This window comes from Sorex fumeus, unplaced genomic scaffold, assembly GCF_029834395.1.
Source record: "Sorex fumeus unplaced genomic scaffold, SorFum_2.1 ptg000015l, whole genome shotgun sequence".
Taxonomy (NCBI): Eukaryota; Metazoa; Chordata; class Mammalia; order Eulipotyphla; family Soricidae; genus Sorex; species Sorex fumeus.
This window is the reverse complement of record NW_026606072.1, coordinates 4,735,811-4,857,065: the sequence shown is the minus strand read 5'-3', so window position 1 is coordinate 4,857,065 and position 121,255 is coordinate 4,735,811. Positions and strand designations below refer to the sequence as shown.

Genomic DNA, 121,255 nt, shown 5'->3' with positions numbered 1-121,255 from the left:
CTTTTTTTTTTTGCTTTTTTGGGTTACACCCAGCGATGCACAGGGGTTACTCCTGGCTTTGCACTCAGGAGTTACTCCTGGCGGTGCTCAGGGGACCATGTGGGATGCTGGGAATCGAACCTGGGTCAGCCGCGTGCAAGGCAAACGCCCTACCCGCCATGCTATCTCTCCAGCCCCAAGAGCTTTTTAAAAATGTCAGAATTAGCACACATCGTTCAAAACAAAATCATTGATATAATAGTCATGTTCTATTTCCCTGATGACCATCTTTTAAATTTTGAGTTTGCTTGGGTTTTGAGGTCACTCCCCGTCATGCTCAGGGCTTATGGCTCTACACTCAGGAATTATTCCTGGTGATAAACAGGAGACCATACAGGGTGCTGGGGATTATACTATTTCTCGGTTTCCTGCTGTACTATTTCTCCAGCTCCTTTTTATAAATTTTGAAATAAGTTTTGGGGGGACCATTGCTGGTGCTGCTTTAGAGCATGTGGTTCCAATCCACTGAGCCATCCCCTCACCCTTCAAATTTGAAATAATTTAAACTACAAAAAGTAATGCAAACTCCTAAAATTTTGGTCACATTGACCACTTTATAGTTTGTTCTCCCTTTATCCTATACTGTGCACAAAAACATAATTAGACTGAGCTGGTTGTTACATGTGATGCTTTTTTCCTTGTTAAAGTCAGTACAAAATGCATTTTCTTTATTTTTTTGTTTTGGAGCTACCTACAAAATGCATTTTCTAAAAGCACTGATAGTTTTCTTGGTGCCAGGGATTGAGACCAGGGTCTCACGCATGTAGACTTATATTTATTTTTTTTTGAACCATACCCAACTGTGTTCAGGACTTGCTCCTGCCTCTGTATTCAGAAAATACGCTTGCTTTGAGGATCATATGTTGTGCCAGAGATTGAATCTGGGTTGGCCACGTGCAAGGCAAGTCCCACTATACTATATCTTTGTATACACTGTACTATATCTCTAGCCCCTGTACTTCATTGTGTGTTTTTTGTTTTTAGGCCACTCACCCAGTGATGCTTAGGGGTTACTCCTGGCTCTGCACTCAGGAATTACTCAGGGGACCAATGGGATGCAGGGAATTGAACCAAGTCAGCTGTGTGCAAGGCAAGTGCCCTACCTGCTATACTATTTCTTCAACCCCATGTTCTTCATTCTTTTATGTCATTTTCGTTAATTTGGAAAACTTAGGTTTGCTCCTTTTTTTTCTTTTTGGGGTATACCTGGCAGTGCTCAGGACTGATTCCAGGCTCTGCACTGAGATATCAGTCCAGGTAGTGCTCCTGGGACTATATGGGGTACCAGTGCATGCAAGGCAATCACTCTATCCACTGTCCTGTTGCTCTTGCTTCAGGTTTACTCCTTTTTGGTTTGTTTTAGGACCACACCTGATATTACTCCTGATTCTGTGCTAAGACTCACTCCTGACAGTGCTTGGGGCCATTGAAGTGAGTGTGCAAAGCAAGCACTTTGCCATCATACTATCTCTCCAACCTCGTTTTTTTTTTTTTTTTCCCAGTATCAGGGATGGAACCCAGGTCTCACTGTTGAGCCAACTCCCTGATTTGCATTTTTTGGTTGGGTAATATTTATGTAATTTTATGCATTTTGTTTCTGTTGTATTTTGGGCCATACACGGTAGTATTCAGGGCTTACACTTGGCTCTGCACTCAGAGATAACTTCTGGGAATGCTCAAGCGACTATATGGGATGCTGGGGATTGAACCTTAGCCATGTTCAAGGCAAGCGCCCTACCTACTGTATTATCACTCCAGCCACATGATATGTTTTTAAGTTACCACAAACAGGAGCATAATGTGTGCATCTAATAGGCTAAAACATCTCTTTATTATTAGTGTTTTTTTTCAAACTGTGGAGATTGCGTAAATACTCTTTTATTTTGGGCCACACCTAGTGGTGCTCAGGGCTTACTCCTGGCTCTGCACTTAGGGATCATTCCTGGTGGGCTTGGACCATATGGGGCGCTGGGGCTAGAACACAGGACGGCCATGTGCAAGTCAAGCACCCTACTTGCTCTGTTATAGTTATTCCTACCTATGTAAATATTTCATTCCTCATCAGAATTTTACACTGTTTACCTGGTTTTAACATTCATTGACTAATACTGCTTTCTTTTACTCTGATGGCTGCAAAATGGAGATTCTCAACATTTACCACTTGTAAGTGTGGTTTCATTGATGGTCCTATTTTTTTTTCAAACATAGGAGTACTGCTATTTATTCAGCCATTGATTAAGCTGGTTGAATTGGGAATGAACTCCACATTACTTTTTTTTTTTTTTTTTTTTTTTTTTTTTGCTTTTTGGGTCACACCTGGCGATACAAAGGGGTTATTCCTGGCTCTGAACTCTGGAGTTACTCCTGGCGGTGCTCAGGGAACCATATGGGATGCTGGGAATCGAACCCGGGTCAGCCGCATGCAAGGCAAACGCCCTACCCGCTGGGCTATCTCTCCAGCCCCGCCACATTACTTTTTAAAATATTTTTTTAATTGGATATCCATGAGATTGACCATTACAAAGCTGTTCATAATTGGGTTTCAGTCATACAATGATCCAGCACACCCATCTCTCCACCAGTGTACACCTTCCACCACCAGTGTCCCCTGTCAGCACCATCTCCCAAACCCTCACCCTCTACCCTCTACTCCCAGCCTCCTTTTGTAGGAGGTACTTTCCTTCTTGCTCTTTCTTTCCTTTTCCTTTTATGCATTATGGTTTGCAATACAGGTACTAAGAGGTCATGGTGTTTGTTCAGGACATTCTATGTTTTTATTGGGATGGTAAGGCTGGAGTAGCTTTTCAGTTGGGTGGAAGCTATGGGGTGTGTGACTGCCAAGGCTTCTGGAAGTACAAGGAGGTGGTGGAAGGTGGCCCATCCCGACTCCAAGAAAGCCTGGAGATTTCAGTCACAAAACCCGCATACCATAATTTTTAGTAGATTATATCTTGAGACGGTGGAGTGAGACTAGGGGTATGATGGTTATTTTGGATTGTGGAAGCAAGTGGCTCCTAGGGGCTCCGCTTGGACAGGTCACCAGGTCAACCTGTCCCCCCTCTGATTTGCCCCAGTCTGTTCAGCTATGCATGGGTCTGAGATTAACTGTGGCTTTTGATCTCTTTCAAGATTTATCTATGGGTCTCTGAAATAAGGCCAATAAGTGACAGTGTATAGCTGAGCTGGAGGTGGTTTGTGAGCGTGACTTTCACATACCTAACTTTTGGGTGTTTAATTTCTTGGTTAACTTGGTCCCAAGTTGTTGGGGTTCAGCCAAAGGCACAGCGGCAATTTTGGGGTATCAGGAAGTCTGAAGGCACCATCAGGTTGCTGATGCACTCACCCCACAGGTACAGGTTGACGTATTGGTGGCACCATACCCCCCATTGATAGTCCTTTGAACTATTCCCTGGCCTAAAGCTCTTTCTTACAGCTAATGAATATCTTTTTTCCAAGTGTTTTATTGGAATTTGGCTCCAAAAAAAGATCTTCATATATTGCATTTATGTGTTACTTTTTAAATTTTGGGGGAGGCAGTTGTGCCACATATGATGGTGCTCAGGTTCTATTCCTGACTCTATGCTTACTCCTTGACAACGCTCAGACACCATATATGGTACTTGTGTTGAGCCAGGTTGAGTCAGACTCTTGCAGGAGAAGTATCTTATTTCCTGTACTAGCTCTCCACCCCCAAAGGGACTCTTTGGATTTCGGGTATGGCCCCAAAACAAAACAAACCAAAGAACATCTTCTGATGTACTACAAATCAACAATATTAGAAAACTAGCATTATGGGCTGGAGCGATAGCACAGCGGGTAGGGCATTTGCCTTGCACGCAGCCAACATGACTGACCCAAGTTCGGATTCCTCAGCCCCTTTCAGAGAGCAGGCAAGCTTCCGAGAGTATCTCACCCGCACGGCAAAGCCTGGCAAGCTACCCGTGACATATTCGATATGCCAAACACGATAACAAGTCTCACAATGTTACTGGGCCTGCTCGAGGAAATCGATGAACAATGGGAGGACAGTGACAGTGACAGATAGCAATTATAATTGCATTTATAACAGTCTAGCCCGGCAAGCTACTGAGAGTATCCTGCCCACACGGACAGAGCCTGGCAAGTTCCCCATGGCATTTTCCATATGCCAAAATCGGTAATGATAACAGGTCTCATTCCCCTGACCCTGAAAGAGCCTCCAATTGTTGGGAAAGATGAGTAAGGAGAGGCTGCTAAAATCTCAGGGCTGAGAGGAATAGAGATGTTACTGGTGCCCACTCAATTAAATCCGGAACAATGGGATGACATTGACAGTGATACAGTGTTAACAATCTAGCCTCTTTTCTTTTCCTGGTCTAATTTTTCTACTTGTTCTTTTTTTTTTTTCCCCCCCTGGGGGACGTGGAGGGCAGTCGGGGCTACACTTGGCAGTGCTCAGGCCTTGTTCCTGGTTCTGTGCTTAGGGATCACTTCTGGTGCTACTCAGGGTATTCTGTGGGGTGTCAGGAATCAAACTCAGTTGACTGCTTGCAAGGCAAGCACCTTACCCACTGTACTATGTCTCCAGCCCACAGTTGCCAATTAATTGTGCTCTGTAATGAAAGAATAAAGTTTATAATTACTCATTGTGTTTTTTGTACTTTTCCTTTTTCAGTTTTTTATGATTTTCATAATCTTGAAACTCTTGAAAATTACAGGTAAATGATTTTCTACAATACCCTCATTAAAGGTTTCTTAACCTGGTTCGTGGCATTCCCCATCATTTTCTACAGACTGAACTTGGGAACTTGTTGGGGCATCTACACACCATATTACTTCATACTTTCAATTGTTTTTTTTTTTGTTTGTATATTTTGTTGTAAAGGGGATTGCAGAGCTTCATTTTTATGTCAGTCCCTTTGAATTTTCTCTTGGCTTAAAGGCCAGGGAATTTTCACTACTTATGTGATGATTAAAGGCTTCCTGTCTGATTCTTCCAGGGTGTGAGATAGAAACTGTATTGCCTTTATGATCTTGATTTAAGAAATGTGTAGCCTTACTTCCATTTTACTCTTATTTGCAATAAGTATAGCACACCCCCACCCCCACCCCCGCAGGGGCACAGATTCAAATTATCAGTGAGAGATAGGCCAATAGAAACAATGTGTGGGATGTGAGATATTGTGGTTACTTTTGCATAATACCACTTTGAGAACAGATCACATAGAAAATTGGTTTCTGGGACTGTTGCTCAGTGGTCAAGCACATGCTTAATTTGTGTAAGGCCCTGGGTTTGATTCCTGGCTTCAAAAAAACAACAAAACAGTAAAGTTTGTTGTCACATTTCTTTTTATTTGATTTCTTTTTTATTTTTATAATCTGAGAAGTAACTTGTCATGAATGTTGATGTATTTTGCTTGATAATTAAAGGTATGAAATGAGATTACTGAGTGCCTCATCAATATCTTTCCTCCAAAAAGAGTTTAATTGAACTGATAATTTATAAAACTTCATAATCTTCTTACTATTATTGTTTTTACAGCATGTGAATTGTTAGTTAATTGGTCAGTGATATTTTAGAAACATGGAGATAAGATTAGAAGTTTTATCATCAACAAGTATCAAGCAGAAAAAACCTTGGCCACGAATCTCCTGGTTGGGACAAGTATGTTTTCCTTTTTTTCTACTAATTTTAATATGTGTTATTTGTATTCAGTTTTAATACTTGTTACTTGTGTTACTTGATTTACCTTTAAGACTTAAGAATGTTGTATGGTCTTAAATAAAACAGCATCTCCAGAAAGAGCACCTGATCACTAAATAGAATCTTATATTTGGTTTGTTTTTATTTTGTGAGCAGGTTAGCTTTTACAGAAGTTAAATGATCTGTTTACTAAAATGAATATTATAAACTTTTTTGCGGGGTGGCGGACCGACCATATTTGGTGTGCTCAGGGATCACTTCTGAATGGCTGGGGATTGAACTCGGGTTCGCCGCATGCAAGGCAAGATCCCTTAAGTATTTTAAACCTTTAGAATATATTTAAGAAGATTGATAATGTCACATATAAAAATGGAATACTTAAACCCCTGGCAGTGCTCAGGGAACCATATGGGATGCTGGGAATCGAACCCGGGTTGACCGCGTGCAAGGCAAATGCACTACCCGCTGTGCTATTGCTCCAGCCCCAAGAAACAATTTTTAAAATAGAATGAAAAAAATGTTTAAGTTGCTAAATCAATTTTGTTGTTCCTTTTATATTTTGTGGTACAAGTGAATGTATTAAACTTTGTTTTTCTTTTTGGGAAAATTCACTTTGAAAAGCAATTTAATCAGATTCTGGCATCACAGTCTCTTACATGTTTATTTCCTTAGGAACATGAAGCAGTTTTTCTTTTGGATGATAAATTCATAAATGAAATTAATTTGCTGTCAGGAAGGACAAAGAAGAAAATACCAAGTTTACAGCCATTGATAAAGGATGCTATTCTACTGACAACATCCAGTAATGGTTAAGTATTAACAGTATTTTCAGAAGTCTAGATTAATTGTCTTTTCAAATAACTTTGAGTAATTAAAGGAGATATTAGATAATAAGTATTATATTTTCTCTCTTTTTTTTTATATTTTCTCTTTTGGAAACAGATGCATGGTTAGCTGGTCTTCTTGCTACAGGGGAAATTTTCCTTTGGAACAAAGATCAAGATTGCTTAAAAACTGTACAACCCAATGATAAACCTAAGGAAATGATTAAAACTGTAGTAGGTGGGAATTAATTTTACTTATTAAAATTGGTTGAGTGGGACTGGGGAGATAACTACAGCAGGTAAGGTGCTTGCCTTGCACACAGACAACCCGTGTTTGATCCCGAGCTCTCCACATGGTTCCCTGAGCACCACTAGGTATGGCAACAAAACAAAACAAAAACATTTAACTTGATAAATGAGAGGTAATATTATTGGAGGTAGGGCATTTGCCTTGCACGCAGCCGACTCGGATTTGATCCCTGGCATCCCATATGGTCCCCCCCCACACCGCCAGGAGTAAAAGTCCTGAATGCAGAGCCAGAAGTAACTCCTGAGTATTGCTGGTTGTGATCAAGAAAGCAAAAAAAAAAAAAATCTTTGATAAATGAAGATAAATATATCATCTCCTTTTTTTACATTAAAAAAACGAGATCTCTGTATGTGTGAATTTCTTTATTTAAACATTTTTTTTTCCCCTTTTTTGTGTCACACCTAGAGATACACAGGGGTTACTCTTGGCTTTGCACTCAGGAATTACTCCTGGTGGTGCTCGGGAATACTGGGAATTGAACCCGGGTCAGCTGTGTGCAAGGCAGACACTCTTCCCGCTGTATTATTGCTCCAGCTCCAAACATATAAATTCTTTATATATTTCTGTGTATTTGCGGGAGGTGATGTTTAATTGTGATAGCATTTTCTTTTTCTTTTTGGGTCACACCCAGCAATACTCAGGGGTTACTCCTGGTTCTGCACTCAGGAATTTCTCCTGGTGGTGTGCGGGGGACCATATGGGATGCTGGGAATCGAACCCGGATTGACCGCGTGTAAAGCAAACGCCCTACCCGCTGTGCTATCATTTCAGCCCCAAATTGTGATAGCATTTTACAATATCACGCCACACCACTTGTGATACTAAGATAGATTCATCTTGAAGAAATAAATCTGGCATGCCTGACTTATCTGTGATAACGGTAGGTTTCGAATAGCACATAATACATACACTATCAGTGTTTCTCTCGGGACTTGGAAGTTATTGCTAGTGCCTTAGTTTTACATCCTTTTTTGTTTGTTTTCTTTTGTGTTTAGGCTACACCTGGAGATGTTTAAGGGTTACTCTTGGCTCTACTGCACTCAGGGATCATACCTGTAAATGCTTGGGGACCGTATGGCATGACAGGGATTGAACCTGGGTCAGCTGCAAGCAAGGCAAATGCTTTACCTACTGTAATATTGCTTTGGCCCAGTTTCATATCCTAATGAAACTCATTTAGCTTTCTTGTGGTCAGAATGAAAAAATTGCTCACTTTCTTGTGGATGGGAGAACTCAGAATTGAGGTTGATTACGTTTTTTTTTTTTCTCCCTAGGAAGCTCTTTGAAATTGTACCTGTATGTATCTGGAAATGGAGAAAGAGTTCTGCTTTTGACTCCTTCTGGATGCATATTTCTTTGGGAATATCTTGGATTTAGTAATATTTTATCTTCAAAAAGCTCTTCACTGATAGGTCATTGGTCCCAGATCCTACCTGAAGAAGGAGTTTGTTTGCCTTCCATTGAAGATAAAGAAGCTGTAGTGCATGCTGCTTTTATAAAGAATGAGGTAAATATTGAAATCAAGCAGGGTGTTACTGAGTTGATCTGATTTTAAGAACAGATACTATTTACGATGCTAGTTAGCAGAGTGCATAGTGGCATAGCTATATTTCTCTAGCCGTCATTAATTTCAAAATGTTTTGAAATTAAAGGTAAAAGGTAAAGGCCCTCCCGTTGATCGTCGATTTGCTCGAGCGGGCCCAGTAACGTCTCCATTGGAGACTTTGTTGTTACTGTGTCTGGCTTATCGAACACTCTCGGTAGCTTGCCGGGCTCTCCGAGAGGGGCGGAGGAATCGAACTCGGGTCGGCCATGTTGGCCCCTTGTAAGGCGAACGCCCTACCCGCTGTGCTATCGCTCCAGTTTTGAAATTACTGTGGAAAATGTATTTTTGTACTGGGAGTCGACAGAGCACAGTGAGTAGGGCACTGGCCTTGCACACAGCCAACCCAGGTTTTATCCCCAGCATCCCATATAGTACCAACCACTGCCAAGAGTGATTACTGAGTACTGAGCCAGAAGTAACCTTTCAGCATAACTAGGTGTGGCTTAAATAACAAACAGACAAAAAAGGTATTTTCGTATTGGTTACATTTGCTATTTCTTACCCGATTTGACGCAAGTTTAGTTACTTTGTAATTTTTGAGTTATTGGGCCACATCTTGCTGTGCTCAGAGATTGCTCCTGATTTTATGATCAGGGATCATTCCTGGCAAACATGGGGGCCATAGGGAGTGCCAGGGGATTAAACCCAGGTCCACAGCAAGCAAGATAAACTATCTGCTATAACTTGGGGGATTCTTAGTTAAATTTTTATAAACTTCTTGAGATGTGTTGGAATTTAACCAAAAAAAAAAAGTGGAGACTGTAACTTGCTTTCTTGTTTGAAACATGCCACTTGGCTTAGAAATAAACTACTTATCTGGTTTAATTTTAATAAAATTATAGCATCATCCTGGTGCCTTGTATTTGTTTTATTTATTATGAAAAATGTTTCATATATCTTGCTTTATTTTTATACTACACCCTAAAATATATGAAATTTGTCTACAGTTACTTGGAGACTGCTGCTTGTGTTCATTTGCTTTTTATTCTGGAGAATGTCTGAAGTTGTCATTTCTGGCAATTCGATGGCATGAGAATAGTTTTACATCTGTAAGGTGAGGTCAATGTTGCTCTTTGCCCCTTTTATTTTTACTTATTATTTTGGTCCTCCCAGACAGTATTTAGGGTGCCTGGGGTCCACCCCCCAGTCATCTTTTGGGCACTGCCAGCGGGTCAGCGCTCTGGCCAGCCAGGCTCCCGAGACATGATGCTTGGGAATAATCGTTTGAAAAGTGTTCATTTCCCAATATTTTATAAGTATCTTAATAAAGTAAGATTTATAACTGTCAGTTTCACTTTTGGAGATTTTACAAATAGGAGCTTTTACATAAATACTGCACTGTTTTATTTCATTTCTAAATGTTTAGTTAAGGAAGTTCTTTTCATTTTTTTTGTTGTTGTTGCTTTTTGTTTGTTTGTTTTTGGGCCACACTTGCTCTGCTCAGAGCTTACTTCTGTCTCTGTGCTCAGGACTCTCTCTTGGTGGGGCTTGAGGGACCATATCGGATGCTGGGGATCGAATTCAGATTGGCTTATGCAAGGCAAACACCTTAATTGCTGTACTATCGCTCCAGTCCTGTAGAAAGTTACTCCTATTTTATTTCTTGGACCTGAGGAAAATAAGATGAGTTAGGCTATGTTCTTGTCTTAAAGCTATGCAAAAAGATAGTTCTTGTCTGTAGATAACCCTAGTGTGATCCCCAGTACAGCACAGCAGGTCGTGCTCAGAGCTTACTCTTGGTTCTGACTCAGGGATTACTCCTGGTAGACTCAGGGAACCATGTTGGGTGCCAGAAACCCAATCTAGGTCAGCTGTGTGTACGGCAGATGCCTTACCCTCTGTACTGTTTGGCCTCTACTACTGTATCTAATGCTTAAGTGTTTGTCTTTTGTTTGTTTTTGATGCGACGGATTGAACACATGACCTCACACATGCAAGCCAAGTGGTCTACTACTGAGCTGTGTCTCCATCCTTGAGTGTTTTTCTATTCAGTATAGCTTTATTGGTGGAGGAAAGACTTTAGTGGGCTGGAGCTCATGTTTTACAGGTAGAAGTTACACACAGGTTCGATCACTGGAAACACATAGTCCCTGGAGCAGGACTGGGAGTGAGCCCTGAGTACTGAGCTGTGAGTCGAACCCATCCCTGCTGATTGTGATCCAAAAATGAAAAGGAAAAAAAATAATTTTATTGGGATGAGGATGTAGTTCAGTGGTAGAGCATTTGCCTTGCATGTGTGATGCCCCGGGTTTCATCCCTGACTCTGAAGAAAAAAAAAGTTACAAAACCATTTTATTTAGGGGAGGGAATGTAACTCAGTAATAGAGTCCATGCTTGCATTATAACTTCCTTATTTTGATCCTCAGCATTCAAGAAAGTAAATCTGCTGGCTAGGGAGAAAATACAGGAGTTAGGGACACATGATTTGCTTTGCATTCTTGGGATCCCAGTTTGCTCCCCCCCCCCCTTTTTTTTGTTTTTGTTTTGGTGCCACACTCAGTTAGGCTCAGGACTACTCCTCACTACACTCAGGGATTGTACTCAGAATTACAAGGGAAATGCCTTACTCACTATACTATCTCTTAACCCCCTTGTGACTCAGTTCGATCCTTTCCATCACACGCCTCCCACACAGAAATGCCAGGTCTGGCCCTGGTGGCCCCTGAGCACCACTGGTGTGGCTGTCTGTTCTCTGCCATTGAGGACTCTAACAATGAATTGTGTCCGGCCCGAATGACCAAGTGTTGATCCTGGGTCCCTTTTGATTGGGAGACCCAGAACAAAACAAAGCTTTGTTTGAGGGTTGGGACTAAAACTCAAGGACTGGAGCATATACTTCATATACAGGAAATTGGTTCCACACGATCCCCTGAGTAAGGTCTAAGTAACCCCTAAGCACTAGCACTGACCTGTTAGTATTCCCTGCATACCATAACGTGTAGCCTCTCTCTCACCATTAAAGACCTTTTTTTTTTCTTTTTGGGTCACACCTGGTGATACACAGGGGTTACTCCTGGCTTTGCACTCAGGAATTCCTCCTAGTGGTGCTTGGGGGACCATATGGGATGCTGGGAATCGAACCCAGGTCAACTGCATGCAAGGCAAATGCCCTACCTGCTGTACTATTGCCCCAGTCCCCTTATTTATTGTTAAAAGCTGAGCATCGAGACTCCAATAAGAGTCCAAAACTTGCTGAGCATGTGACTCAGTGGTAGAACACAGGCTTTGTGGAGAACCTATGTTTAGTCTGGATGCCACACAGCAGGAGAGTGCTTGCCATGCATGTGTGGGACCCTGGGTTTGATCTTCAGCACCATAATCATAAAATAAAATAAAGTAGATTTTTGTTTGTTTGTTTGTTTTTTGGTCACACCTTGCAGTGCTCGGAGCTTACTCCTGTTGCTACACAGTGGGACTTGGGAAATCATATGTGGTGCCAAGTTAGCCACCTACCTGCTGTACTGTTATTCTGGCCCCCCAAGAAATAGATCTTAAAGAAATTAGAACATGTAACATACTAATCAAATGCTTTATATGCGAGAGGACCAGATTTGATCCTGGGCACTCCATGGTCCCCTGAGTGATCCCTGGGTGGGACCATTGGATGAGATCAATAAAAAACAAAATACCAAAAAAAAAAAAAAACCTTTGAAAAGTTTACAGTAGGTGCCAGAGAGATAGTACAGTGGGTAGGGCATTTGCCTTGTACGCAGTTGACCCGGAATCAATCCCTGGCATGCTGTATGGTCCCCAGAGCAATGCTAATAATAATTCCTGATTGAGTGCAGAGCGAGGAGTAACCCCTGAGCATCGCCAGGTATGACACAGGCAAAGAAAAAAAAAAGTTTGCAGTAATTGGAGCAGTCGTACAGCATATAGGGCACTTACCTTGCACATGGCTGACACGGGTTTGATCCCTGGAACTCCATATGGTTCCCTGAGCCTGCCAGGAGTGATCCCTTAGCGCAGAGCCAGGAGTAAGCTCTTAGTTCTGCTAGGTATGGCCCCCAAACAAAGGAAAATTGTAGGATAACATTGGTTTGCCCTTCCTCCCTGGCTGCAGGGAGCTTGGGTTTGTTGATTGCTCTCCCAACCTGTCAATTACCTTTGCCTCCTGATCAGACTCTGCTGACTTATAAATACTGTTTTTCTCTTCTCCTTAATGTCTTTTGCATAGTTAGTTACTTCAGAGCAATTATCTTTTGTATGGAAAAAGGGAGACAATTAAAAAGACATGCTTTTGTAACTTGGGAGTTAATTGACTCTATGTAATATTACCTCCTGGACATCAGCTCTCTCAACTTAAGCCTCAGTTGTTCTTACTTCCTAGATCCCCAAAAGTAGGGTCCCAACTAGGGACTGGATGGACCCAGGGCAAGCTGTGATCTACCCTGGATTCGAAATGGGCCCTGCCAAAGTTCCATAATGCTTAACTATAAGTTAAGAGCATCATCCTGGACGAATTCTGTGATGATCCAAAAAGTAGTAACTACATTTGGACCCTGCTAGGGTTAGGAAAGATTAATCTGTCTTGAGCACTGTAGTCTGAGATCTATAGCGAGATGCCCCCAGGAGAGCTGCTCTACAAGCTGAATGTACCTCTTACTGTGTCCATACAAAATAACTAATATGAAGAAGTAGAATTAAGATGTTAAGATGTCAATTAAGTTATTGGACTAAGGAGAGGAGAAACACCCCTAGGTGTTACTTCCCTCCCTTGTGCAGGATCTGCAATCCGAAGGGCTTTTGATATGTTGATTGTGCTACTGGGTGGAGTGTGGTGGCTACCCCCAATGCTGGGGAGTTGGAGAGAGACTAGAGAGAGACCAGGGCAGCAAGATGGAGCACAGAGAGAGACTAGCAAGGGGGACAGAGAGAGAAGAATGTAGAGGAAGAATGCAGGAGCAGGAGTGTGGAGAGAAGAGAGAGACCAGGGCAGCAAGATGGAGTGTGGAGAGATGAACGGGAGAGACAGAAGGAGACGGGAAGGAGGGGCAGTGTGAGAATAGAATGAGGGGCTTAGAGAGATTGGAACAGGAGCGTGGGGAGTATGGAATAACACACCTGATCACCAACCAGTCTGGTACTCGTTTTCTCCTTAATCCGCCCATGGCATCAATTGTCCCAGTTGGAGTGTGGCGTGAGTCCACCAAACGCAGGTGGTCAGAGACAGAGATAGAGACAGACACAGACAGACACAGACAGAGACAGAGAACCACGGGGCTTTTCCTAGCCACCTGGAGTTTATACAGCAAATAAAAATTGATAATACCTATGTGAGACAATAAAATAGGAACATAGTATTATTTTAAAAAATCTTATTTTTTTTTATATGGGCCACACCTGGCATGGGAGCCATCTGGTGCTGGCAAATGAACTCAGTCTTTCATATGCTAGGCATGTGCTGTTATACTTAAACCATATTCTTAGCTCAAAAATATGATTGTTATGCTTTTATTTTTTTCTCTTTTAATTTTCATGCTGTAGTAGTTTATTAAGATATTTGTTTAAAGTGAAATGAGCAAATCTATAGTGTGTACCTGATAGTCTTAGTAACTGTCTGTGTGATAATTACATACAGAGGGATTGAAGAGATAGTACAGGGGATAAGGCAATTGCCTTGCAGGTGGATAACCCTGGTTCAGTCCCGAGGACACATGGTATCCCCCAAGCACCTTCTGAGTATAGAGACAGGAATAGTCCCTTGAATACTTATAATTGTGGTCCAATAACCAAGATCCCCCCCCCCCAGATATTCATAATATTGCCACTATCCTAAAATTCTCCTCATTTCTCCTGTTTAATTCCTTAAAAATATTTGCTATCATGTAGAGATATGTATATGCAAACATTTAGTGGAAGCAGATGTTTTTTGGAAATGGCTAAAGAATATAACTCCAATTTCAAAAACTTAGATATTGACCCTATTTAATTGGTGAGTACTGTGCATGAATGTTCTGAGTGATCATTATAAGATCTATTATTAGGAATTTAGTTGGATCCTTAAATTTTTTTGTAATGGATTATTTATTCAGTTTAAAGTCACTGTACTACCTGTTTTTTTTTTTAATTATTTCATTAATTTCGTAGATCATTGCCATTCCATGTTCATTGGGCACAGCAAGAGTGTATTCTGTGCAGGTTAACTCCTAAATGTGAATCAGTGAAGTCAAGAGGAGGTCTGATTTCTGCCTTTTCAAGAGATGGCCTGACCCTTGCAGTAGCTCTTAATCAGAAAGATCCAAAGGTCAGTAAATGTAATGTCTTGGAAAGTAACTTATAAGAATGAGGGTCTTTTTTCCTTTTTGGGCCACATCCAGCTATGCTTAGGGGTTACTCCTGGCTCTGCACTCAGGAATTATTCCTGGCGGTGTTTGGGGGACCATATGGAATGCCAGGGATTGAACCCGGGTTGGCCGTGTGCAAGGCAAATGCCCTACCCTCTGTTCTATTGCTCCGGCCCATATGAATGAGTCTTGTCTAGTTTTGAGCCCCACATCCTTAGGAATACAGTGCTTTTTTCCCCCTCTAAACATTACTTTCGGGGTGGAGCAGTAGTACGTCAGGTAGAACTCTTGCCTTGCACACAGCTGACTTGGGTTCTTTCCTCAGCATTCCACATGTTCCCCCAAGACGACAGATTTATTCTTGAGTACTGAGCCAGGAGTAAGCCCTGAATACTGCTGGGTGTGTTCCACAGAGCAAACAAAACAAAAACCCCAATACGTTATAGACACTTTTTCCCATTTTTGATTTATTATAATTTAGATCACATGTTTACAATAGTGTTAATGGTTTTATGGTTTTTATGTATACAGTTACTGCACCTCATCACCACCATGACCGAGACCCTCCTCCAGTGTCCTAACAATATCCTGGTGTCACTTTAGTCAGCCTTTTCCTTGCTTCAGCCCTGTTTGGGAATCTGGGGTTTTTAATCCAGGCCAAGGGGTGGTTGTCATTCAGTTCTGTCACTTCTTTTGTTTTGTCTGTCTACCATCTGGTTTTGTCCTCCTTCTGACATTTTTTTTTTTCAGTTTTAGTTTTGGGGTCATTCCTGGCAATACTCAGGGGTCATTCCTGCTTTGCACTCAGGAATTACTCCTGACAGTGCCTGTGGAACCATATGGGATGCCAGGTATCGAACTCAGGTTGGATGTGTGTATGACAAGCACCTTACCTGCTGTACTATCTTTCTAGTCCCATTATTTCACTTAACATTATTCCCTCCAGTTTCATCTAAGTTGCAATAAGTCTCTAAATCTCATATCTGTTCTTTAAGTTGTTTTCTGATCTAACTTTATATTATAGCACTGTAGCACTGTTGTCCCATTGTTCATTGATTTGCTCGAGTGGGCACCAGTAATTCTCCATTGTGAGACTTGTTGTTACTGGTTTTGACATATAGAATATGCCACGGGAGCTTGCCAGGCTCTGCCATGCAGGCGGGCTCGGTAGCTTGTCGGGCTCTCCAAGAGGGACGGAGAAATAGAACCTAGGTCAGCCACATTTAAGGCAAATGCCCTACCCACTGTGCTATTGCTTCAGCCCAATTTTATATTATGAATTGGTAAAATTATTTACATCAGCTGCTATAAGTTTCAAAAGTTGGCCTTCAGAAGATAAAAAAGAAAAACGGGAAAAGGAGGAAATAAGGGAAAAGTGTCAGCTGAAGTTTTAAAAATGGTTTGTAAAATACAGAAAGATTACAGATGGTCAAGATTGCCTTGCCAGTTGGTAAGACTAACTAGTTATTTTTTTTTTGCATTATAATAGGTGTCCTGGTTCTCCAGAATTATGAGTAATGACTAAAGTAAAATAACTTTGATATTCCTTCTTGTCTTCTTTCTTTATAGGCAACTCAGGTATTATTTATAAACACACTCAAGCTTGTTACTCTCTCTGGTAGCCTTAAGGGCTGTAGTAATAAAAATCCTCTGCTTCCAGCTACACTCGTCAGGTGAGACCTTATTCATGTTTGCAAGTAGTATTTTTTAATTTTTTCCTAACAGTTTACTATGTGTAAAGCTGACAGTTTACTTAAACATGTATTTAAACATGTACTTAAACATGTATTTTTTTAGACAGATAAAATAAATTTCAGTAGTTAATAGATAGCATTATATCAGGAAAGACAAATATTCTAATGAAAGGATGGAAGATTTCTTTTTATTTCTTTAGATTTTTCTTTTCTTTCTATGCTATCTCAGGAGGAGTGGTATCATAAATGGGTAGATAAAATTTTGGTTTAGTTAGAGAGCCTGAAATAATTGGGGGTCATCATATGCTTAGGGAGGTTAAGGTATTTTGCAGTCTTTTAAGCAAAACCTACATTTTCTGCATTGGAGTCAGTGGCAAAAAAATTAGTGATTTGGATGGCACAGTTCAGGAGCCACACACCAGAAATTACTACTAGAATCTATATAGGATTATAGAATAGGAAGTTTCCCCTAATTATTTTAATATTTTTTGTGTGTATGTGTCTGTTCCCTGAATTTACAAAATTTAGGTTCATCTAGCTCTGCCTCTTCATTTTTTTTTTTCCTTTCGCATGAGTTCCCTTCCAGAGTACTACTGGACTCAGTTCAATGGACTGTTTGGCCCAGGTGTCCTTAATTCACATGAAGATCTACTTTCTGCTCCCATAAAACAATAAGATGACCTGAGAGTTAAGTGGTAGAGAAGGAATCTGCTCCTGAATGAAAGTCTAGCAGGCTTTGTATAGAAAGACTTTTTTTTAATTTCAATTAATTGTTTCTAATTAATTTTTTTGTGTTTTGAGCCACACCTTGTGCTGAGGGGCTCCTCCTGGCTGAATACTCAGGGATGAGGTAGTGTTAGGGATCAAAGCTAACTCTTCCACCTCTCTCTCCCTGACCCTGGAATCAACCTTTGAATATATCAGTAGCTCTTGGTGGTGGACTCCAATTGGATTAAAATTTGTTCGAATTAAAATGTAATTGATGGGCTAGAGAGCATTTTTCATGTAGGAGGTCCAGGATCCCTAGGAGCACATGGTACCCTGAGTATCACTGGAACATTTTCTGAATACAGAGCTGGAACTAGCCACTGAGCACCATCAGTGTGGCCCCCAAACCTCTAAAATAAAAAATAAAATAAAATGTGAGTTACTAAACAGCTTAACTCTTGTTTTTGTTTTTGAACCACGAAAGCGGTGCTGAGGTCTTACTCCTGGCTCTGCACTCAGGATAATTCCTCTGGATGCTTGGGGGACCGTGTGGGGTGCTGGGGAATCATACCTGGTTGCATGACTGTAAAGCTGAACCCTTTTAGGGAAAAATTTCATGTTATATATGTTGTTTATAAGTCTAAGTAAATGAATGGTTTTTCTCTTCTCTCTTCTCTTCTCTTCTCTTCTCTTCTCTTCTCTTCTCTTCTCTTCTCTTCTCTTCTCTTCTCTCTCTCTGAAGTACATTTATTAACAAATTTCCTTTTCATACCTTTTTTCCTGGGAGGGAAATACTTTAAGTACACTTTGTAAATAAATGCTAACTATTGTTTGTCTCCAGTTTTTGAAGTGTATCACCTTGCCAGGTATAGCTCATTGTAAGTTATCAAAGAAACTGTTTAGAGAGTGTTTTCTAAATATGTTCTCTTGCTTTTCCTAGATCCTACTGGGTGGGTGATATCAGCTGGACTCATGATAGTCTTTTTCTGGCTTGTATGTTAAGACGTGGCTCCCTGGTTTTATTGACCTGCCAAGGTGAATTGCTAACATTAGTAACATTTGGTTGCTCTATAGAATTTGGACCGGCAGAATTTATACCTCTTCACCCACTAATAACATATAGGTGAGATATTTGAATCATTTCAGCTGGAAATTTTTCTCCTTTAGTATTATTTTTATGATTTAGTTTGTTTAAAAATTTTAATTTTTTAATTGTCTTATTCTTCCTTTGGAGTCTGTTATCTCAATATCTGTTTCTGATTTATAGTTTTCTTCTATTTTCTTTTTTTGTGGCTTAATCCTGGTGAAAGTTTGACATTGTGATTATGTAAGTATAACTTAAGTATTTAATTGTGCTTAAGGTTATCTTCTTTGATATAAAATTTAATAAAGGTTCAGGGATGTATTTTCATGGTGGAGAGCATGCCTTGATATATATGGTCCTGGGTTCAATCCCTAGCATCAAAAATGTTAAACCATTTTCATTTATTGTTTTAGAAGAACTCTTTAATGCCTTAAAAACTCATACTCGGATCATGGATTTTTCTACTTCCAAAAGAAAAGTTATTAGACATAAATATAATATTTTACAATCTGTGTTTTAAATTTACCTTTTTCAGTGCTGGGTGTTGAACACAGGGCCTCACACATGCTGTGAAGTTGCTCTCCTCGGTTTTTCCTCAGCATTGAGTCATGTCACTGGCCTGTTTTCATTTTTAATTGAGAGATGGGGTAGTACTTTGACTTAGGAGTCAGAAAGATACAAATATTAGTCCTTCTGTTTAATAGTTGTGGAACTATCAGAGTTAGAGAGAGAATACAGTAAGCAGCATGCTTCACCTTACATATGGCCCACCTGTGTTCAACCTCTGGCACCACACATGGTCCCCTTGGCACTTCCAGGAGTAGATCCCTGAGTGTAGAACCAGAACTTAAGTTCTGAGCACCCATCAGTTGTTCCATAAAAACAGAACAGAACAAAACAAATTTGTTCGACCTTCAGAAAGTTATTCTTTAAGCCTCTTTCTGTTTCTTTCTGAAGCAAAGAGGACAGTAAGAATCTCAGATTGGAGGGAGTAAAATAAGAGAATACATGATTATAAATGTATTTAGCACTGTCTGACATGAAGTAAGTGCTCCATAAACATTTTTGTTATTGATGTTGGTATTTTTGGATGTGTGCATATACACATATATAAGTTATAATATAAAAATTTAAAAGATATCTGAAATTATCCATTTATTTACCTTTGCAAAAGGAAACTGAGAGTATGTTCTTGATTATAGATAGTTGAAAGTGATATTTGGACTGGAGGAACATGTCACGGTGTTCAGTGCAGGCTTTACAGGTGTGATCCTCAGCACTATATGTTCCACCTGCAGTAGATGGGAGTTTTTCCCCAAGCTCTGTCTATTTGATCCAAAACAAATAAAACAAATGTAAACAAGAACAAAAACCATTGGGGGGGGGGTTGTTTTTTGTCTTTGTCTTTGTGCCACACCTGGCAGTACTCAGGGCTTGCTCCTAGCTCTTGGCTCAGGATCACTTCTGGTGGACTCATGGGACCATATCAAGTGTCAGCGATCAAGTCCAGGCCTGCTGTAAGCAAGGCAAGTTCCCTACTCAATGTACTGTCTCTCTGGCTCCAGCAATAAAAGCAATCTTATTTTTCACAATCAAAAATGCTGAAGGAAAAATTTGTCCTTCAATGAATGGATTTTTTACCTTTATTTTTTATAGTCTAATTCAGTGGCTTTTGATATTTTTTACATCTGAAATCTGGCAACCAGTATTTTCAACTTTTTTCTAAATGTGATCTCTTTCCAGCCTTATTTCCTTCCTGTCATTCCCAATTCCCATCCTACTAGTTGGTCTTCTAGTCTTGTGCTTTGACGCCCCATTTATGCAGTATTTACTGGTGAACCCACTAGCCCTTTGAAATATCTCCCTGACTCCTCAGTTTTAGTTCTATGATTAAAAAAATTAATTCAGTGCCATACCAGTGGTGTGCAGGCTTTATTCCTGGCTCTGTGCTTAGGAATCATTCCTATTGGGACTTGGGGAACTTGATGGGATGCCTGGGATACAACCTGGGTGGCCACATACAAGGCAAGCCCCCTACCCATTGTACTATCTCTCCAGCATCTGGTCCCTCAGTTATAATATGGAGGTAATAAAATTACATGACTATCCTTTCACATGTCTTTCTCGGTTTTCCTTTTCTTCTCTTTGTTGATTGCTATGGTGGTGGATGGGGGTTCGGCACTTGATTGCAACTTCTGGGATGGTCTCAGGATGGAACTCTTACCTCATGCAGGCAGCTGTGGTGCTCTAATTGAGTTACATTCTAAGGGCCTCTCAGTTTCTTGTTTCTCACCCAAATAGCTAGTATATTGCTCATTATAATAGTCTTGTATTTTTTTTTCTTTTTTGGTTTCGTGAAGCAAGATGGTTATTATTGAAACTTACCTAGAAAGATGTGAGGGAGGGGGAGAAAGATGGTGTGAGGGAGGGAGGAGAAAGATGTGAGGAAGAGGGGAAAGAGAGAGAGTGAGAGAGAGAGAAAGAGAGAGAGAGATACACATTCAAAAGAGAATACAGGCTTCTCCAGAGTGGAAGTAAACAAGCAAAGAAATATAGAAACAAGCAAGCAAGCAAGATATGTGTTCAAGGGAGAACATGGACTTGAAGAGCTGTTGTCCTGTATTTTTAGTTCTGTTGTAAGAAGGAGCATTAACTAAGAATAAAACCGTACTGTCTTAATTTTTTTCTGAAATAGTTTGTACGTAGATTCAACACAAAACAGTACGTGCTACATTCAAGGAAAAAACCTTATGTTACTCACTAATGTTTTTCATATATATGTATATGTGTATGTGTATATATATATGTATATAATGTATGTTTAATTAGCTTGCCTTTCTATAATTTTGTAATTTTACTAGTTTCTTTTCCTTTGGAATAAAATTATTGTTTCCTTCAAGATTTTTTAAAACTAATTTTTCCACTTTGACATTTGTTTGTTAGACCACAGCAAGTTACCTTTCAAGATTCAAATAATCCTGTAGAGTCATCAGCTTCTGATAATGATCCTATGAGACAGAGGTTTTCTGTGAAAGCGCATTCACGGTCACCCTTCCTTATTGTTTCCGATGGATACATGGTCACAACTCTCCGATTTCGTGATAACTTGTCTCCATCAGTGCTCATGAGATCCCTTTTGCTTGCTGCAACCCAGCAGCTTGAGAAGGCATACCAAAGTGTGGTAGTGTCTAAGGTATGGTGCTTTTGGGGATCACTTGTTAAAGTTGTCCTTTTAGTCTTTTCCAGTTTAAACTTGACTGCTTAAATTATGCTATTTCTTACCATAGATGTTTATTATCCAGTAAGTCCTTGGAATGTAAAATTGTGCATAGAGTTTTGCATTGCTAACGAGTTATAAGTAAGATTTTACTCATGAAAATCTTTTTTTCTTCTGTAGCCAAAAGGCAAAGGGCTGAACTTGCGGTCACTAGATTCTCTAAGGTCTAGTCTATTAAAACATGAAGGAAATGAAAGTTCAGCTGACTCTCCTGTTCCCAGATTCTTGCAGGCAGAGGAAACAATGAAGTTAAATGAAAAACTGGATTTGCAGGTACTTGGTAGCAGTACCTTATTTGCTTTCAACAATTACATATTGCCTTTATTCTAGGAAGCTCTCCTTTTCTTATTAAAAGGAAGAGAAATTTGAGAACAAAGTGATTTTTTTTTTTGTGGGGTGGAGTTAAAGGTACTAAATGGTATTGTATGTAATTTTTTTCTTTTTGCTCGTTTTAGGATTTTGAAGCAGAAGAAGCTAATGAGAGCAAAAGCTTTCCAAACAACTTATTCTCTTCCTGGAACCAGAAAGATGATTCATTGTTCAGTAGTGCCATGGAGGGAAGATTGGAATTTGCCTCTATGTTTGATACAGTACATGCAAAGGATAATACTGAGGAGACAGATAGAACCATTACCAAATTGCATTCTATCCAGAAAAATCTCCTTGCAGCATGGACCGTAGGAATTTCAAAGAATGTGGCTGAAAAAGATTTGTTGTTAAATTATACAGTAGTTTGCATCACTCATTTTTTCTACATTCTTCAATTTATAAAATGTCCGTCTTCCAAACTTGATATATTTTTAAGCACAAGCCCAAAACATAATGAGTGGGTGCTTTGTATCTTTCAGTTTTTTCATCAGTGTTTGTCAATCCAGTATTGGGATTTGAGATACAAACAAGATTTGGGACATTTGGTAAAGCTGACCTCAAATACCATCAAACTTTTGTTAACTCAGCAGCACCAGGCTCAGTTATTCTCTGAGACACTTCTGGCTTGTTTTCATTTACTCAGGATGGTAGCTGATAATTTAAATGGAATATATTGTCTCCAGCCTGAAGTTATTTTAGCATCGATTGATGGAAGTACAACAGCAAATCAAGACTCATTGGTGGTACCCATCTTTCAAACATTTCAAGATTTTGGTTCTCTGGAAAGTGGGTCTTGGAACTCATCTTTAAAAATTTGTCCTCAAGCAGTAAATTTGGTTCGAAGGCCTGGACACAGGTAGAATTAATTTTATAAAAGAATCCTGTTAACCTAATTGATTATTTCCAATCCAAACAATTGAAATGTATGAAATGTAATTTCTATATTATACAATTCACCTCTTTAAAAGTGTAAAATTTTGTGGATGGAGTGATAGTATTCCAGTAGGGATCGCATATGGAGCTCCGAGTACTGCCAGGAGTAATTCCTGAGTGCAGAGCCAAAAGTAACCTCTAAGCATTGCCTTGTGTTGCCCAAAATCAAAAACACAAGTCAAAAAAAAGTATAATTCTGGATTGGAGCCATAGTATAGCAAGTATGGTGCTTTCCATTCATGTGGCCAACCTGGGTTCAACCCTTGTCACCCCATGGGGTCCTGAGCCTCAGTAGACATGATCTCTCAGTGCAGAGCAAGGAGTAAACCCCGAGCACTGCCAAGTGTGAATCCCAAACAAGCATTTTAAAAAAGTGTATAATTCTGTGACTTTTTTAGAATAGTCACAAGAAAATAGGAAAACACCAGTTTTACAATATTTGCATCACCCACAGAAGAAGCTCGATAATAAATCATACTCAGTATAATAGACTTTATGTTACTTTAAAATATTTTTTGTTTAGGTAAGCACTATAAAAATGAAAATAGTGGCAAATGCATTTATGATTATGAAACTATGCAATTTTGGGATCTCCCAAGTGGTAGTTGGATGCCAATCTCAACAAGTCTTGGCTATGTGTGTTGCTGGTGCCAGGTATGTGCTCCTGCCTTCTGCACCATCTCCCCAGCCCTGGTTTTTAGTTTTTGTTTTCAGGCCACACACAGTGGAGCTTGAGGCTTTCTCCTGGCTCTGCACTCCAGGATCACTCCTGAGTGGTGCTTGGGTACGATATATGGTGCCAGACATTGAACCCCTGTCAGCTGTGTGCAAGGAAAGAGCCTTATCCACTGTTGCCCCTACTCCTTTCTGCTCCCAGTATACATAGGTTTTTTTTTTAATTTTTATTAGTGAGACATCATGAGGTACAGTTGTAGACTTACAAATTTTGTGCTTGAGTTTCAATTATACAATGATGAAACACCCATCCCTCCACCAGTGCCCATTTCCCACCACCACGGATCCCAGTATCCCTCCCACCCCCCATCCCCTCATCCCACCCTGCCTCTGTGGCAGGGTATTCCTTTTTGTTCTCTCTCCTTTTGGGTGCTGTGGTTTGCAAAAGAGGCATTGAGTGGCAATCAATACATAGGTTTTTGTTAGTCGGACTTTATACTTTATTTAAATCTAATAATTTTGTAAGTCTGATCAGTTGGTACATCTGTGAAGAATTTAGGAAGCAAAAAGAGAACAAGAAGGAGACTCCATTTATTCATATCCACTCTGCAATTGACTTTAATCATTTCCTGATTTCATGTACAGATTGAATGTCCTCTGGAAAATATTGTATGAAAAAACTCTGTGGTATCAACTACAATTAAGCAAAACAGTTGAGGAAGGTGACAGAGTGTTGGTTGAAAGGATGACCCATGAAGCATCTACTGTTAAGTCACTGATTTATCATATACAGGCTAACTTACAGTCTGCTGGAGTACGTTTGAACCAAACTTTAGAACTGAAATCTATTCATGGTCAGTATCTTAGATATAATATATAACTTCATGAATGAGCAATAGAGTTAAATGGACTTTGATTTTATTAACTGTTGCTATTGTAAATAATTTCTGAAATCTTTTCTTTTTTTAGTAGGAGAACTGCTATTTATTCAGCCATTGATTAGGCTGATTGAATTGGGCATGAACTCCACCTTACTTTTTTTTAAATTTTTTATAATTTTATTTATTGAATCACCGTGAGAGCAGTTGCAAAGCTTTCGGGTTGAAGGCTCGGTCATACAATGAAACACCCATACCTTCACCAGTGCCCATTCTCCATTACCAAAAACTCCAGTATATCCCCATTTCAACCCTTCCCCTACCTGTGGGACAGATGATTTCCACATTACTCTCTCTCTACTTTGATTACATTCAGTATTTTGACACCAGACCCACCATTATTATTTGAGATTTTACCCCAACACTCAGATTTGCCGAAAAGGCAACAGCAGACAATTTGTTTTCTATCGCTGGTTATGAATAACATATGATGTTGCATGGCTGCAGTAGTGCCATGGAATGTTGAAATTCTGAAATTTTAACAATTAAACTGGAGGGATTTCTACCAAAACCTGCTGGGTTCCAAGATTTGTTCCTGAGTCTCTTGGATCGTGGCCTTTAAGCAGCTTGATCAGGAGCCAGAGAGGCCATTTGTGGGCGGCGAATCGGGGTCTCATTGAGATGGGGAGGAAAGGGTCAGCTTCACCCCCATCCCATGAGGCCCCACGTGTCTTGTCACTGCGGGTTCAAACCTGACTGTCCCGTCGCCTCTGGAGGATGGCGGCCATCAAGCCGCCAAGGGGAAGCAGGCAGAGGGACAGCACCCTTTCCCCGCTGGGGTGGCTAGGCAACAGTAACCTACTGCGGGGTCTGGACGCATTTTTGCCAAAAGCCTCTGGGTTTCAAGATTTGTTTCTGAGTCTCTGGGATCATGGCCCTTAAGCAGTTCAATCAGGAACCAGAGAGGCCATGCCTCCAGTTATATAGCTGAGCCGGAAGTGGTTTGTGGGTGTGTCTCCCACATGCCTAACTTTTGGCTGTTTACTTTCTTGGTAAACTTTGCCCCAAGTTTTTGGGATCTGGCCAAAGGTACAGCAGCAATTTTGGGGTATCTGGAAGTCTGAAGGTGCGTGCCATGAGGCTGCTGATGCACTCGCCTCACAGGTACAGATTGACCTGTAGGCGGCACCATACCCCCTGAAATTTTTTTTTTCTAATTTTTTAAAAAAAATTACTGCTTTTTGAAATAATTTCTGGTTGAGATGCATCCACTGAATCTTAGAGTAAATTTTTATAGAGTAATGTAATTTGCCATGACTAATTATTGGTTAACAATTTCTGTAGGTGAAGAGTGCTTCCTGTTGGGATCATATGAAAAGTCTATTCAGTTGTGGAAGGAAGCTCTACAAGAGGCCCAACTGAAAGGTAGAAGGGATATCATATAGGATGATATTTGACATATTGTTGGTAGGAATATTTCTAAGCATGGTGTAGAGCTTAAAAATAATTCTCAGGGTTGGAGTGAGAATATAGGGGTTAAAGCAGTTGCCTTGCATGCGGCTGATCCGTGACCCCCCATGGTCTCACAGAGCACTACTGGAAGCTACCTCTGAGCACTAATACAGGATCACTGTCGAATGTGGCTCAACCACACACACCCTCTCCAAAAAAAATATTTGTAGATTTCTGGAGGGTATTGTGCTAATAAAATAAGCCAGAGGGAGAAGGACAAATACTGGAGAGCTCACTCATCTGTGGTATATAGGGAAATAAGAAAAGGAATGGACGATATTAAATGGTTGCCAACCCCCGGCCTTGGATTACAAAACTAAGATAAACATGCAGTGAAGGGAGAAGGAAAAGTGAAGAGGTGAACTAGAGGTGACATGGGGTCAGTAATGGAGGGTCTTAGGCACTTTGGTGGGTGGTGAGGTGCAGTAACTGTACATACCACAAATGTCAAAATCATAAATTAAATACTATTATAACCCTGTTACCTAAACTGCAAATAATAATTTAAAAAATCCCAAATTTCTGAGTACTCACACTTTATTATTTATTTATTTATTTATTTTTGCTTTTTGGGTCACACCCGTCGATGCTCAGGGGTTACTCCTGGCTCTCACTCAGGAATTACTCCTGGCATTGCTCAGGGACCATATGGGATGCTGGGAATCGAACCCGGTTGGCCGCATGCAGGGCAAATGCCCTACCCGCTGTGCTATTGCTCCAGCCCTAGTACTCTTACTTTCAGAATGCTCAAATAGTATAAGTTTTTTCCACTGTCAGAAACCCTTATTTAAAATTATTTTTAAAATAACTGGGAATGTGGTGCAGGTGATAGAGCACATACCTCCAGATGCAAGGCCCTGGGATCTGTACCTGATACCACATGATACCCATGTGATACCTGACACCCCACCCCAGCACTCCCAGGTGGGACCCCCACAACTCGTAACAATAAAAATAAAGTAGCTCAGTAATTGGCATTTATAGTACCCTCTTTTTGTCTTTAGCGGACCTTCACTCTGAGAGGATGAAAATTTGCAGCATTTTGGATACAGCGTTAGATGTTGTAGTCTGTGACATCATGGTCATGGTCCTTCCATTGTTCATCGATTTGCTTGAGCAGGCCCAGTAACATCTCCATCGTGAAACTTGTTGTTACTGTGTTTGGCATATTGAATATGTCACGGGTAGCTTGCCAGGCTTTGCCGTGCGGGCCAGATACTCTCGGTAGCTTGCTGGGCAGAAAGTAAAATAGTTCAGAACTTAAAATGAAAAAAGACCAAAGTATTGCTGTCCTAGTAAACATTTTTAAATGTACTTAAAAATAAAATGGATACAGAAAAGTTCATGAATGTGAATCTTAAGGAATTTGCAAATTGTGACAGCTTCCATCTACCTAGCATCCAGATGCAGAACATTGCCTCAATAGTATGTTTTTAATGTAAACCAATTTGTTTTCCCGCTTAAGGAGGAAGAAGGACATGTTATCTTCAGATACGTTATTATCTTTCTCTCCTATATTGCCACCTCTACAACTATAATTTAAATGATGCTCAAGGGTTGTGTGACCAGCTAGTAAGAGAAATACTGAGATGGTCCCATCTGCCTGTAAGAGAAAATGAAGATTGCTCAGGTAATGCCTTTCAAAAAATCAGTATGCCTGCTTCCTTAAATTGTATTTAGGTGTAAAATTGATTACACATAAACTTTACTGCTTTTTCTTTGTGATGTGATGTGTTTTATATTATCATGGCTTTGGAGTATTAGCTTCTCAATAGTCACGGTCCTCCCGTTGTTCATCGATTTGCTCGAGCGAGCCCAGTAACGTCTCCATCGTGAGACTTGTTACTGTGTTTGGCATATCGAATACATCACAGGTAGCTTGCCAGGCTCTGCCATGCGGGCGAGATACTCTCAGTAGCTTGTCGGGCTCTCTGAGAGGGGCAGAGGAATCGAACTTGGGTCGGCCATATTGGCTGCGTGCAAGGCAAATGGCCCTACCGCTGTGCTATCGCTCCAGCCCGGTTATATTTGTCTTTTTTTTTTTTTTTGTCTTTGAGCCACACTTGGGTGCTCAGGGCTTGCTTCTGGTTCTATGCTCAGGCATTACTCCTGGTTGTTGTGGTTGAGGGACCATATGGGGTGCCAATGATAGAGATTACTTTACCTGCTATACTCTCTCTTTGATCCTTAATTTTTAATTTTTATCTTTGGAGCCTCAGGGCTTAGTGACCTGAGGTGAACTGATATAATAGTTTTCTCGTAACCCTTTAGATATAAGATTAGATTCTCAGATATTCCAGTATACCTTTAACATATTTATATTTTCTTTAACCATTGGCTGGAGCGATAGCACAGCGGGTAGGGCGTTTGCCTTACAAGCGGCCAACATGGCCGACCCGAGTTCGATTCCTCCGCCCCTCTCGGAGAGCCCGGCAAGCTACCGAGAGTATTGGATATGCCAGACACAGTAACAACAAAGTCTCCAATGGAGACGTTACTGGGCCCGCTCGAGCAAATCGACGATCAACGGGAGGGCCTTTACCTTTACCTTTTTAACCATTGCTTATGCTTATCTAGTGAAGTGAAAAAAATTACAAGATCATTTAGTTAAAAAAAGAAACAACAGTTTCTGAATAGTCTCAGTTGTTTGGTGTGCCTGAGATTGAACCCAACGCCTTACACATGCAAGACATGTATTCTACTGCTGAGCCACATCCCTGCTTAAGCTCTGAGTCTTTTGTATGGGTCAGGACCACTCTTGATGAGTGCCCTGTGGTTTGAAGGACCGTGCAGTCTGGGGATCAAACCTTGCACCTTCCAATGAGAGGCGTATACTGTGGTCTTTATTTTTTTGCGGGTGGTGGGAGAGTCATACCCAGTGCTGCTCATAATTGACTGTGTGTAAATCCCTGTATTCAGGGATCACTTCTAAGGGACTCCAGAGACCATATAGGATGCTAGGGATGGAACTGGGTCAGCTCTGTGCAAGGCAAGTGCCCTTCCTGCTGTCCCAGAGTTCTATAGCTCTGGTCATGGTATTTTTATTTGCAACAGTCTTTTTGTTTTAAAGAACTGCTGAAGAGATTGCAGTCTCTGGATTGCCTTTTGAATAAGAAGCTTATTTAAATTAAGCAGTAAACAGTGAAAGATAAATTTGAACAAATAATATAGTGATAATAGTTATTAGATGTATATATTGTACATATGAATGTGTCTGGAAGGCCCAGTATATCAATACTTTATAAATGGAGTCATGCTAACTTAGTTCTTCTTTTTTGGTGATGGAGGTGGGCACTCCCATTGGTGTTCATAGCTTATTCCCAGCTCTAAGGATTGGTCCTGGTGTGCTTGTGGTACCATATGGAGTGCAGGAGATTGAACCCCGGTTGGCCCCATGCAGGGCTGGCACCTAAATCCTTGTACTATTTCTCGATTTTCCCATACTAGTTTAATTCTTTATGATTCTTTGTCATTTACCCTCCCCCAATTTTGTATTCATAATGAAAGCAGCAGTACATGCTCATTTTAGACCATTATGAAAATTCTAATCTAATTCCCTTCCTCTCCTTTACCTCCTCCCTCCACCTCACACTATTTTGTGTGTGTGTGTGTGTGTGTGTGTGTGTGTGTGAGAGAGAGAGAGAGAGAGAGAGAGAGAGAGAGAGAGAGAGAGAGAGAGAGAGAGAGAGGAGGGGCTTGAGCCATACCAGATGGTGTTCAGGGGACTGTAAGCAGTGCCAGGGATCAAACCAGGGTCAGTTGCATGACGAGCCAGTGCCTTAATGTCTATTTCTCTGGCTCCAATTCTTTTGCTTCGCAGAGAATCTCTGGTAGTGAGTCAGTGTTGTGAATGAGAGTATATTGTAGCTCCCAAATCAAACACTACAGAAAAAAAACATTAGTCATTGTTCTGGGATGCGGAATATTCTGGGAATGTGACTTATTTGAGTCCTGAGCTCAATTCTTGTGCCAAGTATGGTCCTACTGTGCTCTGAACATCCCCTTCCAGTACCTTTTTTTGTGGCCTCTGTGAAAACAGAATCGCTCTTGTTTGTTTTGGGCCACACCTCAGAGGTTTCTCCTGGCTTAGGGATTACTTCTGGCTCTGCACTCAGGAATTACTCCTAGAGGCGCTTGGGGGACCATATGGGATGCAGGGGATCAAATTCAGGTCAGAGGTATGCAAGGCAAGTGCCCTACATGCTGTACTATCTCTGGGGCCCAAAAGAATCATTTCTTTGGTGCTTATCAGAGTACCTCTGTAGTAAGCCATATCTGCTTTCATCAAGGGGGGAAAAGTGATGGGACAATGGCAAATAGACAATGAAATGCTAGGCTCTCAAATCCACTGTGTTCGGATTGTTTTGTTTCAATCCCACTGTGAGTTTGGGTAAAACTGTTCACTCAGTCATTGTTTCTAAGTGTACATACTCAGAATATAAACTGAATGTTTTGTTCTGTTGTCTTCAGCAAGTATAGTTAACTTTCCTAAATTAGTTTGTAAAGATCATGGGTGCTCGTGGTAGTTCTTTTGCCTGTAATATTTTTAGTATATTTTTGGGAACTTACTACCGCTTGATGGCTCAATCAGAATGTTCTTTGGTCATTTACTGTGTCCTTTAGCTCCTGAGCAGACTCAAGGCAAGTTCGGGGTGAGTGGCAGTGTCCATCCTGAGGCGGCCGTAAGGGTGGTCCAGTCCATGGCTCGTTTCATGGCCGCATACTTCACCAACCAGCTGCTTTTCATCTTGCCACCTCACAATGTGAATGTTCTTCCTCCACTTCACATTAAGACAGGTAATAGACTAAGCAATATTTCCACCTTTTTTGTGGGGGCAGGGCAGGTGGTTTGGGCCATACCTGGTGGTGCTCAGGACTTACTTCTGTGCTCAGGGATCATTTCTGGTGGTACTCAGAGGATCATATGAAGTGCCAGGGATCAAACTGGGGTTGGCTGCATGCAAAACAATTGTCTTAACCTCTGTTCCATCTCTATGGCCTCCTGTTAATTTTGTTCTGTTTTGAATATTTGTGGTTTTTATTATTATTTTTTTGAGCCACCCCGGTGATGCTTGGGTAGTCATAATATGGTACTGAGGTTAGAACCGGGTTGGTCACATGCAGGACAAATGCCTTGTTCAGTGTACTATCTCTCCAGCTCCTTTATTAATTTTTATTAACCCTACTTTTTGCCAAATGTTATTCTGTGTGTTGGAAGACTATTCAGTGGCACCTTATGAAACTAATAAGAAAAAACATTTGCAATTTTTTGTGATTTTTTTTGATGTCAGAGACAGATTTATCCTGCCTGTCATGAATAAAATTAATGAAGTACTTGTATTTTTTTGTTTATTTTGACTTTGTGGCCATGCCTTGTGCTGCTCGGCTCTACTTCCAGCTCAGTGCTAGCTCATGGCATGACACTTGGGGAATCATATGGTGCCAGGGTTCGATTCTGACCTTCTGCAAGCAAAGCTTGAACTTCAGCCTGTTCCATTTGGTTTTACTCACAGAGCAATCTCTTCGACTAATTTCTCTGCAACACTCTAAAGTGGCAAGTGTTATTAGAGACCAAAATCTATCTAATGTGTGGACAATCGAATATGCCCTCGAGTTATTATTTATTGGTGGCCTGGTTCCAGAGGCTGTGTGGTTGGCACATAAACTTGGAGACTGGAAGACATCTGTTTCAATTGGTGTGGCCCTCCAACTGTTTTGTAAACATGATAGCAATTTGAGTAGGTATGTATTTTCAGACAAACTGAAGAAATAGTATAATATTATCACCTAAAAGAGCTTATATTTCTCTTACTGCTGGTATTTACACAGTTTGTAGAGTGAGTTCAGCATTGTCCTAACTTCTTAAATGATGAAAGTTTCTTAAATGATGAACATGGTCTGTATGTACGAATATGATAGCTCCATATAACTACTACACTTTTAAAACATGACTAATAAGACCAAGACCAAGACCAAGAAACTGAATTTTCCATTTAAATACAAGTTTTAGAATATAGATACTATATTCAGCTAGCCTTTACTATGTTGACCAATTTAGTGACCGATTTGTGTTAAAATGGCTTTTTTTCTTACATTTGTTAGTACCGTCTTCAAAGAGCTTATAGTTATTGGGAAAATTTTTCTGTCTTAAATAGGATGTGAATTTTAAGCTAAGCAGACCAATCATTGAATTTTAATTTTTCTGAATGCTATAGTCTTGCTTTCATATTTCTTAATTCAGTAACTCAGCACATATTAAGTGACTTCTGTACCAGGCTCTACATAAGATATTAAGTGGATATAAACTTAAAGGCACATGTCATTTCTATGCTTAAGGTATATATGAATATCAGCAAGATATTATTAAAACTGCATAGGATGGCAAGTGAAGGACTCAGTGGTAGAATAGGAAATCTGTAACATCAAGTGAGAAAGTAAAGGATAGGAAATGCTTTATGTAGGTGATGTCATTTGAAATGATGGACGTTGAAAGGAAGATAGTAGGATTTTTTTTTAATTTTTGCATCACACCTGGTGATGCACGGGGGTTATTCCTGGCTCATGCACTCAGGAATTACTCCTGACGGTGCTCGGGGGACCATATGGGTTACTGGGAATTGAGCCTGGGTTGAGGCGTGCAAGGCAAACGCCTTACCTGCTGTACTATTGCTCCAGCCCCGAAAGATAGTATCTTGACAAATTGAGTAATTTTATCTAGAGAGAATGTTCCAAACATGAGCAAAGACATATGGCAAAATAACAAGGTGTACTTTGGGTACAGAATGCATGTAGGGCAGCAGTTGAGAAAAACAACAAAAGAATTGGAAGTTACAGTAATACCATAATTGGGAAGAACCTTATTACCCTCCCTCCCTTCCTTCCTTCCTTCCTTCCTTCCTTCCTTCCTTCCTTCCTTCCTTCCTTCCTTCCTTCCTTCCTCTGGCCTCCTCTCTTCTTCCCTTCTTCCCTGCCTCCCTCTCCCTTTCTTTCTTCCTTGCTTTCTTGCTTTCTCTCCTTCCCTCTCTACCTCTTTCCCTTCCTTCCTCTGCCTCCCTCCCCTACTACGTTGTTCCCTCCCTCTCTCCTCCACTTCCCTTTCTCTCTCCTTTCCCTTTCTCTCTTTATCTGGACTCAGGGACCCCTCCTAGTAGAGCTCCATGGACCATATGGAGTGCCAGGGATCTAACCCAGGTGAACCACATGCAAGGAAAATGCCCTACCTGCTGTACTATCTATCCAACTCCAGAATTATTTTTTCTAAATGTAGGATAAGGTGAGTTTAATTGTTTTTGAAATTTTCATGTTTAATTCTTCATGTATAAATATTTCTGTTTTACAAAACTTGAATTTATTTCCCTTAATTTTATATGATTTCAGGTTCCAGAAAAAAAGTCTGAATCTGCCATTAAATATCACTCCAGTCCAGATTTTCCAGGAAAAGCTGCAGTGCTTCTTAGGGCAGCCAGTCTCTTTGGAAGCAAAAAATGAAGTGGGCTCAAGATACAAGCAATTTACAGGTGTGTGTTTTTTTAAAGGTTCAAAGCTGTATGAAAAATAACAGTATTACATGTATTACACAGACTTATCCAGAGCCCTGTAAAATTTCCTTCCCATTCATTGTTGTTGCAATGAATAAGGGACGCATGGTGCTCAGTTGTTAGTGTTGGCACACCTGGCCTTGTGCTCTCTGGCCATCACATTCAATAGGTGTCTTGCTCACTCACGAAGTCAGTCAGACATTGCACTTAGTTGCTGGGCTTATGTACATTTTGATACTGGCCACCAGGGGTCGCTTTGGTGTTCACCTTGCTGGGACTTGGACCCAGCTGGTGCTTGCACAGCTTTTCGGTTGTAGTGCCAAGTTATCTGTACTCTCGTGGAGGGATTTAGGAAAAAACAATATAATTCATGATAAAGCCAGGACTGTTATGGGACCTGGGTCATTTTCTAGCACCTGTCTTCATTAAGGCCTGAGTCTTCCAACTCTAGGCTTCTATAACTTATTAAGTGTAGCTTCTCTTTTTAGAATGAACTCACGATGCTTGGAAATCTGACTTTATGCTTTTCTTTGGTAATTTTCTGTCCGTTTCATTTTGGGGGTTTTGGGCCAGATTTACTCCTGATGCAGCATTCACGGATCACTCATGTCAGGGTTAGTGGACCATGTTTCGTGCTGGGGATTGAACCCTGGTCAGCCACATGCAAGGCAGGCACCTCACCCACTGTGCTATCTTCCTTTGGCCCCTTTTCAATTTATTTTTAATTTATTTAAAAATTTATTTTGGTTTTGGGGCCACACTCAGCAATTCTTGGGGCTTAGTCTACACTCAGGAATTCTACACTCAGGAATTACTCCTTGTAGTGCTTGAAGGACCACCGGGATGCTGGGGATTGAACCCAGTTTGACTGTGTTCAAGGTAAGTGTCCTACCCACTGTATTATCACTCTGACCCCTCTCTGGTCCTTTAAAATTTAAAATTTAATTTTTTTTAATGGCTGAAAAGGTAATAAAATTATGTGGGGTTCCATCCCTGGCACTACATATGGTACACTGAGCACAGCTGAGTTTTGTCCCAAAACCAAAAAATAAAATAAAATAAAAACAAAATAAAAACCAAAATGAAGTAGAAATTGGTGATTTTTTGGTTACTAAAGATAAGCCGTAGAAGCTATTGAGGGGACAGTGATCAAACCTAGGTCCCTGTAGTTGAGAAAAATTTATCTACTCCTGAGCTCAAAGTCTCACACTTGTTTATATCAGTTAGTCTGTGTTTCATTATTAGTTGTTTCATTTAAAATTGGAGCTTCCAAGGACCTTTCAATGATGTTAAATGAGAATTTATTGTAGTTATTACAATATAGGTAAAGGTAAAGGCCCTCCCATTGATTGTCGATTTGCTCGAGTGGGCCCAGTAACGTCTCCATTGGAGACTTTGTTGTTACTGTGTTTGGCATATCGAATACTCTCGGTAGCTTGCCAGGCTCTCCGAGAGGGGCGGAGGAATCGAACTCGGGTCGGCCATGTTGGCCGCTTGTAAGGCGAACGCCCTACCTGCTGTGCCATTGCTCCAGCCCAGCTTTAGCTCAGCGGTTACTTCGTGATAGCTTTCGCTATAATCATCTTTGATGGTTCGAGACCCGCGGGCGCTCTCCAGCCCTTTTGCAAACTTCCTATTACAATATATTTGTGTAATTCTGGAAAAAGTTTCATGTTGATTGCCTTTGCTATTTTGTTTTTATTTCTTGTCCTTACTTGGTGGTGTTCAGGATCATGGGATGCTGGGATAGAACCTGGGTCTCCCATATGCATTGCATGTGTTTCAATCTTTTGAGCCTTCTCTGGGACCATTGATTTCCTTCCTTTATTGTTAAAATAATGGAATATCATGCTGACTCAGCTTTAAAAAATTTAAAGAAAAAGAATGACCAATGTAGAATTGTGGCCAAACCAATAATTAAGGATAACTTTGAAAGTAAGAATTAAATAAGGGTTGGAGAGATGGTAAGAGTTAAGGCCCTTTCCTTGTACCAACCCTAGTCTGATCCCCAGCACAGCATAAGGTCTCCAGAGCACTACCAGGGCCACTCCTGAGCCCAAGTGAGCCCAAGTGAGGACTAGTCCCTAGGACTGCCTAGTGTAGACCCTTCCTCTCAGCATAAATGCTCAAAGAAGAGGATGCAAGTAGATTCTTATTTCAGGACACTAATATAAAAATAGGAAATAATAACTTTAAAGGGTGGTAACCTAGAATTAAATGCAATAGTTTTTTAAAAAGAAGAAAAAAAATAAAGTAAAGGAACTGTTAATTTCTTCATTGGTGTGGGTGGTGCATGGGCATACCCAGAGTTGCTCAAGTTTAATTCCTGGTGTGACTTAGGGGGCTGTATGTAGGCTGGGAGTCAAACTTGCAAGGCAAACACATGTCCTGTACTGTCACTGTAGCCCCAGAATTCTTAATTTCTATCTAGAAACTTGGATGCTTTGTATAAGTGTGTCATTTCTGATGATCAGTTTTATTCCAGAGATTTTATCCTACAAAATAGATATGTTTAATAAACTTTCATCCTATACTCTGAATTTGTGCTTGATAGATCCCATTGAAGAGGAAGGTGCAAATCTTCTCTTTGGTTCAGTGCAAGAAGTACTGAAAGCAGCAGTTATGGCTGATGCGGATATTGTTTCAGAGACTTTTCAGCTTCTGATCAGTTCTGCCAAGGACTTCAGTAAGAGGCTGTGGGGCTTGGTGCCGGTTGGCTTATATCTTCCAGCTCCTCCATTATATTGTCCTCAGCCAGCTATTCTTAGTGAGGTAAGCTTAGTGCTTAGTATTTTAACTAATCTAAGGTTGATTTTTTTTTTTTGTCCAGCAATTTTTTTTTTAATTTAAAATTTTGGGCCACACCTGATGGAGCTCAGAGCTTAATTCTGGCTTTGCATTCACTCCTGGTGGGACTTGGGTGACCGTGTGGATGCTGGGGATTGAACCCAGGTTGGCTATGTGTAAGGCAAGCACCTTACCCAGCCCCAGATTTTGTCCAGTTTAAAAATAATCAACTTGATTATAGTCATCAATTTAAAAATGCAAGATCTGAAGACAAACTTTTGTATTCTAGCTTAGCTATTTACTAACTGTATAGTATTGGGTGGTGTACTAACTGCTCTTTAAGTTTCCTTGTCTGTAAAATGCAGATGCAGTGTTGATAGAATCTCTCATAGTATTATTGTGAGGATTAAATGAGATCCTGTAAAATCATTTCCCTTAAGGTTAGATCATCTGGTGAACATTTAGTCAATATTAGGATTATTGTGGTAAAAAAATTACTCTCTATATAGATTTTTGGTTTTGTTTTGTGGCCACGCCTAGCAGTGCTAGGGAACTACTCCCAGCTGGGTGCTTGGGGGAGGGTGGTCACTCCCAGCAGTCCCCAGCGGATCATGTGATATTGTCGGAGATTGAACTTGGGGCTCCAGCTACTTGAACAATTATATCCCTGACTCCTTTATATATAAATTTGTTTAAAGTAGATTTTTTTTCTTTTTCTTTTCTTTCTTTTTTTTCTTTTCTTTTCTTTTTTGGCTAGGGAGCACTCCCACAGTGCTTCTGGGAGCAAGTGGTGTTAGGGATTGAACCTAGGATTCCTAGTCACAATGCAAGTGCTCCAACCCATTGAGCCTTCTCCTGGGCTATAAGTAGAAGTAGGTGTGTATTTAGGCCAGCATAGTAAAGTGTGTCAGAATGAAAGCCTTATATTATTTTGGTCTATTATTGACTTCAGTTGGGCTGGAGTGATAGCGCAGTGGTAGGGCGTTTGCCTTGTGCGAAGCCAGCCCGGCCGAGCCGGGTTCGATTCCTCTGCCCCTCTCGGAGAGCCCGGCAAGCTACTGAGAGTATCTCGCCCACACGGCAAAGCCTGGCAAGCTACCCGTGACATATTCGATATGCCAAACACAGTAACAACAAGTCTCATGATGGAGATGTTACTGGGCCCGCTCGAGCAAATCGATGAATAGCGGGAGGACCATGACCGTGAATTGACTTCATTACTTTTGCCTCTTTTGAAAGACTGTTCTTAGTGGATTGAACCTAGGTCTCCTGCTTGCAAAGTATGAGTACCAGTCCTTTGAAGGATTTAGGGTCATCTTCTAGCCCCAAAACACATTCTTTTTGAAAGAAACTTTGTAACATTTCACAAAAGGATTTAGAAGCAGCAGGTTCTGACTGATGTGGGGGGGGAAACTTTGGATCATAGTCTTTTTAAGTGTTTACATTATAGGAATGGAAAGAAATGATTTTGTTTCTTTTGTTTCGGGGTCACACCTGGTGTGGTACAGGGTAGTTACTCCTGGCTCTGTAGTCAGGAATTACTCCTGGTGGTGCTGGAAATGGATTCCAAAGATTGAATCCAGGTTTGCTGTATGCAAAGCAAATGCCTTATCCGTGTAATAACACTCCAGCCAGAGAAACAGTTTCTTGACATTATGATTTAATGCTCCGAGTCTGTGCCTCAAAAATAGCTTTATAAATTTCTAAGAACACTATAGTTTGAGAAGCGCTGAAATGACTCTATCTTTGTTTTCATTTTAACTTGTTTTATTGGGGCATCACTTCTGGCAGTGCACAGGGATCGCATGCAGTGCTGAGGACTGAATCAGGGTCCGCAGCATGCCAAACAAGCCCCCTAACTACTCTACTATATCTCTGGCCCACTGGTAATAACTTTTAAATTTCTTGTATTGCTCCCACTAAAGGTGCTTTCTTTTTTTCAGGAAGATGGTGATGATCATCTCCTAAAATCTGAGAAAGATAATCGTCAAAAGGTGTCTGGGATCCTTCAGCGTGTTCTTCTGCTTTTCCGCGCTGCGCGCTGTTCCTTTCCTGTAGCGCAGTGGTATATTTTGCAGTTGAGGTGGGCAAGAAAAGTCATGCAGAAGGTATGGAAGTATTCTAGCCGTCTTTGTGCTGTCCTAAAAAATAGGATATACTAGTCTTTGTGAACATTTATAATTGAGACATTTTCAGAAGGAGTTTCTGCCCCATGAATGCATAAATTGCAATTTATTTACAGTAGGCAACCTTGAGACATCATTCTTCCTGCTGAGTCTAAATTGGGTCTCTGTGTAGACTCATTCGATCTGGCAAGGGATAGTGTAATCTAGTCAGTTATTTCCAGGTCTTTTCAGTTGTTCATTTACTTTTCTTTGGGCTCCACACCCACAAATCCTCAGGATTTACTCAGAACCATGTTGGGAATTCAACCTGGGTCCACCAAGTGCAAGGCCAGTACTTTAACTTCTGTACTATGTCTCTGGCACCCAGTTACATTTTTACTCCCCCACAACCTTGGAAGGTTTATTATTTTGATTTTGTTTTACGATACCTGGAAGGTTTTGTTTGGTTTTTCTTTTCACCACACCTGGCAGAGTTGCCTTTTTTCCCCCCTGCCATACCCAGCATTGCTCAGGGTTTATTCCTGGCTCTACAGTGAGGGATCACTCCTGGTGAACATAGGGGACCATATGTGTTGCCAGGGATCGAACGTGGGTCGATGTGTGCAAAGCAAACACCCTACCTGCTGTACTTTTTTTTTTCAGGTCACACCTGGTGATGCACAGGGGTTACTTCTGGCTCTGCACTCAGGAATTACCCCTGGTGGTGCTCAGGGGACCATATGGGATGCTGAGAATCGAGCCGGGAATGAAAAACAGCATGGTTTTTATTCTATGTTATTTAAATACCTTTAAAATCATCCTGTTTTACATTGGCTGCGTGCAATGTAAACGCCCTACCCGCTGTGCTATTGCTCCAGCCCCTACCTGCTGTACTTTTACTCCAGCCCCTATTTTCATAATTTTGATCTGTTAGAGAAACTTGGTAATATGTTCTGTACAGTATCCTGTACTTGTGCTTTCTTGGTGTGGGGGGGGAGTGGGGACAGTGCAGGGGGCTGAACCCAGGGCCTCCTATGCAAGGCTAGTGCTCTGTTGTTGAGCCATATCCCCAGCCCAATATTATGGATTAGTTTGATCCTTTTAAAAATTTTATTCAGATTTTATTTTTCAGTTTTCATTCAGTTTTATTTTAAATTTTCTGCATATTGGTAATTGTGATTATTGAAAGGTTTAATGATATCAGGTTCAAATTTTCTTAGAAATGGATTTTTTTGTAAGTGGAGTTGTGTATTTCCTTGTTTACTCATATCATAGATGTGACACTTGCCTGTCTGTCTCACTTTTAGGTAGATCAGTGAGTTTGAGTCATGTCTCAGACATGTCACATTGTTGATACACATCCACTTTTTCCACATTTACTGATAGCCATTGCTGGTGTCATTATTTTATTAGGGATTGCCAAATGGTAGCTTTCTGATTCTGTCACTTATAGATAATTTTAAAAGTTACTTATGTAGATAAAATGATTTTATTTATTAATTTTTAATTTACCCCTTTGGTATATTGTACATAGTTTTATTTTGGATGAGTGTTGGATGCTCAAACTTCTTTTTTTGGGGGGTACACACCTGACAATTCTCAGGGGTTACTCCTGGCTCTGCACTCAGGAATTATTCCTGGCATTGCTTGGGAGACCATCTGGGATGCCCAGATTGAACTCTGAGCCAGGTTCTTTTCCTCTGCCCCTCTCGGAAAGCCCGACAAGCTACCGAGAGTATCTTGGCCTCATGGAAAATCCTGGTAAGCTCTCCGTGATGTATTGGATATGCCAAACACAGTAACAACTGTGCGTAAGACAAACTCCCTGCCTGCTGTACTACCATTCCAGCACTTAAACTTCTTTGATCTTTTATGCCAGAGGAAAGTTAAAGACAAATTGCATTAACTTCTTTTTATACAGACAAAACTAAGTGACAAAGAGAATAGTTTGATTAAAATTTTGGTCTGGAAAATTGCCCTACATAAATTTGTTGAATTTAGGATATAAGTTTCTGAAATTCTAGCTGATTTTAAAGGTATTTAAATAACATAGAATAAAAACCATGCTGTTTTTCATTCTCTGTGGTTTGTCTTGTCTTTTTTGTTGCTTTATAGTTTCCTTTAATAATGATTTATACAATTAATACTATGTTAATACATTCTCTCATTTTTACTTTCAGATTAGAATGAAAGGGTCTCTTCCTTCCTTGAATCCTTTCCCTCAGTCCTTACTTAATTACTGTAAAGAAGGTGTGTTATTCTTTCGACCTGGACCAACTGGAGACCACAAACTTGATGAAGTTTCCATTAAAGCAATAGGTTTGTTCACCTGAACTGCTTGCTTAGAAATTAGGCGTAAATATAAAAACAGTATGTTTTGTATTTGATTTGGGAAGCTTACTCTTCTTTTCTATTTTTTTGCATTTCTTTAAGTTTTTTTTTCTAATTTTATTGAATCATCATGAGAAAGTTACAAGCTTTCTTGTTTGGGTTACAATCACACAGTGATCAAACACTCATCCCTCCACCAGTGCACATTCTCCACCACCAATCTCCCCTGTATACCCCCTTTCCCACCCTCCCCCTGCCTCCATGGCAGACAGTATTCCCCATACTCTCTCTCTACTTCTGGACATTATGGTTTGCAATACAGACACTGAGAGGTCATCATGTTTTGTCCATTATCTACTTTCGGCACATATATCTCCCATCCAACTGATTCCTCCAGCCATCATTTTCTTAGTGATCCCTTCCAGCTATGGGGCAATTCTCCTGGCCCTTGTATCTACTGTCCTTGGGTGTCAGCCTCATGTTATGTTATTCTATACTCCACAAATGAGTGCAGTACTTCTATGTCTGTCCCTCTCTTTCTGACTCATTTCACTTAGCATGATATTCTCCATGTCTATCCACTTATAAGCAAATTTCATGATTTCATCTCTCCTATCAGCTGCATAGTATTCCATTGTGTAGATGTACCAAAGTTTCTTTAACCAGTCATCTATTCTATCGAGCTTGGGTTGTTTTTAGATTTTGGCTATTGTGAACAGTGCTGCAATGAACATATAGGGACAGATTTTATTTCTAGTGTGCTTTTTTGCATCCTCGGGATATATTCCCAGAAGTGGTATTGCTGAGTCATATGGAAGCTCAATTTCTAGTTTTTGAAGGACTGTCCATATTGTTTTCCAGAAAGGCTGGACGAGTCGGCATTCCCCTGAACAGTGAAAGAACGTCCCTTTTCCCCCACATCCATGCCAGCACTGGTTGCTTTTGTTCTTTTGAATGTGTGCCAGTCTCTGTGGTATGAGATGATATTTCATTGTTGTTTTGATTTGCATCTCCCTGATGGCTAGCGATATGGAGCACTTTTTCATGTGCCTTTTGGCTTTTTGTATTTCTTTTTCGAGGAAACTTCTGTTCATTTCTTCTCCCCATTTTTTGATGGGGCTGGAGGTTTTTTTCTTGTACAATCCTATTAGTGTCTTGTATATCCTGGATATTAATCCCGTATCAGATGGGTATTGGGTAAATATTCTTTCCCATTCTGTGGGCTCTTGCTGTATCACTGTTTCTTTTTAAGTGCAGAAGCATCTTAGTTTGATATAGTCCCATTTGTTTATATTTGCTTCCACTTGTATGGTCAGTGCTGTTTCATCCTTAAAGATGTTTTTAGGGAAGCTTACTTTTTAAAGTAAAGTATTATGGTATTTTACTTTGTATGTAATGTAAATACTATATATTATGTAATGGTATTAAACTGAACATTTATTTTATAAATGAATTGTGGCAATTAAGGTATTATTGTTATTTAAATTAGAATTTTTTTTTTTGTTTTGGCGACACACTTGGCAGTGCTCAGGGATTACTGTTTGTTCTGCACTCAGAGATCACTCCTGGTGAGCTTGGGGGACCATACAGGGTGCCAGGGATCAAACCCAGCATGGCTGAGTGCAAGCAAGAGCCCTGCCTCTCTACCTTACCTTCTGTGTTATCTCTCTGGCCTGAACCATTCATTGTTACTTATCAACTTTGTTTCCTTCCTTGCTAAGTTACTATACCCAGTTATGACCCCCAGTTCCACCCCAGCACTGTATGTATTCCTATTGGCTCTCAGGCATTGCTGGTTGTGTCCCTTATAAAAAAAGAAAAGAGAAGTGATAGTACCAAAATTAGGGTCTCACACATGCAAGGCAAGTGCTCTACTACTGAACTATATTCTAAACCCCCAAATAGAATAAATTATTTCTATATAAATATGTTTTTTAATATTTTGTATAACTGACTTGCATGAAATATTCCAGAATAAAATGATAAAAATTCTGGAAGGATGCCCATAACTTATCTAAGTTGTTTACAGCAAATATTTTTTAAGAAAGCCCAGCAGAAGCAAACTTGTTAAAATTGTAATATATGTACATACTCAAACATTTTTTTCATAATTGTGTTCTTGATTTAGTTTGCTTCAGAGAACTTTGTGCTTTGTGTTGGATGCTGCATATCCGTGATAAGTTATCCTACAGTTGCAGACAATATCAGAAAGCAAGAGAAAATGTGGAGGAGAAAAAGGTATTTACTTGTACAACAATAAGAAAAATGCGTAAGCATTACTTGGAAAATAAATGCTTGATTGAAGATTTAACTGTTTGTGACAAAACATTCTGCTGAGCTTATTCTCATCTATCCAAGAAAAGTAATAAGGAAATCAACCTTTCAATATCCATTTAGGACATTGAAGTGGAGTTTGATTCCTGCCTGGTTGAGCACTGTCTCAGTGCAGTGGAGTGGGCTTATCGAATGCTTCCCTTCTCTCGCTTTTCTAATACTGAGGAACTTATTCAGGATCTGATTTTGAGCCTTATCGGAGAACTACCACCCATCAGAAAGGTAATATGAATGTTGGTGAAAATAAACTGAATCAGAGACTCTAAAAGGCTTTCATTTTAATTACGCATACTATTACTCATTAAACTTTTTTTTTTCCTCTGAAGGTAGCAGAAATTTTTGTGAAAGCATTTCCCAATCCTGAGGACATAAGGGTTTCCTTAAGAGAGAAATACCACTCTCTCCTACAGAGACTGAGACACTGTGTTGTGAAAGGTACTACAACTGTTCTTTAGATATCCGGTAGATAACTTGTTGAAGATTCACATTTTTGATTTTAAAAGCATTTGTTTTATTTACTTCTTCAATGTTTTGGTTTGTTTTTGGCCACTCTGTGGGACTCAGGGCTTCCTCCTGGCTCTTAGGGATCTCAGTGTCTAGGGTTCACTGTAGGTCTGATGCTGGTAAACACTAGGGGTGCCAGGGATCGAACCCAGGATACCCACCCACAAGGCAAGTGCCCTACCTGCTGGACTACCTCCCAGCCCTAGAAGCATTTATTTTCTAGTGCTTATGTTTCAGCCTCTCTGCTGTTCCTTGGCAATAGGTATATGAGAAGGCAAAACTTCCTTCTTCTATTTCCCAGTACTTCTTATAGTTCCCAGTTAGAAAAGTATTCCTCTGTTGCTGTGGATTCAGATAACTGACTGCACTCTGGCTCTGCCAGCACAATGTGATCGGATGCAGTTGTTGAGTTGGGTCAAACCTTTCCTTACCGATAAAATGAGTAGATTCATTCTTGGCTTATGAATGTATTTTGAAGAAGGACTAAATTAGATGAAAAAAATATAAATGAGCATATATATATAAACGAGTATCCTTTGTATAAGGCAGACTTTTGAAATTTAAAATTAGTATTCTGGGCTAGAAAGATAGCACAGTGGTTAGGGAGTATGCCTTGATTATGGCTGATTGGGTTCCATCTCCAGCATCCCATATGGTCCCCCCGATCCTGCCAGCATTAATTCCTGATCCAGGAGAAACCTTTGAGCAGTACCAGGTGTGGCCCCAAAATAACTAAAATAAAAATTAGTACTTTTTCTCTCTCATTAGGGTGATTTATGCTTTTGTTTTGGGAGGGATACGAAGAAAGTTTTATTGGGGATGTAGGGAACAGGCACTGAGGAGGGGTAGCTCCAAGGCTCTCAGGAATGCAGGCCCTCCCTGCCCTGACCTGTGCAGTGACCCCTAGGTAGGCATATATTTGGCCTACAGTTAGCCACCTGACATGAGTTGCTTTTCAGCCTCCATGTCTTCAGGCTTATCATGTTAAACGTGGAAAAGCCTCATTCTTGGAGATGTTGATTTTTCTGGTGGACAGAGAACCTGAACTTGGCCCTATATAGAACCTCAGTTCTGTATAGAGCCTCCTGGTTCTACAGTTTGGTGTGATGGACATGATGACTTGACCAGTGTGGACTGAGGTCACTGCTGCCCTGAGTCTTTCCAGAAGTACTCTCATACCTGTTTGGAACCCGAGATTGGAGATAGCATGGGAGCAATCTTCAGGGCCCCTTAGGGCAACCTCTGGAAGTAATAGGCATCAAGGAAGGGATCAGGGAGATGGGATCAAGGAGGCTGTTGTTTGCAGCCACTGCACATAGCGCCTCATGGAGAAAGAGCACAGTGACAGAATTGGCTATAGAATATGCTCTTAATTTTATTTTATTCAGTTAAGATAACTTCCTTGTCTTGTTATTATACTAAAATGGTTGTAGTATCATATATATTGTTTAATGACTTAGGTATATTTACAATGTTGTGAAATTTTTTTTTCCTGTCCCATGCCCAGTAGTTTCAGGGATTGAATTTAGGGCTTCTGAATGCAAAGTATGTGCTCTAGTCCTTTGACCTATCTCCCTGGACTAATATGGAATATTTTAAAGAGTTCAATTTAGGGCTGGAGAGATAGTATAAGGTTAAGGCACTAGTCTTGCATGTGGCCTACCCCAGTTCAATTCCTAGAACCCCATATGGTCCCTCAGCACTGCCTGAGAGATCCCTAATCACAGAACTAGGAATAAAAGCTGAGCACTGCCAGAAATAATTCTTTAGGACAGAGCTAGGAGTTAAGCCCTGAATACTACAAGAAATGATCTTTAAGCACAGAACTAGGAGTAAGCCCTGAACACTGCTGGATATTGCCACTGCCTACCCCACCTTCCCCCCACAAAAAAGGGGGAAGAATTCAAATTCACCTCTTCTGTTAAACTACAATCTGTATTTAATTCTCCTTATGTTCTGTGATTTCATGTCATTGTTTTAATATACTTATATTTATAAATTATAATTTTCTCAAGACTTATTAACATCCCCCACAGTGTTTATGTATTAGTTAAGTTTTTTTTTTTTCTATAGTCTACCTTAAAACTTTTTCCTTGGTATAGTTCCCTATTACGGAAGTCAGAAGAGCGTTTCTCTTTAGCTAAATAATTACTTTCTTTTTTCTTATCAATCTGTGGGTATGAGAAAATATCAGTTATTGTTTTTGTAATTGTCCATCTGCTATTTTAAATGATGGCTTTTGAAGTTTGGGTTCTATGCCTTTGCCAACTTCCTAAATGAACCTCCTCTAGCTTTTGCTACTTTGTATAATAGAGCAATGTGCCTCAGACTGTGGAATACCACCCTTAGTGCTAAAAGAATCTGATAGGGAATGGGAACAGCCATAGTAGCCTTGGGTACAAATGAAGCGCCCTTCTGTCCATGCTGAACAATTTCTTTTTCTGAAAAGGGGGAAGATACGCCAAATAAAATTTGGAACTTCTATTATAGACCCATGTTTTTTAAAAAAAAATCTGAAGAAAATGGGTAGAAGGGGATGAAGAGGATGAAGAGGTAGACTAGAAGTAAAGGCCATTGATGAAGGGTCTTGTGCACTTAGCAGGGGTTGAGGTGAAGTAACCATGTAAACCATTAAGGTTTAAAACCTTAATTAAACCTTATCACAATGGTAAACACATGACCCTAACTATAATCATTTAAAATTGTAAAAAGTTAAACTGAAAACAAATTCTGAAGAAACCATGATAATCTGTATGAATATGGAAGTTAAGCATGGTCATCAGTTTGATTTCCTGTACCCAGGAGGAACCCGAATTGAGATGAAACACAGTAATGAATCTCACGACCTTTTTGTTCTTTTCTTTCTAGGTCCCCAAACGGCGGAAATGATGTCTGTTGTCATGCATTCTATCCACAAAGTAAGGGTGAAAGCCCTAAAACGTGTGCAGAGAAATATAGGTTCTTTTGAGACGAATATATGGGAACCAGTTGAAGAGGAGAAGCCGGCAGAGGTTCCCAGTTTTGACAGGTTTTCCCTGGGGACTAGTTTAAGCAGGAGCACCCTCACGGAACTGGGGAATTCTGTGGTTCACAGTGATGAGGCAGACACAGCAGATACTTTGTCTGAACCTTTAACAGTGGAAAACAAAAGCAGGATACGTTCCTCTAGGAGGTACAGTTGAGATCTCTAATGAAGCATTTATTCACTTCCTTTGGAAGAAACTTAATATTTTCACACAATCAACGAGCTTGTTTTTAGTCTAGGATCTTCACTGATTTATTTGGCTGGATCAAAGGTTCAGGGGTAAAGGTACTTCCTTTCCATGCATGTGATCCATCCTGATTCAATCCTTAACTCTGCATATGGGCCCCTGAGCATCACCAGGAAACACTCCCGAGCACAGAGCCAGGAGTAGTAGCCCTTGAGTATAGCCTGGTCTGGCCCAAATATCCTCCCTCCCCCAAAGAAAATGTCGACCAAATGAATACAATAATATGTCATCCTAGAGTTCACTGGAAGGCTTAATTTTTTGTTTGTTTTGCTTTCTGTTTTTGGTTCATACCCAGGTGTGCTCAAGGCTTACTCCTGGCTTTTCGAGGGATTTACCCAGGGTAGGAGCACATGCAGGACAAGAGCCTTATCCCCTTAACTCTCTCTTTGCCCCCGGAACACTTAATTATTTTAGTAAACTATAGACTTTAATGATTTTGGATTTTCAAGTTACCTATTTTATATTTTTAAGGGCTTCTAGGGAGGGAAATTGTACACTTCTTTTTGAAATCTATCCATAAGTTATTGAGACTTTCTTGTTTGTCATTTAAACCTCTGCTACACTAATTTTCAGTTCTTTATCTGCACTGCTGTTTATGTCCATCTCATGATTGAAAGATTTAAGCAACCATAATTTGCTTAAACCCTTTCTATGAATATTAGAAATGGTGGTGCTGTTTACACAGCCAACAGCTTAGCAGCAGAATTGCTTATTGTATATTTCTATGCAACCATGTTGAGTTCTGCAAGTTTTTGTTTGTTTGTTTTGTTTTGCTCCATACCAGGAAGTACTCAGGATTTACTCCTGGCTTTTTTTTTTTAATTTTTATTAGTGGAACACCATGAGGTACAGTTGTAGACATACAAATTTTTGTGCTTGGGTTTCAGTATACAATGATCGAGTGCCCATCCCTCTACCAGTGCCCATTCTCCACCACCACTAATCACAGTATCCCTCTCACCCCCCAACTCCCCATCCCACCCTGCCTCTGTGACAGGGCATTCCCTTTTGTTCTCTCTCTCCTTTTGGGTGCTGTGGTTTGCAAAAGAGGAATTGAGTGGCATTCATATTCGGTCTTTAGTCTACTTTCAGCATGCATCTCCCATCCTGGGCGGATCTTCCCAACACCCTTTATTTGGTGCTCCCTTCTCTATCCGAGCTGCCTTTAACCCTAGCCTGTACGGCTGGCCTCCAAGCCATGGAATAAACCTCCTGGTACTTATCTCGGCTATTCTTGGGTGTTAGTCTCCTATTTTGTTACCTTATGTTCCCCAGATGAATGCAATCTTTCTATGTCTGTCCCTCTCTTTCTGACTCATTTCGCTTCGCATGATACTTTACATGACTACATTTGGCAATACTTCCCAAAGAACTGTACAAATTCAATGTGATCCTTATTATGATACCCGTGACATTCTTTAAAGAAATGGAGCAAACACTCCTGAAATTCATATGGGACAATAAGCCCCCACGAATAGCTAAAGCAATCCTTGGGAAAAAGAAAATGGGAGGAATCAACCTTCCTAACTTCAAACTCTACTACAAAGCAGTAATAATTAAAACAGCATGGTACTGGAACAAAGCAGAGCTGCAGACCAATGGAACAGGGTTGAATATACTGACATCTCCCCCCAAGCATATGATCATCTAATCTTTGATAAGGGGGCAAGAAATGTGAAGTGAAGCAAGGAAAGCCTCTTTAACAAATTGTGCTAGCAAAACTGGATGGCTACATACTCCTGGCTTTTTTGCTCAGGGATTGATTACTCCCGGCGGGGTTTGGGGACCGTGTGGGGTGCTAGAGATTGAACCTGAATTGGCTGCAGGCCAGACAAGTGCCCTAACTCCTATACTGTCCTGTTTTTAAACAGGAACCTTTTATTACTTTGCTTATTGAGGAAACTAAAGATATGTTTTCTGTCCAAAACCTGAAACCAAACTAAATCAACAAAAAACAAAAAGATTTGAGGGGGACAACTTCATATCACTCCATGTATAGCAATCTTACTGCACCATAAGTGAAGTTCCCATGCCATTACACTAGAAGAAGTTCTGTCTGCATATTCTCTCCACCCCACACCTCCTTTCCTCTGGCAACCTCCATGTTTCTCAGAGTTTGGTGTTTTTTTCCGCTCCTCTTTTCCTTCTGTTGACACGGTGATGGCCCAGGGTGGCACGCATGCTTGGTTGTGTTTGCACATCTGTAGGTGGTATTCCCCAGGGCTTTCCCATCAGTCTGCAGGGCTCGCATATTCTCTGAGATGCTTGCCAGGGCTTGCATTCATTCAGTTAGGGTGCTCACACATGTGTTTGCTGGTCATTGCACTACTTGCTGTAGGACTTGCTCATCTTTTCAGTTGTGGTACTCACATACACACTTGGCTGTGAAGGCAACCAGAAAACACTTGTCACAATCAGGGACGGCAAATAGCAGAGCTTCCAGCATCACTCTCAGTGCTAGTGGGCTGTGCCGGGAAGCGGACTCACTGCCTCATGCTTGCAAGGCCAGTCCTTTAGCAGTTGAACTACTTCCTGTCCACAGGGAGTTATTTTTGTTTTATTTTACTAGTTTGTTTGCTTTGATTATATGTATTCCACATGAGCCTGCTTAGCATCGTCACCTCAGTTCTATCCATGTTGTCTCAAGACACAAATCCATCTTTTTTAACAATTGAGTGCTTTTGCATTGAGAACATATGATACATCTTTTTTTTTCTCAAATATAGCATTTCTTGCCTTCTTCTTTGCATTATTGATAGTCTCTGCTTAAATATCTTACTCCAGACTTTCACCATCAATCTATATCTGCCTCAGTATTTTACACAAGTTTTTCATATGCATGATATATATGTATCCTATTTTTATAACTATTCACCATTTTGGGGAATTTAGACCATTTTCTTTTAGAGTGATTATTAATATATGTGGCCTAATTACTGCCATTTTATCTTTTGTTGTTGTTTCATATTTTTTTTTTAGGATTACTTTTTCCTTGAGTTTTTTTTTTTGGGGGGGAGGATTAGGGGTGAAACCTGGAAGTATTTAGTATTCATTTTCAGATTAGTGCTCAGGAATTGATTCTGGGTGTGTTAGGGGACTATGTAGTTCCGGAGATTGGAATGAGGCCTCCTACTTGTAAGATGTGTGCTCAGCTCTCCTGGCTCTGTACTCAGAAATTACCTCTGGCGGTGCTCAGGGGACCATATGGGATGCTGGGAATCGAACCCAGGTCGGCCGTGTGCAAGGCAAATACCCTACCCGCAGTGCTATTGCTCCAGCCCCTTGTGTGCTCGGCTCTTATGTTGCCTTCCTTGCCCTCTATGAGTTCCCTTTGCATGTTTATTTCTGGTGGTTTACTTTCTTCAGTTTTTCTTTTTAAGTATCTCTGGTTCTGATTTTGTTTTGTGGTTATTTCAATCCATCTATCTGTATTTAAGAAAGTATTTTTTGTGTGCCCGTATATACTCATTGTCTTTAGACTAAAGAGAGTCTGTCTGTTCTTTTTCCTGTAGATATTTTTTTGTCTCCTTGTTTTTTTTCTTTTCCCATAGCACAGCTTCTTTCAACACTTCTTGCAATAGGTCTGGTGAGGAAAAGCTCCATTAACTTGTTTATCTGGCAAAACCTTCATTTCTGGGTCAGAGACATAGTACAGTGGGTAGGGCACTTTCCTTGCATGCGGCCAACCTGGGTTTGATCCCTGGCATCTCATATGATCCCCCCGAGCACCACCAGGAGTAATTTCTGAGTGCAGAGTCTGATGTAACCCCTGAGCATTACTTGGTGTGGCCTGAAAACCATAAACAAACAAAAATAACTCCTTCATTTCTCCATCCTATGGAGAATTTTTTGGTGAATGGTATGGTGAATAATAGTTTTTCGGGATAGAGTAATATTGACTGTCAGTTTTTATCTTTCAAAATTGGGAATATGTCATTATAGTCTCCTGGCTTGTGGGATTTCTGCTGAGAAATTTAATGATAACTTGACAGAGATGACTTTTCATGTAACACTTTTTGTTCTAGCAGTCTTTAAAAAAATTTTTTTACACACCCCCCGCCCCCGCCCCAAAGTCCTTTTATGTTTTGTTTCTTGTTTACTTTTATTTGTTTTAGGGCCATATCCAGGGGATGCTTAGGGCTTACTCCTGGCCCTGCATTCAGGGTTCACTGTTCCATGGGACGTTGCATGATGTGGGGGATCAAACCTGGTTCAGCCACATTCAAGACAAGTGCTCTACTTGTGTTATTATCACCATGGTTACTAGCAACCTTTTTGTTGTTTTTTATCAGTGACTTTTGATCATTTAATTAATATTTGATCATTGATGTCTTTAACATTGTGGTTGTCTTTTTTGGGGGGTGGGGAGCCCACATCCAGCAGTATTCAGGGATTTTTCCTAGCTCTTTACTCAGGTATCACTCCAGTTCTGGGGGACCAGATGCAGTATCAGGGATGGAAGCAGCCACAAGGCGAACACTTTAACTGCTGTGTTCTCTGTTTGTTTTACTTGGTGTATATCTTTTTGCATTTAGAAAAATTTACTTTTTTAAATTTTTGAGTCACATCCAGCTGTGCTCAGGGTTTACTCCTGTCTTTATACTCAGGATCACTCCTGATGGGGCTCAGGAGACCATATAGTGCTGGAGATTGAACCTGGGTCAGCCACATGGAAGGCAAGTACCTTACCCACTGTACTGTATTTCTGGCTCCAGCAAAAAATTTGGTTTGTTTTATTCACTTCTCAGACTTTCTTGTTTTTTTCCTGTAGCTTTAAGAAGTTTTCAGTCTATATATTTTTTTCTTTCATTTTTGGTTTTTGGTTCACACCAGCTGATGCTCAGGGGTTACTTCTAGCTGTTCACTCAAGAATCATTCTTGGTGGACTTTGGAGACCATATAGACTGCTGGGGATTGAACCCAGGTTGACCAAATGCAAGGCAAGCACCCTACCTACTGTAATATCTCTCTGGCCTCTTCTCTGTCTTCACCTCTAATACACCCATTATCTTTATGTTTTTCTCTTCCATTCGAATCTGATAGTTATTGAAGGGTTTCTATGTTTTTCCTCAGTCTAATATTTACTCTTCTTTTTTGTTATTAATGATACATTTTATTTTTCGGACTTTGTTCACTCTGAGAACAGAAGATACTGTGTTATCCAACCTCTTCATTTTGAGATAGGAAATGGAAATAAACAAAAGTATTAATCATTGGGAGTAATTTTTTGTTTGTTTGTTTTTGGGTCCCACCCAGAGGTGCTCAGGGCTTATTCATTTTTTTTTTTTTTTGCTTTATGGGTCACACCTGGCAATGCACAGGGGTTACTCCTGGCTCTGCATTCAGGAATTACTCCTGGCAGTGCTCAGGGGACCATATGGGATGCTGGAAATCGAACCCGGGTCGGCCACGTGCAAGGCAAGTGCCCTTCCCACTGTGCTATTGCTCCAGCCCCACAGGGGTTACTCTTGACTCTGCATCCAGGAATCACTCCTGGCATTTCTCAGGGGGCCATATGGGATCCTCAGTTGTCCTTGAGTAAGGCAAGCACCTGACCAGTTGTACTATCTCTTGGCCCCAGTGGGATTAATTTTTTATTGTGAGTCCTAAGATCTGTTTTAACCATTAACCTTTAGTTTTTTTCTTTTTTCATTTTTGTTTTGCTCTAGGAATGTCCCAAGTCACAGGGAACTAACATTGATTGGTAAGCCCAGTGAAAAAAGGAAAATGTATCATCAAGAAGGAAACCCAGGAAGAAAAGAAGATCACAAAAAGTTACAACAAAGAGCTCTTCCTGTAATAGGTGTTTGGGAATTTGAACGTGATGATGATGAATATATTAAATTCCTTGATCTCTTTTTAAGTTATATTCTTGAAAGGGACCTGCTTAGTTCCAAGGATCCTGGAATTCCATTTCTAACTAGTTTTTCTGGACATCTCAGGGAACATGAGCTTAATTCTTTATTATTTGATGTACATACAACATTAAAACGGCGTCAGGGCAAACCAAAAAGCCAAAGCGTGTTTAGAGCTGGCTCTTGCTTTGTTGTTGCTCCTGAATTACATGAGTCTGAAAAACCAGAAGGTCAGGAATTTGCAGCTTCAGTACGGGCTAATCAAGGGCTCAGTCCAGTTTTAGAGAACCCTTTGAATGAAGTCAGTAAAAATGAAGGGAAGAGTGGACTGTTTGGTTTAAAACAAAAGTCAATTTACAGAATACAGGATGGCAGTACAGAGATACCTTTAATCCAGAGAGTGTCAAATCATAGCTTTTGGACTCCCAAATCCATGAAAATGAAAAGAAATATTTTCAGAGCAATTCAGTGCAGTGACACTAATCCTCAAGAAGATATTCCTTTAGCACTAAATGATGCATTCAGCAATATAAAAAAACTGCTTGAATGGATGATAAGATGGGCTGATAGAAGACTGCTCTGTGATCCCAGTCTCACTGAGTCTCACACTGAACACAGCCCTGTCATTCGTGTCAAGACCTCAACAGCTGCCATTCTTACATCATTGTGGCTTTTGGAACAACCTTATTTTTCTACTTATAAGGCAAAAATTGTAACAACTGAGGTAAGTATTTGAATTTTTTTATAGCAAGTAAATGAGATTTCTCATTTTAACCTGTTTTTTCTTTCATGCTGTTGGGGATCAAACTTGGAGCCTCCTAGATGTGAGACATAGGCTCAACCACCAAGCTACATTTCCAGCCCAAGAATTCTCATTTTATTTTAAAATTTTTATTTGCCTGGACATCATTTTGAAATAATTATTAAATATCTTTATATTTTAAATGATTATGAAATGAAAACAATTATATATATTTTTTCTTTTTGTTTTGGGGCCACACCTGATTGTGTTTCTTGGCTCTGCATTCAGGGATCACTCCTGGTGGTGATCTCTGGACCATGTGTGGTGCTGGGGAATTGAATCAGGGCCCAGTCGTGCATTTTAATTGTCACAATTTTGTTCTCTGAAAACACTGTTTTTACACACTATGAGTATGTAAGGCTTATTTATTTTCTTTTTCCCTTCTGTTTTTTTATTTTTTTCATAATTTTATTTATTTTTTTCTTCTTATATTTATTTATTGAATCACTGTGGGAAAAGTTACTAAGCTTTCAGGTTTAAGTCTTGGTCATAGAATGATTAAACACCTCTCCCTTTACCAGTACTCATTTTTCACCACCAACAACCCCAATATACCGCCCCCTTCCCTCCCAATGCCTGTGAGGCAGATGATTTCCACTTAACTCTTTTCTACATTGATTACATTCATTATTTTGACAAAAGATGCACCATTATTGTTTAGAATTTCCCCCCCAACAATCAGAATTGCTGAAAAGGCATTGTGAAATACTTTGTTTTCTATAGCTGGTTATGAGAATCATATAATGTCACACAGCCGCAATAGTGGCAGCACAATTTTGGATTTCTACAAAGAGCTAGATAATTGCAAGATTGGTTTCTGTGCATCTGGTGATATGGCTGTGCTGGAGAGCCACTTGTGGAGGGCAACTCATGACCTCGGTAGGGCATGAAGGACGAGCCGGTACCACCCTCCTTCCCATGAGACTGCAGTTGCCCCATCACCCCCCGGCTTATACCTGGCTTTCCAATAAGCTCTGAGGTGGTGGCCACCTTGTATGTGGTCCAGATGCATTCCTGCCAAAAGCCGCTGGGTTTCGAGATTTGTTTCTGAGTCTCTGGGATCATGGTCGTAAATCAGCTTGATCAGGAGCCAGAGAGGCCCTTTGTAGGCGGCAACTTGGGGTCTTGCTGGGATGGGGAGGAAAGGGCCGGTTCCACCCCCATCTGGTGAGGCCCCACATGTCTCATCACTGCAGGCCCAAACCTGACTGTCCAGTGGCTTCTGAAGGATGGTGGTCACTGGGCCACCAAGGGGAATAGGTTTCGTGTCTTGGCCTATTCGTGTCTTGGCACGAAACCTATTCCCACCTGGGTTGGCCCAGCGCCAGTAACCTACTGCAGGAACAGGACACATTTCTGCCAAAAGCCACTGGGTTCTGAGATTCGTTTCTGAGTCTCCTGGATCATGGCCATTAAGCAGTTTGATCAGAAATCAGAGAGGCCATGCCTTCAATTATTTAGCTGAGCCGGAGGTGGTTTGTGGGTGTGTCTCCCACATACCTAATTTTTGGCCGTTTACTTTCTTGGTAAACTTTGCCCCAAGTTTTTGGGGTCTGGCCAAAGGCACAGCAGCAATTTTGGGGTATCTGAAAGTCTGACGGTGCCATCAGGCTGCTGATGCACTCGCCTCACAGGTATAGATTGACCTGCTGGTGGCACCATACCCCCTACCCTTCTGTTTTTTAAGGCAGTGCCATTTATGATGGTAGTATTTCAGGGGCCAGAGAGATAATACAAGAGGTAGGGCATTTGCCTCATACACGGCTGAGCTGGGTTTGATTCTTGGCATCCCATATGGTCCCCAAAGCACTGTCAGGAATGATTAATGAGTGCAGAGCCAGGAATATCCCCTGAGTATTTCAAAGTGTGGCACAAAAACAAAAACAAAACGTAGTATTTCAGAGGGGCAGAGTATAATGGGTAGGGTGCTTGCCTTGTATGCAGTGGACAGGGTTTGATCCCTGGCTACCCATAGGGTGCCTTGTGCCCTTCAGGAGTGTTCCCTGAACATAGAGCCAGGAGTATATCCTGAGGACAGCCTGGTGGTGGCCCAACACCCACCCCCCAAGAATAAAATAATAAGTGTTTTTTGTAAGCTGTATTCCAACACCACACCCACCACCAGAGTACCAGCATCCCTCTACCAATGTCTTCTGTTACCCCACTCCAGTCCCCCAATCCATCCCCTTGGCAAACTCAGTTCTGCAGTTCTGCAGACTTCTCTCAGGGACTATTCTAATTAGCTTTTTAAAATCCTCTACCTGTTTATATTCCGCATATAGACACTCACACTGTAGTTATTCCTCTAGTCTGACTTCACTCAACATGATACACTCAAGTGGCTGATTTCTTTTTAACATGATTTAAGCTCTCAGGTTGTTGATTTTTCTCTCTAGCTCGAATGAAGACTTGATCCTCATCAAATATTGAGTTCTAGATTAGGAATAAATGTTTGATAAATGTGTAATGGACTAAGGGGTTCTGTAGAAATATTAATCTAAAAATATAATGAAAACAAGATTTTTGGTAATGAATAGTAAATGGTTTGTTGTAGGTTCTAAAGAATCAGTACTTTGCTTCTCAGAATGGACTCAATATTGAGAGTGAGTGCAAAATAGATACTGGCTGTTCCGCTGCACTGTTCTCTCATAGTGGGACTGAGCAAAGAAATGGTGAAAATGAATCTTGTCAAAGTACATTAAAGTAAGTTCCTGATTATACCCTCCTTTTCAGTGGATGCTGTTGTGTTTGTTTGCTAAATGATATTGTGCGTTTTGGCATAAAGGAAGAATTGCACCTTTGAAAATGAAGTAAATGAGCATGTCTTTGAACTGTAGAAGCAGGAACTGAGCACTCTGTGAAGGCCTTTAAAAATTTATTGCAGAATATTTCTCCTTGTTCGTCTATTTTATATACATGTGTATGTATCTATGAGAAAAATATTTATCAGGAAGATTCATTTGTGACTGGAAAATTCAGTTAAATTGAAATCATTCTGGGTTTTTCTGGGGTAAGGGGCCTTTCAAACAGTGCTCAGGAGGTTTAGGGGCCATTCCTGGCAATACTTGGCCAGCAGTGTGGGTAGTTCAGCACTGGGGCTGGAGAACGTGTTCAGGCCCATGGTGCTGGATACCACCAGGGCCGCTCCAGTGGTGTCAGGACTTTCAGGACTACCCCTGGCATTGCTGGAGGGGATGTGTACTGCTGGGGCTCAGACTTAGGTCCCGGCAATGCATGTTCCTGAGTGCTGAGGTAAATTCCCACCTCTAATCTGATCCCTAATTTGGCTATGTGGTCAGTCATTGAACGGCCTATTATTGAATTATTATTATGATGTACCAAGCATGTTTCAAAAAAGAAGGAAGGCTTTATAAGTAGGAGAAATAAGTTTTATTTTTCTCAGTAAACTGAAATAAATGAGGTGAGGGAAATAAAAAAACTGAATTAAATGAAAATAAGGTGTTGGTTTCCAAAAACAAGTTATAAGTTTAGATGCTTTATTTCTAGCAAAAGACTGTCAAGTGCAGCAAAAGATTCTGAAATAAAAGAAACCAGTGATGAGATTATTTCTGTCACTGCTGATGCAAAAAAAGAATTTATAGATATTGATGAAAATCTTTTGGAAGAAGACGCATTTGCACAGGAGAAAACGGATCTAGACATATCAGACTATGAAGGTCAGTTTCTTTGGATAATCTTTTTGCTTGGTTTTGTTAATTGAAATTGGTGAATAATTATTTGGAATAAATTATTAATTTTACATGTAAATTAAGATGTTTATCATAGCCTAAGATAAAATATTGAGTATATAATATTTATGAGCTGTTAAACATATTAGTTTATGATTGGATTTCATAATTATTTGAACTTTGACCAATCATGTAATTTTTATGGGGATGAGTCTCTTCATTTCCTTGAAAAATTCTGTAAATCTTTATTTTCTTGGCAGCTTTCCTTATAACAAAAACTCTCATGGTTTACATGTACTTTCACAAATGGGTATGAAGCTTCTCAAGATTTATTTAGTTTTTGCTTAATGAAAAGGAGATAGTTTCCAGGTTTTTTTTTTGAAGAACAGCATAAAATTATATTAAAATATATATATGTATGTGTATATGTATGTATATACATATATACACATATGTATATGGTGCAAGGGATTAAACTCGGGGCCTCACATATACTGGGTATGTCCACTGAATCACATCTCCAATCCCTTGAAATTAAAAAAAAATTGCTTTGGGGTCCAGATATGGGGTCCACCAGAGCTTCCTAGCATGCAATGCTAGGAGTGATACCAAGGCCTTGCACATACAAGTTATAGTCTCTGCCATTATTTATTTATTTGTTCATTTATTTTTTGCCTTTTGGGTCACACCCTGCACTGCTCAGGGGTTACTCCTGGCTCTGCACTCAGAAATTACTCCTGGTGGTGCTTGGTGGACCATATGGGATACCAGGGGTTGAATCCAGTTTCGGCCGCATGCAAGGCAAACACCCTACCCGCTATGCCAAAGTACCCATAACCCTCCACTTCAGTGTTTCTCAGAGTGGGGAGAGGGATCACTAAAATGATTCATGAGGTCACTCCGGCCTCCTCTTCTCTGCCATTCTAACAACAACCCAGCCCCTAAAAATACTTTTGTGAGGAGACTAGGAATGTTTCTACCGTAGTATGTTTCTCCTGTAATTGTTCCTGAATCTTTAAGTAAGTATATTATTTTTCAAATGACATTTTTCTCTTCCTCTTTGTTTTTTTATAGAAGAGACCAGAGAGCCTGTTGAAAGTCTCAAAAGTCCCAGTATTTCCATTTACATGCAGAATTTATCAGAGCATTTAGAAGAAGTAAGTCAATAGTGGATAAAAGTCAATAGCTTTTGTCTATTTTTAAGGATGAGGAGATAGTACGGGGTTAAGGTTCTGACTTTCCATGCTGCTGGCCCCAGTTTGATCTCTGAATAAGCACAGAGGAAGGATTAGCCCCCATTCCTGATGCTTTTATTTATCACATCCACCTAGGACTGTTATCTCTTGAAAGTATACTATGATTTATAGAAGGTAGCAATGCCATGTGGCATTTCCCTTTTACTGAAAATCTTTTGCTAATAAGTTACCTAGTAGCACTGTAGCACCGTCCTCCCATTGTTCATTGATTTGCTCGAGCGGGCACCAGTAACATTGTGAGACTTGTCACTGTTTTTGGCATATCGAATACATCATGGGGTAGCTTGCCAGGCTTTGCCGTGCGGACGGAATACTCTCTGTATCTTGCTGGGCTCTCTGAGAGGGGCAGAAGAATCGAACCCGGGTCGGCTGCATGCAAGGCAAACGCCCTACCCGCTATGCCAAAGTACCCATAACCCTCCACTTCAGTGTTTCTCAGAGTGGGGAGAGGGATCACTAAAATGATTCATGAGGTCAGTGGTAGTCTCTGGCACAAATGAGGAAGGGTTCTTCCTGTTTGCTTAAGGTAGATTTCCAGGGGACATAGTGATTTTTCTTTTTTCTGTAAACGGGGCAGTAGGCCAATATATTTGGGAGCTTCTTTTAGGGGAATGACTAATATAAAACTCAAGGTACCTAAGGCAGTAATCTTTATTTGTTTCTTTCTCTTCTGCATAATTTTAATTTTAACAGCATTCCACAGAAGAAGTTCAGTGTCTAAAAGAACCATTACACACAGATGTTGAGAAAAAGCCAACTGATCAGAAATGGTAAGGGTGGAAAGTATGCAAGTGATTATAACTAGTTTGTTTTCCTTGATGAATGGTTTTTTTTCCCCTATAACTGACAATATATATTTTATGAAGGTCTTATTATGTTCTTAGTGAAATTGTAGCTTTGATTTATAACAATGGGAGTAATTTTTAGTAAACGTTATACTTCTGAATTTTGGTAGATTGAAATTATGACATCTAAAAAATACCTTTTATCTCCCATCACTGTCAGTCTTTATAGCTATAAGTAGATTTGAGTTTATTAAACTGCTAGAGAAACACTTTTCTGTATCATTCTGCTTTATTAGATTAAATGACCCTTTATGAGTCTTAATACTTCTATAATCTTTCATGTGTTGGTGTGATTACTGCACATGCCTCCTAGGGTTGTGAAATGCTCTGTGACAGCTTTAAGGAAAGCTGAATGTGTTTTCACTTGTTGCAGCTTAGATATAATTCCTTTATTTTCAGTGTTTTAGAAATTTCAGAATTTCCTTGGATGAGAGGCAGTATAGCTACATTTTCTTTTTCTTTACAGTAGACAAATTTTATTTACTGCTTTTGTAGATAGTTAACATCATGAATATATTTAATTTTATGTACCTTTATGAGTAATCTGAATATTCCTATTAATCAAAGAATAGTACTTTTAATTTCAAATGTGACAGTGCAGATGCAGAGCACCTTTCTTTCAGAGATAAAATTTGAGGTTCCAGAGAACTTAATTTTCCCCTCAGATTCTGTAATTTCTGTTGGTGAGCATTATCAGTGTCCAACTCTCTTGTTAAGCTATTCAGTGTTCTTTGAGTTTGTTTGAATTAGTTACTAAATTGCTATGGAGACAAATATAAATAGATTGTAATTATGAGCTAAGCATTAGAAGATTACAGAATGTTTATACTCTTAAATGGCTAAGCATTATCACCTTTATCTTAATGTGAAGATTACCTTGTTTAGTGATTGATTATTAATCTTTTATAGCATGATCGAAGCCTTTTCAAATGCTGAATACACCATTCCTCATTCATTTTGTGTAGATAAAATTTCAGAAATTTCTAGGTAAGTATTTTTGCCTATAGTGTCATTTTGACTTATTTTACAATTAAGAGAATGAAATGAAATCCTCATACTATGTCACACATTTAATTGCTAAATGTTTTGACTAAAGTGAAAAGATTAAAGCAGCATGAAGCATTGAGGTGCTTAGCTATATATTTATGACACCTTTTATTATTAAAATTTTTTCTTTATAAATCATGATACTTTAATAGCACTGCATTGCACTGTCCTCCCATTGTTCATCGATTTGCTTGAGCGGGCACCAATAACGTCTCCATTGTGAGACTTGTTGTTACTGTGTTTGGCATATTGTGTACGGCTTGCAAGGTCCTGCTGTGCGGTTGGGATACTCTTGGTAGCTTGTCAGGCTCTCCAAGAGAGGCGAAGGAATTGAACCTGGGTTGGCCACATGCAAGGCAAACACCCTTCCCGCTGTGCTATGGCTCCAGCCCAGGTACTTTAATAAAAATTAAATAACTTTTTTTTGTCTGTTTGGGGTTTTGGGGGGGACACTTTTGTTTTGGGGCCACACCTAACTGTGATTAGGGCTCACTCCTGACTCTGTGCACAGGGATCACTCTGGGCAGAGCTCAGGGGTCATATGATGTGCTGAGTGTTAAATCAAAGCAAGCGCCTTATCTGCTATACTGTCTCGCTAGACATCAGTAACTTTTTTAGGGTATGGGTTTATTATAAATGTAACCTCTGTGGTTTCTTAGAAATAAAATATTAACAATTCTTTCATGATTCTCATTTAAAGTTGGTTCCCAGGGGTTTTCTGTAATCATCTTAGAATTAAATCTTTCTATTTCTTTTCAGTATTGGGGATGGAGCACAGGACCTCACAGATGCCAGGCAAGTGTTCTATTACTGACATCCCTGACATGAATTAAAAATTTTTCAACCCATACTTTTACAGTTCTTATAAATCTTTTTTTTTAAATCATTACTTCTAGCTTTTGGTATTTTTGTTTTGTTTTTCTTATAAAAGTAGTCCTACCTCTTGCGCTTTTCTTTCCTGCATTGCTAGACCCAAGCACCAAACTTTTAGGCCCTATTAACTAATCCTAAGCCCCCAGGTCTCCAGGTTCTTCTGGGGAGACCTCCCCATTTCCCCTAAAAGAAACAAACCAAATTGTTTCTCGGCCTGTTTGCCTTATGTGCGTAACTGATCAGAAAGATTGCACAGGTGTCAAACTCTTAATTTTTCTATGGGGTTGAGGTGAGTAAAATGAATGTCTAAGATGGTCAGGAGTGTGACACTCTAGCACGAGGGGCTTGATGTCCCTAAACATGAAGGCATTCCCATGGAACACTGCCTGGTGCCAAGTGTGACAGGTGCTGTGGTGTACAGAGAGGTAGCTGTGGGGCTTAGCTTACTTGAAGATTGCCAGGAAGCCTTTATATTGGGAGAAGAAAATGGGGTAAAAATATTCAGGTCATAGACAGTGAGTGTGCCTTTATCTTGATGAACGTGTTTTGTTTTTCGACTTACATATTTCCATGTAGTGCACAGATCTCTGCGTTTAAAGAGAAGTCTTCTCCAGTTCCACCTCTGGCATCAGGTGAAGTCAGTGTTGCTTCCCAGACGCCTGTGCCTGCACCTCAGAACACCCAGAGGCATGAGCCCAGGGACCAGGTACCAGAGTCTTCTGATCCTGTTAGGCAGATGCTTCAAGATGAAATGTTTAAGCTAGTTCAGGTAAGTACATCTCCTTAGCAATAATAGAACTACACACACGAAAGGCTTTATTTTTATGTATTTATTTTATTGAAAACACTGACTTGTGATAGTAGTTAAAATGATAGGGACTCTTCATGTTTACAGAGTTCCAACAATGTGAAAGTTTTATTTATTTATTTATTTATTTATTTTAATGTGGGCAAAAGCAACAACTTGATACAATACTGAAGTTGGAATTTATTAGATAACAGAGCTCTAATATTAAAATCTATCACTGTATCATTGTCATCTTGTTGTTCATCAATTTCCTCGAGCAGGCACCAGTAACATCTCCTTCATCCTAGCCCTTAGATTTTAGAAAGTGCCACATTCGAGGCTCTTTCAGGGTCAGGAGAATGAGACCCATCATTGTTACTGGTTTTTGGTATATTGAATCGACAGGGGGAGTTTGCCAGACTGCCATGCGGGCAGGATACTTTCGGTAGCTTGCCACGTTCTCCAGAGTAAGAACTAGATAATAAGATGTTGCGCAGCTGCAATCTATAAGTATAAAAAATCATTTTTTTATGTGAAAGTGTTATATCTCATCACAGGGTTCTTAAATCCTTGTATAGAATCTACTAAGCTATTTGCTGCTTGTTTGAGCCTTGGCTGTTACTATTTTTGTTTGTTGAGTTTAGTTGACTTCTATGTTCCTTTCCCATCTAATTTGGTGTGCTTCTACAATACTGAGGAGTTAGGAGGTTCAGAGACATCAGGAACTATGGTCTGGGCCAATGAGCTGATATGAGGACTGCTGTGGGAGGTGGGCATGGCTGCTGGGGCTTCCAGATCTATAAGCCACAGTACAAAATATTTAAAAGTGCTTCTTAGAGAAGCAGACTGCTGGGTGGGAAGGCAAACGGTGGGGGCGAGGGCGATGGGCAGAGGGAAGTAGACACTGGTGAAGAGATTGCTGTTGGAACATTGTATGTCTGAATTTTTTAAAATTTATTGCTTTCATTGTTTTTTATAATAATTCTATTTGTCATGGCTTTAAGGTTTTTTTTTTAAAACTTTTTAATTTATTTTTCAATTGAATCAGTGAAATACAGAGTTACAGAGTTGTTTATAATTGGGTTTCAGTCATATAATGTTCCCAAGTATGCCTGGAGTCTAGTCATGAATAACTTTGTAATTTCATGATGACTAAGTAAGATAAAAATTAAGGAACAAAAAATAATTTGGTAGGTGAAATGAAGAACACATTAGAGGGCTTCAGCATCAGAGTAACAATAGCTGAGAACAGTCACTGAGTCCAGCATGGGATGCAGCTAATCTCCAGACAACAGCTAAACATGGAAAAAAGCCTCAAAATAAATGAACAGCAGACAAAAGAACTCTGGGCTGAATTCAAGGGGAATAACATTGGCATTCCAGAGACTCATGAAGGCAATTTTGATGAAGCAGTAGTCAAAGCATCACTGAAAAGTTCCCAGAGCTGAAGAGCACACACATCCAGATTCAAGAGGCCAGAAGCTTAAAGAGACCCAAATAAAAAGATTCCAAGATATATCCTATCAGAATGATAAACTAACTAGGAGAAATACAGTGGCAGGATGGTCTAGATAATTGATCCCAGTGTTTTCCTGCCTACAAGAAACACATTTGAACAGTAAGGACAATCACAGACTCACGTTCAAAGGTTGGAAGACAATTTTTTTCAAGTAAACAATACGCACAAAAAGGCTATATCAGACAACATGGATTTTAGGCTAAGGAAAGTTAAAAGAGACAGAAAAATAAAAGAGACAGAGTCATTTCTTAATGATCAAAGGATATGTACGTCAGGAAGAACTCACGCCCCAAAATATATGCCTAATGAAGACCAGTAAAATAATTAAAACTACTGCTAATACTGGTGCCTGCTTGAGCAAATCGATGAACAACAGGAGGACAGTGCTACAGTGCTACTGCTAATAGACTTGAAGGAAGATATTGATAGCAGCACATTATTAGTTGTAGACTTTAGCACCATTCTGTCACCTCTTGATAGATCAACAATACTAAAATTCAGCAAGGAAATGCTGTGTTTGAGGCAAGAAATGGAAGAAAGAGGTTGATATATATATGTATGTATACATATATATACATATATATCATATATATATATTTAGCTTTTCATCTCCTAAAGGGTGAATACACATTCTTATCCAGTGTACATGTGGCATTCTCCAAGATAGACCACATTCTGGGCTACAAAACAAACCTCCATAAAATTAAGAGGATAGAGATACTATCATCTATCACCGTGATGGAAAAAAAATATGATCATATCAATAGATGCAGAGAAAGCATTTGACAAGATTCAGTACCCATGCATGATAAAAATTCTCAATAAAATGGGAATTGAAGAAATTTTTCTCGAAACCATTTACCACAAGCCCACAGCAAACATACTCAATGGGAAAAATTAAAAGCCTTCCCTCTAAGATCAAGTACAGACAAGGTTGCCTCTCTTACCATGTCTATTCAGTATCATACTGGATGCACTTCCTATAACAGTTAGATAAGAAAAATATATTAAGGGCATTCAGATAGGAAAGAAGTAATCAAACTTAAGAGTCTTCTTTTACTATTTGTGGATGACATATGATACTTTACTCAGAAAACCCTAAAGACTACAAAAAAGCTCGCAGAAATTATAGATTTATAAGTAAAATGGCACACTACAAAATTCTCTCTCTCTCTAGGGGGCTGGGGGGGGGGAGGGGATGCTAGGATCTGTGGTGGTAGGAAATGCGCACTGGTGGAGGGATGGGTGTTTGATCATTGTATAATTGAAACCCAAGCACAAAAATGTGTAAGTCTACAACTGTACCTCATGGTGCCTCACTATTAAAAAATTTTTTAAAAAATTCTCTCTCTCTCTCTCTCTCTCTCTCTCTCTCCCTTCTCCCATTGTTTATCAATTTCTTCGAGTGGGCCTAGTAACGTCTCCATTGTGAGACTTGTTATTAATGTGTTTGGCATATCGAATACGTCATGGGTAACTTGCCAGGCTTTGCCTTGCGGGCGAGATATTCTCTGTAGCTTGCCGTGCTCTCTGAGAGGGGTGAAGGAATCAAACCCAGGTCGGCGGGCTGGCCACGTGCAAGGCAAATGCCCTACTACTGTGCTATCAGTCCAACCCAACGCTACGAAATTAATACATAAAAATGTATGGCTTTGGGCTGGAGCGATAGCACAGCAGGTAGGCCATTTGCCTTGCACGGGGCCAACTCAGGTTTGATTTCCAGCATCCTGTATGGTCCCCCAAACACTGCCGGGAGTAATTCCTGAGTGCAGAACCAGGAGTAACCCCTGTGCATTGCTGGGTGTGACCCCCCCAAAAAAAAAAGCAAATAAAAAAAGTATGGCTTTCCCATATGAAAATAATGAAGAGAGAGAAAAAGAGAGAGAGAGAGAAAGAGAGAGAGATTAAAAAATTTGCAATTGGGAAAACTGCAAAAAACACTACTTAAAAAAAAAGAGGACATGAGGAAATAGAAACACTTCCTTTGCTCATGGATTGGGAGGATTTGCATCATCAAAATGGCAATACTCCTCAAAGCATTATACAGATTCAATAGTATCTCTATAAGGATCTTCAAGATATTTTTCAAAGAAATAGATAGAACACTCCTGAAATTTATATGGAGCAATAACCCCCACAAACCCCTCAGTAGTCAAAGCAATCCTTGGGGAGAAAAAAAGATGGGAGACATCACTTTCCACAACTTTAATGTATTACAAAGCACAGTAATTAAAACAACTGTCACCCTCACTGTCCTTCCGTTGTTCATCGATTTGCTCGAGTGGACCCAGTAACATTGTGAGACTTATTACTATTTTTGGCATATTGAATACATCACGGGTAGCTTGCCAGGCTTTGCCAGCAGGTGAGATACTCTTGGTAGCTTGCTGGGCTCTCTGAGAGGGGTGGAGGAATCGAACCCGGGTCGGGCATGTAGGCCGCATGCAAGGCATAGAGGAACTCCCCATAACATTGAACGAAGAGGCATCTTTAAGAATGAAGCATCACTGACCAGGCAAGTGGAAGCAAAGAAAAACAAATATAAACATTAAATTAAGAAACTTCTGTACCTCAAAGGAAACGATGACCAGAATATAAAAACAGCCCATATACTGGGAAAAATTATCTGCCCACCCCTCATCTGATAAAGGGGGTGTCCAAAATATATAAAACACTAGTAGAACTTTTAAAGAAAAAAAAAATCAATACTATCAAAGAAACAAGAAGAAAAGATGAGTAAAAACTTCCTCAAAAAAGCAATACAGATGGCCAAAGGCATGTGAAAAAAATATGCCTTAAAGCTGTCTATTACTCATGATCAGGGAACTATAAGTCAAAACAACAATGAGATATCACCTCACATCAGAGGGATTGCATTCATCAAAAAGAACAAATACTGTTGGCGTGGATATTGGAAAAGAGGAACCCTCATTTATGCTGGTGGGAATGTTGACTGGTTCAACTTTTTGGAAAACGATATGGACATTTTAAAAGCTAGGAATTCAGCTTCCATGTGACTCAGCTATTCCACTTTTGGACCAAAGGACCCAAAAAGCAAACTCAGAAAAGAGATCTATTTCATTGCAGCACAAATTTGCAATAGGTAAAGTCTGGAAACAGCCCAAATGCCCAAGACTGGATGAAGAAGCTATGGCATATATATACACAATGGAATACTATTTGGTTGTAAGAAAAGATAGTTATGCAATTTGCTGATACATGGATGATTTGGAGAGTATCATGCTGAATAAAATGAGTCAGAGGAAGGACAGATACAGAATGATCTCATTTGTGGGACATGAGGAAATATATTAGGTGAATAACTAAATACAAAAGATAGTAGAAATGAAGAGGGGAAGTGGACACTGGGGAAGGTATTAGTGTTGGGACATTGTATGCCTGAAGCTCAATTATGAATAACTTTCAAACTCTGTAATTCATGGCAATTAAAGAAAAAAAAAGAGTATGAAGTGTGCCTTGACTTGGTTTTAAGTATTCCTTGATTGATTTTTTTTTTAAGTGTGTGGGGTTCTAAGTGATGCTCAGGAGAGGGAAGTGGAGATCCTCTGGCCAACCCTTCCAGAGCTTGTAGTGCTAGGCATATAAGCAATTTCCATCACATGCAAGGCAAATGCCTTTACCCCTGTAATCTCTGGCCCCTCCTTGTTTAATTCTGATAAGCTACAAAGTTTGTCAACAATTGGTGCCAAGACACCTCTTAGGTATGAATTCCTTCTTACTCCTTATCCAGTTGCCAAAATTCGTTCTTGTTTCCTGAAAGTCTGTTCATAGCACCTCTGTGTTAGAGAATTCTTCATCATTTTTACCCCATTTTATCAGATTATACTTTTATGATCTCTGGGATATTTCTTTAAATTACTTAAAAATAATTTTAAGTCTCATTCATGAATTCATACTCTTAGCTCATAGTTCCTTGAATAGGAAACTATCCATTTTGTTTGCTTGTTTGTGGGCCGCACCTGGCAATGCTTAGGGAACATTTCTGCTCTGCCCTTAGGGATCATTCCTAGCAATTCTTGTGGAACTATATAGAATGCATGGGATCAAATCCAGGTCAGCTGCATGCAAAGCTAGCACCTTACCTATTGTACTATCCCAGGAAATTTTTTCTGTTTATTTTTATGGGCCCTTTTTTTTTCCATTTTAATATCTCTCCTATGTGCTTTCTGTTCAGTATGTATCAGACTGATCACTCAGGCAAAGATATGTCTGTTGTGCAATACTCAATGATTGTGGTCAAGTCCTCAGATTATTTTCATTGTGTTTTTACTATTTCTTTAATTTTTATTTTATTCTAGTTGCAGCAAATCAACTTCTTGAGCTTAATGCAAATAGCGGGATCATCCTTTGCTAACCTCCCAGATCTGCATCAAATTCTGCAGCAATATCAGTCAGTGAATTTGATGGGAAGTCAAGTATCAAACCCCACAAGAGCAAGTGTTGATATGGAAGATACCAGTGGAAATCTGAAGGCGAGATTCATTAAGCCACATTCCATGGGAGAGAACACTGGAGCACTTGACAAGAACATTACCTATTGCAATGAAGGAGTTGTGCAAAGTGATCACAATAGTGATGGAAATTTACAGGTGATACATTTTAAAATATCATTAAAGTTATACTAGAAGTTCTGTGGTTTAGTTTTGACTTCTCCAAAGCAGATGATACATTCCTAACCCCTACGGAACATTGAACATCGTTTGCAAGGTAGATGTTTGTAATATATTCTAAATGTCAATCTTTTTTTCTTCCAGAGTATTCCACATGGGAATATTTCTCTGTGTAAGTTAGAAGTCCAACCCCAGGATAGAGGACCAACTCCAGCATCTCAAAACGTACCAGTTTCTTCGTTGTCTCCAGCCCCTGTTGGCAATACTCAACTCCATCTTTTGTCCACATCTGCTGCCATTCCTAAGGCTCCTGCCCTTATCCCAGCCACAAAACCTTTCCAACTTCATGATGGTTTTCCTTTGCTCCAATTTCAGCCTAAATATGACTGCAAGCCCTTTACCTTCCAATCAGGAAGAATCCCAGCATCTCCCCTTAGACCTCCGCTGCAGCCAAGAGAGGCCTGGGGACCATCTGATTCCTTCCAGTCTCCTTTGCCACAGGAAGCAGTGCACACTACTTTAATGCCTGATTTGAATTTGAACCGGTCTAATACTGGAGTCATGGAAAAAGCAGATGAGCAGAAGAAATGGGCAGAAAGAGTACCCACAGAAGTTCCAAAGCATGTGAACATGGATCAGTATGTTAGCCATGAAAACTCAAAACTGCGACAGGAGTCTTCACTATTTATACGACCAGAAAAACTATTTGATGTCATCCCAGCACCCTTTGAGATACCATCTCAGAACTCCTTTGGACTTCCATTATTGCATCTTCAACTCAAAACTCCTTGTTTATTTTCCTCTGCCCCACGCACAGCAATTACACTTCCATCAATGCCAGTCAGAACTGTTGTAGAAGAAAGAAACTATCCAAGACTAGCATTACTTCATTCATACCTGTCCCCAGAAAATATGGTAATGTTTTTTTCTAGGCAATGCAGAAACATACCTCTACTATAGTCCTGCACTTTTCATACCATAAACACTATCTGTTCAATGAAAAGTTCTTATATATTTCTTTACAAAAAATAATGCTTCTGTTATTGGTAAAATATAAAAATCAGGTTTAAATAATTTGGTTTATAAAGTTCTTAAATGTTTCTTATCTGTTAATGCCTGAAATTTTTGGAGTTTCATACACATGCTGCTCTGAAGAAAAGTAAGTAAAATACTTACTTTTCTTATATATATATGTATGTGTATATATATATATATATATTTGTATATTGCAGTTTTGTGGCAGTTGGGCATGCAGTTTTGGGGACTGAACATGGGACCTTGTGCATGCAAGTCACATGTCCTGATCTGAGCAATCTCCCTGCCACAGAAAGGAAATATTTTTAGGGGTACAACTAGTGGTACTTGGGGACTACTCCTGGCTCTGCCCTCTGGTTTGCCCCTACCAGTGTTCAGGGGACCATGTGATTTTGGGGATTTAACTTGAGCATCAGACAGCCCATTAAACAATCTCTCTTGTCAAGAAGAAATGTATGTAACATATGTGTATATGTATTTTTTTCAGTGATTCAAAATAGTTTTTATTGAATAATATTTACTTAGACAAGGGAGAGAAATACATGTTCAAGAGAGAACATAGGCCTTTCCTAGAGTGAAAAACGCAGAGTTCAAGGGCGAAAATGTTCAAGGGAGAACACAATCTTGGAAGAGTAATCTTAGAAGGGATATTTTTAATATAGAAAAGAAATTAAGAAGATGAGAATAAGGCTAAAGAAATAGTATAGTGATAAAAGCACTTGTCTTGCATGCTGCCAAACTCATTCTATTCCTGGTACTTCTTTTTTTTTTTTTTTTTCCCCCTTTATTTTATTTTATTTTTTTTAAAGTTGTAGATTTACAATTTTTTGTGCTTTGGTTTCAATTATACAATGATCAGATACCCATCCCTCCACCAGTGCCCATTTTCCACCACCATGGATAATATCCCTCCCACCCCCATCCCCCCATCCCCCCTGTCTCTGTGGCAGGGCAATCCCCTGTGTTCTCTCTCTCCTTTTGGGTGTTGTGGTCTGCAAAAAAGGCATTGAGTGGCTATTCCTGGTACTTCTTATGGTCCCCTGAGTCTGCCAGGGGCCACCCTTGAGAATCATTGAGTGTATCCCACCAAGACAAGAATGTGAAGACTTTTAATTCAATATATGAAGTAGAATGACTTAATTGAAATTTTTAGTGCTCTCAAATGATTTGCTTTTGCAGATCTGCATACTCATCTTACCAGTCCTGATCAATTTATTGTTTTTGACTTTTGTCTCTAGCACATCTCAATTTAAGTTTTTTCTCTCAAATTTTAATTAACATGTTATTTAATTGATATTTATTAACTTTAAATTATTATTTATTTCTTATAGTATAAAAAACCACGTCTTATTCCACTAGAAAATCTCATGGCATTTAAACAAAACCAACAAAAACTAACAAATGATATATTTGAACAAGGCGATTCAAGACAACTTCAGCTTCTAAAAGTCAAAATGGAAGAATTGGAAGTGAGACAAGAGAGGAACAGTAGAAAAAGGCAAGTTTCAAGCGAAATTTTACTTCATATCAAATACTTGTTTGGTTTTTTTTTTTGGCTATAATAACAAAAAGATGGAAGTTATTTGACTTAGCTTCTCAAAGTTTACACCCAGTTTCATATTACATTTTTTTAAATAAATGTCATTCATTTGGAAACATCTTGCACTAAGAGAAACACTCATGAGAGACATATAAATTTTTTAAATTTTATTAAGAAACTCAAGATTCACTGGATGGAGATTCTTTAAATTTTTCTGTACTAGTGAGTCAATAAAAATGTTGATTTTTTTTCTATACTAGGATAACAGTCATCTTTTTTTGTTTGTTTGAAATTGCACATCTTTATTTTTTTAACCTGATTTATATTAATTTTTATTTTCTTTTTTTTTTTTTTTATTTTATTTATTTATTTATTTATTTATTTATTTATTGAATCACTGTGGGAAAGGTTACAAAGCTTTCAGGTTTATGTCTCAGTCATGCAAATATCAAACACATTTCCCTTTACCAATACTCATTTTTTACCATGAAGAACCCCAATAAAACCCCACCCCCCACCCCTCCCCGTCCCCGTGAAGCAGATGAATTCTAGTTAACACTCTATCTGCTTTGATTAGATTCATTGTTTCAACAAAAGATTCACCACTATTATTTAGAGTTTACCCCCCCCCCCCCAAATCAGACATGCTGAAAAAGCATTGTGAAGTGATTTGCTTTCTACAGCTGGGTTCAAGAATTAAATGTTGGTTTTGGATTTCTGCTCTTTTACCTATTGACCCTGGAAGTATTTCTACTGAAAGTCAGATAGTTAAGAAATTGGTTTCTGTGTTCTGGAGTCCTGGCCGTGCTGGAGAGCCGCTCGCGGGGGGCAACCGGTGGCCTCGGTAGGGCGTGAAGGGCGGACCAAAACGCCCCCCTTCCCATGAGGTTTTAGTCGCCCCCACACTCCCGGCTCATACCTGCTGTCCACAAGGCTCCCATGTGGCCGCCATCTTTCTTTCCAGAGAGGAGAGGGCGAATGGGGCAACACCCTTTCCCCTCCGGCAGACTTGATGGCCTGGATCAATGCAGAGTCTGTTCACTTTTCTGCTCCAAGCTGCTGGGTTCTGCATTAAGTCCTTGTGCTTCTGGGGCCGTGGCCGTGCTGGAGAGCCGCTCACGGGGGGCAACTGGTGACCTCGGTAGGGCGTGAAGGGCGGACCAGAACGCCCCCCTTCCCATGAGGTTTTAGTCGCCCCCACACCCCCGGCTCATACCTGCTGTACACAAGGCCCCCATGTGGCCGCCATCTTTCTTTCCAGAGGGAGGAGGGCGGAAGGGAGCAACACCCTTTCCCCTCTGGGCAGAAATGATTGCCTGGATTAACGCATAGTCCTTTCACTTTTCTGCTCCAAGCTGCTGGGTTCTGCATTAAGCCCTTGTGCTTCTGGGGCTGTGGCCGTGCTGGAGAGCCGTTCGTGGGGGGCAACTGGTGACCTCGGTAGGGCGTGAAGGACGGACCGGAACGCCCCCCTTCCCATGAGGTTTTAGTCGCCCCCACACTCCCGGCTCATACCTGCTGTCCACAAGGCTCCCATGTGGCCGCCATCTTTCTTTCCAGAGAGGAGAGGGCGAATGGGGCAACACCCTTTCCCCTCCGGCAGACTTGATGGGCTGGATCAACGCATAGTCCGTTCACTTTTCTGCTCCAAGCTGCTGGGTTCTGCATTAAGCCCTTGTGCTTCTGGGGCTGTGGCCGTGCTGGAGAGCCGCTCGTGGGGGGCAACTGGTGACCTCGGTAGGGCGTGAAGGACGGACCAGAACGCCCCCCTTCCCATGAGGTTTTAGTCGCCCCCACACCCCCGGCTCATACCTGCTGTCCACAAGGCTCCCATGCAGCCGCCATCCTTCTTTCCAGAGAAGAGAGGGCGAATGGGGCAACACCCTTTCCCCTCTGGGCAGAAACGATGGCCTGGGTTAACTCATCGTCCGTTCACTTTTCCGCTCTAAGCTGCTGGTTTCTGCATTAAGTCCTTGTGTTTCTGGGGCTGTGGCCATGCTCCAAACTTAAGTCTGATTTTCAGGGAGAAAGATTGGGTGCTTTACTTCTCATTGATCACTTTGTATATAGAGAGATGTCTGCGGCCGCGCGGTTTTGAGAAAAAGTCCTCGTTCCCGCATACTCGAGCTGTGTTTGTAGAGGCTTCTGGTCACCAGGGTTCCATCTGGGGCAGGCGGGATGCGGCGCCTACTCCATCTGGAACTTGCCGGTGCTCTCGGCTCTTTTTGGAACCTGTTTTTTTCTTTTTTCTTTTCCTCCGGGATCCCGCACCCTCCATGTGTTCCTTCTCTTATTCTGAACGTTTCAAAGATGGCCTAATTTTTATTTTCTTTTTTAAAAATTTTTATTAGTGAAACACCATGAGGTACAAATTTTTGTGCTTGGATTTCAATTATACAATGATCAAATACCCATCCCTCCACCAGTGTCCATTTTCCACTACCACGGGTCCCGGTATCCCTCCCACCCCCCATCCCCGATAACAGTCATCTTTTGCAAAACAAAAATTTGGTATTGGATTTAATGTTTCAGGTATCATCCAGAATACTGTACAAATAGTTATTGCTATTCCTTTTACATATGTGCCAGACTTTCTTATAAGAAACAGAAGCTTAAGTTGTATGAGTTATTTTAGGGCACTTAAGAAATGGGCATGCTCTGTTAAAAAAAAAAAAAGGGTTTGGATGTTTGGGTGATCTCTGATGAGGAATGGATATTCAGTAATGTATTGATTGGTTGATAACGATGATGATGATTGTGATATGATGATGTTAAAGATGATGGTGATCTCAGTGTTAAGGCCATACCCAGTAGTTCTTGGGCTACTCCCTGTCAATACTTGGCCGTATCTCTGGGGGACCATGTGGTGCCAGGGATCAGACCCAGGCTTCCTGCATGCTAAAGCATGGACTCAGCTTGTTGAGCTTCCACTCTGACTCCTAATTAGTAGATTAATTAAATTAAATGAGTTGCTTGTATGTTATATATAATTATACATCATATTAATCTAGAAAAAAAACTTTCACATTTATCAATCCTAAAATCTGTAGCCATTCTTCTTCCATAAATGGTTTCCTCGAACTTTCATCTTTCGTCATTTCCTCTTCAAAGAAAACTTCCTCTACTCTTTAAATTTTATTTATTTATTTATTTCTGTCACCTCTTCTTGTAATTGGGATTTTGCTTAAGTGGTTAAGTGTATTTAATTTCTTGAAATGGGCATTTTCATGTATCCAGTGGGTTTCTGGGGCCAGATTAGAATCTTCAGAAAAAAAGATTTTGAAAATTACCCATGGAGTAACTCTGACCTGAGATTTTATTGTTGAATACAGAATAGTTCAATAGTTGAAGAACTGGAAATAACTTTCACATGTCCCAGATATTTTTGCTTACTATTATTTGGATTCTAGTAGGATAACTAGATAATTTAGTGCCATTGATAGTAATTTAATATTACTTTGATAAATGTTTCCCTGTAATACAAATGAAACTGATACTACTAAGAGAGTAAAAATATACCTTATTGTTCTGAACAGACAAAGGAGACGAATAGAGAAAGAACTGCAAGAGACAGTAAGGACTGAACCAAGTGTACCTTTCCATCCAAAGGATTCCATCAAGAAGGACAATGAATCAGATGTCATTATGAAATCCAAGGTATACAAATCTATTCCACATTTTTCCTGTATACAGTTTGGAATATCTGTGTGATCTGTCTAGTTTTCTGATGGCCAGAAGCTTCTGATTGTGACTAGGAAAATCTTACATCATTTAATACGTAAATCCATGTTTCATACCTCCATTGCAGAGTAGACAAATAGTTATGATTGTGAAAATTATCTTGATGGGCAGTCAAAAACTAGCTCAGCTTATATGCCTCTGTGACAAGCTAATATTTGGGATTAAAAATATTCTTTTTTCTGTCACATCTTAATCCAGTGGTATGATTTTTTTTGAAACTGTTCATTTTATCTCTTTTAGATACCTCTATATTTCTAGATTATACAACAACATAGGTTTGTTGTATAACCTATATTTCAGTAAATTGCTTTCAAATATTTCTTTTAAATTTGGTGATTGTCATTATTTGCAGCACCAGGTTTTTTTTGGTTTTTGGGTCGCACCCAGCAGTGCACGGGGATTACTCCTGGCTCATGCACTCAGGGATTACTCCTGGCTCATGCACTTAGGAATTACTCATGGCGATGCTCGGGGGACCATATGGGATGCTGGGAATCAAACCTGGGTTGGCCGCGTGCAAGGCAAAACGCCCTACCCTCAGTGCTATCGCTCCAGTACCTGCAACACCAGATTTAAAAGAAGAATTTTCTTTATGCGAATTTTTTTTTCTTTTTGGCTCACACCGGCAATGCACAGGGGTTATTCCTGGCTCTGCACTCAGGAATTACTCCTGGTGGTGCTCAGGGGATCATATGGGATGCTGGGAATCGAACTCAGGTCGGCCGCGTGCAAGGCAAACGCCCTACCTGCTGTGCTATTGCTCCAGCTCCTCTATACGGATTTTTAAAAGATTCTTTTCAGTTGAGTCCTCAACAGCATGTCTGGACTCATTTGGTAAAAACCCGGAGTTCATGAACATTTTGATAAGATGAGATTACTATATGAACTTGAAAGCGACCCTGCAGGAGATAATTGTATATCATAATTTAGTAACTTCATTAAATTGGTACTGTTCTTTTTTATTTTTTGATTTATGAACTTTGACAAATCCTTGTAGAGTTACTTTGATAGAATAAATGATCTGGTAGAACTAATATTTTAATAAGTAATAAACTTTAACTTGTATCAAGTAAGTCAGTAGTCCTAATAGCTGTTTAATATAGCTTCCAAAATAATAAGGGCACTTGAACGAATCATTAATTAATTATTTGGGCATTTGTGTAGGAGCAACAAGAGCTTCATGGTTCCCAGCCTTTGGACAACTTTGACATTCCATTTGGTATGTGTGATGTACAATTACTATTATATCTAAATTCAGAGTTAAAATCAGCTTTCTAGAACTGTACACATAAAAATGAGAACAAATTATTATTATGTTATCTTTGACAAGATGTGTATGTGTGTGTGTGTGTTGGTGTGTCTGTGTGTGTTGGTGTGTGTGTTGGTCCCCTAGAGTACAGGTTTACACATTATGGTCCACAGATCAGACCTGAACTGTGTCTGTTTTTGTAAATCTTTCTATTTCTATTTGCAGCAAGACACTGTTTAGACCTTGTTTGTGGTGAGACCATACAGTGGGGAAGGTGTTTGTTTTGCTAACCCAGGTTCAGTCCTCAGATCCCCACCAGGAGTGATCCTGGAATAAACCCTGAATGCTGCCATGTGTGTCCTAAAAAACAATAACAACAACAACAAAACAAAAAAAAACAAAAAAAACAAAAAAGAAATTTAATTTTTGCTTTATTAAAAAAACAACCTTAATTTTCCCCTCATCTCTGTTTCTGCAGTTCTGCACTCAGTGCTTGACCTGATTCTCTTTCCCTTTCTTGGTGTCTTTGCCTTGCACCAGGCCTCTACTTGCCTAGACCCCGCTATTTTTTCTTCCCTGAACTCCTTAGCTTATTACTCATCTTTCTAATCCATCTAGGATTCTTTTTCTCCACTTTTTCGTATTAAAACCATTTTCTTCTTGGACCAGGGATGTAGCTCACTGGGTAAGGTGTTTGCCTTGAATGTTTAAGGCCCTGGGTTCATTCCTGGCACAGACAAAACAAAAAGTCAAGAACTTTCTTCTTTCTTTTGTCTATGTGAGTGATTTTGTTGATGTCATTTATTTTTGCTTTTGGGACACCCAGCAGTGCTCAGGGCTTATTCCTGACTCTGTACTCAGGGATCATTTCTGGTGGAACACAGGGTATCATATGTGGTGCCAGGGATCGAATCCAGGTTGGCTGTGTGCAAGGCAAGTGCCCTACCCACTATACTATCACTGTGGTACTGTTTGTCGTTTTGTTGGTTTGTTGGGGTTGTACCTGACGAGTCTCAGGGTACTTCTGACTCTGCACTCAGGAATTACTCTTGGCAGTGCTCAGGGAACCATATGGGTTGCTGGAGATTGAACCCAGGTCAGCTGCATGCAAGGCAAACGTCCTCCCTGCTCTGCTATCATTCCAGCCCTAGCAGATTCATTTTAATGTAGATATCTTTCCTTATCATTATTCCACAGTGTTCTATTGACTACATCATTCTCCAGTAAATGTATATTGTGTCAATTCAGGCCACAATTCTTTAGTTTTTTTTCTTCCTAACTTGGCATCATATAATTCAGGTCTAGTCTAACACTGCTTACCTCAAATTTGCACGTACCCCACAGGCAAAGTCCCAAACAAGTGGCCCACTTCAGAAACCCAGTACAAACAAGGTCCCAGACCTCTGCATGTCCTCCCAATTGACTGCCAACTTGGGGGATCCCATGACACCCCCTGTAGGATCACAAATATGCATGAATGACTCCAGACTTAATAAAGCACTTTGTTTATGATTATAGTTTTATCTCAAAGGTTGCAGCTCAGAGTGACTGCATAGACGCTACACACAGTCCAAGGGGTGAGTGTGGTCACACAGCTCTCTGGTGCTGCTTTCCTCCCTGCATACCTCCCCTTAACCTCACTGTTCCAGGGAGTTTAAGGACCTTTATGACTTTATGGTGTCTCCAATTACTCTCAGGATTAGAGCTGATAGTGCTAGTTCTCTGGTTGTGGACCAGCACCCATTGTGAGTTGCTTGTCTATTTGCTTATTTTTCCAAACCCAGCAGTTCTCAGAGCTTCCTCCTGAAGCTGCTCGCAGGGATCACTCCTGGAAGACTCAGGGAACTATATGTGGAGCTGGGGACCTGCCTGGAGTCCCGTCATAAACATTAAGCCAGTGTGATCAAGGGAGGCACTTTATACTAACAAAAACCCTCCTCACCCTCAGGAAATTCTAAGAGTTAAAGGAATTCAGAGCCTGGAACTGAGGACATATGCCTAGTATATACTTCATATATGTATGTAGATACATACAATGCTATGTATTACATATCCCTTATATATATTTAATAGAGTGTGTGTATGATGTGCCATAATTGATACTCTATTCTCCCTGAGTGATCTCCAGAGAAAAATCTACACCTAAATTCCAAACTATCATAATAGACTTTGGAGTCTGATTCTCCTTCCATCTGATTTTTCCACTTGAATAGGAGTTATCTCAAGTCCCCCATATGTACCCTCAGAGTTCATAATCCTCTCCACCAACTGGTTTGGCTCCCTGTATTCTCTCCCTGGATTCTCCGTTTGTATTGCTGTCAATGTGGCCCCCAGACATATCTTATTCTGAATTCTGCTTTTCCTCATCCTGTCAATTCCTGTTCTTCTATTTTGGGGGCCGGATTTGGAGGGGGCGGGGCACATATGGTATGCTCAGAGTTTAGTCTTAGCTCTGAGCTCAGGCTTTATTCTGGTGGGCTCAGAGAATTATATGGGGTGCCAGGGATTGAACCTGGTGAGCTTCACAAAAGCTGTATTATCTCTGTCCCCTTCATCTTCTTCCTCCTCTTTCTCCACCCTCTCTCCCCTCCGCCTTGCTTCATTAAGCTCTTTATGAATTAGGTAGCATCTCCCCTTTGGCAAATAGAAGGGGGCTGTCTGTTGTGATAGTACTGAGGGTAGGGCGCTTGTCTTGCACACAGCCAACCCAGGGTGATCCCCTGCTCCACATATAGTTCCCTGAGCCTTCCAGGAGTGATCACTGAGCGCAGAACCAGGACTCAGCCTGAGAACCTCTAGGTGTGGAAAAAGTAAGCAAATGGATCAGCCGACAAAAATTTATCCTTTTCCTCTACTCACCACTCATAAGTATTTATTTGGACCACTGTTACAGTCTCTTCTACCTCATTGCCTTCCCTTAATTCTATTCCCTCTTCTCTGTTTCGCACATGCTGGGGTGCTTTTTGTAGAACATTAGCCCAGCCACATCACTTCCCAGATTAAGAGTTTCTGCTGGATCCTCATTAGTCAGAAGGAATGTCCAGTTGCTTCTGCTGGCTATAGGTAGACGTTATAGTGGGGTTAGGGTGCTTGTCTTGTATGCAGCCAACCTTGATATGGTCCCTAGCACCCAGTGTATTCCCCTGAGCACCCCTGGGTGTGGCCCTCAAACAAAACAAACAAACACAAAACCAAAGTGTCCTTACAATTTTTAACTACAACTGAGCTGCCATTGTGAGTCAGCTGAGAAAAAGTGCATTTTGATTACATCTGGACACCTGTAACTCACATTTCTCTCTCCTCTCTCTTTCTTTCTCTCTCTACTGCTCTCTCTCCCCCCTTTCTCTCTCGCTCTCTCTCTTCTCTCTCTTCTTTTCCCCTCCCTCCCTCCCTCCCTCCCTCCCTCCCTCCCTCCCTCCCATACCTTATTTCTATCCTTTTCCCTGTTTGGGGGGGAGGGTGGGGAGAGAAGAGCTACATCTGGAAGTAAGTACTTGGGACTTTTAGCTCAAGGGACAATCAGTGCTGAGATCAAACCCAGGGCTCCTACATTCAAAGCATGTGCTCCAGGCCTTTGACTGTGTTCCCTGCCCTACCCATCTTTCTCAAGTTACTTGCTCTTCTGATTGTTTATTGGCTTCTCAATTGTTGCTTCCAATGTTTTATTGTTTAAAGAAATGCTTCAAGATAATGTTAATACTTCAGCTGGATTGCATTTCATGGCTTCTGTAAAAAAGAAGGTTATAGAACATCAGGATGCAAGTACAAATACAGACCCAGGTAAAATGCTGGTTTTCTTTATTTTTTTTTTAGCAACATTTGATGTATCTAGACATTTTTTTTCCAGGATTACTTATTGAGACAACATAATTTGCAAAATTGTTCCTAGTAGAGTCGTTTCAGGTTTAACACCACTGTCTCCTTCCCTCTACCAATATCTCCAGGTTCCCTCCCACCCTTCAGCCTGTAAGAGTGGTTGAAATTTATTTCAAATTACTTGGTTTAATAAAACTTAAATGGCAAATAGAATTATCAGAAAATAAATCAATAAAAGTCAATTTGTGACGGTGAACTTTTATATGTTTTTAACCTTTCTTAAACGTAGTGTAGGAAACCATATGCACCATGAGTGAGTGCTCTTCTCAATGCCGAATGATGGAAAGTTTCTCTTGCCCCTTAAAGGAGCTCTGTGAATGCTTCTTGCAAAACTGGCTTCAGAACTATGATTCCCTGACCTGTTGCCTTCCATGAAGCTGGGCACAGTTCCTTTAAATCTGAATGATAATCTAACTGGATAGAGTAGTCTTAGTGCGGTGTTCATACTGAGTTTTTGTACTATATCCCTCCATGCTCTACTGACTCAGGGGGTTTCATTTGATAGGCCTACTGAATACCTTATGGGCTTTCCTTTTTAAGTTCCCTTTTTGATCTTGCTGCTCTCAGTATTCTGTCTCCATCTTTGGATTTTGTTGGTTTTGAGTATAATGAGTCTTAGAGTTTTCCTAGTTTGGTCTATTTTCACTGGGACCCTTTGGATCTCTTGGATCTTGGTGTCTATAATCTTCAACTCTGGGAAGTTTCTCCTTGATGATGATTTATTTAACTATTGTTTTTCATCACATTTTCCTTTTATTCTTCAGGGACTCCAAAGATTCTTATATTGTTTCTCCTGAACTCATCCCATAGTGCTCAGATATGCTGTCCATTTCTTTTCAGGCTACTTTCAACCTCTGATGTTTCCTAGCTGTTTCCTCCTCAGTTTGGAGCTCCTTGATTTTTTGCTCAGCTTCTGTTATTTTGCTTTTCAGAAATCTATTGACTTTTTCTTTAAAAATATCATCACAGTTTATTTTCTGACATATCTGACCATAGTGTGTGTGTGAGTGTGTGTGTGTATTTGAAGAGGAGAGGGAATATATTTGTTGGAGGACCTAACAATTTATAATTTTGTCATCTAACAAACTTCCTCATTAATTTTAAGTGCTCTGCTTTTTGTGCCTTTGTAATTCTTTCTTTGTAATATTTAGGAAAGTCTTGAGCACAGAATTGTGTAAGTGCCTTTTGAACCCTCTGCCTTTACATATATCTATACAAGTTATTATGATTTAAAGTAGTAATGTGTGATCATCGTAGCATCTTTGGATTTAAAAAAAAGGAGCCAGAAAAAGGTGAAACCATTTGTAATCACACTGCTCAGAAGTATAGTGTGAGGTTTTCTGTTTCTTCTTTCATACATTTTGCATAGTTAGAATCACCGTAGAGTTCAGATCTGTTACTGATAGGTTTTGCTGCTCCCTTCTCTTAGTGATAACCCTGGATGGAGCCACTGTTTTGTAGGGACATGCCAACAAGACTATCTGAACACATAGCTTTACCTTATAGTGATTGTCTATAGCAGTCTTAAAGATTTTGAATATTTAATATGTTCAGTATTTATATACCAACTAATAGAAGAAGTAAATGTTAATTTAGAAGGAAAATAAAAATGCTTTATATTCTTTAGTACCTTGTGATGGATTGTTCTTTAGGTATTGAAGACTTATTTAATACGATATGGGAATATTGGATGGACTGGAACACCCTTCCACTGACACCTCATGTCTGCTGTCCGCCAACCCCTTCATTTAAAATAATGCAGTCAGGTGTCCTGGTATCTCACTATCCAGTACATTTTGGGAGATGGATTAGATTTTTTTTTCTTGTTGTTTTGTTTTGGGGCCACACCCAGCAGTGCTCAAGGGTTATTCCTGATTCTGCACTAAGAAATTACTCTGGATGGGCTTGGGGGTACCAGATGGGATTCCGGGGATTGAACCTGGGTCTGCCGTGGCAAGACGAATGTCTTACCCACTGTGCTATCACTCTGGCCTCAATAGATTAAATTTTGATAATGGTTTACTTATATTTTGTATTCTATACTTTTCTGTTTGGTTCTCTTTAAGCCAAACATTCAGCCGTCATCAAAAAGTGTATTTTAAGTATATTTCACCTCTCTTTGTATAATTATTTCATGATTGCTGAATGCATTGGGTGATCCAGGATTTTAACTTTTTCAGGGGCCCTCCCAAGTAGTGTCCTCCCAACAGAACACTTTTGGTAAGAGTCAACCAACCCGGCCCAATAGCTTTATGCTTAGCTCTGAGATGCAATGTTGCCCTGGCCCAGTGTTGCTGGGGGCGGACCTGGTCACTCTGACAATGCTTGGGGGTCTTTAGGGCCACAGCCAGTTGTGTTAGAGTCTGTGCAGTGCTAGGGATCAAACCCAGGTCCTTATTGTGCTTGTTGAGCGTGTGCTTGACCCTGAGCCATCTCTCTAGGCCCCAGAATTTCCTTCTCTCAATAATGATTTAGTGAGTATCTTGCCAAAGTGTGTTTAAGAAAGCCTAGTAGTTACTTGACTTTATTTCTGGACAGTCTTCTGTAGTCAGTGGGATCCATGCTGGGACTCTGCTATGCTGGTATCGTCAGGTCCAGTACCTAAAAGTATAAGTCTGAAAATTCCATATTTAAAAGAACAGATTCGTTATATGCCCTTTACCATTGTTTATACACCATATTTAAAATCTACATTTGTATAGTGTATCTATGTGAAATTTTTCTTTTTGTTTTCCTTTTGCTCAAATGTCCTAATTTAGTGCACGATCAAGAAGTTGCTTCTCAAGAAGTTGTTTCTGAAAGTCATAAAAATGAGAAAATACCTTCTTCTATATCAGGTATAAAATTTCTTTTCAGAGTAAGGCATGTTCACTTAAAGATTATGCTTGCATGATGCCAAAACAGGACTTGCTTTCCTCATTGAAAAGCAATTAAACAAATATAATAGAATGATAGTTTAAATATTTAATTATTAATGCTTACATATCTAAGTATTTTCATATTTCTTTTTTGAGTTGATTGATTATGGGTTACTTTTTAATAAGTAGCTAATGACTTGTAAAAATTAGATATATATTATTTTTTGAGTGGTGAAATTTTGCTGTTGACCTTGTGAATATACTGAATACCTTGGATTATACTTTGTTGTTTGTTTGGGTTTGGGGGCCACTCCTGGTGACGCTCAGGACATACTCCTGGTACCTTGTTTAGGGATCACTCCTGGTGGGGCTCAGACAACCATCTGTGATGCCGGGGATGGAAGCCAGGTCAGCCACAAGCAAGGCAAGCACCCTACTCGCTGTGTTAACACTGTGGTCCGAGAATTATATCTGTAAAGGAGGTGAACTATAATATTTCAACAAAACTGCTAATATAAGTTAATCAGAAACAGAAATAGTAAGTCTATAACATTTCATTCATAATAGAAACGCAATGGTCAGTCATCATTCAGTTATGACTTACTTGGACTAAATTTCCCTTGCAATAGAATTCTGTTTGTACCTGTAATACTAGTATTACAGTATTACTAATGCTGTAATTATTATGTATTAATACTGTAATGTTGAAAATCTAAGTAATCTAGTAATCTTACTTAGATTTTCAACATATACCTTTTATGATATTATTTTCTAACTTGTTTTTACAAAGCTAATGAATTAGAACTAACTTGCATTTTTCTCCCTATTTCTTATTTTTCATTCCTTAATTTTCAGAGCATGAATCTTGTTCCGTTCCTCAGAATTTGGTTCCAGATGTATTTTTAAATGTCAGATTTTCCACTGAAAAATCAGAGAGACCATTGTCACCTTCAGCGTCCGATGTGGTATTAAATTTGTGTTGCTTTAATTGTTTTAATTGGTTGGGCTGGAGCGATAGCACAATGGTAGGGCGTTTGCCTTGCACGCAGCCGGCCCAGCCGAGCCAGGTTCGATTCCTCCGCCCATCTCGGAGAGCCCGGCAAGCTACTGAGAGTATCTAGCCTGGCAAGCTACCTGTGGTGTATTCGATATGCCAAATACAGTAACAAGAAGTCAAAATGGAGACGTTACTGGGCCCGCTTGAGCAAATCAATGAACAACGGGAGGACAGTGCTATAGTGCTGCTACAATTGTTTTATTTGCAAGCTTTATATAGTTAGTTTTTGGGCCACATGCGCAGTACTCAACTTATTCTTGATTCTGCACTCAGGAATCACTCTGGTAGAGCTTGGGGCACCATATGTGATGCTGGCGATCCCTTATCCACTACACTATCTCTCCAGCTCATATTTGCAAGTTTTAATAATACCTTTGTACTAAATTGGTTGAGGTCATCAGCCTTATTCAGTTCATTGTTTAAATGATGAAACATCTAGCTTTGTTGGAAAGGTAAAAAAGCACAAGATTTATTAGCCAAAGAATTAGTACAGAGGTTAAGGTACTTGCGTTGCATGTGGCTGAAGCCCTGAATGCTATATCTGGTCTCCTGAGCACCACAAGGGAGTCACTCCAGAACAGAACCAGAAATAGCTCCAGAGCACTTTGGCCCAACCCCCTCAAGGTGAAAGATTTAAGTACCTTGCCTGCAGATTACCACACTTTCCACAGTTTCCCTCAAGTTAGGTTTCTATAAACTCTTTTGCCTTTTATTTGGGGTGGGAGAGGGAACCGATTGTCATGGATGGGAACAAATGAAATCCTTTTTGAATTCATGTGTTTTGCTCAGGTTGGACACACTTACATAAATGTGATTGACATTGAAGCTGATGATCTACAGGAGTTACCTGTCAGAAAAGAGTCTTCAGATGATGTTAGCAAACAGCAAAGTGATCCTATGGGGGTCCCATCTTCAGCAGAGCTACATTATCTGGCAGCTTCAGTTACTAATGCTGTTCCCTTGCACAATTTTAAGAACCATGGTAATAATTTTGCTTTTTGGGGGAAGGGGGGCATTGTGTTCAAAACTGGGTGCGCTTAGGGATCACTGGTTCTGTGCCCAGGGGTCACAGGGGGGCCTTTATGGGGTGCTGGGGATTGAACCTGGATCTGCCTCATACAAGGCAAGTGCCATCCCCACTGTACCATCTCTTCAACCCCTTAATTCTTTTTTGAACAAGGATGTAGCTAAGCACTAGAGTACTTCCCTTCCTTATGTGATGTCCAGGGTTCAGTCACCCTAGAGACAAGAGAGAGGTGGGGATGGTGGAGAGGGGAGAAGGAGAAGAAGGGAGAAAATGTTCTGACTCTTTGAGTGCCTTGTTTAGAGTTTAGAGTTAAGTTTTGAAGCCTTTCATATTCTTTATAGAATCTGCCAGTACGACTATGGATTTAGTTTTTAAACCTGCAGAAGTGTCTGCATCCTGCCTGACTGGGAGAAGCTGGAGAGCTGTCATTACAGAAGTAAAGGAGCCCAGTGCCACCTCACCTGCACCTTTAGATGGACATCTGGACAAAGGTGAATGTTCTGGATAGAGGGTACAATTTCTCTGCTCCCCAAAATACTATTTTATCAGAAATTAGCACTAAACCTTGGTAATTGTGAAAATTACCAAGAAAAGAGTTTTTCTCTTAATGAAGAGAGTAGGAACATGTAGGTAAATGACACGTCTTGTTCTAAGGCTGGAGTATATGGGTATTTTGCACAGACACTGAGACTAAAAATAAATATTCCGCAGGATTTCATGATTATTTTGATGTTAAAATGGAGTCCTCAAGGGCCAGAGATAGTAAGGTCCCTAAGGCCTTGCTTTTGTCTCTTTTCCTAAGTTTTTTAATTTTTACTTTTATTTATTTATTTTTTTTTGCTTTTTGGGTCACACCCCGCGATACAGGTTACTCCTGGCTCTGCACTCAGGAATCACTCCTGGTGGTGTAAGGGGAACCATATAGGATACTGGGAATCGAACCTGAGTCAGCCACGTGCAAAGCAAACGCCCCACCCGCTGTGCTATCACTCCAGCCCCTTCCTAAGTTCTTTAGACTCTGATAATAATGGCATAGGTGGGAAGGAAGAGGTTTATGTTTTAAAAAGTCCTTTATGGCTTTGTGGAAGATGGATTAGATACAAATCAAGGCAGTCAGAGCTCTGGATGCTGTGTGGGGTCTATTGGGAAAGCCTTGCCTAAGCAGTCATAGTGAAGATGGAGATACTTGATGCCACTTTGGATATAGAGAAGAACCTTGACTAATAATGGTCCAGATTGTGTCTGTTACTGAGCTAGGACGAAAGAAGAAAGAGCAGGTATTTGAAATGCTATTTCTGTGCCTGTTAAGTTAAAAGCAATTTGGAAGGGAATATTATGAATGGCTTTAAACAAGGGCATATAACATCAAGAAATGAAATCCTTAGGATTCAGTTCTTTCTTAGTTATGATCAATTCTGATGTCACCCTTATTACGATGTAGATATCCTGGAGCCAGAGTTTCCTGTGCAAGATCAGAGCTCAAAGTCAGAGGCTGCAGAGGAAAGCTGGCTGGGGGAGGGACCACAGGCCCTGCCTGCCGCACGCTCTGCGCCACGCTCTGCAGCTCGCCAGCTCCAGCAGCTCACAGCTGAGATGCTGAAGATGGACGAGCAGCTGTTAGCAATACAGAACATCGCTGAAAACATAGAGCAGAATTTCCCCAGGCAGCAGATGCTACATGGGCCTTGTGATAAGGTAGGCTGACTTTAATTTTAGTGTTCACCTAGTTATTAAGATTCATGCGATGATCTTTTAAACACTGGATTTTTTTAAAAAGTGATGATAAATTTGATTGACTTAAGTCCACATTTCAGCATGATTGAAATTTAGGCCATAAAGTTCTTTTTTGTGTCTATGTGTGTGGAGGATGGCTAGGAGGTAAGAGCGACTTGGGCCACACCTGGCTGTGTTCAGGGATTGCTCCTGGCTCTTTCCTCAGGGACTCGGGGTTGCTGTGGGTCAAGCCTTACCCACTGTACTATCTCTCTGGCTTACAGCTGTTTAATGTGGCAGTTCAGGGGCTCAGTGGTAAAATGCACACCTTGCCTGCATGAGACCTGGGTTCAGTTCCAACAAAGCAAGAAGGACAGGGATGGACATGTTTGGATTAGGAGATGGCTCAAAGGGCCAGAATGCCAGATTCAGTCCCTGGCACTACCAGGGTCCACCTGAATACCACTGGGTATGGAGTCACCACTCTCCAAATCCTCAGACCTTTTGAGTCCAGGAATGTGTTCAGTGGTAGAGCGCTTATCTGCATATATGAGACCATGGTTCTGCCTCCAGTTCCCCTTTTCCCATCCCCACGACCAAATTCTTTGTTGTAGGATGCTGTCCCTGGTATTAACCTACTAGATGTTGGTATCACTGTCCACAATAATCACAAATATCTTCATGGGCTAGAAGATAGCTTAATGGGTAGAAACAGGCTTTGCATGTGGGGGCCCTAGGTCTGACCCGCTGAACCACGTGCTCCTTGAGCATGACCAGGAATGCCCCACCCCTACCCCACCCCATGTCTCTAGATGTTCCTAAATATCCCGGAGACAGCATAGTTGTTTCCAGCTGAGAACCACTCGTTAAGTTTCCCCTTTTCATACCAGGAAGGGAAGTGTGTAAGTTCAGTTTTAAATAAACCCTGCTTATAGCTGAATGTCACATTCTTCAGCAAGTTTTTTAATAACTTTAACAGTATCACTTTGTATTTAGGTTTCTCGATTTCTTTTAAATAATTTCTGCAATGGAACTAGCAGTATATAGGTGTCTGCATTGTCCTTTTTAAAAAATGGTTTTTGAGCCACATCATACAGTGCTCAGGACTTACTCCTGACTGCACTCAGGATCACTCCAGGTGGCACTTTCAGACTTCTTAAGTATATCTAAAGCCAAGTTATTACTGGAATCTGGGCTTAATCCCAGCTTGCTCCCTCTTGTCAGGGTCCAGGAATCATTGCTTGGCCCTGCTCCAACATATGGGAATGGAAAGATAAATAAGGCACAATTGCTAGTTCTCAAGAAGCTTAGCATCTAATGAAAGAAGACCAGTATTTCCAACAGTTAAGATTCTGAGCAGGGGATGGTGAGGTGCACGTGGTCTGTGGTGGCTGGACCTGTAAACAATTCTGTGACATTAAAAAGGCTTTGTGGCACTTTCCCTTGACATGGTAATAAATTGATATTAGCCAATTAGATAAGGAAGGGAAGAAACTGAATGCAGCAGGAACGTATCCAATGGCATAGCATGGTGGGATAAGTTAGCAGAGGGCTAGAGGTGGTGAGATCCAGCTTGGATACATTTGGAGAAAGTGGGGTATGGAGGAGGACAGGGATTTTCAAGGGGACCGTGTAGGTCATACGCAGCCATTTTGAAAAAGCCCTCCAAACTATGGTATAACTTCCCTCTCGGCCTTTTAAAACTGGAGAACAGGGATTTGTGTTGTCTTCCTTGGCACCTGATGGGCTTTTGATAAATGTTTATTTAATCTTGACTCTCATTTTTAGATTATGACTAATAAAATCACTTTTATAATAAAGACTTACTAACATCATGGTCTTTAATAATTATAGCAGGAACTTGGGAAACGAACATTTCAAAGGAGTTTTTAATAAGTGATTCTCCCTAAGCTTTTAGTCTTCTAAGGTTACTGCTTGAAGGACATAGCATTAGATTAAGTGTAAGGTTGGCCATATTAGAAGACTTCTCACTCTATTGTAATGCACCCATAGATACAGGAGTTAGGCTTACCTGTTTTATAGATTTAAGAGAACAGCTTATAGCCTGGAAGAGACAGAAGAAAACAAGATAGAGATATCCATACTAATCAGCACCCTTGAAGAATTGTATTCAAATCCACAGTCTCCCACTCAGCTCGCTGAATTTCTCTGGGCTGCGTTCCCATGTATTGCCATATTTTCATGCATGAAATGAAAAGTTTGCTCTAGATAGTCATGACATTCCCTCTCACCCTAAAATTTTCTGATGCTATTTTGCTCTTATCCAGAGTCTTTCAAAAGGTTGAATTTGTTAAACTCAAAATAAGTAAAATTTTCCAGTCTTTGCTATTTAGTTCATAGAAGTTACTCTTTTTTTTTAATCTGTGGCATTTATGCAATGTTTTAAACCTGTGTAACATTGTTTATAATTCTTGAAATGGTAAAACTATTACACTTATGACCTTTAGTGTGTGTCTATGTGTTTGTGTGTGTGTGTTTCTACAGGTTGAACTTGTGGGTCCCATTGAATCGTCTGCTAGTCCTGAACATGAAAAAACGTTTGCATCAAAACCCATGAGGGTCTCTCAAGGTGTGTGGAGCTTGAGGTGGGATGTCAGCTTTGTTTTGAAAGAATGAGCCTCCCCTTTGTGGAGTGCTTGAGTGAGGAGTGATCTTACTCTGTGGGCTGAAGCCCCCTTATGACTGGCTCTCCCCAGTTTTCAGTTATAGAATTAAGGACATCTTATTAAAAGGCAGCCAGAAACCGCAGCACATTCAGGAGCCAATGTAGCTTCTTCAGAGATAAGAGAGAAGCTCCAGGAGTGAAAGAAAGGTGCGCGGGGGATTCCAGACTAGAATGCCTCCTGCAGTTTTAGGTTAGGATGGTTTCGTGTGTGTTGTTGGAGAACACCCAGTGGTGCTCAGGGCTTACTCCTGGCTCTGCATTCTGGAGGTCACTCCTGGTGAGCTCAAGGGTCCATAGGGATGCCAGGGATTGAACATAGGTTTAGTGGAAGACCCCAGCCCTGAGGTCAGGACAATTTTTGTGATAATATATCGGCTCCCACCTCAAACCAGTTGGTCTGTTTGTTTCTTTAGACAAACAGACCAACTTTCTGGTGCTGGGATCATACCTGAGAACCTGGGCAAGCTCCCAGCCTCAGGCCTGTTTTTAATTTCTCAGGGTCCACTTTCCTTTTTCTCCCATTCAATAATCAGGCAGATAAAGAATGTCTTTGTTGCCTAGAGGTGACACAGGGCAGGGATGGGGCATGTGGTGGTGGTGAGGTGGGGTAGCTGTACATCTAGACCATAAATATCAACACCCCTGTGAACATATTAGAAGCTAGAATAAATTTTTTTAAATGATTTTATTGCTTCTATAGGTCCAGGCTTTCTTATTGCCCCACTGTGGGCATAGCTATCCATCTGCAGCGCCTCTTGGTACAGTGTCGAAATTCCTGTTTCTGTTGTGCTATGCGTTGTCCAACTCTAGTGAATGTTTTGGGCCCAGTTTAGAATTTTTTCCTTATCATCAGAGGATTTTATTTATAAAATTTGATTGTGGTTGATCTTTTTCTTTTTCTTTTCTTTTTTTCTTTTTTTGTTCCCTTGATCAATCCTTTATGGAAAAGAAAAAAAAAAGGCGGGGGCACCAGAGTGATAGTACAGCCTGTATGGCACTTGCCTTGCACATGCTTTGTCCATCTTTGACTTGATCCCTGGCACCTTGTATGAGCACTGCCAGGAGTGATCCCTGAGCACAGAGCCAGGAGTAAGCTCTGAGCACCATCTGATATGGTCTCCAAACAAAACATTGATTTTTATTGTTTGTTTGGTTTTGTTTTTTGGCCCACACCTGGCCATGCTATGCTCAGGACTTATTCCTGACTCTGTACTCGGGAATTTACTCCTGGTGGGGCTTGGGAAACCATAGAGGCTGGTAAGGAACCCAGGTCAGAAGTGTGCAAGGTAAGTGCTCTTCCCACTGTGCTATCATTCCGGCCTACCTAGTTCAGTGTTTTTGTAACGGGTCAGGGACTTTCCTACTCTGGTTCAGTCCACCATGCTTACTGAAATTTAGTAAAAGATAAATTTTTTTTACTAAGAGAGAACTTTAATTTTAAACACACAATTAGATTATTTTGTTATGTAATAGAAAGCGCTCCGAATGACATGTTTCCGGCTTCTAATACATCTGTTTCCATGTGGAAGTATTAGTTAAGTGTTGCATCTTCACTATGTGACTTTTTCCCCTGATCTTTTTTTAATTGTCACATGTATTCTGGATTAGTGCATTTCCCAGAACCTATGGATAAGGAAGATCAAAGCGATAAGGAAGACACAGCTGAACTTTCAGGGCCAGAAACTCAGTCCAGTCCGAAAGCAAGTGTGTTCCCTTCTGCTGATTCTGTTGTCAGCCTTTCCAGTGAGCAGAATGCAACGTACCCTGGTATTTCTCTTCATTTTTTTCCTTTTATGCTCTTGATTTTCGGTTTGATGTTACTGAAGAGTGGTCGCTGGGAATATATCAGTGAATGGAAGTGGAAAAGAAGCTACTTTGTAATATTTAGTAATTTCAGGAGAAAGGGAAGTTAAAAGTTGTGCCACTGGGGGCTGGAGAGAGTTCATCAGGTAGGCTGCTTGCCTTGCATACAGGAAGTAGGGTGCTTGTCTCGCATGCACCCAACCTGGGCCTCAGCCTCTGCACCACAAGCCCCACCAGCAGGAGTCATCCCTGAGTGCAGAGCCAGGAGGAAGCCCCGAGCACCACTGGGTGTGGCCCAAAAGCCCCTCCTCACCTCCCCCCCCCCCCCCCCCCGCAAACAAACAAACAAAAATGTTTTGAAAATAATGTAAGAATAGAATCTTCTTATAGAGTCACTTTTGTTATTTTTGAAGTGGTTTTAGAAATATCACTGTTTTATTTTTGACTGATCATGGTCCTGTCCCCTTTGGTGGTTGTTACTGCTGCTGTAGTGGAGTCCAGCACTGGGAGTTGCAGTGGGAGGTGCCGGGTTCAGACCCTGGTGCTCCTGGGAGCACTCCCCATCCCCAATGTGAGAAAATCTTACCCTGTTTTGGGGAAGAGAGGTCAGAATACTTTTTCCTATTTTCTTGGTTCCTTTTGAATTTTACATTTATAGAAAGCTAAGTAAATGTGAGTGTTTTGCTTTAAAGACATGCAGGTAACACTGAACAAGGCTTATTTTTTTTCTTGGACTAAAATTAGAGTTTTTGTTTGTTCTTTTTGGGGGGCCACACTCAACACACTCAGTTACCCTGTCTCTGCACTCAGGGATCACTCCTGGGATGCTCTGGGGAGCATGCAGGATTTCGGGGATGGAATCCAGGTCACTGCATACAAGGCAAGTGCCTTACCCATGGTACTGCCTCTCTGGTCACTGAAATTAGGTATTTTTCCAAATGTTTTTTTTTTCATAGCATGAGAGGTGTTTACTTTTATTGTTGTTGTTTAACTTAATCATATTCCAGGACTCTAAACTCTGTTTTTTATTAAATTTTATTAATTTTAATTATTTTATTGCTAATTTTAATTAATTAAATTAATTTATTTTTATTAATTAAACAAAAGATTGAACCTTCTGGACCATATTATTCAGCAGACTATTCTGGGTAGAAAGCTTTAAAAAATGTAGATATTATTCACTCCCAACTTGCATATTTAAAGACAGGATAAATTGCATTCTCTCTCTCTCTCTCCCTCTCTCTCTTATATATGTCTATATATGTATATATACGTATAGTATATACCTGTAGTATATATGTATATATGTGTATATATACATATATTTACATATATGCATATCTTTAAATCACTTTGGAGTTATCAAAAATTTTAGTTTCTGGTCATATAATTTGTAATTTGTAAATTAGATTTATTGAAAGTTGGAAAAATAACTATCCTAAGACTTATTAATAATACTGTTTGTATTCTTTTCTAAGGTGTAAATAATGAGGAGTTATTTGAGAGGTAAGTATCTTAAGAATTAATTCATTGTTTTGCCGAAGGTTGGAACTATGTATATAATTTCTATACTATTGGACTTTTATGACTTAAAGGAATATAACTAGATTCTATAAGGAATGGTATGTTTTAGGAAACTGAGGATTATTGTATTATATATCCCATTGTTTGGCATGGCTAATCAGATTACATTGGCTACATTTTCTTTTATTGCACATGTATTAACCTTTAGTAGGTAGGACCATAAGAGGCTGCCTCCTGGGCCTATATTTGCTTTCTTTGTTCATTTTTTTGGGTGGTGGGGGCACATTGACAATGCTTAGGGGCTATTCCTGGCTCTATGGAGTAACCCCTGGTTGTGCTCCAGGGACTGTATATGGTGCCAGGAATTTGAACTAGGGTTGGCTACATGCCAGCCAGCCCTTCATCTTCTGTATTCTCTCTCTCTCTCTTTCTCTCTCTTTCTGTCTCTCTCTCTCTTTCTCTGCCTGTCTCTCTCTCTCTCTCTCTGTCTTTCTCTCTCTCTCTCTCTCTGTCTCTCTCTCTCTTTCTCTGCCTGTCTCTCTCTCTCTCTCTCTGTCTTTCTCTCTCTCTCTCTCTCTCTCTCTCTCTGGCCTTATGCTTGCTTTTCAAAGGGCATCTGGGGTTGAGGGGAGAATACATACGAATTTATCATTTGTTAGGTAGATAGAAAGATCATTTTTGTGTGCATTTATGCCGTGTTTCCTTGTTCACTTTTGTTTACTATAATATAGACATTGATGTATATTTCTGTAATTGTCTTGGCTCTGAAGTGTTTCAGTAGATGCACTCCAGGTGACAGGACTTACTGACATTGCTGATATAATCGATGACCTTCTCACAAAAGATGGCATTTCTAGCGAAGAGCTCGGCTTAACAGAACAGCAAGCTCAGAGAATCTCCAGGTAATTATTAAATAATTCCCTTAACCCAGTTAAGATGTTTTTTTATTCAGACTTAGGCAAATAGTACAGTAAGTCAGGTGGTTGCTTTGTATGTGGCCAATCTGGGTTTGATTCCTGGCACCACAGATGGTCCCCCAAACCCTACTGTCCTTCAAAATTATATGATGCAGTGCCTGCTGTAGAGGCAGGCTGGGGGTGGGGTGGTGGGGGGTGATGGGAGGGAAATTTGGGGATACTGATGCTGGGAAATCTACACTGATGGAGGGATGGGTGTTGGGATACTGTATGACTGAAACCTAATCGTGAACAGCTTTGTAAGTTTACAGTAATTCAGTATATAATAAATGAAGAATGTTAAAAAAAAAAACAAAAACAGGCCACCTGGCACCAGAGCAATAGTCCAGCCGGCACGACCCTTGCCTTGCATTCTTCTCACTGGGTTGGATGCTTGGCATGACATTCGATCCCTTGGTGGCAATTACGTCTAAGAAAAGGGAAAAAAAAATTAAAGATAATGAGTTAATGTTTACTTTAAAAGCAAGACTTAGTTGTGATTTATCTTAATTTCACAACAAATTAAAAATTACATAGTACCCTACCTGTTAAATTTCTCAGTATTCAGCGTTCTTCTGGTAGACGTCCACAAAGAACCGAGAAGGAGAGAAGAGAGCTCCGGATCTGGATGAAAAGAAAACGAAAAGAGAGAATGGCAGAGTACTTAACTCAGCTGGAAGAAAAGAGAGGGCAAGAGCATGATCCTTTCTACCCCAGGAATAACCCAGTGAGTTGCAGTAGTGAGCTAAAGGGGTGGACACAGTGTATGTATTTTTTGCTTGATAAATATTCAAAGAAAGGGAACAACATCATTTGGACACATTAAAAAACAAAAACTGGTAGAAAAATCAACATTTTATTGCCATTTGGAAGAGTTAGTAAGTGACTTTTTTACCTAAACTATCAACATGCAATGAATATTCTATAAACTATGTTCTATGGAGCAATCTTAAATAATTTTTGTCCTCCAATCTAATTATTTACTCTGAGCAAGTAAACCAGATGAGGAAGTTGAGTCATCCAGTGAGTGATTGGAATTGCTCTCTTAGTTTTCACAGAGTGGTGATTGATTATTATAGTGTATGTGTAATTAAGTCATTTTAAAAAATCAATCTTCTATTCATAATTTACAAAACTATTACTTTAATGTGTGATCCAGCCAGCAGCATTTAAGTTGTCAATATTTGCTGTCAGTTATGGGCATGACCACAGTTAGGTCAGAAGTACTTTTCTTTGGGGGCTGGAGAGAGCACATTGGGTAGGGCACTTGCTTTGAACATGGGTTGACCTGGGTGTGATCCCTGACACTGCATATGGTGGTCCCCTGAGTGCAGAACCAGGAGTAAGCCCAGACCATATGTTCCCCAAAACCCAAAATAAAGTCATTTGTGTTTCTTTTTTTTTAAGAGGGTGGAACAAACTTGTATTACTCTGATAATCACATTACTATGAAAATCACATTTAGAGGGCCAGAGTGATAGTACAGTGGGGAGGGCATTTGCCTTGCATGCATTCAACCCGGACTCGATCCCCGGCATCCCATATGGTTCCCCGAGCACCTCCAGGAGTCATTCCTGAGTGCAGAGCCAGGAGTAGCCCCTGAGCATTTATGGGTGTGACATTAAAAGAAAAAAGAGGAAAAGAAGAAAATTATTTTTAGAATACTTGCAGATGTCACATCTTTTTCTTTGTAAACTGAAATAAAATATAGAGGTATCCTCATTGTTTTGTTTGGGGGCCATATTCAGTGGTGCTCAGAGGCCACTCCCAGTTCAGTTCTTGGGGGGTTATTAGCTGCATGGATGGAATCCTGGTCTCCAGCAGGCAAAGCATGTGCACTAGTCTCTTGAGCTCTCTCTCCAGTCCCTGGTACCTTAATTTTTCAGCATCATTAGGGGAACATACTCTTTTCATTGTTGTTTGTTTTTGTTTTTATGTTTTTGTGCCACACCCAGTGGTGCTCAGGACTTAATCCTGGTAAGGGATCCTGGTGAGTAAGGGATCACTCCTGATGCGGCTTTGGGGTCTATCAGGGGTGCTGGGGATCAAACCCGGTTGGCTGCGTGCAAGGCAAATGCCCTACCCACTATTGTTCCAGCCCCAGGGAACATATTCTTTAAGTAAATTTTCCAGATAAGCTGGTGCTGAGCACGGAATGGTACGATATAGGTGAACTGTTATTCCAAGTGGCATGTGATGATCTGTTCCTGAAGAGAGCAGGTTGATGTTAAGACTTTTTCTTGATAATTTGGAGCATATAATAATGGTCTACTCAGAGCTACTGAGGCATATCACCAGAACCTTAAGGTGTATTTGTATGTGTGCACAAGGACACTTGTGCCTTTACCCTTGAAGGATGGGTTCTGATACCAACCTCACTGAACCAGCACCCCAATAGTTAGAATCATGTCCATATCTAGAATAGTTTATTTCTGCAGGAAGCATGGCGATTTTTGGGCTCGTAGACAATTGTGAGTTTTTGGGGGAAGGGTGCACCCAGCAATGCTTAGGGATTACTCATGGCTCTGTGCTCAGGGATTACTCCTGGCAGTGCTTGGCACCAGGTGGGATGTTGGGAATCGAACCCAGGTCAGCCGCATGCAAGACAAGTGCCTTTCTGCTGTACTTAATTTCTGGGACTTGATGAAATTTTTAACATCACAGACTGGTTTTCTTGTTTGTTTCTGGGGCCATCCCAATTGGTGCTGAGACATTCCTCCTGGAAATGTTGAGATTGCAGTTACTTCATGCAGAGCATGTGCTCCAGCATTGAGGCTTCTCCCCAAACCCACAAATACTGTTATACTGCTATCGCTCCAGCGGGTAGGGCGTTCGCCTTACAAGCGGCCAACATGTCCGACCCGAGTTCGATTCCTCCGCCCCTCTCGGAGAGCCTGGCAAGCTACCGAGAGTATTCGATATGCCAGACACAGTAACAACAAAGTCTCCAATGGAGACGTTACTGGGCCCGCTCGAGCAAATCAACGATCAACGGGAGGGCCTTACAAATTATGAAAAACACTGAGCTACGTTTCTGATAAACTAGAATCATCAAAATGATAGCTCAAACTATCGTGATGCATTCCTGTTTTGTCAAGCAAACTCTTGGTATAAGGTTAATCATAGATTGTGGAGAGTACAGCTCTGTGCCACGGAGACAGCTCAAAAGGCTGGGGTCAGGCCTTGCATGCTCAAGGTCCCAACTTTACCCCCAACCCTACAGCATACATACATGGTACCCCCAGACACTGCTGGATGCCTTGATTGCAGCCACTGAATGTGGTCATGATTCAGTCCCTAACACTACACATGGTCCTTTAAGCATTCAGCATTCAACATTCAGTCTGGTTCAGTCCCTAACACTATACATGGTCCTTTAAGCATCAGCAGGGATGACCCCAAAACCCAAAAAATAAAATCAGTTTCAGGGACAGGAGAGAGATAGTACATTGGGCAGGGTACTTGTCTTGCATGTGGCCAACCTGGGTCCAAACCCCAGCACCCCATATTGTCCTTTGAGGACCACTAGAAATGATCTCTGACTACTGGAGGATGTGGCCTAAAAACTAAACAACACAAAACCAAGTTCAGATATCTCTATCCCTAAATTACTTTTATTTCCCTTTTTTTTGGGGGGGGTCACACCCAGTAGTGCTCAAGATTTACCCCTGGCTCTACACTCAGGAATAGCTACTGGCAGGACTTGGGGAACCCTGTGGAATGCCAGGTCAGCTGCATGCAAGACAAGTGCCCTACCTGCTGTACTATTGCTCTGGTCTTCCTGTTTGTTTGTTTGTTTGTTTGTTTGTTTTAAATGCAGGATCTTTCCTTTTAAGAAAAAATAGCTACTAAAATAGGGCTGGAGCGATAGCACAGCGGTAGGGCGTTTGCCTTGCACGCAGCCAACATGGCCGACCCGAGTTCGATTCCTCAGCCCCTCTGCCCCTCTCGGATAGCCCGGCAAGCTACCGAGAGTATCTCGCCCGCAGGACAGAGCCTGGCAAGCTCCCCGTGACGTATTCGATATACCAGACACAGTATCAACAAAGTCTCCAATGGAGATGTTACTGGGCCCGCTTGAGCTCGAGCAAAATAGAATTTGCAGTTGGCTTATTAAAGGATTTTCCTTAAGTGGCATGATGTTCTACGAGAGTTTCATAATGGTGTTAGACCTGGGGAGCTGGCTCAGAACTGGAGTACACTGTTGTGTGCAGGACACCACCACCCCCTGCAGCCCCCAGGGACACATGGTCCTCCGAGCACCACTCAGTGTGGCCTGAAAACAAAAAGGAAGTAAATAAATGACAATTTTCTATAAGAACTAAAATTTTGTTTCAGACTTTAGTTGAATCAAGTGGAATTTCATGTTTTCTATGAATCATAATGGCCTAGTTGTTTGTACTGACAATAATGAACTTTTTGTATCTCCTGTGCAGTTTTATTTGACTTCACGGGAAATCCGGATGAGACAAAAGATGAAACGAGAGAAAGACAGGTGAGTTTGGAGCCTGTGGACCGAGCACACATGCTAGCTTATTGGTATGTGGTGTAGATGATGCCTTACTTAGTTCCTTCACCGGAGCCAGTATATGGGCAATAACTGTAAGGAAAATAGCCCTTCACAGTATTATCTTCCATTCCGTTCACTCTTAGTTTGTTTGGTTTTGGTTTTCGGGCCACCCTTGACTGGGCTTTTCCATGAATGGCATGCACTCCAGCCTCTGAGCTCTGACACCCACACTCCAGTCAACTTCCATAACTTTTTTTTTTTTTTTGCTTTTTTGGGTCACACCCAGTGATGCACAGGGGTTACTCCTGGCTCTGCACTCAGGAATTACTCCAGGTGATGCTCAGGGGACCATATGGAATGCTGGGAATCAAACCTGGATTGGCCTCATACATGGCAAATGCCCTGCCCGCTGTTCTGTTGCTCCAGCCCCAACTTCCATAACTTTTATTTTTTCTCTTTCCCTGCCATTCCCAATCTGGATGATTATGTTCATTTTGAAAGTACCTCAAAAAGGCCAAAGCTCCATGTGCTCTGAACAGTGCAGTTTAGGGCTGGGGTGAGAGTTCATTGAGCTAAGTGCATGCTTTGTATTGCTAAATCCCCAGGGCAGCTGCTGGGAGATCTCAAGCACCGCTGAGTACCGTCCCAAAACCAAATTAAACAAATATAAACTGTATTTTTAAATAATTTACTTTGCGTAGACTATGGACTGAACAGGTTTGCCACTCAATGTCTCTTTTGCAGACCACAACACCCAAAAGGAGAGAGAGAACACAGGGGATTGCCCTGCCACAGAGGCAGGGGGGGATGGGGGGATGGGGGTGGGGGGGATATTATCCATGGTGGTGGAAAATGGGCACTGGTGGAGGGATGGGTATCTGATCATTGTATAATCAAAACCCAAGCACAAAAAATTGTAAATCTACAACTGTACCTCATGGTGTTTCACTAATAAAAAAAAATATTCTTTAAAAAAAAAATTTACTTTGCGATGAGGTTTAGGGTCCACATCCCGTGGTGTTCAGAGCTATTACTAGCTCTGTGCTCAGGACTGCCCCCTGGGGGATGTGGTGGGGGACTGGAGCCAGGGTAAGCTCTGTGCAAGACAAATGTCTTAACCCCTGTACTAACTCTACAGCCCAAGTAATAAACTTTACACAATAATAGGACCAGTGGTTTTCAGAAATTAGCATTTGATTTGACATGTATTTGAAAAGTAGCAAAAGAGCTAGGAGTCTTTAAGTGCTGTTTACTGGATCCAGGTTTGTGGCTCAGCAGTGCACATGTATTACATATTTGAGGCACTGGGGCTGCACCCCTTCCTCCCTCCCCCCCCAAAAAAAATAAAACAATAGCAAGAAACCACCTACTCAGGGTCAGAAGGATAGTACAGTGAGTAAGGTGCTTGCCTTGCATGCAGCCGACCTGGGTTCAATCCCTGGCACCACATCTGATCCCTCATGCACTGCCTCTGCACAGAGCCAGGAGTAAGTCCCGAGCACAGCCGGGTGTGGCCCATGAACCAAGCAACAAGAATAGCCTTCAAATTCTGTGTTGTTCCCTGCAGAAGTATGACTCACAAGTGACCCTTGTTAAACGTTATTCTTGAGTACAGATTGCTGCTCTCTGACCACTATCGCCGGCGGCTCTCACAGGCCTACAGTCTGATGAATGAACTGCTGCTGGAATCAGCACCACTGCCAACAACTGCCCGGAAACCACTGCGGGCCAGGCCTGGCGCAGCTCCACTTCCCACACAGCACCACCCTGTCTCTCCCCGAAGGTGAGGCGAGGATGTTGTCGAAGAAGGAAAGGGAGCTGGGACCTGCACCTGTGTGCTGCTTAGATGTACCAAAAGTGATGGGGACAATGGCTGTGTACTTAAAAATGCCCAGAATCTCCGTGGGGCGGATGGGGGCGAGTCAGTCAAAATGGTGGTAACTCCCTAATTTAGAAATAACAAAGCATTTCAGTATACTTAATACAATTTTGATACCTATCTAGTCCTGTTTTCTTTTCTTTTCTTTTTGGGCCATACTTGGTGGTGCTCAGGGATTACTCCTGGCTATGTTCAGAGACCATATGGGGTGCAAGAGATTGATCTGGAGTCAGCCCTATTCAAGACCAGCACCTGGACCTCTGTACTATCTCTCCAATCCCAGTCCCATTTTCTTCCTGTAATTTGCCTCCTAACTGCTCTTCCTGTTTCTTCTTCACTTGACTTTTCTCTCACAGAGAAAACCCACACCAGCCTCTTCCTCTGCTCTTCCCTCCCTACCTGATTTTTCTGTTTCATATATTGTTACATAGTCCCTTTTACTGGGTTTGCATATGGGTTTACTAGGCAGGAAAATTACACATTGAAGACTAAAGGAAAAAGTATGCAAGTAAAAAAATTGTTTTGATGTCACACCACACAAAATTATGTTTATTGGTGGTCTAAAATGAGAATGAGTTGGCAGTCTTATGTTCTACTACAAATGACCACTATGTGATAAACTTATAAACACAAACTAAGTGATAGATTAATAAACACAATCACACAGTTGAAGAACCTAAAAGAAATGCTACCAAAACATTATAATGGATCGCCTATATGTGTATACTTTGTGGTGTGCTCAAAATATGACACTTGCCTTGAAAATAGGATATTCCGTACTGTCAAAATATAGTGTCATAGTACAGTGGGTAGAGTGCTTCCTTTGTACATGGCAACTGAGTTTGATCCTCTGCATCCCTTATGGCCCCCAGAACCCCACCAGGAATGATCCCTGAGTGCAGAGCCATGAGTAAACCTTACATACTTTGGGTGTGATCCCAAAACCAAATGCACACCAACCAAACAGCAGAGCAACAAAATATAGACAATCTGAAATGGATAGAGAGAAAATGGAAAAATATTTTTTTCTTTTTTTTTTTTTTTTTGCTTTTTGGGTCATACCCAGCGATGCACAGGGGTTACTCCTGCTGGTGCTCAGGGGATCATATGGGATGTTCGGAATGGAACCCTGGTCGGCTATGTGCAGGGCAAATGCCCTATATGCTGTGCTATCACTCCAGCCCCGGAAAATAATTTCTTTAATAAAGACGTTTAGCCAGATAATTTGTGGAGAATTATTATATGCTGGGCTGGAGCGATAGCACAGCGGGTAAGGCGTTTGCCTTGCATGAGGCCAACCTGGGTTCAATTCCTCCATCCCTCTCGGAGAGCCCAGCAAGCTTTCGAGAGTATCCCACCCGCATGGGAGAGTCTGGCAAGCTACCTGTGGCATATACGATATGCCAAAATCAGTAACAAGTCTCACAGTGGAGATGTCACTGGTGCCCACTTGAGCAAATCAATAAAAAACAGGAGGAAAGTGCAGTGCAGTGATATGATATGCTACTTGCATCACTGACACTGACAAACAGAATAAATGGCATTCATTGATTATATTATTCTGGGTTAGAATTTGGATCTTTTGATATATTATAGTTTATCACTTGTCAAATTCTAGAAATATAATAATTATTTTTATCCTAGAGAGAATCAACATGGTCAGACTTTTCCAATAAGTCCACCTGGAAAAGGCAGATGTTATACCCCTAAAGGGAAGAAATCTTTTGGACAACTCCAACTCTCCCCTTGGTCACATGGTAAGACTTAAAGCTTTTTTATTTTTTTTATAATTTAACTCATTTTGTCTTATCTCCAGAGTTGTGTTCTCATAGTAAAAACTATAAATCTTAGCTAAAAGCATTTCTCATTTAAAGAGAATATAGAAATTAATAAAGTTGTGGCATTTTGTTTTATTGTTTTGAAATCAAAAGACCCTAAGAGTGTTGTGACATTTTAGAAAAACTGTGTATAGTCAGTAAATCGCATATGACCTTTTGGACTTTTTTTCTTGGGGCGGGGAGCAAGGTTGGGCCACACTCAGTGGTGCTCAGGGATCACTCCTGGCTCTGGGCTTGGGGGAACGTATGAAGTGCTGAGGACTGAACTATGCAGGGCAAGCACCCACGTCACTGTATTATCTCTTTGTTTCTATTGTGTATCTGACTAAATCAAATACAATCATGTTCAGAGAGATTGCAGAATGAATAAATTGTAGAATTATAGAAATGCTAAGAGACTGAGCCAGATACTATTACTCTTTTTTTTTTTTAATTTTTTTTTTTTATTAGTGAAGCACCATGAGGTACAGTTGTAGATTTACAAATCTTTGTGCTTGGGTTTCGGTCATACAATGATCAAATACCCATCCCTCCACCAGTGCCCATTTTCCACCACCATGGATAATATCCCCCACCCACCCTGCCTCTATGGCAGGGCATTCCCTTTTGTTCTCTCTCTCCTTTTGGGTGTTGTGGTCTGCAAAAGAGCATTGAGTGGTAAACATGTTCAGTCCATAGTCTACTTTCAACATGCATCTCCCCTTCCGGGAGGATCCTCCAAACACCCTTTATTTGGTGCTCCTTTCTCTATCTGAACTGCCCTTTCCCCTAGAATACCCGGCTGGCCTCTAAGCTATGGAGTAATCCTCCTGGTGTTGATCTCAGCTATTCTTGGGTATTAATCTCATATTTTGTTACTTTATATCCCCCAGATGAATGCAATCTTTCTATGTCTATCCCTCTCTTTCTGACTCATTTCGCTTAGCATGATACTTTCCATATTGTACCACTTGTATGTAAATTTCATGACTTCATCTTTTTTAACAGCTACATAGTACTCCATTGTGTAGATGTACCAAAGTTTCTTTAACCAGTCATCTGTTCTTGGGCATTCAGGTTTCTTCCAGTTTCTGGCTATTGTAAAGAGTGCTGCAATGAACAAACAAGTGCAGATGTCACTTCGACTACACATTTTTGCCTCTCTGGGATATATTCCCAGGAGTGGTATCGCTGGGTCAAATGGGAGCTCAATTTCTAATTTTTTGAGAAACGTCCATACTGTTTTCCAAAAGGGCATTCCCACCAACAGTGAAGGAGTGTCCCTTTCTCACCACATCCGCGCCAGCATCAGTTGCTTTTGTTCTTTTGAATGTGGGCCAGTCTCTGAGGTGTGAGATGGTATCTCATTGTGGTTTTGATCTGCATCTCCCTGATGATTAATGATGTAGAGCATTTTCTCATGTGCTTTTTTGCCATTCGGATTTCTTCTTTGAGAAAGTTTCTGTTCAAGAAATACTATTACTCTTTTTATTTTTTGTCATTTTACAAATTTGAAGGTATTATTCTTTATTTTACTTACTATGTTCAAAAGTAGAGCCTGGCAAGCTACCCATGATATATTCAATATGCCAAACACAGTAACAACAAAGTCTCCAATGGAGACGTTACTGGGCCTGCTCGAGCAAATCGATGAACAACGGGAGGACAGTGACAGTGACAGTTCAAAAGTCATCTTGTTACTTTCCTAACGTGCTGTTAAAAATGTACAACGCACAGCGGGTAGGGCATTCGCCTTACAAGCGGCCAACATGGCCGACCCGAGTTCGATTCCTCCGCCCCTCTCGGAGAGCCCGGCAAGCTACCGAGAGTATCCGATATGCCAGACACAGTAACAACAAAGTCTCCAATGGAGACGTTACTGGGCCCACTCGAGCAAATCGACAATCAACGGGAGGGACTTTTATTTTTAAATAAAGTTTACCTTATTAATAAGTAGGAGCTAACTATTTGCATTGTGCTTGGAACGTTAAAGATAAATAGTAGTTAAAATGGCTATTTTGGGACTGGAGCAATAGCACAGCGGGTATGGCATTTGCCTTGCACACAGTCAACATGGCCGACCCGGGTTCAATTCCCAGCACCCCATATGGTCCTCCGAGCACCGCCAGGAGTAATTTCTGAGTGTATGATCCAGGAGTAGCCCCTGAGGATCGCCAGGTGTGACCCAAAAAGCAAAAAATAAAATAAAATAAAATAAAATGGCTATTTTTTCTTCTGAACCATGAATTCTTTGTTTTGCTCATCTTGAAGTACTAACATAGTAGACTTTAAGTGCATGACTTGTGGACTGACATGAGCCAGGGCAGACTAACATTTTTGAGGGTAACAATGCTGTTGTGTTAACCTCCCACATTGAACAAATGAAAGTCTGAATTTCGGTAAATAAAAATTTCCTATATTAACCTTTTTTTATGCTTAGGAATAGCTGTTTAATTGTTGTTTAGGAATATTAAATAGCAGGTATTAAAGTATTTATTTCAAGAATACTCACTTATCTAGCTATTATCCTAGCCTGTCACTTAACTTTCTACACATTGGAAGCAAAGATGAGAAGTAACTTAAGGGATTGTGAACACTGATTGCTCAGACTATGTGACTAATGCTTACAACTTTGTCATAGGCATGATCAAACTAGGACTCCTGCACACAAAGCTTGTTTTCAGCCCATGGGGCTATCTCTTCGCCCCTTATATTTGATTGTTTGTTTTGGTTTGGGGCCTCACCCCGTAGTATTCCGGGCTACTCTGCTTGGTGCTCTGGTGTCACTCATAGCCTAAGTTACACATTTAAAGGCTGTTTCCCGGTAGAGTTTTCTTTTCTTTCATTCCTCCTTCTCCTTTTCCTCCTGCCCCCTTTTCTCCTCCCCCATTTTCTCCTCCTTCTTTTTTTTTGAAGGGGGTAGAATTGGATCACAACTGACAGTGCTCAACTCTTGGTTCTGAGCAGCTACACTTCTGTTTTGCTCTCTTGGTTGAAATGAACTACCATTTAATGGGCCTCTACTGATCAGAAGGTTTCTGTCATCAAATAACTTATAATGTGTATGTGAAAACCCATGCGTGTAGAAGGTTAAAGAAATGTGCCTGTCTCTACAGGAACTGCCACTTTCAGCATACAGAAAAAAATTGGTGAAGGCAAAATGGCAGTAAGAAAGACTGCTCAGTCTCCAGTTAGCTTGCACAAAGGTAAGGGATCAGTGATACAATTTCTACATTTAGTGCCACATCTTTCAGATTTGTAGACTGAAGACAGTGTGGCTGTGTGGTATAGGGCTTCCAAGAAGAGGTGTGGGGTTAGCTTGTTGGAAAGTTTTAGTTCTCCACTTACTCACTAGGAAAATTCCTAACCCAGTGGTGGAAGACTCAGTTTTCTTACCTGAGAAAGGCAGGTTTTAGTAAGCACGGTGCTGGATGTGAACACTGTGGATTTGGGAGAATGTAGGGCCCACAGGTGGTGAAGCTCACACCAGTGCATAAGTTTGCTGTCCACTCTGGGATGTCTTCCTCACCTATGACTTAACTTCCCTCTCAGAAAACCTCCCCATCCACCCTCAGGCTGCAACTGTCCACCTTAAAAGTTTTTCCCATGCTCTGTTTCACAAAATTTATTTTATTCTTTTCACTCAAGATTGGAGATCCCAATGAAATCCTAGAGAAATGTCCTCTGATTTCAAGAAAAGGAAACGTCAAAGCCATTCCTGGGCAAAGCAAAATGAGAAAAAGTCAGCGATAGCCTCTTTCTTTTTTCCTTTTTTTTTTTTTTTTTTTTTTGCTTTTTGGGTCTCACCCAGCTATGCTCAGGGGTTACTCCTGGCTCTGCACTCAGGAATTACTCCTGGCGGTGCCTGGAGGATGCCAGGGATTGAACCCGGGTCCTCCGCATGCAAGGCAAACGCCCTACCCGCTGTACTATCACTCGGGCCCCAGCAATAGCCTCTTGAGGTCTTTAGAAACTGCATAAGTAAAGGTTTACAATGAGATACAGGATTAAAAAGCATTTTATTTATTGATTAAGATTCTGTGTTTTCCAGTAATGTTAATGATGTTTCTGATGCACATAATTCCACTACACCAATCCCCAGTTACCTCCCTCCCTCCCCCAATGATGCCAACCCTTCTCCCTTTCACTCCTCCCCCCACAAACTTCAATTCTGTGCATCAATTCTCCCATTATGTTGCCTCTAACTTTTAATTTTTTATAAAGTTGTTCACAGTAATTTATTACATTCACTATTCCAACACCAATCTTACCACCGTTGCACCTTCCCACCATTATTTCAAATTTTCCCAACCCCCATCCAAGCCTGTCCCAATAGCAGGCCCTAACTAATTTATTTTGTATTGCTTGTTATGAATAATTTGCTTAAAATAATAATAATTTAAAAAAGTTTCCCTAGGAGAAAGTGTGTGAAGATTGTTGTTTCTTACCCAGGATCCATTAAGGCCTTGGATAAGAGAGTACTAACATGTTGTTAAAGGTTGAGCCTTGGGCCGGGGAGGTAGTACAGCAGGTAGGGCATTTGCCTTGCATATGGCCAACCTGAGTTCTACTCCCCATTATTCCATATGGTGCCCAGAGTACCACCAGGAGTAATTCCTGAGTGCAGGGCCAGGAGTAGTCCCTGAGCATCGCTGGGTGTGACCCAAAAAAAGCAAAAAAATAAAAAAAAGGTTGAGCCTTGTGTGCTAATATTTTTTATTTGATTGAGATTGGTAGCCTTCTACTTTACACCCATCATGTGTGGTATGCTACTGCTAGTACAAGAGTAGTGTAGAGTATGAGATGTGGTGCACTCCAGGAATTCTACAATTCTAAATAGGGTGATACAGCTGGAGTTAAATTTTTAACTGGGTAGTGACTTTGGGATCTGGAGGCATCTCTGGTTGATCTTTTCCGAGATTTATTTTAGTCACTGGATCACAGCCGTGAATGCCATTATGTTACCTTTGGCCCTTTTTTTTTTTTTGACAGTTATATTTATTTATTGAATCACTGTGGGAAAAGTTACAAAGCTTTCAGGTCTCTGTCATACAATGATCAAACACCCTTCCCTTCACCAGTACTTATTTTTCACCACCAAGAACCCCAATATACCCTCCTCCCACCCCTCCCAATGCCTGTGAGGCAGATGATTTCTACTTAACTCTCTCTCTACTTTGATTACATTCATTATTTCGACAAAAAGATGCACCATCATTGTTTAGAATTTCCCCCCAACAATAAGAACTGCTGAAAAGGCATTGTGAAATAATTTGTTTTCTATAGCTGGTTATGAGAACTATATGATGTGGCGCGGCCGCTATTGTGGCAGTGTGATTTTGGATTTCTGATATTTTACTAATTAAGTCTGGGGGGATTTCTGCCAAGATCGAGATAATTATGAGATTGTTTTCTGTGCGTCTGGTGGTCGTGCTGGAGAGCCGCTCATGGGGGGCAACTCGTGACCTCGGTAGGGCGTGAAGGACGAGTGGATATTGCCTGCCCCCCAATCCCATGAGGCTGCAGTTGCCCCGTCACCAAGCTTTGGCCCTTTGTTGCTACCTTGCTGCATATCTTTAAGTCCTACTTAAGACCATGATCATTCTGTATCTGTCCCTTTCCTTCAGACTTCACTCGTGCTATCCTCTAGTTTCATCCATGTTGCTGCAAAGTGCATGATTTTGTTATTTTGTTATTTCCTAGAGCAACATAATATTCTATTTTGTATATATACCACAATTTCTTAATCCATTCATCCATGAAATACATGATTTTTTATGGATAGGGGCTCCCTGGGGTCTGGTGTCACTCTGGCAATACTCATGGCTGTGCAGGCTGAACAGTTTTAGGGCTCAGGTCCTGGTGGGACTCAGGAGGCCTTTGTGGGGGAGGGACTCAACCTTGAGACCTCAGGCATGCCAGGTCTGTACTCCAGCTCTCTGAGTTTTCTCACCTGCTTCATCTCGTGAACGTACACATTTCCCTCATCCCTTACTGGATACCCCAGATCCTGTGCCTGCAGGTTTGCCTTGACACACATGGGTGCACCAGAATTAGTAGTTCTGTGCCTGCCAGGAGTTTCTTTAAGCTTTCAAAGCCCCTGGAACACAAAATCGTAAAACTTGATTTCATTAAGTGTGTGTATTTTTTTCATTCTTTTTACATGATAATGGTAGCACTGTAGCACTGTCCTCCCATTGTTCATCGATTCGCTCAAGCGGGCCCAGTAACATCTCCATTGTGAGACTTCTTGTTACTGTGTTTGGCATATCAGATATGTCACGGGTAGCTTTCCAGGCTTTGCCATGTGGGCGAGATACTCTCGGTAGCTTGCTGGGCTCTCCGAGAGGGGTGGAGGAATCGAACTTGGGTCAGCCATGTTGGCTGCGTGCAAGGCAAATTCCTTACCCACTGCGCTATCGCTCCATCCCTTTACATGATAATAATAACTATATTCATTTGACAAATAACGACATCAAAGATAAGATACTAAATTAGTTGTGGCAGAGATGAAGAGTAAGATTAGGTCATGGTTACGGACTTTTTCTAATTTCTTTATATCATAAATTTCTGAAGGATCAGTTTCAGCTGGATTCCACTTGTTTCTCTCTGCTCTGAGAGAGGACTTAACCCTTGTGATTATTATCCTTAGTAACATTCATGAAATATAGAAAGTCCTTGAATAATAACATTTTAGTCGATATTGTATCATTTTAATGTTGATGAGGGAAAAACCAATCTAGGACAAAGTTTAACAAAATCACATTATTTGAAGACTTGCTTTCCTTTTTTTTTCCTTTTTTGGGGGGGGTCACACCCGGCGATGCACAGGGGTTACTCCTGGCTCTTCATTCAGGAATTACTCCTGGCGGTGCTTGGGGGACCATATGGAATGCTGGGAATCGAACCTGGGTCGGCCACATGCAAGGCAAACACCCTTCCTGCTGTGCTGTCACTCCGGTCCCTTTTTTTTCTTTTCTTTTTTTTTAAGACTTGCTTCCCTTATACATCATTATAACTAGTCATAGTTTCCAACAGCCAATCACCCAACACCATGTGCAGTTTTACTGTGATTATTTTAACATTGACCTTTCAGTATTATCCTAAAACATTCAGTGTTGCTTCTGTATTTTTTAATTGAAGTAATGTTGTAATATAAAAATGTTTACATCATTAAAAATAAATATGGTGGGGCCAGAGAGATAATACAGTGAGTAAGGCACTTAACCTTGTATGTAGCTGATCCCCCATACCACATATGGTCTCCTGAGCCCCTCTAGAAGTGATCCCTGAGTGCAGAACCATGAGTACTGCCTAGTGTGACCTCAAAACAAACAAAAATAAATGTTGGTACATACTACATTAAATTCACTATTAAATGTCCCCTCTGCCCTTCAACATACACCTGACCCTTTTTACCCAGTTCTCCCAGCTCCCATTCCCTTTCTTTCTGTTTAGTCTACAAATTGTTCTTAAATTCAAAAAGTTGGGGGCTGGAGCGATAGCACAGTGGGTAGGGCGTTTGCCTTGCATGCAGCCAACCCGGGTTTGATTCCAGCATTCCATATGGTCCCCCGAGCACCGCCAGGAATAATTCATGAGTGCAGAGCCAGGAGTAACCCCAGTGCATTGCTGGGTGTGACCCAAAAAGCAAAAAAAAATTCAAAAAGTTTATTTTTGTTTATTGAATTCATCCATTTACTTGGTTTTTATACCAGATGAGTGAAATCATATAGTGCTTGCCTTTCTCTTATTTCCTTAAGCACAATCTCTTCTAGGTCTTTTCATGTTTTTTTTACAAATGGTAGCATTTTATCCCTTTTTACAGAACTGAGCAGTATTTCATTGTATATACCACCCTCTTATCCATTTATCTGTTGATCGATGGGCTCTTAAATTGTTTATAGCTCTTTTTTTTTTACAGTTGTAGATTTACAATTTTTTGTGCTTTGGTTTCAATTATACAATGATCAGATACCCATCCCTCCACCAGTGCCCATTTTCCACCACCATGGATAATATCCCTCCCACCCCCATCCCCCCATCCCCCCTGTCTCTGTGGCAGGGCAATCCCCTGTGTTCTCTCTCTCCTTTTGGGTGTTGTGGTCTGCAAAAGAGGCATTGAGTGGCAAACATGTTCAGTCCATAGTCTACTTTCGACATGCATCTCCCCTCCTGGGAGGATCCTCCAAATATCCTTTATTTGGTGCTCCCTTCTCTATCTGAACTGCCCTTTCCTCTAGGATACCCGGCTGGCCTCTAAGTTATGGAGTAATCGTCCTGGTGCTGATCTCAGCTATTCTTGGGTATTAATCTCATACTTTGTTACTTTATATCCCCCAGATGAATGCAATCTTTCTATGTCTATCCCTCTCTTTCTGACTCATTTCGCTTAGCATGATACTTTCCATATTGTACCACTTGTATGTAAATTTCATGACTTCATCTTTTCTAACAGCTACATAGTACTCCATTGTGTAGATGTACCAAAGTTTCTTTAACCAGTCATCTGTTCTTGGGCATTTAGGTTTCTTCCAGTTTCTGGCTATTGTAAAGAGTGCTGCAATGAACAAACAAGTGCAGGTGTCACTTCGACTATACATTTTTGCCTCTCTGGGATATATTCCCAGGAGTGGTATTGCTGGGTCAAATGGGAGCTCAATTTCTAATTTTTTGAGAATCGTCCATACTGTTTTCCAGAAGGGCTGAACCAGTCGACATTCCCATCAACAGTGAAGGAGTGTCCCTTTCTCGCCACATCCACGCCAGCATCGGTTGCTTTTGTTCTTTTGAAAGTGGGCCAGTCTCTGAGGTGTGAGATGGTATCTCATTGTGGTTTTGATCTGCATCTCTCTGATGATTAATGATGTAGAGCATTTTCTCATGTGCTTTTTTGCCATTCGGATTTCTTCTTTGAGAAAGTTTCTGTTCATTTCATTGCCCCATTTTTGGATGGGGTTGGATGTTTTCTTCTTGTGGAGTTTAACCAGTATTTTGTATATCCTGGATATCAACCCCTTGTCAGATGTGTATTCGGCGAATATTCTTTCCCATTCTGTAGACTGTCTTTGTATTTTGGTCACTGTTTCTTTGGAGGTGCAGAAGCTTCTTAGTTTAAGATAGTCCCATTTATCTATCTCTGTTTTCACTTGCTCGGCCAGTGGCGTGGCATCTTTGAAGATACCATTAGCTTCAATGTCATGGAGGGTTTTGCCAACTTTATCTTCAATGTACCTTATGGTTTCTGGTCTGATGTAGAGGTCTTTAATCCATTTTGATCTTACTTTTGTACATGGTGTTAGGCAGAGTTCTGAGCCTATTTTTTTGCATGTAGCCATCCAGTGATGCCAACACAATTTATTAAAGAGGCTTTCCTTACTCCACTTCACATTACTTGCACCTTTATCAAAGATCAGATGATCATATGATTGAGGGGAGATGTCAGTGTATTCAACCCTGTTCCATTGGTCTGCAGTTCTGCCTTTGTTCCAGTACCATGCTGTTTTAATTATTACTGCTTTTTAGTACAGTTTGAAGTTCGGGAGGTTGATTCCTCCCATTTTCTTTTTCCCAAAAATTGCTTTAGCTATTCGTGGGGGCTTATTGTTCCATATAAATTTCAGGAGTGTTTGCTCCATTTATTTGAAGAATGTCATGGGTATCCTTATAGGGATTGCATTGAATTTATACAATGCTTTCGGTAGTATTGCCATTTTGACAATGTTAATTCTCCCGACCCATGAGCAGGGGATATCTTTCCATTTCCTCATGTCCTCTTTTATTTCCTGAAGTAGCGTTTTGTAGTTTTCTTTGTACAGGTCCTTTACTTCCTTAGTTAAGCTGATTCCTAGGTACTTGATTTTCTGGGGCACAATTGTGAACGGGATTGTTTTTTTCATGTTGCTTTCTTCTCTCTCACTGTTTGCGTATAGGAAAGCCATGGACTTTTGGGTATTGATTTTATAACCTGCAACTTTACTATACGAGTCTATTGTTTCTAGGAGTTTTTTGGTGGAGGTTATTGGGTTCTCTAAGTAGAATATCATATCATCTGCGAATAGTGAGAGCTTGATTTCTTCCTTTCCTACCTGAATCCCCTTAATATCTTTTTCTTGCCTAATCGCTATTGCAAGTACTTCCAGTACTATATTGAACAGCAGTGGAGAGAGTGGGCATCCCTGTCTCGTCCCTGATCTTAGAGGGAAGGCTCTCAGTTTTTCCCCATTGAGGATGATGCTTGCTGTAGGCTTGTGGTAGATGGCTTTAATCATGTTGAGGAAGGTCCCCTCTATACACATTTTGGCTAGGGTTTTCATCATAAAGGGGTGCTGGATCTTGTCAAATGCTTTCTCTGCATCTATTGATATAATCATATGCTTTTGATCTTTTCTTTTGTTGATATGATGGATTATGTTGATTGATTTCCGAATGTTAAACCATCCTTGCATCCCTGGGATGAATCCTACTTGGTCATGGTGTATGATCTTTTTGATGAGTAGTTGGATTCTATTTGCTAGTAGTTTGTTGAGGATCTTTGCATCTGTGTTCATCAGGGATAGCGGCCTGTAATTCTCTTTCTTTGTGGTATCTCTGTCTGCTTTTGTTATCAGTGTGATATTTGCTTCGTAGAAACTGTTCGGAAGTGTTTTTGATATTTCAATTTCGTGGAAAAGCTTAAAGAGCATTGGGAGTAAGTCCTCTTTAAAGATTTGGAAGAATTCACTAGTGAATCCATCCGGGCCAGGACTTTTGTGCTTGGGGAGACTTTTTATTACCATTTCAATTTCCTTGATGGTGATAGGTCTGTTCAGGTATTCCAGGTCTTCTTGGTTCAGCCTTGGGAGTCTGTAGGAGTCTAGGAATTTATCCATTTCCTCGAGGTTTTGATGTTCCGTGGCATAAAGCTTCTCAAAGTACTCCCTGAGGATCCTCTGAATTTCTGTGGTTTCTGTTGTAATGACCCCCTTTTCATTTCTGATTCGGTTTATTAGGGTTTTCTCTCTCCCTTTCTTTGTGAGTTTTGCTAGAGGCTTATCGATCTTGTTAATTTTCTCAAAGAACCAGCTTTTGGTTTCATTGATCTTTCGGATTGTTTTTTGGGTTTCCATCTCGTTAATCTCTGCTCTGAGTTTTATTATTTCCTTTCTCCTGTTGGGATTGTGCTCCTTTTGTTGGTCCTTCTCCAAGCTCTTAAGCTGTGAGGTTAAATGATATATCTGTGCTCGCTCCTCCTTCCTGAGGAATGCTTGTAGAGCTATAAACTTTCCTCTTAACACAGCCTTTGCTGTGTCCCATAAGTTTTGGTAACTCGTGTTCTCATTTTCATTCGTTTCTAGGAATCTTTTGATTTCCTCTTTGATTTCCTGTCTAATCCACTCGTTGTTCAATAGTGCACTGTTTAATTTCCAGGTGTTTGATTTAGTTTTCTGTTTTTGTGTGTGATTTACTTCTAATTTCAGCGCATTATGGTCTGAGAAGATTGTTGATACAATCTCTATCTTCTTAATTTTATAGAGGCATGTTTTGTGGCTCAGCATGTGGTCTATCTTGGAGAATGTTCCATGTACGCTTGAGAAGAATGTGTATTCAGCTTTTCGTGGATAAAGTGTCCTGTATATATCTACTAAGTCCCTTTCTTCCATTGTTTCCCTCAAATGAAGTATGTCCTTGCTAAGCTTGAGTCTGGTTGATCTATCAAGAGGTGACAAAGCAGTGTTGAAGTCTCCCACTAGTATTGTGTTGCTATTGATGTCTTTTTCCAAATCTATGAGTAGTTGTTTTAAGTACTTTGCTGGTCTCTCATTAGGTGCATATACATTTATTATTGTAAGTTCTTCCTGTTGTACAGATCCTTTGATCAATAAGAAATGGCCTTCACTGTCTCTTATGACCTTCCTCACTCTGAAATCGATGTGATCTGATATAAGGATGGCTACCCCAGCTTTTTTATGGGAGCTGTTTGCCTGTAGGATTGTTTTCCAGCCTTTGACTCTGAGTCTGTGTTTGCTTTGACTATTGAGATGCGTTTCTTGCAGGCAGCAGAATGTTGGGTTCAATTTTCTAATCCATCCTGCCACTCCATGTCTTTTAATTGGTGCGTTTATCCCATTGACATTAAAGGGCTGGCGCGATAGCACAGCGGGTAGGGCGTTCGCCTTACAAGCGGCCAACATGGCCGGCCCGAGTTCGATTCCTCCGCCCCTCTCGGAGAGCCCGGCAAGCTACCGAGAGTATTCGATATGCCAGACACAGTAACAACAAAGTCTCCAATGGAGACGTTACTGGGCCCGCTCGAGCAAATCGACGATCAACGGGAGGGCCTTTACCTTTACCTATCCCATTGACATTGAGAGAGATTATTGTTATGGGATTTTGTCCCATTGTTCTGTTAAAATTTGGTGTATTTGAGGGGCCTTTCTTGCCTTAAAGTAGCCCATTTAGTTCTTCTTGTAACCATGGTTTTGAGTCTATGAAGTTCCTGAGCTGTTGTTTGTCTGTGAAACTGTGTGTTGTTCCTTCTATTATGAATGAGAGTCTTGCTGGGAAAAGTATTTTTGGGGAGGCATTTATTTCATTGAGTTTTTTTACTATGTCCCACCACTGTTTTCGGGCCATGAGGGTTTCATCAGAAAAATCAGCTGTGAATTTTAAGGATGCTCCTTTGTAAGAGATTTATTTCTTCGATCTTGCTGCTTTCAGAATTTTGTCTCTGTCTAAGGTTTTGGTCATTTTGATCAGAATGTGTCTTGGGGTATTTTTATTCGGATTTCTTCTAGCTGGTACCCTTCGGGCCTCCTGAATGTGGTCACAAGTTTTCTTCAGCTCTGGAAATGTTGTAGCAATGATGTCTTTGACAGTTTCTTCTTCATTGAGGTTTTCTTCCTGTCCCTCTGGGACTCCAATAATTCTTATGTTACCCATCTTGGCTTCATCAAGATCTTCTCTTGCCATCTGTTCCCGAATTGTGAGTTTCTTTTCCATTTTCTGCTCTTTTCTGGAGAGTCTCTGAACTTCATCTTCGAGCTCACTGATTCTGTTCTCAGCCGCTCTTACTCTGCTGCTGAGGCCTTCCACTGAGCTTTTCAATTCGCCTACGAGATTTTTCAGGTCTGACATTTCTGATTGCATTTTCCTCATTTCTGCCTTCAGATCCTCTTGTCTTCTATTGGCATTGCTTTCCATTGTTTCTTTTAATTCCCTAAGCATCCTAAGTAGCTCCCTTCTGAATTCCTTGTCAGAGAGGTTGTCTAACACTACAGTACTGTTGGTGTCATCTGGGCTAGACTCTTCAATATGAAAGTTTGGTGGGCTTTTGCGTTGCTTTACCATTGTGAGAGGTGTGGTTTAGTCCTTCACGTTCACTGTTACTATTCTGCTTGATATGCAGTGTGAGTTAAGATAGGCTTATGAGTTATTGGCTACTGTGTTTCTAGTGGCTGAGCTAAAATAGAGAAGTTTCCATCTAAGAAGGTAGCTTATGGTTCCTATGGCATACATAGTGGGGCTCCGGAAAGAGTCCCTGGCACTGGGCGAGGAGTTGGGAACGTCTCCTTGTTTGGAATTGGAGCCGTTCAGCTTTGTTGCCCAGAGCTGGGCCTCTGTGCCCGTCCCACGCAGATCAGGGGTTGAAAACCGGCTTTCTAGGGGCTGGTTCTAGCTGCGCATGCCCAGAGAGGGACCCAGGCCCTTGGGGGCAGGCTGTACCTGTTGGAATTGGAACCGTTCAGCTTTGTTGCCCAGAGTTGGGCCTCTGTGCCCGTCCCACGCAGATCAGGGGTTGAAAACCGGCTTTCTAGGGGCTGGTTCTAGCTGCGCATGCCCAGAGAGGGACCCAGGCCCTTGGGGGCGGGCTGTACCTGTTGGAATTGGAGCCGTTCAGCTTTGTGGCCCAGAGCTGGGCCTCTGTGCCCGTCCCACGCAGGTCAGGGGTTGAAAACCGGCTTTCTAGGGGCTGGTTCTAGCTGCGCATGCCCAGAGAGGGACCCAGGCCCTTGGGGGCGGGCTGTACCTGTTTATAGCTCTTGAAGCAATTGAAATAATACTCAATAAATTTAGCATATTTTCCTATATCATTCTTTTTTCAGTTTATTACCTAAAAGGAACATGACTGGATTACATGAAATTTCTATTTTATATTTTTGAGGAATCTTCATACTGGTTTTTTTGGCAGATACATTGGTTAGATTTGGATACTAATCCCTTGTCAGATAAATGATGTAGAAATGTATTCTCCCATTTTATAGGTTGTCTTTTCATTTTTTTGTTTTGTTTCTTTTTTTGTTTGTTTGTTTTTGGGGTGGAGTGATAGCACAGAGGGTAGGGAGTTTGCCTTGCACACGGCCGACCGGGCTGACCCGAGTTCGATTCCTCCGCCCCTCTCAGAGAGCTCGGCAAGCTACCGAGAGTATCTTGCCCGCACTTCAAAGTGTGGCAAGCTACCTGTGACATATTTGATATGCCAAACACAGTAACAACAAGTCTTACAATGTTACTGGGCCTTCTCGAGCAAATCAGTGAACAACAGGAGAACAGTGACAGTGACAGGGGTCACACCTGACAATACTCAGGGGTTACTCCTGGCTCTGCACTCAGGAATTACTTCTATATTTGCTGAGGGTGGGGGGGGGAACCATATGGTATGCTGGGGACTGAACTAGGTTGCTGTGTGCAAGGTAAACACCCTGCCAACTGTACTATCCCTCCAGTCCGTCTTTTCATTTTGATCATAGTTTCTTTCACTGGGTAAAAACTTTCTGTTTTTTGTTTGCTTCCATTTCTGTGGAAATTTAGTCTCCAAAGACAACTCTAGGTTCAATGTCAAATAACTTGTCACCCTAGTTTTCATTTATAACTGTAAAATTATTTTATGATTTCTGGTCTCATATCCAACCCATTTTGCCTGTAGTATGAGATAAAAATTTAGTTTCATTGTTTTCTATGTGACTTTGCAGTTTTCCCAATACCATTTAAGAAATTTTGCTTTTTTGTTTTTTCTTTTGAGGGTGTGTGTGGTGGGGAGGGGGGAGGGGGAGGGAGGTGTAACACCCAACAATGCTCAAGAGTTACTCCTAGCTCTGCACTCCGGAATCACTCCTGGTGGGCTTGGGGACCATCTAGGATGCCAGAAATTGAACCGGGTCGACTGTGTGTAAGGTTTACTCCTTATCTGCTATACTATCACTCTGGCTCCTGTTTGCCATTTCTATTCCTATTGCTTTGTAGTATAGTGAGTATAGTGTTTAAAGTTGAAATGCTTAGCCCATGGGAGGGGTGGGGGGAGAGAGAGAGAGAGAGAGAGAGAGAGAGAGAGAGAGAGAGAGAGAGAGAGAGAGAGAGAGGAGAAAAGAAAATAGGAGGTAAGTTGCTTTCCATGCATGTAGCCAACCCTGATTCAAATCCCCAGCACCACATATGGTCCTCTGAACATGGCCAGGGCTCACTCCTGAATACAGGGCTAGGGACAGACTCTGAGAACCTCTGAGTGTGTACCGCAAAATAAAAACAAAACAAATACTTAGCCCATAATGCATACCAAGTGTTGCTGTTATTGGAGTTTTGTTTTTGTTTTTTTTGGGGGGTGAGGTACTTATTTCTTAGAGGTACCCTTAGTTTTAAAGCATAAAGTTGACAGAGCCTTAAAGGTTCAAATTTTACTTCTTCCCTTCTTCAGCTATTGACATGACTGTTCTAGGAACCTGTTTAATTTGTCATCTGTGAATGTTTCTTTGGTCACTTTGGTATCTATACCAAGATACCAAGATGCCTATGCTCTACTATTGACTCTGAGGTTTTGTGTTTGGTGGGGCATGCTCCACGTTGTGCACAGAAAGCACTGTTGATTTGTTAAGCTGCCTGGTACAGTAGCTGGGATAAAAGTTTCTTTTCTTTTTTTTTAACTTTAAAATAAAAAAACCTTTAAACATTGTGATTTACAAAGTTGTTCGTACTACAATTGTGTTGAGCATTCAGTGTTCCAGCATCAGTATCACTAGTGTGACCACTCCTCTCCTATTGTCCCCAGCTTCCCATCCACCCCCACAAGCTTCCCCATTGACAGGCACAAAATAATTTAAAAAAATATATTTCTTATTACAATAAAATGGTAAGTGAAATTATTTAAAAAATAGTTTAGTAAAAGAAAATTTGTTAAAATTACTGTTTCTTGCAATGGTGTTACTAAAGTCATTGAGGATTTACTGACCTGCTTGTTGCCAGTTGAGCCTTCTGTGCTATTGTTTTCACTTATTAAACTTAGTGGACTTCTATGCTATTATCCCATTTAATTTGTTGTGCTCCTACTAGGCTGTCAGTTTTGTGGAGTTTGGTAGGTGTTATGGTCTCATGCTTCTGGATCTATAAAGCTTGAATAATTCTCGGCCTGTCCCCCTTTAGCAGGCCCTAGCTTTTTCAGCCAGAAGACTGGTGTACCTGTGCTGAGATTAGTCATGAAGCTGGGCCTTTCACATGGCAGAGGCTGTAGAATGTGGTTTTGGCTGCTAGGGTTTCTGGCATTATGGGGTGAGCGGTGGCTGCCTGCTCCCACTCTTGAGAAAAGCCCAGAGTTTTCATCCCGGAGACTGATGTAGCTGGGAGTTTCTTCAGCTTGTTGTCTCTTCCAAGGTTAGTCCTGAAGTAGTGAAGCCAGGCCATGTGTATGGCGGCAGCTGTGAGTGCAACTGCCTGGCTTTAGCAGGGCGGGGATTCCACCTGCCCGCCTCCTGAGGGGCCCTACAGCTTTCAGCCTGAAGATTGGTGTACCTTCGAGTTTCACCAGTGGTCTTGGCATCGCTTCCTCGATTAGTGAATCTGTGAAGTTGGGCAGAGGCTGTGGGATGGGACTAAAAGTTGTTTTTTTTTTTTTTAACAACATTACCAGAAACTCACAGTATCTTGTTAACATACTTACCCTGATGCCTTTGTTCACAAGCAGACTGTAAGCGGGAAGCCCACAGTGGTGATGTCTGAAGCATCACTCTGGAAAGCTCCGTGAAAACTGCAGGCAAGGCAAGCCAGCTCTCCAGGTTCATTCAGCTGTGTTTTCAGGCTGCACCTGGTCATGCTTGGGGGCTAATCCCAGCTGTTCCTACAATGTTTAGGGGAACATGTGGTAAAAATTGTGCCTGCTTTGGGTTTGATAAGTCACAAAAAACTTATAAATGAATAGTTTCTAATATATGATTTGTTCTTTTCTATCAAAAGGCTCTAGTGCTCTTACAAAAAGACATGGAAGTGCTGACCTTGCACCTCAATCCAAGCCAGCATATTCAGGGCCTGAGAGAGAGGAGACTGTGGTGAGTCCCTGGACATTACCATCAGAGATCCAGAAGATTCTTTATAAGAGTCACAGTTCCCTTCTAGTAAGCATTGTTCTAGACTTCAGTTTGTCTATTAAGTCTTCTTTGTTTTCAGGTTTATTATTTGTTTTTTCGTTTGTTTGTTTTTTTCTTTTTGGGTCTCACACAGCAATACACAGGGATTACTCCTCACTGCACTCAGGAATTAATTACTCCTGGTGGTGCTCAGGGAACCATATGGGATGCTGGGAATCAAACCTAGGTTGGCCTTGTGCAAGGGAAACGCCCTATCTGCTGTGCTATTACTCTAGCCCCTATTTGTTTGTTTTGATGGGCTCTGCAGATACTTAAGAATTTTTAGGTAACTTGGAAGTAATGATTCAAAGGTCCTATGCTCTTAGATAAGTATTCCAATGTTTTATTTTCAGAATTTTCTTTGAATTTGTAATTTACTTGTTGTTGTTATGGGGCCACTCTCAGTGTTGCTCAAGGGACCATGCGGTGCCATGGATTGAACTGGGGCCTCTCCCATGCAAATTACATACAGTAGCCCTTTGAATCATCTCCCCAACCCTGCATTTTTCTTACTGTCTATTTTTTTTATTTGTTTTGGGCCACTCCTGGCAGTACTCAGGGGACCATATGGGGTGATGTGGATTGAATCTGGATCAGCAGTATAAAAGACAAGTGCCTTACCACTTGCTATACAATCTCTCTGACCCCTTCATTTTAACTAAAAAGAAAAGAATGCAAGAACAGACAATTGTATTCCAGGTGTAGAAATTAATTTTGTTCATTTTTTACCTCATTGTTGATCCAGGTATGTTGGGCAGCCTCGGTCCTGGTTGCTCTGACTGGGCTTTTGTGTTTGTGGGGAGTGGGTTGCCTTTACATTTGGTTTGCGAGCAACTCTAGAATCTTTGGAAAACTCATTTCTCAGTACCCCACCTCACTGTCTTTATCAATTTGTTAGGACTTGCAGTCAGCTGATGAGGACGAGGAGCCAGAACTGCCTCCTGGAGTGAGTGGCCTAGGGAGCATGTCGGAGAGCACTGGCAGCCTCCTTAGCAGCCTTGACTGGAATGCTGTTGACAACATGGTGGCTGGTGTGGAGGATAAGAGCCCGTCAGTTCACTGGGCTCATGACCAGTAGGACCTGAATATCATTCTCTTTCCAGGCAAAGGCAAGCAGCTCAGTGTTATCCTTCTGAAAGATTTCTAGTTTTTAAGCGAGGAAAGCAATGAAGTGATGTTATTTACCATCTTCAGCTGTACTGTTACCTGGATTAGCCATTTCAAGAGGAAAAAATAAATCATTTCCAATGATTTTTGTCTTTATGGGAAAAAATTAACGATAGATACAATAATATATTTTTGCTTTTATACTTTAGGCATAATTTTTAAATTATGAAAAATGAAAAGTACTTTTTCAGGTCATTTGCATGGTATTATATTGTTTTCAATAAAAATATTTTGCCTCTTCTCTGAGTTCTGAGAAACAGTCTTATATCGGTAAAGCTTGTGTGTGTGTGTGTGTGTGTGTGTGTGTGTGTGGTGTTCTGAGAGGGGAGATCCTTTTGTTGAAATAGCAGAGAGTACAGGAGTAAACAAACTTGAATCGCATACAGACAACCCCAGATTGATCCCCAGCACTACATATTGATCCTGAGTACTGCTGAGTGTGGCCCAGTATCCCCCAACCCTGCCACCCCCAAATAAAAATCTTTCATTGAAAAGAAGAAAGTCACAGTCATCTGAGACATTTGAATTCCATTTTAAAAACAATCTAAAATTCATGTGTGGGATTTGGTCTAGGAATGAAAGGAAATTATCCTCCAATCTTGAACTTCTAGTTTCATATAGACCAAATCTGTATCCTTTGCTTAGTAGTTTGACATTCTTAGAGGAAGAAACAGGAATAACTGCTTTGGGTGGAAAAGAAAGGAAAATGACTCTGTCTCCAAAAGATTCTTCGGTAATTTTATAAAACGGTGGTGCAAAGACCAGGGCCATGTATGGAACTATACCCAAACACTGGCATAATTTTGCATATTCTAGATACTGCTTAAATTACAAAACATTACGTTTCATTTTACTTCTAATTTTCACTTCCCTAATGAATCCTTATCTGTTTATTCTTCAAAACTACTTTCCGGGGCCAGAGGGATAGTACAGCAGGTAGGGTGCTTGCCCTCTGTGTTCAACCCAGGGTCGATTCTGGGCACACCATATGGTCCAAGCCCTGCCAGGAGTGATCCATAAATGCAGAACCAGGAGTAAGCTCCAAGCACAGTCAGGAGTGGCTTAAAAAAAAAAAAAACCCACCACCACCAAAACCACTTTTGTTTTTAAGAAAGTAGAAGAGAAAGGAAAAGAAACTCCCCTTGTGGGGAGGAACTTAGTACAGGATTAAGTTCAAAAAAGCTACTTTTCTATAATTTTTGTTGTTGTGGTGGTTTTTGAACCATACCTGTCTGTTTTGGTGGTTTACTTCTGGCTCTGTGCTCAAGGATCACTCCTGGCAATAATCCGGGGGTGGGGGGCTCTATGGGGTGCCAGAGATGGGACCCAGATTGGCCACATGTAGAACAAGTCCCAACCCACTGTACTATCGTTATGGCCCATCTAATTCTTTA

The 121,255-nt window shown here is 40.8% G+C and overlaps 1 protein-coding gene across 1 annotated transcript; it reads left to right on the top strand.

Annotated features, from left to right (window-relative positions):
* Positions 1 to 5,558: 5,558 nt before the first annotated feature.
* Positions 5,559 to 120,080, top strand: CPLANE1 (ciliogenesis and planar polarity effector complex subunit 1). Its single transcript, XM_056112091.1, has 53 exons — positions 5,559 to 5,683; positions 6,395 to 6,530; positions 6,665 to 6,784; positions 8,131 to 8,363; positions 9,410 to 9,516; positions 14,553 to 14,709; positions 16,319 to 16,422; positions 18,092 to 18,274; positions 21,179 to 21,428; positions 21,633 to 21,785; positions 21,968 to 22,737; positions 24,135 to 24,343; positions 25,712 to 25,792; positions 27,345 to 27,509; positions 30,503 to 30,676; positions 31,393 to 31,621; positions 33,257 to 33,396; positions 35,972 to 36,189; positions 38,148 to 38,312; positions 40,490 to 40,628; positions 42,769 to 42,878; positions 43,038 to 43,196; positions 43,301 to 43,409; positions 46,347 to 46,650; positions 52,420 to 53,329; positions 55,962 to 56,110; positions 56,915 to 57,084; positions 58,171 to 58,253; positions 59,046 to 59,122; positions 60,107 to 60,184; positions 61,694 to 61,886; positions 67,743 to 68,033; positions 68,199 to 68,969; positions 70,421 to 70,587; positions 74,166 to 74,286; positions 75,535 to 75,589; positions 79,295 to 79,399; positions 82,267 to 82,332; positions 83,209 to 83,318; positions 84,200 to 84,392; positions 84,779 to 84,928; positions 85,879 to 86,132; positions 88,656 to 88,740; positions 90,445 to 90,603; positions 92,118 to 92,145; positions 92,934 to 93,065; positions 93,681 to 93,846; positions 97,556 to 97,614; positions 99,245 to 99,412; positions 101,153 to 101,265; positions 104,442 to 104,531; positions 118,525 to 118,682; positions 119,593 to 120,080. Exons 1-53 carry the CDS (start codon positions 5,603 to 5,605, stop codon positions 119,770 to 119,772), a joined length of 9,777 nt encoding a protein of 3,258 aa, XP_055968066.1. The 5' UTR covers positions 5,559 to 5,602; the 3' UTR covers positions 119,773 to 120,080.
* The last annotated feature ends 1,175 nt before the right edge of the window (positions 120,081 to 121,255 follow it).

Excerpts from the sequence above, each read along its gene's own strand:
- CPLANE1 (XM_056112091.1), top strand. The coding sequence starts at position 5,603 with ATGGAGATAAGATTAGAAGTTTTATCATCAACAAGTATCAAGCAGAAA. Across the intron at positions 8,364-9,409 it reads CTGCTTTTATAAAGAATGAG|TTACTTGGAGACTGCTGCTT; the intron begins GTAAATATTGAA and ends ATTTGTCTACAG. Across the intron at positions 93,847-97,555 it reads TCTACCCCAGGAATAACCCA|TTTTATTTGACTTCACGGGA; the intron begins GTGAGTTGCAGT and ends TCTCCTGTGCAG.